Consider the following 144,179-nt stretch of genomic DNA (forward strand, 5'->3'; position numbering starts at 1 on the left):
GTAAAATCTGGATGAACAGCTGGGATGAGGGCCAAGTGCAGAACTTTGTCTTTGAAATGGGTACAGGAACCCTGTATCAACTTGAATTAAAAAGAACTATCAAAGTAGTAACCATAAAGGGTCTTTTAATCAAGGCAAGGTGATTGCAATCCAGGGTCACCACAGAGCACTGGGGTATAAGAGTGCTCATGAAGGGCAGTGGGGAGAGGGCTTAAATGCATTTCAACAGAGAGGGAGTCTTATGAAAATCTCAGCCTTGTAAACCTGTTACATAAGTTATTTTGCTTAACAACCAAAAGTACATAGAGAGGGCTAGGGAGGCTTGGGCGTAGTAACATCTGGTCAGAATGATAGGCTCCTTTTTTCATTTCTTTTTTTAAACTGGTTTTAATAGTCTCTTCTACTCATTTTTTATCATTCTCAGGCAATTTGCAGCCCTGAGATCAGGCAAGGTCAGATCACAGTCAACTGCATTCAACATTTCCCCTTCTCGGTTGAGAAAAATTCTGTTACTGACCAAGGGAGTGGTCAAGGAGTTTTTGATGAACTACTGGACCATGTTGGCATTGATCACCTGGCAGAGGATAACCTAAGGCAACACTTAAAGAAAAGGCTTACATTTTCATTAGAAATTAATTGTAGGGGGCTGAGGCAAGATGGCAGCAGGAAACCAGGGACTTGCCTAAAGCTCCAAACACCTATAAAATGGCTCTGAACAAATTCTAGAAATGCAGAACCCACAAAATAGTAGAGGGAAGTAGGGCTCCAGCTTGGGACAGCCAGGATGGTTGCTGGGTAAAGTCTATCATACCATGCTGGGAGCATAATGGAGCAGACCCCAGCATGGGCTGTACCCAGACCAACCACACTAGGAGAAAGAAGGAGGAAGAAGATAAAAAGGGGGGATGATAGAAAGGAGGGCAGATAGGGGGAAGAGGTAATAAAAAGCAAACACTTTCTAAAAGGGACAGGGCCAAGGGAGAAAATTGAATAAAGCGGTACAGGACAGCATGGAAGGAAATATAGTTAGCCTTTCACAACATGAGCACTGTGGAAGTGTTTTGCATAATGATACATGTGTGACCTATGTTGAATTGCTTGCCTTCCTAGGGAGGGTGGGTGGGAAGGCAAGAAGGGAGAGAATTCGGAACTCAAAGTTTTAAAAGCAGATGCTTTAAAAAATTAAAATTTTGCATGCAGCTGGGAAACAAGATATATAGGGAATGGGGCATAGAAATCTATCTTGCCCTACAAGAAAGTAAGGGAAAAGGGGATGGGGGAGTGGGGTGACAGAAGGGAGGGCTGACTGGGGAATGGGAATATATGCCATCTTGGAGTGGGGTGGAGGGTAGAAATGCAGAGAAAATTTGCAATTTTAACTCTTGTGGAAATCAATGCTGAAAACTAAAAATATTAAATAAATAAATAATAATAGAAAAAAGAAATTAATTGTAACTGCACTTTACTTTTAGATACAATTAAAAACTCTGTCTTCTTAGAAAGATGAATGAATTAGCCTGCTGGTAAACTTTGCAGAGTTCCCATTTTTTCTTTTAGTAACTTTTGGATTTCTACATCATTTTCATTAAACCAGTTCTGATATTCATAAGTGTTCTGGCTCAGACGCATAAATGTACTGCTGTACAATAGATTCAGTGGCACTTAGTTTTAGAGTGGAAAGAAAAAAATAAAGCTAGAAGATACCTCATTAAGGTCACAGCTGACATAAGTCCCAGTTGGTATAAAACACAACTTGCCCAAAAATACCATAATAGGGACATAGTTAAAACAACATTTAAAAAGTTGATAGACACTAAGTGGTAAAAATCTAAAAACTAAAAATAGATCACAGCTTACCAAAGTCCATATACCAGGCATTGAAACAAAATAATACTAATGGAATGAAACAAGTTAAAATAGTATAAATGTGTCTTAAAAGAAAAACGCTAGATAGTAATAAATCAAATTGTTGTCAAATATCCTGTTATGAAACAAAACAATCTTTCTTGTTTTAAAATTTATTTATTTAATGTATTGTATTGTAATGTAATGTATTTAATGTATTTAATGTAATATATTTAGTTTTCAGCATTGATTTTCACAAGAGTTTTAACTACAAATTTTCTCCCCATTTCTACCCTCCCCCCCAACTCCAAGATGGCATATATTCTGGTTGCCCCATTCCCCAGTCAGCCCTCCCATCTGTCACCCCACTCCCTTCCCATCCCCTTTTTCCTTACTTTCTTGTAGGGCAAGATAAATTTCTACGCCCCATTGCCTGTCTATCTTATTCCTTAGTTGCATGCAAAAAAATTTTTTTTGAACGTCTGTTTTTAAACCTTTGAGTTCCAAATTCTCTCCTCTCTTCCCTCCCCACCCACCCTCCCTTTCAAGGCAAGCAATTCAACATAGGACACATGTGTATCATTATGTAAAACACTTCTGCAATATTCATGTTGTGAAAGACTAGCTATATTTTGCTTCTTCCTAACCTGTCCCACTTTATTGAATTTCTCCCTTGACCCTGTCCCTTTTCGAAAGTGTTTGTTTTTGATTATCTCCTCCCCTATCTGCCCTCCCTTCTATCATGCCCCCCTTTTTATCTTCTTTCTCCTTCTTTCCTGTGGGGTAAGATACCCAATTGAGTGTGTATGTTATTCCCTCCTCAGGTCAAATCCGATGAGAGCAAGATTCACTCATTCCCCCTCACCTGCCCCCTCTTCCCTTCCTACAGAACTTCTTTTTCTTGCCACTATTATGTAAGATAATATACCCCATTCTATCTCTTCCTTTCACCCTCTCTCAATATATTCCTCTCTCATTGCTTAATTTGATTTTTTTTAGATATCCCTTCATATTCAACTCACCCTGTGCCCTCTGTCTACTGTCTCTCTCTCTCTCTCTCTCTCTCTGTATGTATATATATATATATACACACATATTATATACACACACACATATACATATATACACACACATATATGTGTGTGTGTGTATATATATATATATATATATATATATATATATATATATATGTATGTATGTATGTATATTCCCTTCAGTTACCCTAAAACTGAGGTCTCATGAATCATACACATCACCTTTCCATGTAGGAATGTAAACAAAACAGTCCAACTTTAGTAAGTCCCTTGTTATTTCTCTTTTTTGTTTACCTTTTCATCCTTCTCTTAATTCTTGTGTTTGAAAGTAAAATTTTCTATTCAGCTCTGGTCTTTTCACTGAGAAAGCTTGAAAGTCCTCTATTTTATTGACAATCCAAATTTTGCCTTGGAGCATGATACTCAGTTTTGCTGGGTGGGTGATTCTTGGTTTTAATTCTAGCTCTGTTGACCTCCAGAATATTGTATTCCAAGCCCTTCGATCCCTTAATGTAGAAGCTGCTAGATTTTGTGTTATTCTGATTGTGTTTCCACCGCACTCAAATTGTTTCTTTCTGGCTGCTTGTAGTATTTCCTCCTTGATGTGGGTGCTCTGGAATTTGGTGACAATATTCCTAGGATTTTTCTTTTTGGGATCTTTTTCAGGAGGCAATCAGGGGATTCTTTCAATTTCTATTTTATCCTCTGGCTCTAGAATATCAGGGGAGTTTTCCTTAATAATTTCTTGAAAGATGATATCTAGGCTCTTTTTTTGATCATGGCTTTCATGTAGTCCAATAATTTTAAAATTATGTCTCCTGGATCTATTTTCCAGGTCAGTGGTTTTTCCAATGAGATATTTCACATTGTCTTCCACTTTTTCATTCTTTTGGTTCTGTTTTATAATATCTCGATTACTCATAAAGTCACTAGCTTCCACTTGCTCCAATATAATTTTTAAGGTAGTATTTTCTTCAGCGGTCTTTTGGACCTCCTTTTCCATTTGGTTAATTCTGCCTTTTCAAGACATTCTTGTTCTCACTGGCTTTTTGGAGCTCTTTTGCCATTTGAGTTAGTCTATTTTTTAAGGTTTTGTTTTCTTCAGTGTTTTTTTGGGTCTCCTTTAGCAAGTCATTGACTTGTTTTTCATGGTTTTCTTGCATCCTTCTCATTTCTCTTCCCAATTTTTCCTCTCTTTCTCTAACTTGCTTTTCCAAATCATTTTTGAGCTCTTTCATGGCCTGAGGCCAGTTAGTGTTTTTCTTGGAGGCTTTTGATGTAGGCTCTTTGACTTTGTTGACTTCTTCTGGCTGTGTGTTTTGGTCTTCTTTGTTACCAAAGAAAGATTCCAAAATCTGAGTCTGAATCTGAGTCTGTTTTTGCTGCCTGGCCATGTTCCCAGCCAACTACTTGACCCTTGAGTTTTTTATCGAGGTATGACTGCTTGTAGAGTAGAGAGTACTTTGTTCCAAGCTTAAGCAGATGTGCTGTTGTTTTCAGAGCTATTTCTATACAGCCAGCTCTGCCACACCAGCACTCCTCCTTCCTCAAGAACCGCCAACCCATACAGGACTCAGATCTTAAGCAGCCTCTGCACTCCTGCTCTGATCTGCCACTTAATTCCTCCCACCAGGTGGGCCTGTGGCCAGAAGCAACTGCAACTGTAATTCTGCAGCTGCACCACCCCTGCTGCCCCTGGGGTGTTGGCAGAACTTCGAACTCCTTTCACTCTGTCCCCTGCAGCTTTTCCCACTAAACGTCTCTGTTGTCTTTGGTGTTTGTGGGTTGAGAAGTCTGGTAACTGCCACAGTTCACTGATTCAGGGTACTGGGGCCTGTTTTGCCTGGCTCCCAGTCTAGTTGGTCCTGCCTCCCCCTTGATGGGCTCCGCTCTGCTCTTCTCCCAGCTCTGTGTGTGATAGACCTTACCCAGCAACCCTCCAGGCTGTACTGTACTGGAGCCCTGCTTTCCTCTGCTATTTCATGGGTTCTGCAGTTGTCTTGGGTGTTTGTGGGGTGAGAAGTCTGGTAACTGCCACAGCTCACTGATTCGGGATGCTAAGGCCCATTCCACAGGGCTCCTGCTCTGGTAGGTCCAAGAGCTGCTCATGCTGGGCTCTGCTCCACTCCGCTCCCAGTTCCATGTGATAGACCACACCTAGCGACCCTCCAGGCTGTTCTGGGCTGGAGCTCTGCTTCCCTCTGCTCTGCAGTTCTAGAATTTGTTCAGAGCCATTTTTTTTAAAGTTTTTGGAGGGACCTGGGGGGGGAGCTCATGGAAGTCATTGCTTTTCAGCCACCATCCGGCTCTTCCCCCCAAAACAATCTTTTCACACACATTTTCTACTATTCTGAGAACCCACATACTTAATTTGTAATACTCTTCAGCACTTCTTACTTTAAAATTTTGTTTTTAGTAAAGATATTATGTTTTACTGAAGTAATTGCTGAAGCACATCAGTGAAAAAGTATCAAATAAATACAGAAAGCCATCATGATATTTGAATGCTAAGAGCATGAAAATGCAAAATGTCTGTAAAGCTTACAGAAAAAAGACAAGAGTAAACTTTGTTTTTGACTGTTGCACCATTATTAGTGTATGTAATAAGTCAATAGGATATAACACTTAAATAGGAATGTTATTATTCACTGATTTTGTTACAAAGTCACTTGATTCAATTCAATAAAATTCAAATTATGGTTAAAAAAGGTTCTAATCGACTTCGATGAGCCAAGATGGTGGACTAAGCAGTAAATTGGTGTAGCTCTCCCTTATTCACCTCCAAACAACTATAAGATAGTGTTCCAGAACAAATTCTGGAGCAGCAGAGCCCATGGAAAGAAGGGATGGAAAGGTCTTTTAGTCGCAGCAACTTGGAGTATAGGCAAGAAAGGTTCATCTAGCTCTAGCAAAAGGGGAGCATCTTTTAGGATGCAGGAAGCATCCTGGCAAGCCAGTGACAACCTTCACCTCAGCAAACCAGTGTGAGACCCTGAGCCCTAGGGTGGTGGATCAGGCTAACCCCAAAACCAGCACCCCTCCCCACCCCCATGCCTTAGCATACCCAGGGGAATTGGAAGACTCCAGCTTTGAGAACAACCATATTCTTCCGTGTAACCCAGGGAGGTTGGGTATTTCCCACAGTTGGACCTTCACATGCTTCCTTGTAGCACAGGACAAACAGGCATCCTCCAGACCTCCACGTGCTTCAGTGTAGCTCAACAGAAATGCAGAAAAACCTCACCTGGTTTTTGTACATATCAGACACCACCACCAAGACCCTAGATCAGCACCAGGTATACTGCCAGACCCCTTACAGTATCTGGCAGCACCAGCCACCCCCAAAACCACCCTCTCAACATAGCACCAGACATCAGCATCCCTCATGGGCCACTGGGCAACATCAGTGCAGAACCAGGAAAATAGCCATGGCCTGCAGGCCCTGGAACAAGAACCTTGAGACAGAGTTCTTTCCACCCTGGGAGCAGAGATCAGATTTAAAAGAAAGAACAAAACAAAACAAAAAAGCATCTGACCAGAGGACAAAAGTGTCAAAACACCCATGGGCAAAGAAAAATGGGAAGTGGTCTCTAGCCCAGAAAGAACTCATGGAAAATCTCAAAAAGAGTTTAAAAATCATGTAAGAGAAGTCATAGAAAAATTGGGAAAAGAAAAGAGGGTGGGGCAAGAGAATTATGAAAACAGAGTCAACAGCCTGGAAAGATGCTTAAAAAATACAATTGGTTGAATGGAAAAGAAAGTACAAGAACTAAGTAAGGAAAACATCTTAAAAGTTAGAATTTGGTAAGTGGAAGCTAATGACTCTATGAGACGTTATGAATCAATCAAACAGATTTAAAAGCATGAAAAAATGGAAGAAAATGTAAAATACTTCATGGAAAAAACAACTTACCTGGAAAATAGATCCAGGAGAGATAACATCAGAATCATTGGACTACCTGAAAGCCATAATCAAAAGGAGGACCTGTAAATCACCTTTCAAGAAATTATCAATGAAAAGTTCCCTGATGTCCTGGAAAAAGAGGGTAAAACAAGCACCGAAAGACTCCACCGAACACCTCAGAAAAGAGACCCCAAAATAAAAATCCCAAGGAACACTATAGCCAAGTTTCAGAACAATCAGGTTAAGAAAAAATACTACAAGTGGCCAGAAAGAAATAATTCAAGTATCAGGAAATCACAATCAGGACCACACAGGACTTGGTGGCTGTAACATTAAAAGATTGGAGGTCTTGGAGGGCAAATGATCTAGGACTACAACCAACAATCACTTATTCAGCAAAATTAAGCCTAACACAAGGGAAAAATGGCTATTCAACCAAACAGAAGGATTTCAAGTCTTCATAAGGAGACACTAGAGCTAAACCAAAAATTTGACCTTTAATATCAAGACCCAAGGGAAGCACAAATGGGTAAAAAGGGAAAAGAAAACATAAGGGATTCAATAGAGCTAATAATTGTGTCACTAACAGTAGAAATAGAAGGAACATACATAAACAGAGAGTATGGATATAAGGTGAATTTGAGGGAAAGATGAAAAAATAAGGGATGAGAAAGTACAATGGATGCAAAAGGAAGGGAGAGAAAGAATAAATAGGGTAAATTATCTCACATAAAGAGGTAAGAAAGATCTATTACAGTAGAGGGGAAGATGGGAGAGTGGGTGACGGGCATCACTTGAACTCTACTCTCATAAGTATTGACTCAAAGAGGGAATAATATACACAACCATTTGAATATAGAAATCTATCCTACCCAACAGGGAAACAGGAGGAGAGAAGATTAAATAAAGGGAGGCAGGGTTGGGAAACTGGTGAGGTGGGAAAGGGTGAAAGGAGAGAAAGGACAAATAGGAGGAAGATTAGGATGGAGGGAAATACACAGGTAGTAATCATAACTGTGAATGTGAATGAGATGAACTCTCCCATAAAATGGAAGTGGATAGCAAAGTGGATCAAAAACCAGAATCCCACAATATGTTGCTTACATTAAACACAATTGAAACAGAAAGACACATGGAGTAAAGGTGAGGGCCCGGAGCAGAATCTATTATGCTTCAGCTGAAGCAAAAAGGCAGGGTCAGTAATCCTGATTGTAGACAAAGTAAAAGCAAAAATAGACCTAATTTAAAGAGATAAGGAAGAAAACTACATCTTGCTAAAAGGTATCATAGACAATGAAGCAATCAAATCAGAAGAGCAAAGTATAGTCTACTTGTCATATCTACGGGAAGGGAAGAATTCATGACCAAACAAGAGATAGTGAACATTATGAAATGCAGAATAGATAATTTTGATCATGTTAAATTGAAAAGCTTTTATATAAACAAAACCAGTATAACCAAGATTAGAAGGAAAGCAGAAAGCCAGGAAACAATCTTTGCATCAAAAGTGTCTCTGATAAAGGCCTCCTTTCTCAAATATATAGTGAACTGAGACAAACTTATGAGAATACAAGCCATTCCCCAACTGATAAATGGTCAAGAGATATGAACTGGCAATTTTCCTGTGAAGAAATCAAAGATACCTATAGGCATATGAATATGTGCTCTAAATCACTTTTGATTAGAGAAATGCAAAACAAACATCTCTGAAATACCACCTCACACCAATCAGATTGGCTAATTTGACAAAAAAAGGAAAATGTTAAATGTTGGAGAAGATGTGGGAAAATTGGGACACTAATGCACTATTGGTGGAGTTGAGAACTGATCCAACTATTCTGGAAAGCAAATTGGAACTATATTCAAAGGACAACCAAACTGTGCATACCTTTTGATCCAGCAATATTACTTCTAGGCCTGTGTCCCAAAGAGGTCATAAAAAATGGAAAGAGACCTACATGTGCAAAAATACTTATAGCAACCTTATTCATGGTGGCAAAATATTAGAAATTGAGGGGATGCCCATCAATTGGGGGATGGATGAGCAAGCTGTGTTATATGAATGTAATGGAATACTATTGTGCAATAAATGATGAAGAGGCACATTTCAGAAAAAAGCTCAAAAGTCTTGTATAAACTGATGCAGAGGGAAATGAGCACAACCAGGAAAACACTGTACATAGTATCAGCAACATTGTGTGATGATCAACCGTGAATGACTCAGTTTTTCTCCGCAATGCAATGATCTAAGACAAGCACAAAGGACTCATGGAGGAAAATGCTATCCATATATCTAGATAAAGAACTAATTAACTCTGAATGCAGATCAAAGCACATTTTTCACTTACTTCATTCTTTCTTATGTTTTTTCTTTTTGATCTGTTTCTTCTTCAAAAACTGTGATGAATATGTAAATATGTTTCACATGCTATCATATGTGTAAAACAGAAAAAAAATAATTGTTTCCAATCCTTAGCAGACTCAGTATTTCTACCTGATTGTAAACAGCTTTAAACATCAGTGGAAAAAAGTTATACAAAAGGAAAAATACAGTATATGAAAAATACCTTGAAATTTATTGACATTCATGTAAATTTTTAGAGTGCTTATAAAATCCACTTATCATGAACCCATGTTTGTTGACTTCCTTGGGATATCTCTTTGTATAAATCTGATAAATCTCTTTCATTCCCTTTCTCAGTTTCTTATCTTAGCAGTGTGGGTGAAGGTTCTCCCTGCCTCCTTGTGCAGAATTTGATTCTGTTTAACAACTGCCTCCTTCCAGCAAGTATAGCCTTCCTGGGAATGTTTTGACTTAATCCAGTTCATAGACTCCACTGTGTCTGGGTTATAGAATTTTCTCAATTCTGATAGATCTGCCATTTTTCCTGATCAGAACTTATATCAAAGATAGATAAGTATTAATACCGATACTGAATACTTCATTATTTTTATTCTCTTTGGTATATAGAGATAGATCAGCTTTAAAGTAACTCCTGTGTGTCACTGCTGCATAAGTCAACTTATGCAAACACATACATATGTGATGTGTATTAAATGTTAAACATCTAAACAGAATAGAGTGCATCAAGTTGTAGGCTATTCCAAGCTTCAGTAAGTTGAATTTTCCCTTATTATTCATGGAAACATGCACATTGGAAGAATCAACACAGTTTCAAAGAGCAACAACAACAGCCACTATCACTATAAGGAAAAGAAACACATATGCATGAAGGAGTAAATTATGTGTACCATCAAGTGTATTCTTGGCTTGGTATGAAGACAGATGAAATTGAGTTTTATGAGGATAACAACAATTCAATGTGCTTTTATGGTGCCCTGAAGGCTATTTATGGACCAAAGACCTATGTTGTATCCCAACTCCTCAGTGCTGATTGAGCCACTTTGATTAGTGATAAGGACATGATCCTGGAGGGATGGGAGGAACACTTCCATAATGATCCCAATAGACTATCATCAACCAATGCTGAAGCCACTGACCATATAACTCAGGTTGAAGCCAATCCCTCTCTAGCTGAAATTACAACTGAAGGAAAGGTTTTGAATACCATTAGGTTCATCTGATGCGGCATACTGATTCTATTAGAGCTGAGATTTACAAGGCAAGGGGAAATTGTTCATAGAAAAGCTGACTGAAATCGCCTGGGTTATATGGCAAGATGAAGTTAACCCCCAGGAGTTCAAGGATGTTTCCATTGTCCCCCTCTATAAAGGAAAAGGAAATAAGTTGTCTTGTGCTAATTATGGGAATGGGGGGAATGTCTCTCTCTTAGTCATTGCTGACAAAATTCTTGCCAGATTTCTTCTCAATAGACTAATCCTTCACCTGCAAGATGGTTATTAACCTGAGAGACAGTGTGCCTTCAGAAAGAGCTGAGGAATAGTTGATATGTTGCTTGCTGCTCCAGGAGATATACCAGGAGTAGGATAGAGTTCTGTACACAATGTTCATTGATCTGACCAAGTCCAAAGCTCCTATTATATGTAGAAATTCTTAAAGGTGACCGAGGCTTAAAACTTTAAGTTTTCACTACAGATAGAATCAAAGGCAAAGGTACAGCTATTACCACACCTTCAATTTCCTCTTTTGCTTAAACCACAAAGAGGAGAAGAAAAAAAGCAGCTTTCTTTTTATTCATGGACACGCACACACACACAGAGTTAACACAAATAGCACTATACAAAGGCAGACACTGACAGTAAACACTAGGGACAAAGTTTCTTAAAAATAATTTTGTGTTGGGGAACGTGCCCTCTATATGAGGTTGGGGAGCGGCTGACTCGGTCTTTTCCGCCCGCTCCCCCCTTCCCCCTTCCAAGCACCGCTCCGGCTGCATCGCGCTCACACCGAGCTCCGGCCGCCGCAGCGCTAGCGCCGCCGCCGCCGCCTCCTTCCTTCCGCCCCCATGATCATGTACCAGGACCTCAACAGCCAGGATGAGATGTTCTCCGACATTTACAAGATCCGGGAGATCGCGAACGGCTGTGCCTGGAGGTGGAAGGGAAGATGGTCAGTAGGACAGAGGGTACCAACGGCGATTCACTCATCAGTGGAAATGCCTCTGCTGAAGGTCCTGAGGGTGAAGGAACAGATGCCACTGTAATCACTGGAGTCGACATAGTAATAAAGCATCATCTGCAAGAAACTAGTTTCACAAAAGAATCCTACAAAAAGTACATCAAAGACTACATGAAATCAATCAAAGGCAGACTTGAAGAACACAAGCCAGATAGGGTAAAACCTTTTATGACTGGAGCTGCAGAACAAATCAAACACATCCTTGCTAATTTTAAAAACTATCAGTTCTTCATAGGCGAAAACATGAATCCAGATGGCACGGTGGCTCTCTTGGATTTCCGTGAGGATGGTGTGACTCCATATATGATTTTCTTTAAGGATGGTTTAGAAATGGAGAAATGTTAATAAATTCAGCTGATTACTTTGAAACACCTGTCATCATAACTGGCTGCTGCTTTTTGTCATCTATACAACACCAAGACTTGGACAAACTTGGACTGATGTCATCTTGAGCTTTATTCATTTATTTTTGACCTTGATTTATTTGGAGTGGAGGCATTGTTTTCAAAAGCATGTCATGTAGGTTGTCTAAAATAAAACGCATTTAAACCCCACCCCCCAAAATATTTGTGTGTACAAAATCCCCCATTTTAGGTGAAATTCTGGTATCCTCATACACACACACACACACACACATACACACACACACATATTCTTATTATGGTTTTCTAGATAGCAAAGGGCCTCACCTTGTCTAGACATGTTTGCTTTTGTTGAGATCAAAAGTACCCCTGTTGTGGCCAGCAGTGATAGGGGTTCAATTCTACTAATTTTCCAAGTACTTGCAGATACATGGTCCATAACTTTAAAAACAGGTATCCAGCAGCTATCTGTTTAGGGGGACCTGTTGGAGTAGACTTAAAATAGGAGTGAACATACCTTAAAATTAACAAACACTTGATCAAAGAGCCAGGAACTCAACCAAAAAAGAGATGGGAGCTCAGCCCAGAAATTCAAGAGATCACTTACCCAGGCCAAACCACTGAGTCAAATCAGGACTGGAACACAAGGATTCCCTGCTGTTACTGGGTATCTAAGGTTGAAAGCAGTGGCCATCCAGGCAGGAGTCTTTGAATCCCATTTCTGATACCAGATATGTCAACTTGAATTAAAGAGGACTACCAAAGTAGCAATAACAAAAGATCTTTTAATCAAGGTAAGGGGCTTGCAATCTGGAGTCATCACACAGCATCAGGTTGAACCATAAGGGGCAGTGCGAGCAGGGTTTAAATACATTTCTACAGTGAAGGAGTCTCACTGAAGGCACAGCCTTGTGAAGCTGTTACATAAATTGTTTTGTGTAACAACCAAAAGTCCATAGAGAAGGCCTGGGAGGCTTGGGAATGGTGTGCTCATTTTTTCTTTTCTTATTAAAACTGATTTCAATAGTTCTCTTTTAATTGGTTTCAATCATACTCAGGCAGTTTGTAGCTCTGGCATCAGGCAAGGTCAGCTCGCAGTCAGCTGCGTTCATTACCTGATAGCCAAGGCTATCAGGCTGAAATGGTAATGGCCCTTACTCACAGTGTGTTGATTTCTGAGTTTATTGTTGTTTAAAAAAGATAAAATTATGTTCAGAAATGTATATACATATATAATTTCTATATTTGTTCTTGGATTCTTCTATATGGCTTCATGTGAACTCTATAACACTGCCCCCTTTCTCTGCTTGGGTCAGGGTGGCTCCACCCCTCAGGCCAGTTTTAATGAGCCAATCATTTTTTCTATACTAAAGGGGTAATTTAGCTTCTCTTATTTTATTTATATATTTAATTACACAGCAAATAGCTTGGTTTCCATTAGTCAACAGGCTTTATCATGGTTTAATGACTTAGAGACAGTAATTAAACAGATAAGGGGAGAAAAAAGCACAAAGCTTCCCAATCCCTCTTGGGAGAAGGAAATTTGACCTCTTCAAGAAGAGTGAAAGGGAGGGAGACAGTTCATCAATGCAAGGTCTTTTTGCCCCATAATTCGTCTTTACAGCAACCTCCCTCATCCTCTGCCCCAAGCCATGATTTCTCCCACTCTGACTTGACCTCTTCCTTGCCTCCTCCCCACCACAGCCATATTTCTATTCCCTCTCCTGCCTCACTCTTACTAAGGATTTCTGGTATCTTCCCAGTTTCCATAAGTTTGTTTAACCTCCAGGTCAGGGACAAGCCTCCAGGAGCTTGGAAGCTTGAGTATAGTGCTCTTCTCTCTAAGGCTTAAAAGCACCCTGTAAATAGGGCCAAAAGACCGGTATAAAATCTCAAGAAGGCTTGGGGAAAGGGGAAATCAGATGGGAGTGGGAAGGAGATGGGAGCAGCATCTGTATCATTTCTGGAGAGTTTGTTTTCATGCTTACATATAATTTGCTCTATTTCTTCAACATAGGACATTGCAAGCTGATTTGATGAAACTGCAAAAGTTTCAAAATCCCGTCTAGGAATCTCTTCTTTTTGGATGTGGTCAGACCCTTCATCAGAGATCATAGATGGCTTTTTCTCAGGTGAACTTGACAATATACAAAGGGGCTCAGAATAGGTTTGGAATCTAATTTCATGTTTGTATACATCAATTGGTCTACATATTTGTGTACCTATCTCTGTATCAATCTACTCATATATATATATATATATATTCTATTCATTCATCCATATATATTTTCATTCATTCTTTTACTTATACATTAACCATTTATCTTTTCATTCATCTCTTTATGGTCTATTTATATATTTTAATTAATTCATAATCTATACCTATATATTTATTGGTTTACCTACATATTTATTTACTTGTCTGTCTATCTATCCATCTGTCTATCTGTCATCTATCTATCTATCTATCTATCTATCTATCTATCTATCTATCTATCTATGAATATCTCCTTATTTTGCCTAGGCTAAAAGTGCTATGGCCCTTGACATAGCTGATCCCAAATACTGATTGGCTTGAAAACTTTAACCTGCTAAGTTTTCTAGGCTAGGTCAGATTGTCCTTTCTTCTGCAACCTGATGGCCCTCCTGCAGACCTTGTGCAGCTCACAACTCCTGGCCTCCGATGTTCTACCAGCTTCAGCCACCCCAGCAGCAGGGACTACAGATATGTGCCACCACACCTTGCCTAATTTTGCCCTTTTATTGAAACAAAAAGGGAAGTGGGGCTTTTTTCTCATAGGTCCTTTGCTGATGGAGGTGCTCACTCTGGGTTAGAGAATTCTGCTAGAGAATACTCTAGCAGAAAATTGTTCTGACAAGGGCACAGAGTATCTTCTATTGAATACTTGTGGGACTTCAGGGACATAGCAGGTAGTGGTTTTTCCAGTTTTTGGGGGAGGGACTATGGCTGTTTCAGAGAATCCATTTAGATGTAATTTCCAGTATTCTGATGAGACCTTTTTTAAGGTTCAGTGACAGACCTTGAGTTTAGAGGAACTGGGTTAGAGGAACTGACTGAATTTAGACTTGCTGATTCAGTAAAGTTTCTGGGACTTAGAAGGAATAAGAGTCACATCTGCAACCAGGAGATATCAGAGTAAGTTAGAGTAGATCTAGGGGAACAGCAGGAACAGAGTTTTGTGGTTCTTGATAAACAAGAAAGTTCTGGGAGTTTCTGGTACAATACCAGAATACTTTTGTAACTCAATAGTAACAGAGGTCATTCTCTATGATTCAAGACACTCAGTAATTCAAGAATCAATGGAACTAGATGTGAATGATTCAGAAAGAATAGATAATAGGATTCTTGAAGTCAAGCAAGCTATCAGTGACCTGTGGAGTCTGGTTGAAAAAGGGTCATAAATATGGATGGAACAGCCTTTGGAGTTTCAGGATCTAGGCTTTCAGAATTCAGAAAACACTGATGAGATGTCCAAAGATTAGGTGTTAAGTAAGGAGATTATTCAGCAGATAACCAGGGTCCTCTTCTCCGAGAAATTTCAATAAACTATGGGCTATATAGTTTTTGTGGGATGCCTAGGCTCAACTAAGTAAAGCATAAAAGAAGCCTGACCCATAATAAAGTAGTTGGAATCAGGTAAGGGCTCTTCCCCTAACTCCCCAGGGCTGTGAGTCTTTCCCAAGAGTAGGCAGGTTGGCTAATGACACTAACAGGACAAAGTTCAGGACCTAGGGTAAGGCATTGCATCAATTAGAAAAAGCTTAGCCAGGAAAGGAGACTCTGGGGAGAGTCATAGATTTAAGGAGGGGGCAAATATGGAGCAGGCTAACTAGAGGCCTAGAGTTCAGTGGTTACCTAGAGAAGCTGGAGATGCTGGGATCAATGCAAAGTCCATAAAGGAAGCATTTCTAATTCACAGAGTAGAGTCAGCTGTTAGTTGGGAGTCCCATCATTTAAGCAAGTTTCAAAGACTCACTCATAATCAAAACTATTCTGTTCCATTCTACATGGATAGGGATATGGACTAGCCCATGATTTCATTGAGATAAAGAACTCCCAGGTGGGGTAAATCACTTTGCCAATTCAGGTAAGCAGGTTAACTACAACATTTTAGAAGAGTTTCATAACAGCTGGCTTCAGGTGCTCTTGATTCCAGGATCTGTTTATACTGGGGGAAGTAGGGTTTGATGGTGACATCCTCATTCTCTACCCTTTGATGTCACCTCACCAAGAATCCCTAAAAAGAACATACAAGGTTCAGAATCCAGGCAAGGATTATAGGTAACAGGTGTGGACATCAAAATGCAGAGACCTTAAAATGGTGACAAAGGGATTCAAAGAAATGATCTCTCAAAAGCCTTTGAACTCTGAGAGTGAATATTTCTGTGATTATTTCAACTATTTGCTCACTTGCTCTCTGAAGAAAATTAAATTAATACTACTTTGATTACTAAAGGTACCTTTCTATGTCCCTGAATTGAGCTCAGAAATCCAGCATTCTCTGTGAGTTAGTTTAAACTTACAATTATAAGAAAAATTGGTATGCCTCATACCTTTAGCTCCTGGAAAATTCTAAAAGCAGACATTTTCTGCTATCTTTGAAGGGCTACAAACTGACCTAGTCTATTCCCACAAGATATTCTATCTGTCCTTACCTGTCCTTGGACAATTGAGGAGAGTCTTATTTCCCTTCTAAGAACCAGGGAGTCTGGTATCCCTGGATCACTATCAATAGCATCAGGATGCAAATGGGTTCCATTAATCGATCATTCCTTTATGATAGAGTGGGATGGTTACCAGCCTTACATGGGTACTAGCCTGCTCTTTTTGATGTAATCAATCATGTCATCCTTGCACTCTTGATGCTGGCAGCCCTGTAACCAATCAGATTATTACCCCTCACCTAACCAGGTGTGTTCTTTGGTCTATGCAAGGAGCTAGTCTTCCCCCTCTGTGTCATTAACCTAACTGGAGTAGCCATTTAGCCACTTTGTTAACAGGTTCAAATCCTGCAAATAAACTGATAAAACTCAGTATTCTGCACCTTAGCTCACCTTTATTAAATCCTAGAGATACTCTCTCTGTGTATGTATATACATATATATATATATACACATATATACACACATGCACATATATACGTGTGTATATATGTATATATAAATAATGCATACACACAAATATATATATATATGCCATTGGCAAGAACTGATCACATAGAATGAAGCTAAGTTTACTTTTAAGAGCACATAGCTACTTTGGCTGGACTGGTGGATCAGGTGCCACAGCACAGGATAGATATTAACAAAAGAGATGAGGTGAGGAAGAGGAGATGCTTGATCATTCTTGGTTTCTCAGTCTAAGCAAAGGAACTGTGAGAAGGCTAAATTGACTAGACTATGTAAAGGGTGATTAGCAAGAGAAAAGAAACAGGTTACTGAATATTTCCCTAATATTATTCAGCTTTTGGTCTGCTATTGCTTTGAGAGAAATGCAATCCTTTTGACTGAATCTGTAAAAGCTTAGATGACTTGCTTATTCCTCAGGGTGTAAATAAAGGGTTTCATCACAGGGGCCACTAAAGTGGTGAGCACTGACACCACCTTGCTCAAAGTCGCCCCTTCCTTTACAGAAGGTTTAATGTATATAAAGATGCAGCTTCCATAAGAGATAGGAACAACAATCATGTGGGAGGAACAAGTGGAAAAGGCCTTTTTCCTTTGCTGGACAGAGGGGAATCTTAAAATAGTCCTGATGATATATCTACAAGAAAGAACTACTAACACTAAAGTAATGATAAGTGTCAACACAGCAAAAGCTGTGATTATTTTATCTTTTCTATGAATTCTGTGTCAGAACATGTGATCTCTAGTATTGGTGATACATCACAGCCAAAATGATCAATGACATTGGAGTCACAGAATTCCAGTTGGAGACCCAGGTTAAGTGGTGGGAGGATAATCATCAGTCCAGCCATCCAAGAACTCAGGATGAGCTTATTATAAACTTTGCTATTCATGATAGTTGTATAGTGTAGAGGTCTGCAGATGGCCACATAGCAGTCATAGGATGTGGCAGTCAGGAAGAAAAATTCTGTTGCTCTGAAGAGAATGACAAAAAATATTTGGTGGCACATCCATTATAAGTAATGGTATTGTCCCCAGTGGACATGCTGTATAGGAATTTGGGAATACAGGCAGTTGTAAAGGACAATTCTAAGAAGGAAAATTTTCAGAGGAAAAAATACATGGGGGCTTTCAGGTGGGGATCTATCAAAGTGAGGGTGATGATGGTCAAGTTCCCAGTTACACTCAGCATATAGGTAAATAACAGAAAGCTAAAAAGTAGAATCTACAGCTGTGGGTCATCTGTTAGTCCCCAAAGAATGAATAATGTTATACCTGAATGGTTTTGCATCCCTGGTTTCTGACTTTTGATGGCCCTATGTATAAAAACAAACAGATTAGATTTGAAGAAAAAACATGACAAAATGAGCTAACAATGGAATTTTGATGGAAAAGCCAAATAATTTAGGTACCCCTTTTTCTTTAACTTGATAGAAAATCATCCCAGTGACCAGATCAAATACCTTCACAGCTGTGGTCAAGGAGAGTTCTTAACTAAACCTGGAATAGAGGAAATTGTAAAGGATAAACAGATAGTTTCAATTATATAAAATTGAAAACTTTTGTCCTGACAAAAATCATTGTAATTAGGAAAAGATTGAAAGTGGTCAAATGGTGAAAATTTTTTTGCATCAAGGATCTTTGATAAGAGTCTAATATACTGAAGGAAGTATCACAAATATACACACAAAGAGCCATTCCACAATAGATAATTGGTTACAGGATATGATTAACAGATGAGTTGTGAACTATTAACAATCACAAGAAAGATTTCCCCAAATCTCTAATAGTAAGAGAAATGCAAATGAAGATAACTTTATTTTTTATTTCATTCCTAGAAAATTGGCAAGGATGATAAAAGATGAGGACAGTCAATGATAGAGGGATTGCTGGGGCTATTCTAGAAAGCAATTCGGAATTGTGTTCTTTTAAAAAAGTGACTAAAATATCTACAACCCAGAGATCCCCCTGTTCATCGTATACTCATAAAAGGTCAAAGAATGGTCCCATGTGCATCAAAATATTCATATAAGCAATTTCTTTTTGATAACAAAGAAATTGGAGAATGGCTCAACCAATTGTGGTACAAGAATATAATGCAATATACATGGAATGATGAATATGAAGAATTAATAGAATCATGGGAAGACTCAGAATGACATAAAGAGAGACAATAAAATATGTACAATGATTACAGTAATTTCGATGGAAAGGATGCTTTCTCCACTCCAAACCAAATGCTACATAAACATAATGAACAAATTTATCCTCAAAGAAGAGCTGAGAAAATACATTTCCTTCCCTTTGCTCAGGCATAAGATCTGCTTCTATTACTGTTAGATTCAGTTGATACTCTAATTAATTTTGCTGAACTGTTTTCCCCTCTCCCTATATCTTTCATCTTAAAAATGTATTTTTAAAACAAATGATGTCACTCTAGGGGAAGGCAGTTTTTGAAAATTAGAGCAATACGAAAAAAGTTTTCAAGAAAAATAAAAAAACCCCAAATCATACAAATATACTGTTGACCTTTGTAATTGAGCTAATATCAAATTATAGGTATGGCATTTGCTTAAAAATTTTGTCATAAAGGTTTTTAATGCCAAACCATAATCGTGTTTTTCAAAGTTCTTTTTCTTCACCTGTATTATGTCCAAATCCATTTAAAATGTACAGTTCACAGATCTGGAATTTCTGAGAATACATCTATATCATTCAGACACCAAACCTTTCCATTCTCACCAGCTGCATACCATGTTTTATCTGGAAATGTCTGTATACAAACAAACCATAGATACTTTCAGTTGCCCCATGTTTTCCATCCCTTCAAGAGACTGCAGCTTTAAGAATCATTGTCTCAGGTTTTAAAATTGTCCAAGGTTTATGATTCATCATTATTCACAAAATGTGAAGATTTTTCTCTAGGAGTCCATATGGGACTCCACAAATAATCTTGAAGTTTCATTCCAAGAGGACTGGCCTCTAGGAACTCCAGCAATCACTCTTCTTGCATTCAAAACCCTATAAGCAAAGTTATAACTGGGAATTTTTGTGTTTGAGGAAACCACCTCAAACTCCACCTAGTCCAAAGGCAGAAAACACACCTTCAGTGGAGATATGGAATGGAGGACTGACCCCTGGTAGAGAGAAAACAACCCTGGGAACTGGTACCAGGTTACTGCTAGGAAACTGGTGAGAATGGGGGTCTGGAGAAGCTTCTCCCAGCACCATCTGGTAGCTTCCTATTTTAGCTGATCTTTCAGAGCAGGTGCTAATCTCTGTTTTTTCCCCATACTGTGGATAATGCCCTTTATATTTGATTTCCTTTCAATTTTACGTCCTGGTGACAGTTATTTTGAAAGTAATTTGCAATGCTTCCCATAAATTTACTAAACTGCTTGTCTTTCTGACCCAGTGATGCCACTACTAGTCCTATACTCAAAGAAACTGAAGAAAGGGGGAAAGGATCCCCATGTACAAAAATATTTGTAGTAGGTCTTTGTGTTTTGGCAAAGAACTGGAAAATAAGGGGATGCCATTTGATCAGTGAATGACTGAATAAATAATGGTATATGAATATAGTGGAATACTATTTTGATTTAAGAAATGATAAAAAAGACAGTTACAGAGAAACCTAGGAAGACTTGTATGTACTGATGCAGAATGAAGGAAGTAGGAATAGGTGACACAATATATAATATTATAGATAATATGCATAATATATAATAACAGCAATCCTAAAAATAAACAATTCTGAAAATCTTAACTCTGATGAACACAATGGTCAACCATGATTCCAGAGGACTGACAAAGGGGTGATACACTAAACGTGTAGAATGAGACAAAGATTTTTGGATGTGGCAGTGTGTTTTGCTTGTCTGCACATATTTGTTACAAGGTTTTTCTTTGTCTTTTTCTAGTGGGAGGAGGGAAGCAAGATGAAAAATGCTTGGTAGTTGAAAAAAAGGGCATTATCCTGGAGGTAAAGGTCTCACTTACCTGTGCTGGTTATAGCTCTGATTTCTAGGATCTAAAGGCAAAAGAGTTAAAATACAGTTCAGGGATTCATATCCAAAGCCTCTTCCACTCAATTCAGCATTAATTAATACTATCTTTCCTTCGTGTACTATCCTCTTACAATGAGACTTAGGATGCTCATAATTCCAATCAACTGTCTTTGTTCTCATATTATCTCAGTAACCATTCCACCATAATGTTGGTTCATAGTCTTAAGCTAAAGGCAAATTCACAGAAAAGCAGCTCCAGAGTCCCATACTAAAGAGCCACCTTTCCTAGGTGGCTCCACATTATCATTCGCACTCCAACTTATAGTGTTAATGGTAATACACCTTTGAATAACTCAACTCTGTTTGCAGCTATTAATCCCTCAACTCCATGGAAAATTTCTTGTGGGCCATTTCTATTTGTTCTACTTGCATTGATTGGGAACCACCCCTACTATACCTTTCTTCGGTGCTTACCTTACCAATTGTACTCCTCAATACGTTCTTTGTGTTCCCAAATTTCTTCTATGGAATCCCTGAAAGGAATATATAAGAAAATCTAATTTAAAATGAACAGCATAGTTGGCCAGAATAAATATTAGTCAGTCCATAGACAAAGGTGCTTGGTACCTTCCCAGCCTACTTTAAGGATTTTTCTCTCTTTTTTCTATGATTCCCATTTTCACAGGTCCCTAGGGTTCCTAATATTTTCTCCTCACTGTCTGGGGCCTCCAGGAGACTTTCCTTTTCATAAATTTCTTCATTGAAAACAGCTAATATGTCTCATTCTACTGATAGATTCTCTTGAGTAGAGCTGGTTGGGGAGAATCTAATGAATTCATTCACAACAAGGTATAAACAGCATGATATATAGCATAATTCCAACATTAATTTTAAGAAGGGAACAAATACCTATTTTGGGGCTGGGGTTGAGGAGTGGGATAGTGTAAAGGCAATCAGTGAATGGGAAGATCTTCCCCTCCCGTTTGAGTTGGCTTCAGGGGAGGGTCTCTCAAGGTCCTGGGGGGAGGGGCTAGGACTGGAGCCAATGGTAGGTGCCTTAGTTCTGGTCCATATGATGAAATGAAGCCTGTGGTGTGAGGAGCTTGCTGAATGGTTGGAGAAGAGCTAAGAGGCAGCTGGTGAGGCAGTTGGTGAGAGTAGTTAAGAGTTGAAGGAGAGAGGAAGCAGTCAGCTAGCTGGAACACAGCTTGGAGATTGCGGAAGAAGCAGCAGCAATGGCGGCAGGTGCTACAAAAAAGCAGGACTGACCCTCATGGAGACCTGGGAGTGCTGAGCAGGGGCTTGAGGCCAGTGGGTGGTCTTCTTGCTGGAGGGCCCTGGCATTGGGTGGGGGGAGTACTAGTATGGCTTGGTTTGCTGCCATAATGTTTTTCTGTGGCCTCCTGGTCACTATTGTAAGATGGGCATACTGGTTTTGGAAGGTTTGTGCCAGGATGTCAAAGTGGGGACACTAGTCTGTGGGTCTGCTACTTTTGAGTTTCAATAAATGCTTTAACTCCTCTTCCTTCTACTTAGAGAATTCCTTATATCCTGCAATTCTGGACCATTTAGGCATATTCATGGTTATCTTTGAAGTCATGAATTCTGCCTTAATGATGTATCTGACTACTAGGTGGATGGGATTGCTAGGTATAAGATCTCTATTTAGAAGCAGAAGAACTTCAGAGGAAGAGACGAATGTGCCAGGGTGGGAGGAACCATTTTATTCCTCCCTAGCAAAGGAATGGGCTAAAGGAGCTGGACTCTATGAAAACTGGGAACCAAGGCTGCGGAGAGGAGATCCCAGGGATTTGGAAAGATGTTCCCCAGAGGTTAGAATTCAGTCAGGGGCATCACTATCTAGACAAAGCTGGATGGTGTTATCAGCCTAGCAGCTAGTATATGAAAGATTGAGATTAAGTGAAAGAAGTGGGGGCACTCCTACACCATGGCAAGAAGGGGAATCTCAGATAGCAGGAGAACAAATTGTTGCTCAAGAGTCTACTGACTCAAATGAGAATTTTTCCATTAATGTGGCTAGCAACAGGAGGCCAAATAAGTCAAGAGTGCATTTCAACCCAGCCCAGGTCGAGCCTGACTGCCTGCTTTGTCCTTGCCATGGTGGCAGGGGAAAGCAGTGGAGAGAAAATGAGACAATGTCAGGGGCTGAGGAACAAAACGCTACTAGGGTTCAGGATGTCCCTCATGTAGAGAATGAGAGATGGTCAAATACTCAGACAGACGTTTGTCCCATATAAAGGAGGAGGACAGAAACCCAAAGTGACAATTCAATTACGAGGGAAATTCAGAAAGATTTTTCACAGCAAGAGATCACAGACATTTTGAGTAGATTCACCCAAAGAATGGGAGAACTGTTCATATCTTAGATGGTAAGACTCAGTGATCAAGGGGCCGGTGGAATATCAGTAGATAGGGTGGATTGTATGAGATTCATAGGTATCAGCCATGATCCTCTAGTTCAGCAAGCATTTAGGGAACATCATTGGCAAAAAGATGGTAATGGCAAGACTAATCTGTTGGAGTTAGCTGCTGAGAGATGTAATAAGAGATATGCTACTGATTCTATATGGCCCACTGAGAATAAACCTTGGTATTCACTTGGAGATTGAATCATAAAACTAAAGGAGGAGGTAATGAAGGCTGCTATCATGACAGGAACTGCGGACAGATATTACGATGATCCCTTGGGAGTCCCTCATAGGAATTTAATAGTCAGGACAGCTCCTCCTGCTTATAAACACCTAATTTTGACTCTGTTACTTGGGGAAATAGGGAGCTGTCTTTCAGTGGTGATAGATAATATTTTACAGGTAAATGGCTTAGGAGACTGGGGAAGGGATAGATCTCCCCGAGACAGGAGAGTTAATAGCCAGCGAATTTGGCACCAAAATGGAGTGACCAGAAAAGAAATGTTCACTGCTCTATTGAGAGCGGGGGTAGACTTTGAAATGATACATGGCATTCCAACCAATGAACTGTACATGATGTACTGAGATAAAGGACTTGATAACAGACAAAATAGGGAAATAAGAACTCCTGTAGATGCTACAGAACCTGAATCCTCACACCCAAGTGAGTCACATGCTAGGGAATACTAGGAAACAGGCCAAGCCCCAGTCCAAATTAAGTAAATACACAGGCTGGATTGCAGACCCCACATTAACTTGACCATATATTGGAAAAATGGGTCAAGTACGGTCACTAGGGCATTAATAGATACTGAGGCAGAGGTCACCCTCATCTGTGGAAATCCAGACAAGTTCAGCCATGGAACTATTACCATCACAGGATTAGGAGGGGCTGAAATATCAGCCAGGCAAGTTAAATGATGATGAAAATTGGACAGTTGCTCAAGAAAGAATATACTGTGGTCATTGTGCTGATTCCTGAACACATCATTGGGATAGATGTATTGAACGGTATGACCTTGAATTTACCTGAAGGGAAATACAAATTTGCTGTGAGGAAAACAGGTGTTAATGCAGTCTTAGTGGGGAAAATAAAGATGGATCCAATCACTTTGCCTGAACCTTCTGAAGTAATTACTTTGAGGCAATATCTTGTACCAGGTGGGCAAGATGAAATTGCCAGTACTATAAAACAATGTGTTGAAGCAGGAGTGTTAGTCCCTACAACTACTCAATGGAACCAACCTGTCTGACCAGTTCAAAAGTCAGACGGAAAGTGAAGGATGACAGTAGATTATAGACAGCTGAACAAAGTGACTCCTCCCCTGTATGTTGCTGTTCTAGACACTGTTACTTTAATAGAGAGAATACAGAAACATGACGGGACTCGGTATGCAGTTATTGATTTGGTCAATGCCTTCTTTACGATCCCAATAGACCCCAAGCGATGGGACCAGTTTCCTTTTACTTGGCAAGGCCGACAGTATACATTTACATGCCTGCCACAACGATATCTTCATAGCTCAACTATTTGCCACAGGATTGTAGCTGAGCATTTAGATGAATTGAAGTTATTGTAGGGTACTTTTCCTCTCCCTCCCATTTTTCAGCTTTTTGGTGAGTTGTTTTCCTAATTAGATTTTAATGTCTTGTGGAATAGTGAATGTCTTTCATTTTTTTGTATCTGTATTTTTGTGCTTAGCACAGTTCCTCGCATGTAAAAGGTACTTAAATGAATAGTAACTATTAAGTAAGGGGTTGGAAAATTCTTGATAATAAGTATATGATACATAGTTGGTTCTAAATAAATGTTCTTTGGATTTTATAGAAATGAAGTGGTGATTGATCTGGTTGAAAGCAAGTGAAATCCTTAAGAAAGAGGGATGGAGTGGAGAGGGGAAAGCCTTAGTCAGTGAGGATTTCTGGATAAGAGTGAAAAGGAGCTATGAGATTTGGATCTGTGGGTAAAGTTGCATTAGTAAGATAATAAAATTGGGTCACAGGACCCAGAGCAAAGTGTTCCAAAGCTATTTGGGTTTTCTTTTTACCAATTTTGCACCTGAATGTCTATTGCCTCTCATAGCTTTGAAATCAATAGAATCCTTTTGAAGGTGTCCCTAAAAGCTTGTATCACTTGTTTATTTCTCAGGGTGTAAATAAAGGGGTTCATTACTGGTGCCACTGAGGTTGCAAGCAGTGTTACCACCTTATTCATAGCCACTCCTTCTTTTGCAGAAGGTTTGATATAGATGAAGATGGAGGTTCCATAAGTCATGGAGACAACAATCATGTGAGAGGAACATGTGGAAAAAGCTTTTTTCCTTTGCTCTGCTGAGGGGAATCTCAGAATAGTCCTGACAATACAGGCATAAGATAGAACCACTAACACTAAGGTGATAATGAGTGTTAACACAGCACATGCTAAAATCATTCTTTCTAGGAACTGTGTATCAGAGCAAGTAATTTCTAGCAGTGGTGCTGCATCACAGACAAAATGGTCAATAATATTGGAGTCACAGAATTCTAGTTCAAGAGCCACACCAAGTGGTGGAAGTATGATCACTAGCCCAGACAGCCAACAACCCAAAAGAAGTTGGTTACAGGATCTGTTGTTTATGATGGTTGCATAGTGTAGTGGTTTGCAGATAGCTACATAACGGTCATAGGACATGGCAGCCAAGAGGAAAAATTCTGAGGCCCCAAAGAGGATACCAAAAAATAATTGAGTGAAACATTCATTATAGGTCACAGTATAGTCCCTGGTTGACATATTGTACAAAAATCTGGGAATGCAGACAGTTGTGAATGACAATTCTAAGAAGGAAAAGTTCCTAAGGAAAAAATACATGGGGATTTTAAGGTGAGGATCCAGCAAAGTGAGGGTGATGATGGTCAAGTTGCCAGTTACACTCAGCATGTAGGTCAGAAACAGAAAGATAAAAAGCAGAACTTGCAGCTCTGGGTCATCTGTTAATCCCCGAAGAATGAATAACGTTATCTCTGTATGGTTTTTCATTTCTGACTTCTGTGTGTTGATGGATCTCTATGAGATAGATAAATAGATAGATAGAGATGATGATGATGATGATGATGATGATGACGATGATGCCCAGAAGTAATTTTTAGACCATTTTGATCTTTCACTGGCTAAATAACACATCATGCCAACATGGCATTATCTTTAATGACTTTGAGCAGTGTATCAGCTACTGGCCTAGTATTTTTGTAAAGAGTTGTCCCCAATATATTTTTCTTCTTACTCCCCCAGTTCTTTGCTTCTAATCCATTCTTTCCAAATCAATTTTAATTTATATTATTTGTAAAGGTTGTGTTGATTTGTTGATTCCTTTTTTCCCCCCACTATAGTCATATGAAGATCCTCTTCCTTCACTGAATCCCTTTGTAACCTAAAAAAATTAAGTAAGACCAACACAGTGACCATTTATGATAGTGTATGTTAATTTTTTGCCCTCATTTCTTATTGCCATATTATTTTGATTGTGAACCAACTTTTCTGCCTGGTTCTCCCTTACCTTAGAGGTAGTTGGTTCCTCAGTGGATAAGGGCTGGGCTTGGAGTCAGGTAGAGGTGAGTTCAATTAGAGCTTCAGTCACTTCCAAGCTGTGTGACCTCGGACAAGTCACTTAACCTCTGTTTGCTTGACAAAATGATACTCCAAATCCACTAGGGGAGGAAATGACAAATCATTCCATTTTGTTTTATAAGAAAATCCCATTTATAGTATGTTTTGTTGGGTCCTGAATAGTTGGACATGACTGAATGCAACTGTGTTCCCTTAGCTCATCAGCTGCCTTCTTCTGTACTTCTTGGGTATCCTCTGGTCTTTCTAATCTTTCAACGACCTTTCAAAGAAAAGAAGGGAAGATTTAGCTTAAGAAAAATTCCAATTACAAAAGTTTCCAATTCAAGTTTTAAGGGGGCTTCTCTCCACTGTCCAAACTATCTCCCAATACTTTCCCCAGTCTTATAATGTTTTTTTCCAATTTCCCCCATCCTTGACCCTCCACTACATCTTGGCACTTGACTCCCTATTTAATTACTTCTTTCTTCAGCAAAGTTACAGAAGATCTAATAAATGAAACCACAGTAAGTAAGGCTGATAATGGCTCCTTGCAAAGAATAGTTTGACATCTAGAAGGGGATATATTACTATTATTTGGAAGTGGAGGCAATACGCATATAACTCTACCATGAAAACTGCTATCTATTTTGCTTCTGTAGAAAATTGACCTAAGCGAGGAATATTGGCTAATTGACATTTCTCCCCTGCTGTCCCTTTCCCTCTTTTTTAAGGTAATAGTCTGTTAAATAATTTCTATGGACAATGATAGAAGTCAAGTTCAGAGAAAGGAAGAGTCATAGAGGAAATATGAATCTTTGTTGCGTTAGTTCAGTAGAGAAGAGAGTTTGAGGTGTTTTTTTTCTGCAAAGGCTCTAGATATTGCAGAGTAAAATCTAGAATTCTATCTTTCCCTACTTAGAGATGGCAGCTTGAATGCTGGGACAAGGTTCCTAATGGAACTCCCCCTGTATTTCAGGATCTTTGTTGTGATCATTGAATATCCTATCTTCATTTCAGATAGGAAGAGGTTATTTGCTCCATCACAGTAGAGCATTGCAATGCAAAAGAACCACATAGTCAAGCACCACCTTTTGCCAGTGATACTTTGCATCTTTGTATGTGCCAAATTTGTCTGCTCACTCTGTCCCTATGATTCTAAGGTTAAAGGACACGCAATATACCTTGCTTTGAGAAGAATTTGCTTATAATAGTTTATCAATAACTACTAGTTAATTCTATTCAGTAGCTATACAGATGTTTCCCATCTGCATTCAATTTTCCACCATGCTCCCCTGGATTAGGTTTCCTTAGGAGAACCCAATTAGTTGTAGGAATTGATTTTGCTTCATTGCTATAAAACATTCCACACAAAAGCCCCTAAGGGGAACTAATCCTGGATCTTTGGAATTGAGGATTCTGTATTCCAGAATGACCATCTCATACAGTGCAGAATCCAGTATTGCAGACAGCATCATAGGCATTGAACACTGATTTTGATTTCCTGGTTACATGACCATTGGAGAAGCAATTTCTCTTTTGTGTAGGTTTTATAGAAAAGATTTCACATAGAATGACTTCTTGAACTAGAATTGTAGCCTGGTAGAAATTTTTCTCTGACTTTGTCTTCCTGACAAACTACTTCCTCTCATATCTAGACCTGCTGTACACTTTAAACAATTCTTTCTTCTCTGGGAAGCATTACCCTATCTTTGCCCTATTCCTCTAACAGGTTGTCTTTCCTCTCATTAACTTCTACTGTCAGGCTTGAAAAATTACCCCTTCATATGTCAAGTCTCTCAGGGTTGCTTTCCTTTTCAGTAAGGAAACTTTCATTCAAAGGAAATAAGTATAATAGAAGAAGCTCAAAAAATGTGCAGCATATGGCAAAAAAGAAAGCTCCCTGTACCACTGACATCACACAGTTAACTCATCCATCTCTGAAGCTTGACCTCTGACCGCCTTTCCATGAAAGGGCAGAAGTAAATGGTCATGCAATTTAGAGGAATAATGTCTGAGATACAGTTGCTGGATTCCATTCTGGAACACTGATAGTACTTTTTGGATTTAAAAAAAAATGTATTTGGCTGAGGAAAGTACATAATTCTGCTTTTTTCTTCTGTGGTGTTGGGGGATGGCCTGTATGACAGTACAGTAAAAAGGATTTTTGCAAGAGTGCCCGCATTCTTGTGGTTTAGGTCAATCTATTTGATAATTTTGTTATTGACCCTGTTCTCGGGAACAATGGAGCCCCTCTGTCCCATACTATTGGCATTGCAATTGGCCACAGAGATAGTTAGGTATCACCTTTCACCGATGATTTTGTCTATTTGTTGGTGTTGCCTCTGTTCAGTATATCTGTCCATGTCATTCTAAGGCCAGAGGAAAGACAATTTCCCTCTGTTTGGATTAGGACCTGGTTATAATTGTCTTTCTTTTTCGAGGCAATTGGGGTAAAGTGACCTGCCTAAGGCCACAGAGCTAGTAAGGATCTGAGGCTAGATTTGAACTCAGGTCCACCTGACCCCAAGCTGGTACTCTATCCCCTGTGCCACAATTAATGATATTCAGTAGCTAAACGAACATTTCCCATCTGCGTTTCAGTTATTTTTTTTTCTCTTCTGAGCTTGAATAGGCTTCCTCAAGAGAACTCTGTTATAGGGATGGATTTTCCATGACTATTGTAATATGTTATCCACCAAAACCCTGAGGGCTTTTCCCCTGGACTTTGAGAAACAAAGCTTCTCTCTGGCAGATAAGACAGTTTGGATCACCTTGTGCTAAGTGTGCATGTCACGTAATACAAGGTCCAATATTAAAGGCAACTCCACAAACAAAGTGCTCTGACATAGATCGACTAGAACTATGATTAGATGAAAGATGAAATACTGCCCCCATCACTAGTGCTTCAAAGAATTTCACATATAGACCACATGTACAAAACTGTAGCTTCTAAGGGGCTTATCTCTGGACCTGCCTATTCCCTCTTTCTGTAAGCCCCATCTCCAGGAGCCTAGTGATCTCACATTGTCCACTCTGGGCACTACTCTGTTTCCCCCCTATCATGGGAGTGAATGCCCCACTTTTTAAGTTACCTTCCCCTGCTCCCTCCCTTCCTTCTTTCTCTCTGAGTTCTGTTCCAAGCTTGATATGTTCCAAGCTAGAACGGATCTTTTAACTAATTCACTCTCTTGTTCAATTAAGAAATTACTTAATGTATGAATCTTCTCAGGGTGCTTATTTATTCAGTGAGGAAGCTTGTTCATTCAAAGGAAATATCTCCAATTGTGAATTTTGGGAAGTGTGCAGCATGAGAGTGGGGAGATAGCTTTTGGTGTACCCCTCAAATTGCAAAGACCAGCATGTAATCGATGTAGGTATGAAGCTGGCCCTATGAAACTATTCTTACCAAAGAGTATATGTCAAAGGACATATGGCACAGAATAAAAATAGCATCTCAGAAATGACTTCATTTTCTATCTGAAACATATAACATATATTGTAATTGATAGATTTTCCTTCTTTCACTTCCTTCCTTCCTTCCTTCCTTCCTTCCTTCCTTCCTTCCTTCCTTCCTTCCTTCCTTCCTTCCTTCCTTCCTTCCTTTCTTCCTTCCTTCTTTCAGACAGGTCTGGTTTCTCTGTTCCTGTATGGGGAATCAGCCACATCTATTGTATTGCCACAGCTAAAAAAATAGGGAAATGACAAGCCATTATCTTACTTACTTTCCCATCCATACCTCTGGTCTCAGTGAGCAGTTTCAACTTAAAAATCCTTGGAAAGATTCAAAGATGAGCAGCAAGGAATTGGTGGAAAAGCATATATCTACTTCTGGCCACATTATCTCACAAATCCATGACCTCACCCTAATAAGCAGAACAGAGTTCTCCTAAGAGCCCATCTTCTAGAATACACCAGTCTTCTCTCTCTCTTTAAAATGCTGCTGCATCAGAGATCTTGTCCTGATTTAACTGTAGGAAATATTTGATGTGCCATATATTGCTGAAAGAAAGACAGAACCATCGGAAAGAGAATGGCTTCTCAGGTCCTGACTTTCTTTGGATCCCCTGATCTGACCTGTCAGGGCAGGGAGACAACTTTCCCTCAAATTGTACACTAATGGCAGAGGACATTTCTTTCATATGTCCAATGCACTGCAGGTGAATGGGGACCAACTGAGTTCACAAACAAAAGGGCCCTTGGGGACCCAAGTTCAAAAGTCACTAATGAATCTCAAATGTAATCACTTTTGGCAAAAACTTAACACAGGCAGCTGTGGGGCCAGTACCCATAGGAAATGGAAGAAGCAGCAATAGCATCTAACACAGGCTGGGTACATAGCTGTGAGTGAGGTGAGGGAAGAAGAGTGACGTATTGTTGTTCCTCCCCATATTGTTTAAGATAGTGATCTCGAAAATGATTTGATCCTCCACCTATATCAGTTTGAAAATTGAATATGCACTCCATAGACATATACATATACACTCATATTTATATATTATGCCACATAATTCTTTATTAATGTATTAGAAAGTCAATTAGTCAACTAGCATTTAATAAAACCTTGGTATCTGAGTGCTTGGATTAAAAAGGACAAAAACATTGTCCCTGTCCTAAAAGACATTTAAAAGGATGTGATAATATAACTGTACATATTACATATATACATACATATTTATATATATGATTATGTATATATATGTGTGTACAAATACATACATACAGATAGATAACACATGGAAGGTAATCTCAGAGAGAAGGCATTGTGTAGGGAAGTTGAGATAGGAGCAGAAAAGGCTTCTTGTTGAAGGTGGGATTTGAGCAGCATTGAGGGAAGTTAAGAGATGGAAGTGAGGGGGGCACTGTGTTTCAGGCTTGGGAGAATCCCAGTGCAAAGTCACAGATTTAGGAGATAGAGTATCCTGGGAAAGGAATCTCACAGGCTTTGCCTTAAGAAAAAAACATAACCTTCCGATGTTTGAATGAGTACCACACCTACTGTTTGACCTGTGTTTTGATGTCTCTGAGGATGGAGTGGCTACAGATGCCTATAACCAGTATATTTCTTTTCTCTGAGCAAAGCTGAAAGATGCTGACTCTCCTGCACTCAGTCTACTATGCAAACAACTATCTATAAACAAGATACATAAAGGATAAATTGGAGATAATATTGGAGGGAAGACAATCAGCATTAAGGGAGAGGGAAACCCATCTTGTAGAAGCTTGATTTTTTAGGTGGGATTCAGGAAGTCAAGAAATGGAGATGAGGAGAGAAAATTCCAGCTATAGCGGAGAGTCAATGAAAGTGTCCAGAGTTAGGAGATGGAGTGTTTGGGTGAGGGATATCAGAAGGCCAGTGTCGCTAAATTGAATAATATACATTTACTTATCTGTGTATGTGTGTGTATGTATACATACATACGTACATACACATATATATGTATTATATATATAATATATATATTTCTAGGTAGACAAATACTGTCTTTTTTAAAACACAGAAGATTTTATATTTCATCCTGGAGGTGATGAGGAGCCATTAGAATCAACGATTCTGTGGAGCGATTCAGAATTATGCCCAAAGAGCTATAAACCAGGCATACCCTTTGACCTAATAATACCACTACTAGGTCTTTGTCCCAGAAGCAATAAAAAAAGTGGGGGCAGAGCCAAGATAGCTGCTTGAAAACAGGGACTCACTTAAGCTCTCCCCCAAATCCCTCCAAACATCTGTAAAAAAAAAAACTCCAAACAAATTCTAGAGCTACAGAACCCATGAAATAACAGAGAGAAACACGCCTGTGGCCCAAGACAAAGTGGATGGTTACTGGGAAGAGCATGTCACACTGTGCTGGGAACAGAGCGCAGTGCAGCATGGGCCATGCGTGCCAGGACCGCCAGGCCAGAGTAGACTGGGTGGAGCAGGCCTCAGGGCCCTGAATCACTGAGCTGTGGCAGTTACTAGACTTCACCATCCCGTAAAGCCAAAGAAAACAGAGCAGGTCAGTGGGGAGACTGCTGGATCTGAGTGAGGGAAGTACATGGTCTGGCCACAGCCCCTGAGTGTCAGAGGTGCCTGCAGTAGTGGCTGCAGCACCAGCAGCCAGGGCTGCTTCCGCAGTCCCAGGCCCTTAGACAGCCTCACAGACCAGAGAACAGGTCCAAGAGGAGCATCATACCACCTGAGAATAGAAGGAGCTCTGAAAACAGCAGCCCAAAATCCCTGAAGCTTGGGACAAGGCACACCCTGACAAAAAAGCTCAAAAGTCAAGTAATTGGCTGGGAATATAAGCAAGCAGCATAAAAGGACTCAGACTATAGAAGCTTTCTTTGGTGACAAAGAAGTTCAAAACGTACAGCCAGAAGAAATCAACAAAGTCAAAGAGCCTACATCAAAAGCCTCCAAGAAAAATATGAATTTGCCTCAGGCCATGCAAGAGGTCAAAAAGGCTTTGGAAAATCTTAAAAATTAGACTAGCCCAAATGGTAAAAGAGCTCCAAAAAGCCAATGAGGGGAAGAATGCCTTAAAAGGCAGAATTGACCAAATGGAAAAGGAGGTCCAAAATATGACTGAGGAAAATAATGCCTTAAACATTAGAATAAAGCAAATGGAAGCTAGTAACTTTGTGAGAAATCAAGAAATTATAAAAACAGAACCAAAAGAATGAAAAAATAGAAGAGAGTGTGAAATATCTCATTGGAAAAACCACTGACCTGGAAAATAGATCCAAAAGAGATAATTTAAAAATTATTAGACTACCTGAAAGCCATGATCAGAAAAAGAGCCTAGATATCATCTTTCAAGAAATTAAAAGGAAAACTACTCTGATATTCTAGAACAAGAGAGTAAATTAGAAATGGAAAGAATCCACCGATCACCTCTTGAAAAAGATCCCAAAATGAAAATTCCTAGGATTATTGTATCCAAATTCCAGAGTTCCCAGGACAAGGAGAAAATATTGCAAGCAGCCAGAAAGAAACAATTCTAGATTGTGGAAACAGAATCAGAATAATACAAGATCTAGCAGCTTCTACATTAGAGAATCGAAGGGCTTGGAATATGATATTCTGGAGGTCAAAGGAGTTAGGATTAAAATCCAGAATCACCTACTCAGCAAAACTGAGTAGAATACTTCAGGGTGAAAAATGGATTTTCAATGAAATAGAAGACTTTCAAACATTCTTGATGAAAAGACCAGAGCTGAATAGAAAATTTGACTTTCAAATACAAGAATCAAGAGACGCATGAAAAGGTAAAGAGGAAAGAGAAATGAGAAGGGACTTACTAAATTTGAACTGTTTACATTCCTACGTGGAAAGGAGATATTTGTAACTCTTGAGACCTTTTTAAGTATTAGGATATTTGAAGGGTATATACATACATACATGCATACATGCATACATGCATGCATAGTTGCATATGCAATACATATATACACATATACATATACACACATACGTACATGTGTATATGTGCATATATATATATATATATATATACACGCACATATACACGCACATATACACGCACATATACACAGACACAGGGCCCAAGGTGAGTTGAATATGAAGGGATGATATCAAAAAATAAAATTAAGGGTCGAGAGAGGAATATATTGGGAGAGGGAGAAAGGGAGAGATAGAATGTGGTAAATTATCTCACATAAAAGAGGCAAGAAAAAGCTGTTATAATAGAAGGGAAGTGGGGCTAGGAGAAAGAGAATGAGTGAACCTTACTTTCATGGATTTGGCTTGGGTATCTTACCATAATGGAAAGTAGGGGGGGAGGGAATATGAGGGTAGATGATAGAAAGGAGAGCAGATTGGGGAAGGGATCAGTCAAAATCAAACACTTTTGAAAAGGATCAGGGTCAAAGAGAAAATTGAATTAAGGGGGCGACGAGATATGATGGAGGAAATACAGTTAGGCTTTCACAACTTACTATTATGGAAGTTTTTTGTATAATGATACACGTATAACCTGTTGCTTGCCTTTTCAAGCAGGGTGGGTGGGTGGGAAGGGGAGAAGGAAGAAAATTTGGAAGTCAAAGTTCTAAAAACAAATTTTAAAATTGCTTTTACATGCAACTGGGAGATAAGATAAATGGGAAATGGGGTATAGAAATCTATCTTGTCCTATGAGAAAGTAAGGGGAAAGGGGATAAGGGGGTGAGTGGGGTGATAGAAGGGAGGGCAGACTGGGGAAAGGGGAGATCAGAATATATGCCATCTTGGGATGTAGAAGAGGGTAGAGATGGGGGGAAAATTTGTAACTCAAGATCTTTTGGAAATGAATGTTGAAAACTAAAAAGAAATTAATCTAAAAAAAAACAAAGTGGCTGTTCAGGTCCTCCTTTTGATTATGAGTTTTAGACAGTCCAATGATTCTGATATTCTCTCTTGGGTCTGTTTTCCAGGTCAGTTGTTTTTCCCATGAAATATTTTACATTTTCTTCCTTTTTTTCATTCTTTTTAGTTTGTTTAATTGATTCTTGGTGTCTCATAGAGTCATTAATTTCTGCTTGCCAAATTTAAGGTATTTGCTTTCCTTGTTTAGCTTTTGTACTTCTTTTCCATTTGTTCAATTACACTCTTTTTCTGTATATATTTTGTTTAATATTTGAATTTTCAACATTGATTTCCACAAGATTTTGAGTTAAAAATTTTCTCCCCATTTCTACCCGCCCCCCCACTCCAAGATGGCATACATTCTGATTGCCTTGTTCTGCAGTCAGCCTTCCCCTCTTTCACCCCATCCCTCATCCCCTTTCGCCTTACTTTCTTGTAGGGCAGGATAGATTTCTATGTCCCATTCCCTATATATCGTGTATCCCAGCTGCATTGCAAAAAATTATTTTTTTAAAGCATCTGCTTTTAAAACTTTGAGTTCTGAATTCTCTCCCTTCTTCCCTTCCCACCCACCCTGCCTAGGAAGGCAAGCAATTCAACATAGGTCACACATGTATCATTATGTAAAACACTTCCAAAATGCTCATGTTGTGAAAGGCTAACTATATTTCCTTCCATCTTGTCCTGTCCCCCTTTATTCAGTTTTCTCACTTGACCCTGTCCCTTTTCAAATGTGTTTGCTTTTGACTATCTCCTCCCCCTATGTGCCCTCCCTTCTATCATCCCCCTTTTCATCCCCCTCAGCTTACTTTCCTGTGGAGTAAGATACCAGTTGAGTGTATACATTATTTCCTCCTCAGGTTGAATCCAATGAGAGTAAGATTAACTCATTCCCCTTCACCTGTCACCTCTTCCCTTCCAACAGAACTGATGTTTTTTGCCACTTTTATGTGGGATAATTTACTCCATTCTATTTCTCCCTTTCTCCCTCTCTCAATATATTCGTCTCTCACCCCTTAAATTTATTCCATTTTTCCAGATATCATCCCTTCATATTCAACTCATCCTGTGACTACTGTCTATATTCCCTTCAACTCCCCTAATACTGAGAAAGCTCTCCTGAATTACACACATCATCTTTCCATGTAGGAATGTAAACATAACAGTTCAACTTTAGTAAGTCCCATATGAATTCTCTTTCTTGGTTACCTTTTCATGCTGCTCTTGATTCTTGTATTTGAAAGTCAAATTTTCTATTCAGCTCCCGTCTTTTCAATGAGAAACCTTGAATGTCCTCTATTTTATTGAGAATCCATATTTTGCCTTGGAGCATCATACTCAGTTTTGCTGGGTAGGTAATTCCTGGTTTTAATCCCAGCTTCTTTGACCTCTGTAATATCATATTGCAAGCCTTTCGATCCCTTAATGCAGACGCTGCTAGATCTTGTGTTTCCACAATACTCAAATTGTTTCTTTCTGGCTGCTTGCAGTATTTTCTCCTTGAACTGGAAACTCAGGAATTTGGCGACAATATTCCTAGGAGTTTTCTTTTTGTGATCTTTTTCAAGATGTGATCAGTGAATTCTTTCAATTTCTATTTTATCTTCTGGCTCTAGAATATCAGGGCAGTTTTCCTTCATTTCTTGAAAGATGATGGCTAGGCTCTTTTTGTGATCATGGCTTTCAGGTAGTCCAATAATTTTTAAATTATCTCTCCTGGATCTATATTCCAGCTCACTGGTTTTTCCAGTGAGATATTTCACATTTTTCATTCTTTTGGTTGTTTTATAATATCTTGATTTCTCATAGAGTCACTAGCCTCCACTTGCTCCAAACTAATTTTTTTTTATAGAAGCATTTTTTTAATTTAAATTTATTTATTTAACATATTTGGTTTTCAGCTTTGATTTTCACAATAGTTTGAATTACAAATTTTCTCCCCATTTCTACCCTCCCCCCCACTCCAAGATGGCTTATATTCTGGTTGCCCTGTTCCCCAGTCAGCCCTCCCCTCTATCATCCCCCTCCTCTCTCATTCCCTTTTCCCTTCCTTTCTTGTAGGGCAAGATAAATTTCTATGCCCCATTGCCTGTGTATCTTATTTTTTAGCTGCATGGAAAAACTTTTTTTGTTTTTGAACATCTGATTTTAAAACTTTGAGTTCCAAATTCTCTCCTCTCTTCCCTTCCCACCCACCCTCCCTAAGAAGTCGAGCAATTCAACCTAGGCCACACATGTATCATTAAGTATAACCCTTCCACAATACTCATGTTGTGAAAGGCTAACTACATTTTGCTCCTTCCCAACCCATCCCCCTTTATTGAATTTTCTCCCTTGACCCTGTCCCCTTTCCAAAGTGTTTGTTTTGATTACCTCCACCCCCATCTGTCCTCCCCTCCATCACCCCCCCCCTTTTATTTTTTTTTATCTTCCTCCCTCTTCTTTCCTGTGGAGTAAGATACCCAACTGAGTATGTATGGTATTCCCCCTCAGGCCAAATCTGATGAGAGCAAAGTTCACTCATTCCCCCCTCACCTGCCCTCTCCCCTCCTCCCACAGAACTGCTTCCTCTTGCCACCTTTATGCGAGATAATCCACCCCATTCTATCTCTCCCTATCTCCCTCTCTCAGTATGATGCTCTCTCATCCCTTAATTTCATTTTATTTCTTTTAGATATCTTCCCTTCATCTTCAACTCACCCTGTGTCTGCTCTCTCTCTTTTACATATATATACATATATATATATACATATATAAACACACACATATATATATATACACATACACACACATACATACATATACACATAGATATATACATACATACACATTCACTTGTATATATACATAAACATATACATACATATATATGCATATTCCCTTCAACTACCCTAATACTAAGGTCTCATGAATCATACACATCATCTTTCCATGTAGGAATGTAAACATAACAGTTCAACTTTAGTAAATTGCAATTTCCATTTCTTTCCATGTAGGAATGTAAACATAACAGTTCAACTTTAGTAAATTGCAATTTCCGTTTCTTGATTACCTTTTCATGCTTCTCTTGATTCTTGTGTTTGAAAGTCAAATTTTCTATTTAGTTCTGGTCTTTTCACTGAGAAAGCTTGAAAGTCCTCTATTTTATTGAAAATCCATATTTTGCCCTGGAACATGATACTCAGTTTTGCTGGGTAGGTGATTCTAGGTTTTAATCCTAGCTCCATTGACCTCCGGAATATCGCATTCCAAGCCCTTCGATCTCTTAATGTAGAAGCTGCCAGATCTGGGGTTATTCTGATTGTGTTTCCACAATACTCAAATTGTTTCTTTCTGGCTGCTTGCAGTATTTTCTCCTTGATCTGGGAGCTCTGGAATTTGGCGACAATATTCCTAGAAGATTTCTTTTTGGGATCTATTTGAGGAGGCGATCGATGGATTCTTTCAATTTCTATTTTGCCCTGTGGCTCTAGAATATCAGGGCAGTTCTCCTTGATAATTTCTTGAAAGATGGTATCTAGGCTCTTTTTTTGATCATGGCTTTCAGGTAGTCCAATAATTTTTAAATTCTCTCTCCTGGATCTATTTTCCAGGTCAGTGGTTTTTCCAAGGAGATATTTCACATTGTCTTCCGTTTTTTCATTCCTTTGGTTCTGTTTTATAATATCCTGATTTCTCATAAAGTCACTAGCTTCCACTTGCTCCAATCTAATTTTTGAGGTAGTATTTTCTTCAGTGGTCTTTTGGACCTCCTTTTCCATTTGGCTAATTCTGCCTTTCAAGGCATTCTTCTCTTCATTGGCTTTTTGGAGCTCTTTTGCCATTTGAGTTAGTCTGTTTTTTAAGGTGTTGTTTTCTTCAGTGTATTTTTCAGTATTTTTTTGGGTCTCCTTTAGCAAGTCATTGACTTGTTTTTCATGGTTTTCTCGCATCCTTCTCATTTCTCTTCCCAATTTTTCCTCTACTTCTCTAACTTGCTTTTCCAAATCCTTTTTGAGTTCTTCTATGGCCTGGGGCCAGTTCATGTTTTTCTTGGAGGCTTTTGTTGTAGGCTCTATGACTTTGTTGTCTTCTTTAGGCTGTATGTTTTGGTCTTCTTTGTCACCAAAGAAAGAATCCAAAGTCTGAGACTGAATCTGGGCACGTTTTCCCTGCCTGGCCATATTCCCAACCAACTAACTTGACCCTTGAGTTTTTCAGTGGGGTATGACTGCTTGTAGACTAACGAGTTCTATGTTCCACGTTTGGGGGGGAGGTGCCAGCTCTGTCAGACCCGCACTCCTCCTTCCCCAAGAACCCCCAGTCTAGACTGGGCTTAGATCTTCAGCAGGCTGTTGCACTCCTGCTCTGATCCGCCACTTAATTCCTCCCACCAGGTGGTCCTGGAGCTGGAAGTAACAACAGCTGTAGCTGCCCCACCTCCGCTGCCCCCGGGGCTGGAAGCCGAACCTCGAACTCCTTCCACTCCCGCAGCTTTTCCCACTAACCTTCTCCGCAGTCTTTGGTGTTTGTGGGTCGAGGGGTCTGGTAACTGCCGCAGCTCACATATTCAGGGCGCTAGGGCCCCCTCCGCCCGGCCTCTGGTCTGGATGGTCCACGCCGCTCAGGCTGGGCTCTGCTCCACTCCGTTCCCAGCTCCCAGCTCCCAGCTCCCAGCTCCAAGCTCCGTGTGGGATAGACCTCACCCAGAGACCATCCAGGCTGTCCTGGGCTGGAGCCCTGCTTCCCTCTGCTGTTCTGTGGGTTCTGCCTTTCTAGAATTGGTTCAGAGCCATTTTTTATAGGTTTTTGGAGGGACTCGGGTACAGAGCTCACTCTAGTCCCTGCTTACCAGCCGCCATCTTGGCTCCACCCCCCCAAAACTAATTTTTAAGGTGGTATTTTCTTCAGTGGTCTTTTGGACCTCCTTTTCCATTTGGCTAATTCTGCCTTTAAAGGCATTCTTCTCCTCATTGTCTTTTTGGAGTTCTTTTGCCCTTTGGGTTAATCTATTCTTTAAGGTGTTATTTTCTCCTTTAGCAAGTCATTTACTTGTTTTTCATGGTTTTCTTGCATCACTCTCATTTCTCTTCCCATTTTTTCCTCTCCTTCTCTTACTCACTTTTCCAAATGATTTTTGAGCTCTTCCATGGCCTGAGCCCAATTCATTTCTTTCTTGGAGGCTTTTTATGTAGACTTTGTTGACTTCTTCTGGCTGTATGATTTGATTTTCTTTGTCACCAAAAAAGGAATCTAGAGTTTGAGTTTGAGTCTGAGTTTGAATCTGAGTTCTTTTTCACTGCCTGTTCATATTCCCAGCCAGCTACTTGAACCTTGAGCTTTTTGTTAGGATATGACTGCTTGTAGAGTACTTTTTCCCAAGCTTTAGGGTCCAAGCACTGCTCTTTTCAGAGCTACTTCTACTCCACCATCACCCTTGGCTCTGTCACAGCAGCGCTCCTCCTCCCTCAATAACCGCCAACCAGGAGCCCAATTCAGATCCAAGCAGGGCACAGCAAGAGAATCTGCCTTTGTGCCCTCAAACTGCTCCTAGCATTCCTGCTCTGATCTGCTGCTAGATTCCTCCCACCTTGTAAGCCAGGGACTCGGGAAGTGGCTGACACTGGCCCTCTGGAGGCAGACTCAGGAACTTCTTGCTGCTGCAACTGCCACAGCTGCAAGACCTCCGCTACCCCCAGAGCTGGCGGCCTGACTGCTCTGAACCTGATTTTGCAGTTTCCACCTAATCTGCTTTTTGGCCATTGTGGGTTGAGAAGTCTGATAACTGCCACAGCTCACTGTTTCATGGCTCCCCCAATTGTACTCTTTAAACAGTTGTTTTCTTCAGTGGATTTTTATATTTCCTTTTCCATTTTGCCAATTCTACTTTTTAAAAATAAATTAATTTACTTTTAGTTTTCAACATGTACTTTCATAACTTTTAATTTTTCTCCTCCTCTCTCCCCTCCCCCTCCAAAAGACAACATGTAATCCAATGTAGGTTATACATATACATTATTATTAAAAGTATTTTCAAATTAGTCATGTTGTATAGAAGAATTAGAATGAATGTGAGGAACCATGAGAAAGAAAAAACAAAACAAAAAGAAAAAAGCGGGCAAATAGTATGCTTCGATCTGCATTCAGACTCCATATTTATTTCTCTGGATGTGGATGGCATTTTTCATCATGAGTGTTTTGGAATTGTTTTAGGTCCTTTCATTGCTGAGAAGAGCAAAGTCAGTTATCGCACACTGTGGCTCTTACTGTGTACAATGTTCTGGTTCTGCTCACTTCACTCAGCATCAGTTCATATAAATCTTTCCAGGTTTTTCTGAAGATTGTTTGCTCATCATTTCTTATAGAACAGTAGTGGCACATTATAATCATAGACCAAAACTTGTTCATCCATTCCCCAATTGATGGTCACCCCATCAATTCCCAGTTCTTGGCCACCACAAAAGAGCTGCTAAAAATATTTTTGTATATGTGGGTCCTTTTCCTATTTTAATGTCTCTGGGATATAACCCTAGAAGTGATATTGCTAGGTGAAAGTGTATGCCCATTTTTATAGCCCTTTGAGCATAGCTCCAAATTGCTCTCCAAAATGGTTGGATCAGTTCAGAACTCCACCAGCAATGAATTACTGTTACAATTTCCCCACATCTTCTCCAGCATTTTAATTTTCCTCTTTTGTCATTTTGACCAATCTGATAGGTGTGACATAGCATCTTAGAGTTGTTTTGATTTACATTTCTCTGATCAATAGTGATTTAGAGCATTTTTCATATGACTATAAATAGCTTTAATTTCTTCCTCTGAAAACTGCTTTTTCATATTCTTTGACCATTTATCAATTGGGAAATGACTTGTATTCTTATAAATTTGACTCAGTTCTCTATATATTTTTGAAATGAGACCTTTATCAGACCCTGGTTGTAAAAATTTTTCCCAGTTGTCTGCTTCCCTCTTAATCTTGGTGCATTGGCTTTGTTTGTGCAAAACTTTTTCAATTTAACATAATCAAAATTATTCATTTTACATTTGATAATGTTCTCTATCTCTTATTTGGTCATAAATTTCTCTGTTCTCCATAGATCTCATAGATAAACTATTCCCTGTTCTCATAATGTACTTATAGTATCAGCCTTTATATCTAAATTTTGTATCCATTTGGACTTTATTTTGGTATATGGTGTCAGACATTGGTCTGTGCTTGTTTCTGTCCTACTATTTTCTGGTGTTTGGAACAGTTTTTGTCAAATAGTGAGTTCTTATTCCAGAAGCTGGGGTCTTTGGGTTTATCAAATGGTAGATTACTATAGTCATTGACCACTGTGTCTTGTGTACCTGACCTATTCCACTGATCCACCCCTCTATTTCTTAACCAGTACCAGAGTTTTGATGATTGCTGCTTTATAACACTATTTAAGATCTGTTATGGCTAGGCCACCTTCCCTAGCATATCTTTTTGTTAATTCTCTTGATATTTTGGACCTTTTGTTCTTCCAAATGAATTTTGTTATTATTTTTTCTAGTGGTATAAAATTTTTGGTAGTTTGATTGTTATGGCACTGAATAAATAAGTAAATTAATTTAGGCAGAATTACCATTTTTTTTTATATTAGCTCAGCCTATCCATGAGCAACTAATGTTTCAATTCTACTTTTAAGGCAGTTTTCCAGGCTCTTTTCCCCCCATAATTCTCTTCATCACTCTCATTTCCTTTCCCAATTTTCTTCTATTTCTCTTATATGATTTTTAAACTCCTTTTTTAGTTCTTCCATGAGATCTTTCTGGGCTTGAGACCACTTCCTAGTTTTCTTTGGGGTTTTCCCCATAAGTGTTTTGAGGTTGTTGTCCTCTTCTGAGTTTGTGTCACCATAATAACTTTCTACGTTCAGATCATTTCTTTTTGTTGTTTTCTTTTTACACACCCCTCCCCCCCACTTTTTTGGTTTCTTTCATTCGAAAGAAACTGAAAAAGTTGAGGTGTGTTCCCATGGTGGAAGGTGTACTGTCTCCATCTCCTTGTGATAGTTTCTGCAGGCCTTGGCTGTTTACCTGATGCTGCACTGATTTTGACCTGGAATCCTCATATCTGGTACTGTGCTGCAGGTGTAGGGTAGAGCTTGGTTGGCACTGCTGGATTCCCTAGCGGTCTGGCAGCTTACTGGTGCTGAGCTGAGGTCCTAGTGGCAGTGTCTGCTGTGCACTGAGGCCAGGTGGGGTTTTTCTGTGTTTCCTCGGGATTACATTGAAGGAAGTGGAAGTCCAGCAGACTGAGGATAGGTACCCACCCAGGAATGCACTGAAGCACATGGTGGTTCTTGGAGCTGGTTTATGCTATTCTGTTGGCTACCCTACGGCATGTGGGGGGTCTTGGTGTTGGTGTTTGCCTGCTCTACTGCACTGTACCTCAGGATCTCCCACTGGTTTGTTTGGACTCCTCTCATCCTGGGTGGTGCTCCCCTTTTAGCTGAGTGATAAAGACCTTTCTTGCTGATCCTCCAAGCTTCTTGGGCTAAAATTTGTTTCACTCTGTCTTTTTGATGGTTGCTTGTTCCAGACTTTGGGGCTCTGTTTTATGATTGTTTGGAGGTGAATATGGGAGAGTTGCAGCAATTTGCTGCTTATTCTACCATCTTGACTCCCAGACATTCTGTTGTTTTATTTTTAATGAGGGATAACAAAGGTTTGGGCTTCCAAATAATGTTATAGTGCCTTACTCATGTGGAAATGAGGCAGCAAGGTGGGGCAGTAGGTAAAGTGCTGGGTCTGAAAAAAGGAAGACTGTTCTTCCTGAGTTCAAAACTGACCTCAGACACTTACTAGCTATGTCAACCTGCTCATGTCGCTTAACTCTGTTTGCCTCAGTTCCTCATGTGTAGGGGGAGCTGGAGAAGGAAATGGAAAACTAGTCTGGTATCTCTGCCAAGAAACTCCAAATGTAAACAAGACTGAAATAAATGAACCACTACTACAACCCTAATTGTTAAAAAAGAGTTCAAATCCCAGAAAGATATAGTTTTTCTGGCCAAACATTCATAGTAAAGGCAGGAATGAGACTTGGCAAGGTGCCTTTCCTCCTGTCCATGACCATCTATACCTTTTCTTGTTGTTGTTGGTGTTCAGTCATTTAGTCATGTCTGACTCTAATTGCCCCATGGACAAGTCCAGGGGGTTCTTTTGAAAAACTTACTGGAGTGGCTTGACATTTCCTTCTCTAGTGTGTCTCTACTTTACAGATGAAGAACTGAGGCAAATAGGGGTTAAGTAACTTGCATTTAGTAAGTGTTTGAGGCCAGATATAAACTCAGATCCTCCTGATTCTAGGACCAATGGTCTATCCACTGCACTAGCTAGCTACTTTAGATCTTAGTTACCTGTATCTCACCTCTTTTCTGAATATACTCACCTGCATGAAAGAGAAGTGTTTTTTGGAATTGAGAAACTGGGGGATCCTGGATCTTTTGTCTGTTCTTCAGAGGCAAGTAGGAAGACATATGGAATGCCTACCCTGAATGTGAGTGACATCTCTGAAGTAGGGATGAAATCCTCTATGAATTAAAGTTAAAAAAAGAGATTAAGTTAGAGTATTAGCAATTTAACTAAAAGTAACTCTGCTCTGTCTTCTTTTTAAAGGTTAAAACTAAAAAATTGATTTTTGTTTTTGAAATTTAAATTTATTTTTCCAATTTATAATCCTTTATTTTCTTTCCTTCTCTCTTTCCCTCACCATTGAACAATTAAAAAAAAAGAATCCTCATTAAATATCGTAGTAAAACAAAGCAAATTCCTATACTGATGATGTTCAAAAGTAAGTGTTCAGAACACCTCTCTGCTAGGAGGTGGATAGTTTCCTTCATATTTTGTCCTCTGAAACTGATTTGTCACGGCATTGGGCAGAGTTTAAAAGTCTTTCAAAATTGATTTACTCTATAATATTGTTGTCATATATATTGACTTACATAGGTTCAATTCACTGTGCATCAGGTCACAGAGGTCTTCCTAGTTTTCTCTGTAACTATTCACTTCCTTCTTTCTTACGGCATAATAATATACCACCATATCAATATAACCATAATTTGTTTAGCTTTCTTCTGATAGATGGGTGCTCCCTTGGTTTTCAGAGAATTTTGCATCCAAAAGATCTGCTAAAATATTCTTGTAGCTATGGCTCTTTCCCCTCTTTCTTTGGTCTCTTTGGAGATACATGCATAGTAGTGATATTGTTCAACTTGGTGACTTTTTGAGCATAGTTCCAAGTTGCTTTCAAGCATGTTTGCAATGATTTATACTTTCACCAATGGTGCATTGCTGAGTCCGTTTCTTTCAGTTCCTCCAAAATTAAGCAGTCTTTCTCTTTAGAGCCTGGTCCTTGGGTCAAAGAATCTCTTGCTCCATGTAAAAGCCTGACCCTGAAAAGAATGTACAAAGCACTCCCCAAGGAAACAAAAACCAGGTCACTTTTGTACTTTAGTAGTGAATTGGAGTTTATCCCATAGAACATTAAGTGTTCTGGTTGCTTCCAGAGGGCTGTGTTTGCTTGCTCACCGAGGAAGGACTGTTTCCCTGTGAGACCAGGAAAGAATCCTCTTACTAGAATCTTGCTCTGGTGATCATGGCAAGAAGTGTCTGGATGGAGGTGATTGACCACAGAATCAGGGAGTGTGGTGCTTCTCAAGGATCTTAAAAGGAATTACCCTACCCTCTAGTTTTCTGTCTTCAGCTAGTGGGTAGCTATATTTGGAAGATTCCCAGCACCTACTATAGTGCTTATTTGACAAGATTCAAGAAGATGAAACCAAAGCTTGGGTGGCTTGCTGAAAAAAAATGTAGACTGAAAGGGAATTTTTTGGAGACTACAGATCCACAGTGAAAGTGAAATGTCAATTGATTACTCCTACAAAATGATTTATGCTTTTATATTTTAAGGCTCAGACTGCCAAGAGTCTTTATAAGTCATTTTTTATATTTTCATTTTTCTTGTCACTGTGTGCTTGTGAGTCTTTGTATAGAGAAAATAACCATCTGTCCTAGACTATACATATATACATACATACACAATAATATATTTACACACACACACATACACACTGGTATATATAGTATACTGACTGCCTTTCTATTTGCCTTTTTTGGGAGATTGTAGACAAGAGTCAAACCTAAACTTTAAGTTATTTTCCCCATGAATGTAGAATGAAGAAGAAAAAGATCAGAGAATGCGACCCCACTTTGTGGGCCCAGGCTGCCCCCAAGTCGGAACCTGGCTGTATAACCCTGAGTCCAGAACTAAGAGAGGCCCTTAGTGAGCAAGTATAGGATGTGTTCCCCAGTATTCACTATCCCTCTGGAAACCCAATAGTTATTGTAATAATTCGTCTTTGCCTTTTCCTTTTCAGAAGTCATACCAATGTGCAGTATAGTAGCCCTACTATTTTATTTTAAATGTTCTAAAGGTGAGACATATATAGGAATGGGTTTTTTTATCCCATAAACTGGAAAGGACTGTCTTGAGGAAGAGGCATATAATTATTGAATTGTGTTTGCAGGCAGCCTGAGAATGAATAAGTCTAGACCAAGAGATGGAAACAATCTGGGCACTGAGAGATTTCCTGTGGCAAAATATGGAAGAGGCAGAATGACATCACTCTTTTGGTCCAACAGGCAAATTCATGGCCATGGAGAAGTGGATTTCCTGATGTATCCTGCTCTTTGGAGAAAGAGGTTCACTCCCTTAGTTCCTGAGAAATGTCTTACTTGACAAGCAAAGCCAATGAATTATACAGAGAGGGCAGGTCTGCTAGGAAGGAGAATGCTTATGTAGTCACCCCAAAGTGTGTTTGCCTTATGGGAGGAATCCAGCAATGCAGGGTTACAAAATGAGTGTGGGTGGGATTGTGTAAAGACCCTGTGGAAAGCTTAGGAATCCACCCAAATATCAAGTTCAGTTCCCTTCTCAGAGGAGCTAATGGACTGATTGTGTTTTCCAGTATCTTCTTGTGCCCCCACCCAGATCTATTTGCATCTTCTGTATTTTTGGTGGGGGGAAATTAAAATTCTCTTATCATTTAGAAAAAAGAAAAGAAAGGAAAAAAGAAATAAGAGAAATTGAAAAGCTGGGAATGTTTTTCCCCCGTCTAGGAAAGACTTTTTCTGATCCATGGCCTATTGTGTTTAAGGACAACTAGGAGCACAGCTAGTCAGTGCAGTGGATAGAGCCCTGAGCCTGGAGTCAGGGAGATGCATTTTATTGAGTCCAAAATCAGCCTCAGGCATTTGCTAGCTATGTGATCCTGGGCAGGTCACTTAATCATATTTGCCTCAGTTTCCTCATTTGTAAAATTTGCTGGAGAAGGAAATGCAAACTACTCCAGTATCTTTGCCTAAAAAACCCCAAATGAGGACACAAAGACTCAGATACCACTGAAGTGACTGAACAACAAAAAAATTGTAGAAGAACTAGGGAAAGCCACATGTTAGACACAATGAGCTCAAGTGAACCTGTGGACTAAAAGAGCATGGCAAAGCTCAACCTTTCCATAAAGAAGATGATGATCCAATAGCTCAGGGGTCTAGATGAAACTGGAAGCTGGAATCATAGAGGAGCCCTATAACTGCATATACAGTGGAGCTTTGCCCAGCAGTGATCACAAATTCTTTGGAAAATCATTCACAATTACTTTTGCATTTAATGAAGGAAGGTTTGCCAGAAGCAATGTGACCAGTGCGGACAAGGCATTCATTCAGCAGAGATGATACATGTGATGGACACAACATATCTGGCAAAGGCTTTTTGAAAGTTATTGTGAAATCAGCAATCTAGCCCTGACTATTTCATTTCTGGATGACGACATTATCTCCCACCTGCCTCCCTCCCCTCAAATAAAGGCCAATGGTTAAGGAAAACATCTTTTCCATGGAAAATCTTATTTTTTTTCTGGGCAGAATAATGTAAAAACACCTATCTGATCTGCTATAATCAATTGTATTAAAGTTATATCTTTCTCAGAATATTTCAAAAGTCCCACTTGGCTACTGAGTATGACTAACTTTTATCATTGTATACTCTCATATATTTTCTCCCTTTATACATTGTCTCCCAGTTTCATTCTGAACAATTCATATTCATTTTTTTGGACAGAGTAATTAAAATTACTCCCTTGCTCAACCTGGGAGAAAAACACCATAATGATACTAAGACTTTGTATCTGTGTTCGAACATCCCTCCCATTTGAATTATAAATAATAAAGTTCAATGTCTTAGATAAGCCAGAAAAATGCAGAGAACTAAATGAACTCTTCAACATTATAAGCCTCACAGAGATAAGCAGGGAGCAAATGTAATGTGAACAGCGCAGTAATAATATCATTAAGTAATGGGATCATTAAGTGAGGACTGTAATCCTGGCATATTAGAGGTCTAACTCACCTATCCCTCCATGCATATTCAAGGACCATATATATTTCCTTCTTAGAGGTTTCTTTAGGTGTTTATCTCCTCTTTACTAGAATAATGTGTCTATTTGTGTCTCAATTTTATATGAGAAATATGTTATTAGTACTTTTTTTAATCTGCTATCTTAAATGTTTTTGATTTGAACTAAGCGTGTTCTCTGCTTGAGTAATAAAATGAAATATATCAGTGGAAGGAAGGGAATTACAGTTTTGAGTAGAGGTAAACCTAGAAAGTACTTTAAATCTTATGTAGTCTAGTCTTTGGACCCATTTTGTGAGTTAGAGGAGTACTTCTTTGCCTTTCTCTGTTCAGAAGTCATACCAATGTGCAGCATAGTAGCCCTATTATTTTATTTTAAATATTCTAAAGGTGAGACATGTAGGGGAATGTTTTCTATACCACAAACTGGAAAGTACTGCCTTGAGGAAGAGGCATATAATTACTGAATTGTGTTTGCAGGCAGCCTGAGAATAGATAAGTCCAGACCAAGAGATGGCAACAATTAGGGCACTGTTGTACACTTTGGGTGTTCCTTCACTCAAAAGTGTAGGGCATAACAGCTTATAAGCCCTAACCAATGTGTTTGCTTTTATTGGTCAGGCAAAAGGTAAAATTAATTCAAAACAAAGGCATTTAATGAATAGAATAAACGGAAAAGAAAAAGTAAAATATTTTCCCCTTTAAATGGGATAACCAGTCCAAGGGGCTCACTTTGTAGCCTGTAGTAATGTCTCCCAATGCTACATATATGTAATGACAGCAATCTATCCAACTTTCTCCTTAAGTAATTGTCTTTAAGTGAAGATAAAACAATGGAGTACTTAAAGGCTTGAAAATACTTGGTGATATATCCAAAGGTCTGAGCAGTAAAAATGATACGTGTGAATAAATGTCAGTAAGTCAGTTTTCTTTTATTACTGAACTCAAGGAAAGAGGAAATTGTAACAGACAAATGCATTTTTTTCCCCTTTATACGTTACCAGACACAAAAAAGTGCCTTTATTTGGGGGGTGGGGTGGGAAGTTACTAACCAAATTACTTTATGGCCCTCATTCAGTTTTACTTTTTGGTCATATGATCAATAATTTGTCTCTTACAGGTCAGTAAAATACGGTGCTAAAAGTGAGTGGGAGTGGAATGCAAGGAGAAAGATATTTTTAGAGGAAGGATAAAAATCCATAGGTTGCCACTGAGGGAAAAAACAGATATGTTAGTAAAAACCGGAGGGTAGTAACTTTTGCTTTCTTAATTCAGGGCACCTGACTTTCAGCCTTGAAGATTTGTTTTATTTTCAGGCTTTGGCTTTCACCTTCCATGGTTTTAAGCCAAAATCCCCATATGATAAATTATATAAGTCTAATTTCAGTGTTCAGGCAGGAGATCTCAGTATTTGGGCTTTTGTATTTTATAACATGGACCTTCAGGCAAAATTGATTTTTCTCTTGTCTGCACTACTTTGAGCATTCTCTGACTGACATTTCCACCATGCCCCAGGAAGGTCATTATTTTGAAAACTTAATCATCCTGTAGGTTCTCATCAGCCTTGGTAGTCCACCTCATCAGTATTCTCTGCCTCTGATTGATTGGATGGTGGAACCATGAACTCCAAAGGAGAGAGTCGAGCTCAAACATTCCTCCAACATTTCTCATCTGACTGCACTACTTTGGGACTTTCCTGACAGACTTCAACAGGCCCTCATGCAGAGTTTCTTTCTTCTCTCTGCTACTTTTCAGCTTTCTTTTGTGTGTGTTGTCTTCCCAATTAAATTTTAACTTCTTCTGGGGCAGAGATTGTCTTTCTTTTTTCATATCAGTATCTTTGTGCTTAGCATAGTGTCTGCTATGTAATAGGCATTTAATAAATGTGTTTTGACTATTAAACAGAGGATGGGGAAATTATTTGATAATAAGTGTCTTAGACATAGGTGGTTCCAAAAATATTCACTGGCTTTTATAAAAATGAAGTGGTGAGTGAAGTGGTTGAAAGCATCCCTTTAAAAGAGGGTTGGAGTGGGGAGGGAAAAACCTCAATCAGTGAAGATTTCTGGATAAGAGAGAAAAGGGGCTGTGAGATTTCAGCCTGTGGGTAAGATGGCATTAGTAAGAGAATAAAATTTGGTCATAGGACTCAATAAAAAGAGTTCAAAGCTATTCAGGTTTTCTTTTACTAACTTCTCTTGAATATCTATTGCCTCTCATAGCTCAATACAATCTTTTTGAATGTGCCTCTGAAAGCTTTTATCACTTGTTTATTCCTCAAGGTGTAAATAAAGGGGTTCATTACTGGTGCCACTGAGGTTGCAAGCAGTGTTACCACCTTATTCATAGCCACTCCTTCTTTTTCAGAAGGTTTAATATAAATGAAGATGCAAGTGCCATAAGTCATGGAGACGACAATCATGTGGGAGGAACAGGTGGAAAAGGCTTTTTTCCTTTGTTCAGCTGAGGGGAATCTCAGAATCGTCCTGATAATATAGGCATAGGATAGAACCACTAACACTAAGGTGATGATGAGTGTCAACACAGCCAAAGCTAAAATCATTCTTTCTAGGAACTGTGTATCAGAGCATGTGATTTCCAGCAACGGTGATACATCACAGACAAAATGATCAATAATATTGGAGTCACAGAATTCTAGCTCAAGACTCATACCTAGCACAACCCTGACAACCAACAACCCAGGAGAAGCTGGTTACAGACTCTGTTGTTTATGATGGCTGCATAATGTAGGGGCTTGCAGATAGCTACGTAACGGTCATAAGACATGGCAGCCAGGAGATAAAATTCTGAGGCCCCAAAGAAGATACCAAAAAATAATTGAGTGAAACATCCGTTATAAGTCACAGAATAGTCCCCAGTTAACATGTGGCACAGGAATCTGGGAATACAGACAGTTGTGAATGACAATTCTAAGAAGGAATAATTTCTGAGGAAAAAATACATGGGAGTTTTAAGGTGTGGATCCACCCAAGTGAGGGTGATGATGGTTAAGTTTCCAGTTACACTCAGCATATAGGTTAGAAACAGAAAGATAAAAAGCAGAACTTGCAGCTGTGGGTCATCCGTCAATCCCCGAAAAATGAATAATGTTATTCCTGTATGATTTTTCATTTCTGATCTCTGACTTTTGTTGGATCTGTATGAGAGAGAGAGAGAGAGAGAGAGAGAGAGAGAGAGAGAGAGAGAGAGAGGAGAGATTAGGGCTGAAAAGAGCCATCATAAAATAAGTCAACAAAGCAATATGCTTATGAATTCTTAGAAGGCACTGTTGGACCCTTGTTTTCACTAGCTAAAAAATTAATCCTGCCAACGTTGTGTCATCCTCAGTGTTTTGAGCTATGTATCAGCTACTGAACATAATATTTTTCTAAAGACTTTTTTCCCCTATTTATCTTTCTATTTTTCCCTCAGTTCTTTGCTTCCACCCCATTTCTTCCAAATTAGCCTTACATTGTGTAACATAAAAGGTGGTGATTCCATTTGTTTTTCCACCGTACTCATTTCCAGATACACTTCCTTCACTGAATCACTTTATGACCTATAAAAAAATTAAGCAAGACTAACATGGCGACCATCTATGATAATGAGTGCCAAACACACTTGTCTTCACATAGCACAAAGTTTTCAGCCATTCCCCTACTGTCAGACACTCACCTGGTATCTACTTTGTTGTTATCACAAAAAGCACCATGATCTCTTGGAATATATGTGGTACCACATTCTGTCTTTGACATCTTTTGGATATATACTCAGTTGTGAAATCGCTGGCTCAAAATATGAACATTTTCTTCACTTTTGTCAGAAAATTTCAAACTGTTTTGTGCATCCTTTTGACCAATTCTGGGAGAAATCTGGAGAGCTTGGAATTTTCTGACCTACTCCGCCATTTCCCCAGAATCCTCTCTTGTTTTGTAGCACTTCTAATAGTTACCGCTAATTTTCCATTCTTATCTTGGAAACTACTGCTCAAAATGGTTTCTTGGTGTTATATATTTGCACAGTGTGCACTCTTTGAACTTTCCTAACTGGTTCCATGGGAAATTCTGTGAATTCATGCATCTCCTATAAAAGCCCATGTTCTTCTCTCCAACTTCACACCATTTGTGGGCTCTTTTCTCTATCATAAAACCAGGATGCTATAGAACTGGACCATACATCCTTTATGTTGCTCTAGGTCCTTGTGGCTTCTTCTTGAGCAAGCTCCCTCTTCTTTTAAGGCAACAGAGCTCAGAATAGAGCACCACAGACATTTTATTTGTCCAGCATTTATCTATTAGAACCAAAGCAATGCTGAGATTCTTGGGAGTGGGGAGGTGATGGAAGGAGAAATCAGGGTTGGGACTTAGAGCAACAATAAGTGTTGAATTTTGAAGTATTGGTGGAAGGCATCAGTGCCCACCAGCTCCAGTAACCATTTTCTCCACATCCCCATAGTCTTTAGGGGGCTTAGCCCATTAGAAATCTCTACCGTAAGCCACCCCCATGTGACTGAGTGTGCCATGCACTATTCTGTATCCGTGCTTGCTACTGCCATATATAAGACCAGGGAGCACTGATCTCCTAGTTCCATTCTACTCTCTCTGACTACATGTTCTCTCAAAAAATGCTTCACCAAAGAACTGCCTTAAAGTCCCAGACTAACAAGCACATCCAAAGGAAATCAATCCTCTGGTTCCATAATGGGAAGTAGATTATGGTATCTGGCACAAACTTCTCATAGTAAAGGGTGTTGGTGGAGCAAAGGACAGTATTATCACAGTAGCTAGTGGGAAGGGAGGGGAAAATTTTCCTATAGAAAGTTAGGTCATTAACTGCTTTGGCAATTAGGTCAATGCATGGTGGGGGAAGGCAGAACATTTAGGAGAGTTAGGCAGGGATAATAAGACCCAGGAAGCGGCCAATTGTGCCAATGTTGCTGAAGGAGCACAAGGTGATTTGGGGGGACAGTAACTGTGCAGGCAGGAAGCAAAATCTCCTAGAGAGGAGGCACCCACAAATGCTGAGGTAGCCCTCCTGTTTCAATCACACCTATCCCAGAGGAAGACATCTAGGGGCACAGGCCTATTTGCCCTAAGCCATTCATTCTGAGTCACCCTCTGCTAGAAGGCATCTTTCCACTCCCAATTAGATTCATAAAGCCTCCACAACCACTCACGTGGTTTCTTGACACCTTTGTTCCAACTTGTATTGGGAGTAAAGAAAATTCCTCTCCTGTGGACAATTGTAAGGTCATTTCATATCCATCCACAGCTGCAAACCCTCAGCTCTAACGGTTTCTTTTTCTGCCTCATTTCTAGTTGCCATATTATTTTGATTGTGAACCAACTTTTCTGCATACTTCTCTCTTACCTTAGAGGCAGTTGGTGGTTCAGTGGATAGAGGGCTGGGCCTGGAGTCAGGAAAAGCTGAGTTCAAATCCATCCTCAGACTCATCCTAGCAGTGAGACCCTGGACAAGTCACTTAACCTCTGTTTGCCTGACAAAAGAATCCACTAGGGAAGGAAATGGTAAATCATTCCAGTTTCTTTTACAAGAAAACCCCATTAACAGTGTGGCCCATTGGGTCTTGAATAGCTGAACACGACTAAACAGCAACTCTATTACCTTAGCTCATCAGCTGCATTCTTTTGTACTTCTTGGATATCTCTTGTTTTTTAATCTGTGAGACCTTTCAGAGAACAAAAGGGAAGATTTACCGTAAGAAAAAGTCCCAATTACAAAAGGTTGCCATTAGAGTTTTAAAGGGGCTTCTTTTCACTCTCCAAACTGTCTCCTGATCCTTTCCCTTGGCTTCTAATGCTTTTCCCCATTTCCCCTTATGTAGCAAATCCACTGCATCCCAACACTGGACTCCCTATTTAATTACTTCTTTCTCCAGTGAAGTAACAAAAGAACTAATAAATGAAACCACAGTAAGTAATAACAAAAACTGGTAACTGTCCCTTCTAAAGAATAGCTGAACTTTTAGAAGGTGATATAATATTATCATTATTTAGAAGTGGCATTGGAGGTTTTGGAACTGGAGACAATGCATGTATAATTCCCTAATGAAGATTGCTAGATACTTTGCTTCTGCAGAAATTGACCTCAGTGGGGAGTATTGGTTAATTGACATTTCTCCCCTGCTGTCCCTTTTCCTATTTTTAAGGTAACTGTTTGTTAAACAATTTCTATTTACAATGATCCCAGCCATGTTCAGAGGTAGGAATAGCCATAGAGGAAAAATAAATCTTTGTGTCTAGTTTTATAGGCAGTACATTTATTTCTGCAAAGGCTCGGGATATTTGAGAGTGAAACTTAGAGTTCTCTCTTTCCCTACATAGGGGTGTCAGCTTGTGCGTTGCGACAAGGTTCCTGACGGGAACCCCCTTTTCAGGATCCTTGTTGTGATCATTGTATAATCTAGCTTCATTTCAGACAGGAACATGTCTTTGCTCCATCACAGTGGAATGCTGCAATAAGAAGTAACCATAGTCCAGCATCACCCTTTGCAAGTTATACTTTGCATCTTTGTAGATGTTCTCTCTGCCTGCTCACTCTGTCCCTGTGATTAAGGACAGGCAATCTAACTTGCTTTGAGCAGGATCCAATCACAATTGTTTCTCACTAACCACAAGCTAATTCTACTCAGTAGCAGTACAAATGTTTCCCATCTACCTTCAATTTTCCAGAATGCTCCCCTGCATTGGCTTCCTTTGGAGAATCCAATTAATTATGGGAATGGATTTGCTTGGCTGTTATAAAATATTCCCTATAAAGACTCCTAATGAAATGAGGATTCTGTATCACAGAATGACCAGTTCATACAGTGGAGAATCCAGTATTGCAGACACCAACAAAACCTGGAAAAAGATCTTGGATTCTTGGATTCATGATTATTGGAGAGGCAATTTCTCTTTTGCTTAGGTTTTTTAGGAAAGATTCCACATAAAGCCACAATAAATTCTGGAGCCAGAATTTTGGCTTAGTAGAAATTTGTCTCTGACTTTGTCTTCCTGACAGACTCCCTCCTCTGATCCCTATGGCTCACTGTGCCCCTTAAACAATCCCTTTTTCTCTGGGAAGCATTACCCTTCCTTCTTCCTCCAACAGAAGTCCCTTCAGAAGTCCCTTCCTCTTAGGCTTGAAAAATTGCCCCTTTATGTGTCAAGTCTCTTATGGCTGCTTTCCTTTTCAGTAAGGAAACTTTCATTCAAAGTAAATAATGATGATAGAGGAAGTTCAAGAAACGTGTAGCATATAGTAAAAGAGAAAGCTCCCTGTACCACTGACATCATGCAAGTAACTCACCTATCTATGAAGCTCTAAGCCTGACCCAGCTTCCATGAAAAGGTAGACGTAATTCTGAAGAATATCTCAGATACAAATGTTGTATTTCATTTTGTAAAATCCATAATGCTTGTTGGATTTTTTTTTTAAAATCTTGTCTGTGCTAAGCACAGAATTCTCTTTTTTTTCCTCCATGGATTTGGGGGATTGCTTGTCTGTTTCTGGAAGCTTGCCCCGATTCTTGTAGTTTGGGTCACTCTACCCGCTAATTTTGTTTTCTACGTTGTTCTCAGTCTAAATGTGCTCATCTGTACCCTTACTGTTGGCATTGCAATTGGACATAGAGATAGTTAGGTATCGCCTTTCACTGATGATTTTGTCTTCTTCTTGATGTTGCCTCTGTTCAGTCTATCTGTAAATTTGATTATAAGGCTAGAGGACAGAACAATTCCCAATGTTTGGGTCACTTGGTCACAATTGTTTTCTTTTCCTAACTTCCTTCTTTCTTTTGTTGAGGGAATCAGGGTAAAGTGACTTGTCCAAGGTCACACAAATAGCAAGTATCTGAGGCTGGATTTCAATTGAGGTCCTTTTGAATCGGACCAGTGCTTTATCCACTGTGTCCCACAATAGTTTTTCAATAGTTACTACCTAATGATATTTAGTAGCAAAGCAAATGTTTCCCATCTGCACTTACGTTAATTTCTTTTTCTATTCTGCATTGGAATAGGGTTCCTAGGGAGGCCTCAATTGGTTATAGGGATAGGAATCACTTGACTATTGTAATACATTATCCACCAACAGCCCTGAAGAGTTTTTGCCCTGAGCTTGGAGAAATGGAGCTTCACTCTGACAACTAAGATGTTGGGATCACCTCAGCCTAAGTGCTCATATAATATAATGCAGGATTCAATGTTAAAAGCTCCATCACAACCAAGGTGCCCTGACCTAGGTCAACTAGAGCCATGATTAGATGAAAGATGAAATATCCCTCCACCAATATTGCTTCAAAGGAAGATCACATAGAGATCACCTGTGCCAAAGCTATAGCCTCTAAAAGGCTTATCTCTGGACCTGCCTACTCCCTCTTTCTCTAAGCCCCATTTCCAGGAGCATAGTGACCTCACACTGCCCACTGTGGACCCTACTCTGTTTTCTCCTTCCAGTAGTAGTGAATGCTGAACCTTCCTCTCCTCCCTGCCTTTCCTTTTTCTGAGCCCTATTCCAAGCTAGATATTGCCTAGGACGGATATTTTAGCTAATTCATTCTTTTGTACAATTAACAAATTACGTCATGTTTTAATCCTCTCAGGGATGCTATTTATTCAGTGAGGAAGCTTGTTCATTCAAAGGAAATATCTCTAATTGTCAAATTTAGGAAGTGTACATCATGAGACTACAGAGGTAGTTTTGGGGGTAGCCTGTAACACACCCCTCACATTAGAAAGACCAGTATGTAATCTATGTAATCTAAGCTACCCCTATGAAAATACTCTCACCACAGAGTACATGTCAAGGATTATGTGATACAAAATAAAAGCAGCATCTCAGAAATTCATTTTCTGTCAGAAACATATATAGTAATTGCTAGATTTTCTTCCTTCCTTCCCTCCCTCCCTCCCTCCTTCCTTCCTTCCTTCCTTCCTTCCTTCCTTCCTTCCTTCCTTCCTTCCTTCCTTCCTTCCTTCCTTCCTTCCTTTTGATAGGTCTGACCTCTGAGTTCTGCATAGGGAATCAGCCACATCTATCCCCATAGCTTAAAAAAAATGAAAAGTGATGATATGGCAAACCAATATTTTACATACTTTCCTGCCCATACTTCGGGTCTCAGCAAGCAGTTTTTGTCCAATAGTCCCTGGAATGCCTCAACCTGAGCACCAATGAAGTAGTGGAAAAGCATACATCTACTTCTGGCCACATTATCTTATAAACTCATTACCTTACCCTAACAGGCAGTACAGAGTTCACCTAAGTTTCCATCTTCTGGAATATCTGAATCCTCTCTCTCATTACTGTTTCTAATATGAACCTACATCAGAGATTCTGTCTTGCTTTAAATGCAGAAAATATTTTGATGTGTCATATGTTGCTGAAAGACAGAACCACTGGAAAGAGGACGGCCTCTCTGGTCCTGCCTTTCCTTTGATCCTTTGATCTCACCTGTCCGGGCAGGAGACAGGTTTCTCTCCAAACTATACACTAACAGCAGAGGATATCTTTTTCATCTGTCCAATGTGCTACCTGTGTGTGGGGACCAACGGAGTTCACAAATGAAAGGACCTTTGGGGAACCCAAGTTCAAAAGCCACTAATGAATCTCTATTGCAATCAGCTTTGGCAAAAGACACAAAATAGGCAGCTGTGGGACCAGTATCCATCAGGAATGGAAAAATTATCAGTAGCATCCTACACAGGCTTTGTACACAGCAGTGAGACAGGTGATGGAGGAAGAATGACCTCTCATTGCTTCTCTCCACACTTTCTTATATATTGGTGTTCAATATAGTTTGATTCTTCACCTCCAGCAGTTCAAATACTTGAGTATGCACTCCACACACACACGCACACACACAAACACACACACACATGTACACACACATACAGAAAGAGAGAGCGAGAGAGAGAGAGAGAGAGAGAGAGAGAGAGAGAGAGAGAGAGAGAGAGAGAGAGAGAGAGAGAGAGAGATTAATTTATATATTGTACAATGTACTGATTTTTTAATGTATTAGGAAGTCAATTAGTGCACTAGCATTTATTAAATGCTTAGCATATGTCAGACACTAGTTTGAGGTCTGGGTTAAAAAAGAGGACCAAAATTTTGTCCCTGTTCTCAAAGACATTTTAACGGAGGAGACACATGCAAATAAATGTACATAAGATCACCTCCAAGTGAAGGCACTTGGCTAAGGAAGTTGAGATAGAACCAGAAGAGGCTTTTTGCTGAAAGCAGGATTTGAGCAGCATTGAGGGAAGCTAAGAGATGGAGGTGAGGGGCCACTGTGCTCTAGGCTTGGGGGAAACTTAGTGCGACATCACAGAGTTGGGAGATGGGGTATCTTAGGTAAGGAATAGCCAGTTTGCTTTAAGGAGAAACAAGACCTTTGGTTGTTTGAGTGAGAACCACAATTACCTTTAGACCCGTGTTTTGATATCTCTAAAGATTGAGTGGCTACAGATGCCTACAACCAGTATGTCTCTTGTCTGAGAGCAAAGCTGAAAGATGCTAACTCTACTGTTACAACTTTAGCTCAAGGAAGCACTTAAAGGAATAAATGGTAGTATGAAACCTGACTTCATTGGCAAGACCTTCCTGTCAGGCAATCAAATATTTATTAAGCAGATACAATGTGCCAGTTTTTGCACTAAGCACTGAGGATACAAATAAAACCAAACTTTAAAACAAAGTCCATTTGCCAGGAGCAAGTCTAACAGGGAAACAACTATGTATAAGCAAGGTACATACAGGATAAACTGGAGATAATATTGGAGAGAAGACACTTAGTATTAGGTGGAGTGGGAAAGGATTATTGTAGAAGGCGGGATTTTATTTGGGACTTCAGAAAGCCTAGAAATGGAGATGAGGAGAGAGAAAATTTCAGATATGGTAGATAGCCAGCGATATTGCCCAGAGTTGGGAGATGGACTGTCTGGTATGAGGGTCATCAGAAGGCTAGTGTCACTAAATTGTAGAGTATACTTCTACATAGATAGCTATGTTTATATACCTCTATCTATCTATCTATCTCTCCATCTAGCTATCTAGTTGTAGATATACATAGAGACAGGAAGATAAGCTAGAGAGACAGATGGACAAAGATTGTCTTTCAAAAGGACATAAGGAAACATCAGATTTAACTCCTTCAACAAAAGATGGAGTTTTGCTGGAAATCTTGGTGTTCATGGTACACACAAATAAGTGATTAAGGTTGGAGAGACTGGGCAATTTACCTATAACTACATCCAAGCACAGAAATGACCCCACCTTCTGTCAGGTGTCTTGTGTAGACAAATCTCTTGCAATTCCTTATTACCCATAGGTGAGCTAATTAGAATCCTTTACAAACAGGTAAGTGACAGATGGTCATCTATATCAATGGACTTCAAAGAAGAAAGGCAATCTGTTAGTTGTGGAAAGGTGGTAAGAACCCATGTCCCAGAAAGACATTTTAAGGAAGGTGAAGATAAAATGAAGTAGTAAAATGAACCACAATTCAAATATGGGGAGAGAATTAAACTTATGAGCAACATCTTCTCTGTCTATATCTTCATCTATAGACATTCCTAGAGTACAGACACATTGTACAGATCGTAGGAAAGCTACTAGCTATCCTGGGTCTACCACAAGGTCAGTTTTAGGGATACAAGACTGTAGTTCTGAAAGAGACTCTGACTACCTATACCATCAACTTCAAGTATAGTTCAAGTATAGCAGATAGGTCAATAGGTCTCAGAGTTAAGATTATTTGACCTGTGTCCAGGCTAAGTTAAAATGTTACAGGGGAGTCTGTAGCTAGATGATAGTCCTAATGTTTACTCATATGATATATGCCTTGCATGTAATTCCATATTATAGCTGATTAATTACTGCATTTTTAGTATGCTGAAAAATAATTTTATTGTTCATATTTATTTGTTCCTGTATTTATATTATGCATATATCATAGATTCACCTCTTTGTAGCTATGCATAGCTTTGATTCTTGTTATTTTAGAGGAACTGTTTCGTTATTTTTGGATTTATAATCCCTCTATCTAGCACAGTGCCTGGCACAGAATAGGAGCCTAGTAAATAATTGTTCATTGTTTTGCATATACACTGCTGTTTCTGCATATTGTATAGGACTACTGAGGTTATTTTTGTTTTACTTTTGCTTTATTTTCTGTGCTAGGATCAACTGAGGCTAGTTCAGCAATTCAGACCTGGAGTAAGAATGCAGTGGGTGATAAAATACTGTAAATACAACATTGCTTTTGATAAGATTAAAAAGTTTACAATTCTTAATTTAATTAAAATAAAATATTACTTCATATCTGCATTCACTATTGCAAGTGGCAGCATTCAGGAATGTGTTGTTCAAGCCAGTTTATTTGTTTCCCTTCTGGTTTTTACTTCTTTGGATTTACTTGTGTAAAACCTTTTAAATTATATACAATAAAAAGTTGTTTATTTTATCTTGTGGGATCCCCTCTATCACTTATTTAATCATGAATTCTTCCTTTAGCCATAGATCAGAAAGGTAGTTTCTTCTTTTCTTCTCTAATTTGTTTATATGACTTTTCATATCTAGGTCAGGTATCCATGTGGAACTTACCTTGGTGTATGGTGTAAGCTACTGATCTACATCTGGTTTCTGCCAGACTGCTTTCCCATCACATTTTGTCAAGTAATAAACACTTCTATCAGTAACTGGGCATCTTTGAGTTTATTGAACATCTTGCTACTGTGTTACCTTGATTCTCTATGTTGTGTACATAATCTATTCCACTGATTAAAAAGTACAAAATCATTCATCTTTAAAGTCCTTGTGTATGGTTCTCTTCTTATTGGTAAAGACAGATTACTCAGTGTTCTGTGTCTTCATGAGGGGCTGAGTTGGTGAAAGCATGGGAGAATAGAAATGTCATTCTTCTGACTTCTGGCTTGAAAAAGGACATCTGTTCCCAGATTATTTTCAAGTTCCTAATGGAAAAGTAAGACCTTCTCCAGTATGTCCCTATTTTTGTAGATGAGGAACTGAGACCAATGAAGGTTAAGTAACTTACCCAGGGTCACACAGTTAGTAGGTGTCTGAGGACAGGCTTCAACTCAGATCCACAGGACTCTATACGGAGTAATCTATCCACTGTAGCAAATAGCTGTCCCCACATGTTGCACCCATTTCCCATTTTAATGTAAAGTTTTTAAGGGCAGAGATTCCCTCACTTTAGTATTTTGTTCTCTAGATTTTAGCACAGTTCTGTGCACTTAGTAATCACTTAACAAATTATCTTTTTTTTTTTCTTTTTTCTCCCTTCTTTACACACCTCCCCTCATCTTTTACTCGTACTTTTGTCACCCTTTCTTCCTAAACACACTTAACCTATGGTTAGTTCAACTAAATATTATTCTGTATTCTTGCCCCCTCATCTATCCATCTATCCTTTCATACTTTCTTTCTTCTTTCCTTCCTCTCATCCATCCTTCCTTCTTTCTTTCCTTCCTTCCTTCCTTCCTTATTTCCTTCCTTCTTTCCTTCCTTCCTTCCTTCCTTCCTTCCTTCCTTCCTTCCTTCCTTCCTTCCTTCCTTCCTTCCTTCCTTCTTTCCTTCCTTCCTTTCTTCCTTCTTTCCTTCCTTCCTTCATTCCACCTATCATTTGCTCAAGTCCATGAGGAAGATAGGGCCCCTCTCCTTACCAAGGTCAAACCCTCAACTTTTGCTTTGACCCTATCTTTTCCCAGGTTTTTTTGGAACTAACTTCTTCAAGAACTCCCTCTCCCCCAACCCCATGACTTTCTCTTTAAGTTTAAATCTCTGTCTATCCACTATCTCCTTCCCTGATGCCTTAGAACTATTTATACCTTTCCTCTCTTTCATAGCTTTTCAGAATGGGTCTATAGAAAGCCATCTGTACTCATTGGTGTGCCCTTCTGCTCCTTCTATTCATTTTTATCTCCTTACAATCTTGCTTTAGGCTTCATTACTGAACTGAAATTGCTTTCTCCAAAATTACTAATGATCCTTTTATGTATTTTTAAAAATTTAATTTGTGTTAGTCTGTACTAAAACATAATCAAACATGAAAATTTCCATGCAAAAAAGGCAAAAAAAATTATACATGGAATTATGACTCTATCACACACAGCTTGAGTTTTCCCAAAATGTTAGTTTCAAAGTTGTCCTGTTTACTTGTGTCTCCTCATGAAATTTCTGTGCCATGTTTGCAATGTTAAAATTATCACTTTTTCTTTCTTTTCATCCTTCTCCTTATTTTTTCTCTTTGTCCCCTTCCCTCCTTCCCACTCTCCTTCTCCTTCCCCCAACGGCCTCTCCCAAATTTTGAGAAGAAAAAAATCTTCCTATTTTGCAAATTAGACTAATCAAGCAAAATATATTCATACATTGGATATCTCTGAAAAATGAATTTTCTGTCCTGCATCTACTCTTCATCAATTCTCTGAGAAGAGGTGGGAAGCGTGCTTTATGATGAGACATCTGGAGTCAGTAGTTCATTGATCCATTGAATTGACTAGAGTTCCTATGTCTTTCAAAATTTTTTTCTTTAATAGGTTAATCATTTTAAAATTGTCTTTCTGAATCAGTTCATTTCACTTTGCATTATTTTATACATCTGTTCTCCTTTTATATTAATCTGTTCCTTTTGTTATTTTTTATAGTACTATAATATCCCATTACATTTACATACCATAATTTGTTCAGCCATTACCAATTAATGAGCATTCCTTTAGTTTTTTATACATTATTATATACTGTTATAATTAGAGGAGTTATTGTGTTAAAGTTTAGGGATATTTTGGTTACATTTCCATTTTTTTAAGGATGACTGCAACAATTCAAAGCAGCATAAAAAGAGCATTAGTTTACTCCAACAGCTTTTAGAGTCTTTCTAATAATTGTTATTTTCCTTTTTTGGGGGTTATATTTTATAACTTACTAGGTAAAGGACAACAACTCAAAACTGTTTTTATTTTCGACTTCTCTTGTTATTAATGATTTTTTAGCATTTTGACGTGGCTATTGATGAATTGGATTTATTCTCTTGAGAATTAGCATTTTCTGTTCTTTTACTATTTTTTCTTCGGGGGTGATAGTTCTTGTTTTACTGTATTTGGCCTAGGTTTTCTTTTAATCTATCTTAGATTTCAGACACTTATCAGAGAAACTAATATAAAGATTTTTTTCCCATCTGGTTGATTGTTTCCTCATTAATTTTAACTGCATGATGCAGAAACCTTTTAATTTTAAGTAATCAAATTGGACCATTTTATCTTTTTCAACCCTCTCTATTCCTTGTTTGGTTATGAATTCTCTCCCTAGCTATAATTTCTGTGATTTGTCTATAAGATTATTTTTTTTAAAATTAGATCATGTTTGAATTTGGAGGTTATTGTGATATATGGAATTAGATCTTTGACTAAACCTAATTTCTTTTAGACTGCTTTTGATTCTGTCCTCCCTAACCCCAGCAGTTTCTTTGCAAGAATGGGTCATTCTAGTAAATGTATTTATGAAAGACTATGCTACTTTGCTGATTGCATTTGTGTATTATATAACTACTCTTCTACTGATCAGTTTTTCTAGTTTTCAGGCAGTACCAAGTGGCTTTGTTGCTTATTTTCCTTAACTGTAGTTTGAGATCTTTTAATACTATGCCTCTTTGCCACGTTTTTCATTATTTGCTTTGAGATATTGACTGTTTTTTAGCACAATAAGTTTTGTTTCTAGGTTTATAAAGTAATCCTTGTGTAGCATGATTTGCTATGAAACTAAATAAACAAATTGAGGAGCCTTATAACCTCATGTGCAGTGGAGCTTTCCCCAATGGTGATCACAAAATCTTTGGATAATCATCCAGAATTACTTTTGCATTTAATGAAGGAGGGTATGTCAGAAGCAATGCAACCAGTGTAGACAATGCGTTCATTCAGCTGAGATGATACATATGATGGAGACAACGTATCTGGCAAAATCTATTTGAAAGCTATTAAGGAATTAAATTTTTTCCCTGACTGACTATTGTATTTTTAAGGAGCTTGACATTACATCCCACATGCCTCCATCCCCCAAGTAATAGCGAATGATTAATGGAAACACCTTTTTTATGGAAAATATTATGTCTTCTTGGCAGAATAATGTAGAAACACCTATCTGATCAGCTACAGTCAATTGTATTAATATTATAACTTTCTCAGAATATACCAAAAGTCCCACTTGGTTACTGAGTATGACTAACTCTCAGCATTGTATACTCTCGTAAATTTGCTCCCTTTGTTCTTTCTCTCCCAGGTTCACTCCGAACAACTCATTTTCATCTTTTTTTCAACAAAGTAATTAAAATTACTCCCTTGCTCAACCTGGGAGAAAAACACCATAATGATACTAAGAATCTGTACCTGTGTTTGAACATCCCTCCCCTTAGAATTATAAATAACAATGAGCAATGTCTTGGATAAGCTAGAAAAATTTAAAATACCAAGTCAATTCTTCAGTAATATATGAACCTAGCAGAGACAAACAGGAAGGAAATGTAGTGGGAATAGTGTAGTAATAATATCATTAAGTAAGGACAGTAGTCCTGCAGCATTAGGGGCCTAAGTCACCTATCCCTCCATGCACAAATAATGGCCATATATGTTTTCTTTCTATATGTTCCTTAGATGTATATCTGCTCTTCTCATGGATAATATGTCCACTTGCTACTCAATTTTATGTGAGGAATATGTTATTATTACTTTTTTAAATGTGCTATCTTTTTAGGTATTTTTTATTTTAACTAAATGTGTTCTCTGTTTGAGTAGTAAAACAAAATATGTTGGTAGAAGGTAGGGAATTACGGTTTTGAGGGGATGCAAACCTAGAGAGTACCTCAGTGGTCTTGGGAACCATTTTGTGAGTTAGAGGGGTAGCTCCATTTGCTACACAGTGGGTGTAACTTCACTCCAAAGCATAGCTCATAATAACTGATGAGACCCTACCAATATGTTTGTGTTCATTAGTCAGGCAAATAATATAGTTATTTCAAAACAAAAGCATATAATGAGATAGAATACAAAGTAAAGCAAAAATAGTATTTTCCCCCCTATAAATGGGATAACCAGTCCAGGGGGCTCACTTCATAGGCTGTATTGATGCCTGCAAGTGCTACATAAATGTAGTGTCAGGAAACTAGTCAACTTTGCCCTCAAGTAATTGTCTTAGTGGGAGGAGAAAGCAAAAGAATATTTAAAGTCTTGAAAATACTTGGTAATATATCTAAAGGTCTGATTAGAGGAAATAATACATGTGGGGCAGCTAGGTGGTGCAGTGAGTAGAGCACTGGCCCTGGAATCAGGAGGATCTGAGTTTGAATCCGGACTCAGACACTTGACACACGTATTTAGCTGTATGACCTTGGCAAGTCACTTAACCCCAATTGCCCTGCCAAAAACCAAAAAAAAATAATACATGTGAATAAATGACATTAACAACATTTAAAAAAAATTACTAACCTCAAGGAAGGAGTAAATTGTAACAGAAAAATGTTTTTTTTCCCCTTTATATGCTGCCAGATGAAAAAAAAATCTTTTTTCAGGAACGTAACTAACAAAGTTCTTCTACGGCCTTTATTCAGTTTTACTTTTTGAGCATATGACCAATGATTTCTTTCTTACAGGTCAGCAAAATATGGTGCTAAAAATTAATATGTCTGCAATCAAAGGATAAGGCATTATTTTTACAGGAAGGAGAAAAATGCACAGGTTGCCACTGAGGGAAAGAGGTATGTTAATAAAACCTGAAGGTAATAACTTCTGTTTTCTTATTTGATGGCACACTCCATAATTTTGGTTTTAAGATAGCTTTTGTTTTGAGGCTTTGGCTATTGCCTTTTAAGGTCTTAAGCCAATAGCTCCACATGACAATTTACACACGGCTAATTTCAGTGTTCAGGCAGGAGATCTCAGTATTTGGGCTTTCATGTTTTATAATGTGAATCACCAGGCAAAATTGATTCTTCACTTGGCTGCACAAGGTTGAGTGTTCTCTGACTGACATCTCCACCATACCTCAGGAAGCTCAGTATTGGGCAGACTTCATCATCCTGAAAGATCTCATCAGCCTTTGTAGTCCACCTCATCACTATTCTCTGTCTCTGACTGATTAGATGGTGGAACCATGAACTCCAAACCTCTAGTTAAGGAGAGAGCTCAGCTCCAACATTCCCTCATTTCTCATCTGACTGGAATTCTCTGACTGACTTCTCCAGTGTTCCCTCATTCAGGCTACCTTTCCTGTCCTATTTTTCAGCCTTCTTTTGTGTGTGTTGTCTTCCTAAACAGATTTTAACTTCCTGTGGGGCAGAGATTGTCTTTGTTTTTTCATACCTTTATCTTTGTACTTAGTGCCGTGCCTGGTATGTAATAGACACTTAATGAATTTATATTGGCTATTTAGTTAGGGGCTGGAAAATTCTGTGATAATAAGTGTCTCATGCATAGTTGTTTGTAAAAAAGTCTTCCATGGATTTTATAGAAACGAAGCGGTGAGCGATGTGGTTGAAACAAGTGAAAACCTTTGAAAGTGGGATGGAGTAGGGAGGGGAAAACCTCAATCAGTGAGTATTTCTGGATAAGAGAGAAAGTGAGCTGTGAGATTTAGGTCTATGGGTAAGGGGGCATTGGAAAGAGAATAAAAGTGGGTTATAGACACAGAACGAAGAGTTCAAAGGTATTCAGGTTTTCTTTTACTAATTTCTCCTGAATGCCTATTGCCTCTTATAGCTTTGAAATCAATGCAATCTTTTTGAATGTGTCTTTAAAAGCTTTTATTACTTGTTTATTCCTCAAGGTGTAAATAAAGGGGTTCATTACTGGTGCCACTGAGGTTGCAAGCAGTGTTACCACTTTATTCATAGCCACCCCTTCTTTTTCAGAAGGTTTAATATAAATGAAGATGCAAGTGCCATAAGTCATGGAGACAACAATCATGTGGGAGGAACAAGTGGAAAAGGCTTTTTTCCTTTGTTCAACTGAGGGGAATCTCAGAATAGTCCTGACAATATAGGCATAAGATAGAACCACTAACACTAAGGTGATGATGAGAGTTAACACAGCACATGCTAAAATTATCCTTTCTAGGAAATGTGTATCAGAGCATGCGATCTCCAGCAATGGTGATATATCACAGACAAAATGGTCAATAATACTGGAGTCACAGAATTCTAGCTCAAGACCCTCACCAAGTATTGGAACAATGATCATCAACCCAGACAACCAACAACCAAGGAGAAGCTGGTTACAGACTCTGTTGTTTATGATGGCTGCATAGTGTAGGGGTTTGCAAATGGCTACATACCGGTCATAAGACATGGTAGCTAAGAGAAAAAATTCAGAGACCCCAAAGAGGATACCAAAAAATAATTGAGTAAAACATCCATTGTAAGTCACAGAATAGTCCCCAGTTGACATGTGGTACAGGAATCTTGGAATACAGACAGTTGTGAATGACAATTCTAAGAAGGAATAATTTCTAAGGAAAAAATACATGGGAGTTTTAAGGTGAGGATCCACCCAAGTGATGGTGATAATGGTCAAGTTTCCAGCAACACTCAGCATGTAGGTCAGAAACAGAAAGATAAAAAGCAGAACCTTCAACTGTGGGTCATCTGTCAATCCCCGAAAAATGAATAATGTTACATCTGTATGGTTTCTCATCTCTGACCTCTGTCTTTTGATGGATCTGCATGTAAAAGACAGAGAGAGAGAGAGAGAGAGAGAGAGAGAGAGAGAGAGAGAGAGAGAGAGAGAGAGAGAGATCGAGAATGAGAAGTACCATCATAAAATAAGTCAGCAATGCAATTTGGATACAAATGCTCAGAACTCACTCTTGGTCCATTTTTTTTCTTTCACAGGCTAAAAAGCAATCATATTCACATCATTGTGTTTTCCTCAATGGCTTTGAGGTCTGTATCAGCTACTGAGCATAGCATTTTTGTAAGGACTTTTGTCCCCTAGCTAGTTTTCTTTTCCTTCCCCCAGTTCCTTCCAATCCTTCCCAATCAACTTTACTTTGTTTTATCTAAAAAGGTTGTGTTGCTTCCTTCTGTTTTCCCACCATACTGATCTCTGGATACACACCTCCTTCACTGAATCCCTTTATGTCCTAGAAAAAAAAGTTAAAGAAGACCAACACAGTGAGTATCTACAAGGGTGCATGATAAATATACTTCTGTTTATATACCACAAAAATTTTCAGCCCTTCCCCGACTGTCAGACACTCACTTCATATCCACTTTGTTACTACCCCAGAAAGTCCCATGATATCTAGCAATATATGAGGTGATTTTTTCTGTCTTTTTCCTCCTTGGGTGGTCAGTGGTGAGATCATTGGCTTGCAGACTATGAATATTTTCTTCACTTTTGTCAGGAAATTTCAAATTGTTTTATGAATCCTTTTGACTAATGTTTACATCTAGTAATCCAATATTAATGTCCTTATTTTTCCAAATTCCTTCTAAATTGTGTAGCTTTATTTTTTTTGGACCTTTGCCATTATATGCAGTATGGGAGATCAAACCTCAGAGTTTTAATGAGTACTTTTAATTTGATTTTTTAAAATTAATTTCTAAGCATCTTAATGGTTATTGCTAATTTTCAATTTTTTTCTTGTGAAATATTGCTTAACAAAATGTTTCTTGCTGTTATACATTTGTGCAATGTACATACTTTGACCTTAACTAACTGGTTCCACAGGAAATAGTGTGTAAACATTCATCTCTAAAAGCCCAATTTCTTTTCTTTAACTTCATGCTCCTCTGGGTTCTTTTGTCTATCGTAAAACCAGGCTGTTATACAACCAGACCACACGTCGTCTAAGTCCTTGTGGTTTCTCCTTGAGGAGGCTCTATCTTTTCTTAAGGTGACAGTGCTCAGAAAAGAGCATCACAGATAGGTTATCTGTCCAGAGTTTACCTATTATAACGGTGGCACAGCTGAGATTGTTGGGGTGGGGTGGAGATGGTGGTAGGAGAAATCAGGACTGGGTCTTAGAGCCACAATTAATGTTGAGGTTGAAGTCTTAGTGGAAAGCATCAGTGCCCAGCAACTCCAGCAACCTTTCTCTCCACAACCCAATATCCTTTAGGGACAAGTAACTAAAGTAACAAGTCCATTAGGAATAGTTGCCTTAAGCCACCTCAACCTGACTGAATCTACCACACACTGTACTACATCTATGCTCATTGCTGTCGTGTCTAATACCTGGGAGACCTGATATGCTAATTCCATTCTCCTCTTTCTGACCACACCCTTTCTCAAAAAATACTTCACCAAGACATGGCCTTACAGTCCCAGACTAGCAAGCCAGTCAGAGGAAATCTATTCTCTGGGTCCAAAATAGGAAGCAGAACCATTATAGTGTCTGGAGCAAATTTATTGTTGGAAAATGTGGTGGCAGGGTAGAAGATAGTCATACCACAGGTGCTAGGGTGAAGGGAGAGGAAAGTCTTCCTAAAGAACATAAAATCATGAAATGCTTTGGGAATTAGGTCAATGACGAGAGCGGGGAGAAAAGAATAGTTAGAAAAGGGGAAAATGGTAACAGGGCCCAGGAAGGACAAGTGGAGGGAGCAGTTGTGCAGCATGTTGCTGGAGGAGCATAAAATGATGTGGGGGGACAGTACTTTTGCTGGGAGAAAGTGGAGTTTCCTATAAAGGAGGTACACACAACCAAGGTGGGAGGCCACCTGTTCCCACCACACCCATCCCAGATGAGAACATCCAAGAACACAGACCCATTTACTCTAATCTCATTCATTCTAAGTCAACCTCTCCTCAGAAAACACTTCTCCATTCCCAATTAGATTCACAAGGCCTCCATAAGCACTTAGGTGGTTTCCTTGACACCTTTGTTCCTACTTCTATTGGAAGTGGAGAAAATTACTCTCCCCTGGACAACTGCAAGGCCATTTAATATCCACCCACACCTGCAAACCCTCAGCCCTAACACTATTCTTCTTTCTTTGCCTCATTTCCAGCTTCCATATTATTTTGATTGTGAACCAACTTTTCTGCCTGCTCTTCTCTTATCTTAGAGGCAGTTAGTGGTTCAGTGGATAGAGGTCTGGACATGGAGTCAGGAAGAACTGAGTTCAAATCAATCCTCAGACTCTTCCAAACTTTGTGACTCTGGACATTTCACTTAACCTCTGTTTGTTTGACGAAAGGATCTGCTAGGGAAGGAAATGGCAAATCATTTCAGTTACTTTTACATGAAAACCCCATTGACAGTATGGTCCATAGGGTCCTGAAGAGTTGTTCGTGACTGAACAGCAACTCTACTACCTTCGTTCATCAGCTGCCCTCTTCTGTATTTCCTGGATGTCCTCTGGACTTTTTAATGTTTGAGTACTTTCAAAGAAATGAAGGGAAGATTTAGCTTAAGAAAAATCCAGTCACAAAATCTTCCCATTAGAGTTAAGGTGGCTTCTCTCCACTCTCCAAACTATCTCCTAATGCTTCTTCTTGCTTCTAATAGTTTTTTCTCGTTGTCCCCTACCTAGGACCTCCTGTACATCCTGGTATTGCATTCCCTATTTAATTACTTCTTTCTGCAATGTCGTAACAGAAGAACTAGAAAATGAAACCACAGTAGGTAATAAATAGCTACTAATGGCCCCTTCCAAAGAATTGCTTAACTTTTAGAAGGTAACACAATATTACTATTATTTAGAAGGGGCATTGGAGTTTTTGGAAGTGGAGGCAATGCACATATAACTCCATCATGAAGACTATTATCTACTTTGCTTCTGCAGAAGATTGACCTCAGTGGAGAGTATTTGTTAATTTACATTTTCCCCCTGCTGTACCTTTTCCTTTTCTAAGGTAATATTATGTTTACGAATTTCTACCTACAATGCTGGAGGTCATGTTCAGAGATACGAAAAACCATTGAGGAAATATAAATCTTTGTATCTTTAGTTCTGTAGGGCAGGTATATTGAGGTGGTTTATTTATGTAAACGCTCTGGATATTGGAGAATGAAACCTAGAATTCTCTCTTTCCCTACATAGAAGTGGCAGCTTGTGTGTTTGGATAAGTTCACTGTTGGGGATCCACCTGGATTTCAGGATCCTTGTTCTTATGATTGTATATTCTAGCTCAATTTCAGACAGGAACAGGTCATTTGCTCCATCACAGTGGATCACTGCAATGAGAAGTAGCCATAGTCCAGCATCACCTTTTGCCAGTGATACTTTGCATCATTGTAGATGCCTTCTCTGCCTGCTCACTCTGTCCCTGTGATTAAGGATAGGCAATCTCACTTTCTTTGAGGAGGATCTGGTCACAATTGTTTCTTACTAGTCACAAGCTAATTCCATTCAGTAGCTATACCAATGTTTCCCATCTTCCTTCAATTTTCCTCTATCCTTCCCTAGATTAGATTTCCTTAGGAGAACCCAGTTAGTTGTGGGAATGAATTTTCTTGGTTGCTGTAAAATATCCCTGCAATTACCCCAAAGGGGAATTTTTCCTGAGTCTTTAGAAGTGAGGATTCTATATCCCAGAATGACCAGTTTGCACAGTGCCGAATCCAGTGTTGCAGACCATAACAAAACCTGGAACAACGATCTTGGATTCTTGGATCCATTATTATTGGAGAGGGAATTTCTCTTTTTCTTAGGTTTTGTGGGAAAGATTCCACATAGAGTGACTTCTGGATCCAGAATTGTGCCCTAGTAGAAACTTGTCTCTAACTTTGTCTTCCTGACGAACTCCCTCCTCTGACCCCCACTGCCCACTGTGCCACCTTAAACAATTTTCCTTCTCTGGAAAGCATTACCAATCTTTCTTCATCCTTTTCAGTAAGGAAACTTTCATTCAAAGGAAATAACTATAATAAAGGAAGTTCAAGAAACATGCAGCACATGGTAAAAGAGAAAGCTCCCTGTACCTCTGACATCACACAGGTAATTCACCTGTCTGTGAAGCTCTAAGCTCGACCCAACTTCCATCAAAGGGCAGGAGTCAATGTCTGTATATTTCCAAAGAATATCTCAGATATAGATGCTGAATTTCATTCTGGAAAATCCATAGTGCTTCTTGGATATTTAAAATAGAGTTTTTGTCTGTGCTAAGCACAGACTTCTCTTTTTTTCCTCCATAGATTTGGGGCATGGTCTACATGATTCTTGAAGAGTGCCCTGATTCTTGTGATTTGGGTAATTCTGTCTGATAAGTTTGTTTTCTACTCTGTTCTCAGGCAGAATGGGCTCATCTGTCCCATTACTGTTGGCACTGCAATTTTCCACAGAAATAGTTGGCATCACATTTCACTGATGATTTTATCTTTTTCTTGATGTTGCCTCTGTTCATTCTATCTGTAAAAGTGAATCTAAGGGCAGAGGACAGAACTTTCCTTTCCTTTGGTTTAGTATCTGGTCACAATTGTTTCTTTTCTTTTCTTTCTCTTTTTTTGGGAGGCAATCACGTAAAGTGACTTCTCCAAGGTCACACAGCTAGTATGTGTCTGAGGATGGATTTCAACTCAGGTCCTTTTGACTCTAGGACCAGTGCTCTATCCACAGTGCCCCACAATTGTTTTTCAATAATCACTAATTTATGATATTCAGTCATTAAACGAATGTTTCCCATCTGCACTTCATGTAACTTTTTTCCATTCTGCATTGGAATAGACTTACTCCGGAGACCTCAATTAGTTATAGGATTTGCTTGACTGTTGTAATATATGTAATATTTTATTCACAAAGCATCCTGAGGGTATTTTTCCTGAACTTTGAGAAAAAAAGTTTCACTCTGGCAGCTAAGATGGTTTGAGTTGCTTTGCACTAAGCACCCATGTCATATCATGCAGGATCCAATGTTAAAGGCACCCCCACAAGCAAAGTGCTCTGACCTAGGTCCGCTAGAGCCATGATTAGATTAAAGATGAAATATCCCCCCAACACTAGTGCTTCAAAGGAAGATCACATAGAGACCACCTATATAAAACTGTTGCCTCCAAGAGGCTTTTCTCTGGAGTTCCCCACTTGCTCTTTCTGTAAGCCCCATCTCTTGGAGCCTAGTGACTTCACCCTGCCCACTGTGGACCCTACTCTGTTTTCTCCTTCCCATGGGAGAGATTACCTTATTTTCAAAGTTACCTTCATATCCTCTTTCCCTTCCATCTTTCTCTAAGTTCTGTTTCAAGCTAGATATTGTCTATAATGAATCTTTTAGCTAATTCATTCTTATATGCAATTAACAAATCACTTTATGTTTTAATCCTCTCAGGGATAGTACTTATTCAGTGAGAAAGCTTGTTCATTCAAAGGAAGCATCTGCAATTGTCAAATTTTAGGAAGTGTGCAGCATAAGAGTGGAGGGGTAGCTTTTGATGAGAGGCTTTCATGGGCCCCTGAAATTAGAAAGAACATTATGTAATCCATGCAGGTATTTTTTTTTGCTTTAACCTCATTTATTGAAAGATACACTTAAATTATCAAAGTCATTGTAGTATAAAAATCGTTACAGGTAACATTGCATCTGAAAGCACTAGGGTCTATATATGACATGATTCTATTTAGCTTCCATTTTGATGTTTTGACATCTGCATCCAAAATTACAGTACTCAATTTTGACTGCCTTTGGTCCTACATGATTCCAATTCCTGAGGTAAATTCAACGTTCACTGCCAACATCCTTGAAGCCTGAAGTTAATCTGGGGAGAATCCAGACATTTATACTCCCACATACAATACAATGGAACTCATAACTGTAATCACATAGTACAAATTTAATTTTAAATTAGTAACTAGTTCTCTTGTGTTTTTATGTAGTGTTATTCAATCAATTGTACTTAAATTCTTTACTGTACAGTAGACTGATGTATTTAAAATCTTATGACTTACGGTAGCACTTTAAAAATCTTTTGTATTCTGGTGACACTTTTGATCTGTTAATCCCCAAATGCTAAACATTACCTATTACCATCAAATATAAAATCAGTACAAAGTATTTTCAACTGGAAATAGCCCCTAACATTAAGAAACAAGGGTCTCCACTTAGGCTAAAATTTTTCTAGATACCTTTTAAAATTTAACTTCTATTATATTGCATTCTGCCAGTAAGGCACCATACTTTGTAGCAATCAGATACATCCCACAGCAACTGGGAAAATATTAACTCCACATTATACATGTAACTAATGAATGTGAGAGAAAGCAAATTTTAGAAGACCTAACTTTGCAAGAAAATTTCATACTACGTCCTATTGTGAAGCCAAAATAAATTTTAATGAAGATTCCCAGATGTGAGTATGGGGTAGGCATTTTAGTATTTCATCCTTTAACTATACAATTGAGGACTCTATAAAAGCTAAACAATACCATCTTTCTAACAGGTAGACACATTCTGGTATTTTAATTCAAAGCCTGTCCCTTCATGCCTGCAATTTCACAAGTCCATACTACAAAGTGGGCCCTTTGTTTGACTTGATGGAAATTTAAAGAGCTAATTCTTCTTCCAACCTCTAAATTAACCCTTCCCGAAAAAGCATAAACTTTTCTAAGGTAAGAGATTACTGAGAAATTAAAAATTCATATTCTAAGGCAATTTTAAAAACCTGAACTATTAAAAGCTGAAAAAACAGCTTCTTGGAAAATCACCTTACATTTCACAAACTACTGATTAATCATAGTTTCTCCAGTTTTAATATTATTTTTATTACCTTCGCTTTTTAATTTTGCTCCCTATACATTTATATATGCAAATTTAGGTATTTTGAAGTAGTTTTGCTATGCTACATAATTTTAGTTGGACAAAGAAATACAGCAAATGAAGTATGTTGAAAAACATACAGCTATGTTCAGCCCTGTTTCCCAGTAGGGACAAGGAAGGCAAAGAGGGGAATTTTATAGTAAATGAAAGCATTTTCACTTTGTACTAGTTTGTAGTCTCCTAAAATACTGCCTAAAAACAAAATGCTTATCTTCCTCAAATCAAATTCAGCAAGCTAGATGACAAAGTTAACCTTTATTCACAAATGTAGAAAAACATGAGATAGCTAATTATGTTCCAAAAACTAACATTTCTACAATGTACATATATATTATTTATATATTGTTATATCACAATAAATACCAATTTCCTATATACATATAGAAATTAAAAATGTATATTTGCACCAAACGAAAGCTATTTCTTCACAGCTTGAGAAACATGATGATCTTATGCATTAGTGCCCGTTAACCTCCACTTTTCTAAATGACCACATGCACTTCATGTGTTTTTCAATTGAGCTGCCTGCCAAAATTTCATCTTGGAAGCTGCAGTGAAGATCCTTTTATGAAAGTGGTTTGGATGCCATCTTTATTCGCATGTAAGAAATGAGATATAATTCCATATAAAAGAGGTCTGCTTTAAGCTCCGCCACAGTCGCCATTTTCCAACCGCCACCCGAGAGAAGAGAAAAGCTTATATCATTGTTTTTTTTTATTTGTTTTGTTTTTTGGCAGGGCAGTTGGGGTTAAGTGACTTACCCAAGGTCACACACAGCTAGTATATGTATCAAGTATCTGAGGCTAGATTTGAACTCAGGTCCTCCTGACTCTAGGGCTAGTGCCCTACTCACTGCGCCACCTAGCTTCCCCATGAACATACTCTTACCAAAGAGTATATGTCATGTTTTATAGAATAAAAGTTGCATCTCAGAAATTAATATCCATTTTCCTCCTGAAACATATAGTTTAATTTATAGACTTTCTTTATCTTCCTTCCTTTCTTTCCCATCTTCCTTCCTTCCTTCCTTTCCTTTCCTTCTCTCAACAGGTCTAATTTCTGTGTTTCTATGTAGAGAATCAGTCATACCTATCCCCACAGTTAAATAAAAGGAAAAATAGTGATATGACAAACCAATATTTTACTTACTTTTCCTGCTGGTACTTCAGGTCTCAGCAAACCATTTTTGTCCAATAGTCCCTGGAATGCCTCAATCTGAGCACTAACAAATCAGCAGAAACACATACATCTACTTCATGCCACATTATCTCACAAACCCATGACCTTGCCCTAACAGACAGAATGAAATTCTCCAAAGTTCCCATCTTCTGTAATATATGAATCCTCTCTCTCTCTCATTACCATTTCTAAAATGATCCTGCATCAGAAATCCTGTCCCACTTTAAATGCAGGAAATATTTTGATGTGCTGTATGTTGCTTAAAGAAAGACAAAATCATTGCAAAGGGAATATCCTCTCAGTTCTCACCTTTCTTTGGACCCTTTGACCTGATCTGTCTGGGCCGGGATACAGGTTTCCCCTCACACTGTACAATAACAACACAGGATATCTTTTTCATCTGTCCAGTGTGCTTCAGGTGTATGGGGACCAATGGGTTCACAAATGAAAGGATCCTGCGGGAATCCAAGTTTAAATGTCACTAATGAATCTCTATTGTAATCAATGTTGGCAAAAGACATAAAATAAGCAGCTGTGGAACTAGTACCCATCAGGAATGGAAAAAAATATCGATAGTCTCCAACACAGGCTTTGTACACAGCAGTGAGTCAGGTGATGGAGGAAGAATGACATCTCATTGTTTCTCCCTACTTTGTTAAATATAGTGGTCTTGAATATTGTTTGATCCTCCAACTCCACCAGTTAAAAAAAATTGAGGATGCACTATATACACACACACAAACACACAAATATGCATATGAAGCATGAGTTCATTGGCAAGACTTTCAAGGCAAGTAATCAAGTCTTTACTAATTAGCTACCATGTACTAGGTTTTGCACTAAGCACTGGAAACAGAAATAAAACCATACTTTAAAAAAGTCTATCCTCAAGGAACCAACATTGTAGTATGCGACAACTATATATATATATATATATATATATATATATATATATATGTATATGTATATGTATATATGTATGTGTGTATACATATATATATGTGTATATATATATGTATATGAAAAACTGGTAATCATATTGGAGGGTAGATACTTAGCTTTAAGGGGAGAGGGAAAAGCTTATTGTAGAAGGTGGAATTTTAGTTGGGACTTCAGGAAGACAGGAAACGGAGATGAGGAGAGAGAAAATTCCAGATATGGTAGATAGCCAGTGAAAGTGCCCACATTTGGGAGGAGTATCTGGTGTGAGGGACATCAGAAGGCTAGTGTGACTAAATTGTAGAGTATAATCTTCATATCTATGTTTATATATCTACATGTATGTCTATGTATGTGTGTATGGATATTGATAGATCGATGTAGATATGTAGATACATATGTATATGTGCACATATGTATGTCTATGTATGTATGTATATATATATATATACATATATATATGTATATATAGACAAAGACTCTCTTTCAAAAACACCGATGATGTCATTTTTGACTCTGGAGGTAATAAGGAGCCCTTAGATTTAACTCCTTTAACAAGAAGATGGAGTTTTGCTGGAAATCTTGGTGATCATGGTACATGTAATAAGCAGATAATGGTGGAGAGACTGGGCAACATACCTATTACTACATCCAAGTGTACCAACGACCCCAGATTCTGTCAGGTGCCTTATTGCCGATAGCTGAGTTAATTAGACTCCTTTATAAACATGTAGTGACTGATGGCCATCTATATCAGTGGACTCCAAAGAAGAAAGACAACCTGTTAGTTGCAGAAAGGTGATGAGAACCTATGTTTCAGATATAGACATTTCAAGTAAAAGTGAAGATGAACTAAAGAACTAAAATGAACCACAATTCAAACACGGGGAGAGAATTAAATGTATAAGCAACATCTTCTCTGCCTAGAGCTTCATCTATAGAGATTCCTAGAATACAGACACATTATACAGATCATAGCGAAGCTACTAGCTAGCCTGGGTTTACCACAAGGTCAGGTTTAGGGATAGAAGACTATAGTTTTTATAAAGACTCTGACTACCTATACCATCAGCTAGTTTGAGTAGGGCAGATTTGGCAATAGGTCTCAGAGAGTAAGGATTATTTGACTGGTGTCCAGACTAAATTAAAATGTTGCAGAGGAATCTGTAGCTAGATGATAGTACTGATGTTTACTCATAGAATATGTGACCTGCATGTAATTCCACGTGATCACTGAAGTACATATTAATTACTTAATTTTTAAATATGCTGGAAAATTATTTTATTGTTCTTATTTATATGCTTCTATATTAATATTTTGCATACATTGCAGATTCATGTCTCTGTAGCAATGTATAGCTTTGATTCTTGTTATTTTAGAGGAACTGTTTCACTTTTTGTGTTTGTAACCCCACTATTTAGCACAGTGCATGGCACAGAATAGGAGCCTAGTAAGTATTTGTTCATTGTTTTGCATATATACTGCTGTTTCTGCATATTGTGTAGGACTACTAAGGTTGTTACTGCTTTAACTTTGCTTTTTTTCTGTGCTAGGATCAATTGCGGGGTGTTCAGCAATTCACAAAATATTAGATCTCTGAAGTAGAGACCCAATCCTAAATAAAATTAAAGTTAAAAAAGAGATCAGAGTATTAGCTATTTAAGTAAAAATGACCCTGCTCTGTGTTGTTTTTAAAAATTAAAATTAAAAATTGATTTTTTTTAAAATTAAAATTTATTTTTCCAATTAGTAAAAATTTATTTCCTTTCCCTCTTTTCCTCACCATTAAACAATTTCAGAAAAAGGAAATGCTCACAAAAATATCTAAAGTAAATTCCCACAATGATCATGTTGAAAAGCATATGTCCATATCACTTCTCTGCCAGGAGATGAGTAGTGTGCTTCACCCTAATTCCTCTGAAACTGTGGTTTGTCATTGCACTGAAGAGAGTCTGAAAATATTTCAAAATTGATTTTCTCTATAATATTGTTGTCATATATATTGGTCTAGATCTGCTCCTTTCCCTCTGCATCAGTTCACAGATGTCTTACTAGTTTTCTCTGAAACTATTCATTTCCTTCTTTCTTATGGCACAATAATCTACCATCATATCAATATAACCATTATTTCTTTAGAATTCTTCTGACAGATTTGTGCTCCCTTGGTTTTCAGGGGCTTTTGGTTCCAAAAGGACTGCTAAAAATATGCTTGTAGCTCTAGCCAATATCTAGCTTAGAACAGAATGCAAAGAGAAAAAAAGAAGGGAGAGTGGAGGGGAAGGTAACTTGGAAAGTGGGGAATTCACACCCATGGGATGGTGAAAACAGAGTATGGTCCACAGTGGGCAATGTTGGTCCACTAAACTCATGGAGATGGGCTTCCAGAAAAAGAGGGAAGGCAGGTCCAGAGATGAACCTTTCAGAGGCTATAGCTTTGGCACAGATGGTCTCTATGTGACCTTCCTTTGAAGCACCAGTGATGGGGAATATTTCACCTTCCATCTTATCTAGAGCACTATCTTACAGTTGTTTGGAGGTGAATAAGGGAGAGCTACACCAATTTGCTGTTTACTCCACCATCTTGGCTCCTAGAAGTCAATTAGAACCTTTTTAAGCATAATTTGAATTTTATTGAAGTGAATCAAATGACTTTGTAACAAAATCAGTGAATAACAACCTTCCAATTTAATTATTATACCCTATTGACATATTACATACACTGATAATGGTGCAACAGTTAAAAACAAAGTTGACCCTTGTATTTTTTCTGTAAGCTTTACAGACATTTTGCATTTTCAGGCTCTTAGCATTCGAATATCATGATGGCTTTCTGTATTTATTTGATACCTTTCTGCTGATATGTGCTTCAGTAAGTACTTAAGTAAAACATAATATTCTTATTAAAAACAAATTTTAAAGTAAGAAGTGCTATATAGTATCACAAATTAAGCATCTGGGTTCTCAGAATAGCAGAAAATGTGTTCAGATAGTTTTCTTTTATAATAAGATAATTGACTAGAATTTGTTTTATTACTATGTAGTGTTTTTGTTTTAAAGCACATTTATATCATTTTAACTTTTTTCCTTCCATTAACATTATTTGGTTTCATTGCCTGGTTTTGCAACTTTGGTAACCTGTGTTCTATTTTAAGCTTTTGTAATTTTACAGCTTAGTATCTATCAACTTTTTAAATATTGTTTTAACTATGACACTGTTAAGGTATTTTTAGGCAATCTGAATTTCATACCAACTGGGATTTATGTCAGCTACAATCTTAATGAGGAATCTCTTAGATTTATTTTTTTCTTTCCTCTCTAAAATTAAGTGCCACTGAATCTATTGTACAGTACTACATTTATGCATCTGAACCAGAACACTTACAAACACCATAATTGGTTTAAAGAAAATGATGGAGAAATTCAGAAGTTACTAAAAGAAAAACAATGAGAACTCCACAGGGTTTACCAGCAGGCTAATTCATCCATTTTTTCTAAAAAGGCAGAGTTTTTAATTCCACCAAAAAGTAAAGTGCTGTTACAATTAATTTCTAATGAAAATGTAAAAAAAAAAGCTGCTGCTAAAGTCATGTTGCACATTTAATTAAATCAAGATGGCTAATGAGATTAACTTTTGCCACTGCTCTATGCACCAAAGATTTAAAGGTCATCCTTTTGTTATCATTCTAAGGTACATTACCAAAGGGATTGAGATGGAGATTTCACGTGTTCAAATAATTTTATATTTGACTTTGTTGTTCTCTTACGAGTTTGTATCTTGGTATTCCTTGTCACCACAATAAATTTCTATTCTCAGATTCTTTTTTTGCCTTGTTCCTTCCTTTTAAAACTGACTTCTCCTCCCAGGGTGGAAGGGGCTCTGTCTCAGGCTTCTTGTGCCAGAGGCTACAGGTACTAGTTGTTTACCCGGGTTCTGTACTGATGTTGCCCTCACCACTCCCTCATCGCCAAGATTTCCCTTCTGTTCTACTGCTGCAGACTCTTTCAGTACTCTCCAGACCTTAACCATCTTGTATCTCAGTCATTTTCTGGGGACACATTCCTCCAGTCTACCTTGCAGCGGGAACCTGGAAAATGGATCTATTGGAAAAGACACCTGCACAAGGATGCCCTGCATCTCAACTCTAAAATACCCTACCAAGTCCTCCTGATGAATCCCTCCATTTCAAAGCTTAATGCAGTGGGCAGATGGATATACCTGTCTCAACTAAAGAGGGCCCCACCCCTGAGTAGATAGCCCAGCCTACTACTGGTGATTTTAAGCTCTGTCTGAATGTCAGAAAAAGAAGCAGATGACAGGAGTAGTAAACCACTCCCCCAAGATACTGAACATGGACTGAGTGTCCTGTGTTCTTTACTCCTTGTTAAATTGTCCATTGAATCTCCCACAGCACATGTCCTATGCCATCTATACAGTTTGACCTTGTTATTCTTCTTCGCACATGGTTCCTTCCCCTAAGCAAGTTCTCTTATTGTGCCACTCTTTTTCCTTTTGTGGAAAACTTCTATAATTATGGCAGCTGGTCAGTGGAAGATATAAACGCAATATTATATCTTTTTACTAATAAGCAAATACTAGAACACATCTGAGCTACTACTTATTATACTACTTACTATAATAAGATACAGGTGTGTATGATCTTAACTATTCAACCTGAAATTATAGTCAAGTCCTTGAAATATCTCACAGGGTTGTAGTAATAATTGTACAATATTTCAGTAGTTTGTGAGACTAAAGTGTAAATCTATTATTTAGGGAGGTGAAATCAGAAACATTTTTCTATTCTGTGTTAAAAGAATTCCAGCACAATTAGTTATCTTAGAGAAGAGTGACTTGTGGTTTATCTCGTGTTACCTCAAAAAGACACCAAATTTTTCTTGTATATGTTTTTCAATAAGGGCTTAACACTTGCATATAGAACATCCAAATCACACAAGGGTATAAAGAGGATTTGACAGTAATGGTCTATGTGAGTGTTATATCTAGTTCATTTGAACATGGTTAGTGACTGAACATATTTTTCTGTACATAACTCATTTGATCATTTACCTAGTCTATTTATATACCTTGTTGCAGCTTTTCGTTAAAAAATTAGCATCTTTTGGGAAATTTTCTTTCTGTGGCCATTCACATTTTATACCACAATTGCTGGACTCATTCAATGTCACTCAAGCCATCTCTTTAAGTGTTGTCTTAGGTTATCCTCTGCAAGATGACCAAAGCCAACATGGTCCACTAGTTCATCAAACTCCTTGACCTTTCTGTTGGTCAGTGACAGAATGTTTCTCAACCAAAATGGGGAAATGTTGAATGCAGTTGACTATGAACTGACTTTGTCTGATCTCAGGGCTACAAATTGCCTGAGAATTATCAAAACCAAGTAGAAGAGACTATTAAAACCCGTTTTAAAAAAAGTAAAGAAAAAAAGGAGCCCATCATTCTGACCAGATGTTGCTACTCCCAAGAATCCCTAGCCTTCTCTGTGTACTTTTGTTTGTTAAGCAAAACAACTTATGTAACAGCTTCACAAGGCTCAGATTTTCATAAGACTACCTCCCTGTTGAAATGTATTTAAGCTCTCTCCCCACTGCCCTTCATGAGCACTCTTACACCCCAGTGCTCTGTGGTGACCCTGGATTGCAATCCCCTTTCCTTGATTAAAAGATCCTTTCTTGTTGCTACTTTGATAGTTGACACAGGGTTCCTGTGCCCATTTCAAAGACGGCCCCAAGAAAGAAGTGAGGAGCAAGGAACACTGCTCATACAGAGATAGAAAGGAGATTATAACATAGCAACACACACACACACACAATACTATCAGTGCCTAAACTTGCTTTGAAATCCCCAGCCCCTTGTTGGTTAAATGTGGCAGCTATATCTAAAAATATTCTTTTTTTAATTGTTTCTCTCATTTTAACTAGGTCTGGGAACCTACAAAACTGGCAGTACATCATTTTATACATATTTATTTTCTACTCTGGTTTCAATACACTCAAGAATATCTGGATACATTTTTTCCTCCAACAATTTGAGGAAATCATTCAGACCTGCCCTCCATTTCTTATGCTGTCATCTGAAGGACATTTAAAGTTGTGCTTAGATTAAAGCCCATCATTTTTCACAAGCTTAAAGAAATTTCTGGTCCACAGGTGAGGATCTTCATAGTGTCAGAATACTCCCAAAGCCTGTTAAGATAGACAACACTTACATCAAGGTGTACCTTCAACTTTTTTGATAAAGTGATTTAGTGTGGTGCTTTCATGGCAGTAAGATCATATCATACAAGGTTGTCCTGTCTTGACAGTTTCTCTTCCCCAACAATAACCAAGCAGGATGCAAGTCCTTAATTTTATTGGTATGTGCATGCAATTTTGAAAACTTTGAATAACATCATCTCCAATTACATTTACGATGAGGATAATTCTAGCCATGCAAGGTCAAACACAGTGTAGACACACTCAACCCTCTACCTGTGGTCATACAAATCACATTCCAGGGAAAAGTTCTGCACTTGGCCCTCATCCCAGCTGTTCATCCAGATTTTACTGCCTCACTGCTCCACCCTGTACTTATCAAATCAATATTGAGTGAATAAAACTCAATATTAAATTATCCCCACGTAATGGGAGTGATAGGCTCAACAAATTTGTCATATCTTGTACTTCCTATCATTTATGAGTGTAATGTTATTTTTTGATCTTTCTAGCTAGAATTGTTTCAAAAGAATGAATTAGTTTTTACTTTGCTCTTTTTTGTATTTATTCCTCTTTTTTTCACATTTTAGGTTTTCCATCAAATAATTTAAATTTCATTGTTTCATTTTAGTTTTTTCTATTAGTCATCCTCTTTCTCATAAGTGGAGCTTTACATTCATAGAATGGTTATATGTCTGAAGTATATCTTTACCAATGCTGCCAATCATTGCATTCAGTGTGTTTTTATAAGACTATGAGCAAGTGCCAAATGATGCGGATTTATTAGGTGCTATAACAACAACAACAATAACAATAGTAGCTAGTGTTTATATAGCGCTTCAAGGTTTCCAAAGCACTTTAATACAATCTCATTTTACCCTTATAACAACTACAGGAGGTAGATAGTATTAACAGCCTCATCTCACAGATGAGAAGACTGGGGCTGAGAGATGTTCATTGACTTGCTCAGGGTCACTCAACTAGTTAGTATTTGAGGTCACATTTGAACTCCAGACTTTTGACTATTATAATAACTAATTATTAATTTATGATCCACTCTTTTCTTCCTATTCTGTTAAAATCCAACTCCTGAAAAGGTCAGTCGGTCTCTGAAGTGCATGATTGAGTGATGAGATGGCTCCTAGCCCCCAGTGCACATGCTCATTAACTAGGTTAAGTTGGACCCCACAAAACTGGGAGACCTAATTTCTGTTTAGAGTATAAATAGAATCTAGCCTGGACAAGACTTTGCCTAGGGGAGGAACCCACTGTCCTTGATCCCCTCCATTAGAGTTTAGGGCAACTCAGTCCATGAAGGAGAAAACTAGCCAGAGAGATCTGGAAGGAAATGGCTTCCCCTGCTCAGATGCCTTGATGCTGCTGATTCTCTTCATTTAGTAACTTTCTCAGCAGGAAGTACTCAAGGCTTTTAGACCACCTCCTTGTTAAGTGTCAACCAATCAGGGTTGAGTTTCACTTGTCAGGGAAATTCCCTTTCAGAGGGGATTTAATATGATTCAGAACCTCACTTTGCATCTGTGGTTACCTCGAGAAACCACTGATTATCAATTTATTGATTATTATCTAGCCTAATTAATATATTGATTATTACCTAGAACCTGTCTTTTGGGGGTTTTCATTCATGACAGCAGGGATCATGGAAGATGAGAAGGCATGGGAAAGATCACAATCTGCACTATGTGGAGGCATTGCCCACATCAATGAGTTAAAGATCACTTGAAATACTCATATTGCATGCTGAAAGTAATCTTCAGGGAGAAAGACTGTCTGCAACAGAAGATGATGACATATCCCAGAATCCCATGAGACACAGAGTGATTGAGATTCTTCTGAAATCCATCCTGCTAAAGGGAATTCTCTAGAGCTTCTCCTCTGTTTTTGGATGAAGAATCTCTGATAACATACCAAAGAGTGATGAGATCAGAAGCCCGTTTCATTGCATATCCATCATGGGTGAGCACTGTATATGATACTATTATGGCACCTTCTGGTGTCTGTGGGCACTAGCCAAAGTTGACTACATAGGAGATCATTAGTGCTGCTTAAACCCAAGTCCCTAAGGGCCATTTTGTTTGTGTATTGACTATCCTCATGAGCCTGTAACAGATTAAGCAGACAAAACAAAATGTTGTTAATTGTCATTCATGTTAAATTTATAAAGAAACCAGTTTCTCCACCCAGACAGATCAGATGTTAATACAAACAAAGTCTGATATTACCATTTTTTGTGCTTGACCTATCTTCCTTTCAGGTATAAAGAGAACAGAGAAATACGACCCAGTTTTAAAGAGGAAAAGAATTGGTGGGAAAGATTATTGGTGTAGAATCAGTAAGGGGAGAAGTTGACCAGTAACCTTGGATGTCCTGGGAAATGGAAAGTAGTATCAGAGCTGTCTGTGAGTGTAATATTCTGAGTTCTAGAGACAAAGCATGGTAAGAAATTTGTATACACTTAGAATTTTAGGATTAAAACTAGAAAAGAATGCAGAGATCACCTCATCTAAATCATTTATAGATAAGGAAGCTGAGGCTCATTGAAACTGAACAACTTTACCAAGGTAACACATCATGGTAACAGAGCTGGGACTCAAAGATTCCAAATCTACTCACTTCCTTATCACACCACGCCGCCTCCACTTACACATTATTAGTCAGCACTGAGTCATGCTGGGAACTTTTGGAGCTACTCTACTGAATGAAGTGCAAGGAATGTCTGAAAAGTAAGTATGAACATAAGTATGAGCATGTCTCAAATTTTCATTTTGGATTGATAAAGATGGAAAGTGTGGGACTCCATTTGAAAAAATCCCAAGACTTGGACAAATACTACGAATGTTTCAAGGTAAGACTCGAGTCATTTCTGAGATACCACTCTTCCACTGAATAGTAAGACATTTGAATTTTACATTCTAATTGGGCCACTTTTAGGGATAATATATTACACACTTCTATTAAGGGGAATGAACACATTGGTATAACATTAAATATAAAATACAACCAAAATAATTTCAGGGAATAGGGCACTGACAACTGAGGTATCAAGAGAACCTTCCAATAGGAGCTGACACTGGAGCTGAACTTTGAAGGAGGCTGGGGATGCCACAGGCTGGAGGAGAGGAGGGAGTGAATTACAGGAATGGGAAACAAAATCAGTTCAAAGACAAAAAGATGGCAGCTTAAAAGCCAGGTGTAGGCAAGAGCAAGAAGAGCAGTTTTTCTTGAATGGAGAGAATATGAAGAAGAAGAATATACAATAAGCCTGGAAAGGTAGAGTGAGGCCAGATTGGAAAGGACTTTAAAAGCCAAATAGAGGAGCTGGCATTTTGTCCTAAAGGCAAGAGAGAACCACAGTGGCTTTTTAAGCAGGAAACTGACACAGTTTAAAGTTTGCTTGATGAATACTATTTTGATAGCTGCATGGAGAATGGATTGGAAGTTGAGGCAGGTAAATCAATTAGGCCCAAATAGACTATTGCAGTGTTCAGTGTCAAAGATGGGAGCCTGAATTGGTATAATAGCTATGTGGGTAAAGTAAAGGGGATATATATGACACATATAGTGGTGGTAAAATAAATAAGAACTTGGTAAATCTTATTTGGATTGAGAAGTGGATTGGCTTGTGAGAAGTTGACTTCTGGGTCAAAGAATGGAACCAAAAGACAACATCTACACAAACGCAAACAATTATATGTTAACAAAGAAATGTCAAACCAAGGGCTGAGTGGAGCATATTTGTTTACAGAAAGGGAAGTCCATGGTTATGATCAGATCACTGCAACCAGAAACAACAAAAAGCTCATAATGGGCCCAGAATAATTGATCAATGTAGACTTTGCAAGGAAATGGTAGAAATTTCAACATATCACTTCAGGTTGCAAAAATGGAAAATGTGTTAAATACCCAGAAAGAAATTTTCATATGACCAAAGCTATACACCTATCTAAGAGCCTTTGAAAATAAAGATGAAAAGAAAACAAAATGATAGTAATAGAAACAAGTGACTCAAAAGCCTGAGTGCAGTTTTAATCTAATAAATTTTGTGGGGGTCCTTTAAACTATGACTACGATGATTCATTTCATAGTGTTTGGTTTGTGGGTTCTAGGTCCCTTTCTTCTGGTGTGTATAAGGATATGTTTGTTGCTTAGCATTTTTCACCTGCAAGATCTTTCCTTCCTCTAGAGGCAGCTGGTGACAGTGAATAGAACCCTAGGTCTGGAAGCCGGAAGACCTGAGTTCAAATCTGGCTCCAGATATTTACTAGCTGTCTGACCCTGGGAAAGTCACTTAGCGTCTATTTGCCCCAATTTTCTCAACTGTAAAATTAGGATAATCATAGTACCTAATTCCCAGGTTTGTCATGAGGATCAAATGAAATAATATTTGTAAAAAGTACCTGCCACAGTACCTGGCACATAGAAGGTGCTACATAAATGTTTATTCATATACATACACATACACACACATGCACACACATGCATGCACACACAAGCAAACACACGCACACAGGCACCACTCTGGGAAATTTTCGTCTGATTCCCAGAGCTAATATATTTCATCACCCTTCTCCACACATCTAATCTCTCCCTTCTTTGACACACAGGTCCATCAGAAGTCAGGGATGAGAAATCATACAGGAATAACATTATTTATCCTTCGAGGACTAACAGATGATCCATGGCTAAAGGTTCTGATTTCCATATTTCTCTTTTTTACGTATGTTTTGAGTATAGTTGGGAACCTGATCATCATCACCCTCACCCTGATGGATGCACAACTTAAGACACCCATGTATTTTTTCCTCCGAAACTTTTCTTTTTTAGAAGTGGCATTCACAACTGCCTATATTCCTAGATATCTCTACAGTTTATCAGTTGGTGACAATACCATTACTTATAATGGTTGTGTTGCCCAAATATTTTTTGTCATCCTTCTTGGGTCAACAGAATTTTTTCTTCTGGCTACCATGTCCTATGATCGCTATGTGGCCATCTGCAAACCTCTGCACTATACAACTATCATGAACAGCAAAGTCTGTAATCAGCTGCTCCTTAGTTCTTGGCTGGCTGGGTTAATGATTATAGTCCCACCAATTAGCTTAGGCCTTCAGCTGGAATTCTGTGACTCCAATATTATTGATCATTTTGGCTGTGATGCATTTCCCCTATTAAAGATTGCATGCTCAGACACACAAGTCATAGAGAAGATGGTTTTGATTTTTGCTGTGTTGACACTCATCATCACCTTCTTCTTTGTGCTTCTGTCCTATGTACTCATTATCAGGACAGTTCTCAGATTCCCCTCAGCTCAGCAAAGGAAAAAGGCCTTTTCCACTTGTTCTTCCCACATGATTGTCGTCTCCATCACTTATGGCAGCTGCATCTTCATCTATATCAAACCTTCTGCAAAAGAAGGAGTGGCTTTGAATAAGGTGATATCAGTGCTGACAACTTCAGTTGCTCCTGTTATGAACCCCTTAATTTATGCCCTAAGAAACAAGCAAGTGATACAAGCTTTTAAGGACTCAGCCAAAAAAATGCTCTTCCTCTCAAAGCAATAAATAACTATTGACTTAAGGATGCCAAATGGTAAGAGAAAATGTAAATAACCTTTAATCTTCTGTCCTGGATTCCATTACCCTTTTTCATTTCCTTTGCTAATGACCATTTAACGATAGCCCAGTCACTGTAACCTTCTCAAAACTCCTTTCTCTTGAACTGAAAATCCTTTCAACTCCCAAATACTAAAGGTTTCTTTTGCCCCTCATCCTCCATTTTCAGAATAACTTTTGAAATAGCACCTCACTCTCTATTCCAGCCCACAAAACCACCATCCCCCCACCTGCGAGCAATAAATCCAATTATTTTTCTCTCCCAAGATCATTTATACAGAGCTCTTATTTGGTAAACTTATGGAATAATCAGTTCTACCGCTAAGGTGTCCTTAGAAGCCATCTAGTCCAATCCCTTTGATACTATATTCATTCTTTTTTTTACTGATAGGCAAACCTGTTACCAATATTCCTTATTTCTGTTCTTTCTCTTTGCTTTCCTTACCCCAATACTTAATTCCTTGTTTCATATATATGTATATATATACACATATATATACATATATATTTATGTTAATATGTATATGTTTGTTTACATATATATAGAGAGACTCTTTATTCCTTCTTCCTGATAAAAATTAAAAAGGTTTATGGCCAGGAAGGAGACCAATATGATTTTCCAAAATGATCACTGATGCCGAAGCAAGCTGCCACTCTTCAGATCTCCTGTAATATTACAGTTGTACCTTTCCCTTGCAGTTAAGCAGTCATTTTGTTCTGGTTGCTATTGCAATAATTTTTAGACCTGCACTTTTCTCTGTAAATTTATTGGAAGCTAGTAAAGGGCAAGGACTAGGAATTACCCATCAGCAACGTAGTGCTTTGAATAGAGTAAGCAATTATTACATTTTGTTGGATTTTATTGGTCAGTGGGAGGAAAGACAGCATTTTCATGGTTAGGAATACAAGACATTCAGAACCTAGGAAAGGCTAAATGAATAAAAAACTAGTATGCAGGAGCTGATTCTAGAGAAAGAAATCTTTGGATTCTACTCAGTCAGAGAATTCAAATAACCACTAGTGCTTAACCAAGCTTCAGGAGCATAAAACCAAATTCCGACTTAAAGACGTAGGGAACTTAATACAATAGTATCATACTGTGGAAAAGACAAACTGGACAAGTCTAATGTTACATTGAGAGGTTTTTACTGTGGAAATTAATGAGAAAAGGTATAAGATAATAAAACTTTGTTACATACAAGAAATATAATGAAAATGAGGAGCAGGAAAAAAGTTTTCTCAACAAAATCCAATTCCAGAATTGCAGCAGTGGCATTTATGACTCAGATTAGACAACAACAAAATTTCACAAGGCAAGGAGAGATAAACTGGAAAACTATATTATGTTTTAAGTCATTACAATGAAAGAATTTCATTAAATATATACATATATATATCAAGTGGCATAGATTTCTATATTGGTGCTTCATAAATTGAGAAATAACTCAATCTAAAAAAGATATATATTGTAACACAATAATTGTAGGCTTTAATATTTTTCTTTAAGAACTGGATAACTCTGAAAGAAAAAAAGAAAACACCTAAATAAAAATATACTTGAAAGACTCATGTTGTTTTCTGAATAAGCATATTAAAGATGATGCCTATTAATAAGTATAACATGAAAATCCATCAAATTAAAAATTATTTTTAAAAAGACATATTTTATACACCAAAGCCCATTAAAAATAATAATGAATTCAGGCAACATAAATAATCAAGATCTCACAATGTACTGAATAATGAAGGGATCATAGCAACAAAACTCATTATGCTTTTATTAAAAGAATTATAAGGACCAGCTAGGTGGTGCAGTGAATAGAGAATCACCTCTGGAGTCAGGAGAATCTGAGCTCAAACCCAGCCTCAGATGCTTGACACTTAGTAGCTGTGTGATATTGGCAAGTCACTTAATCCCACTTACCTCATCTCCCCCTTCCAAAAACTAAATAAATAAAATAATTATAGCAATAAGAAACAAACTAAAAATTGGGGGATATAATTAAATTCAATCACAAAAAATTAAATTTACAAATCAATCAATCAGTAAGAAGTTTTTGAAATCAACAGTCATTTATTAATCAACTACAATATGCAAGGCAGAAAGAGGTTCTGGTTCTAAAAGACAAAAATGAAACAGTTTCTATCCTGTAGGAACTGACATTCTAAATGGACAAACAATATTTTCATAGAGAGACAAATACAAAACATATCTAAATAAATATAATTTGGTGGAATGTTGGGAGTACAAACAACTGAAGGAAACAGGAAAGGCTTCTTCCAAGGAGGTACCTATAGTTGAGCCTTGAATGGAGTCTGGTCGCCAAGAGTCAGACATGAAACAGGAGAGTATTCCAGGCATAGCTAGTGATGGGGTGCTTGTGCTTGGGCCCCAGCACTAAGACCACATCTCTGGAAGTAACCCAGCCCCAGCACCTTTGGTGGAAAAAAAAATCCTTCCCTTTTGCAAACACACATAGGCCTAACCCTGTAATTCCTTTGATAAAGGGTATCAGTACAAGATACAGGGGTGCTGACCCAAGAATTGTCTCTGGTGATTTGTCCAAGGACCATGCCTCTTGCAACTCTTTGTGTGAACTGTATTTACCCCTCACCAAAGCTATCTCTGCTGAATCCCTGAATTTTCCCATATATGCTTTTCCCTGTCTTTGGCATCACCCTGTCAGGTTGCAAGTTCCCTAAGGAACTTCACCCAGTTTGCCACTTGAATGGAAGACCGTTTGAAAGCATGAATTCATTCCAACTGACACCTCACTGTACTCTGACATTTTGAGGGTCCAAGAACCCCTAAACTGTGTCAGTATAAGTTTGTATAAAGATGTAAAGTTAAAAGATAGAATGTCATGTAGAAAGTACAAAAAGCAGGGAAGTTTGGCTGTAACACAGAGTAAATGAAAACAAGCCATCTGTACCAACACTAGATAGTTGGAACCAGATTATACAACAATTCATATGCCAAAAACAAAAGTTTAGTTTTATCTTGGCTACAGTAATAAGGAGACGCTGAATTTTCTGCAACTATGAAATGACATGGTCAGACCTGTAGAATGTCAGTTTAGCAACTATGTATATAATGGATTGGAAAGGAAGAACACAGAAAAGAAGGAGACCAGTTAGGTGACTATTGAAGTGGATCAGATGAGAGATAATGAGGACCTGCCACATTCATAATTGTGATGTAAGTTTACAGAAAATGAGGGAGGGACAACATGTTATGCAAATCAACACTGACAAGAATTGGGAACTGAGTCAATATGAGGAATGAGTGAAAGTGGAGAGCTGAGAATGTCCCCCAGATTGTGAAGCTGGGTGAGTAGAAGAAAGGTGGTGGACTTTGACAAAAGCAGAGAGAAGGTGGGAGGAAGGTGGCTTTGTAATGATAATTAATAAAGTCTCTTTTGGAGTTTGGGGTGTCTGTAGGACATCCAATTGGAGGTGTGCAGCATGTAGTTGGAGATGTGGGATTCAAGGACAAGTGAAAGGATGTGTGCAGGGATGAGAATTTGGAAATCAGCTGCATATAGAATGATACTTAAACACACACTAGCTGATGAGATCACCTGAAGCTCACATAGTAACTGAAAAGAAGAGGCCCAAGGAAAGAACCACGGGATACACCTAGGCATCAAGGACAAGACTTTGATGACAGTCTTCAAAAAGGAAACTGAAAACTTGACATGAATTCAATGATCCTCTCTTTGTAGCTGATTTATTCAGTCCTAACCTCTCTCAACTTCCATTCTCATATGACTAGATGTCTCACACACATCTTAAATTCAATAGTCCCCAAACTGAATTTATCACTGTTCCCAACAAACCTTTCCCTCTTCCTAACTTTCTCATCACTGCTAAAGGAATTGTTATTCTCCCAATCATCCAGGCTCACAACTCAGATTTCATCCTCAGAAGCTCACTCTCTATCACCTATCTAATCTGTTGTTGAATCCTGTCCTATCTACCTTCACAATGTTTCTCCTACATATCTTTTCTCTCCTTTGATACAACCAGGATCCTAGTGCAGGTTTTATAATCTAGATTATTGCAATAGCTGGGTGCAGGGTATGTTCAGGGAAGAATAGTACCTCTGGTGTTTGGGCTACTGAGCCCTTTTTAGGTCTCCTATACAAATTTGTTTTCTGCCTGATTCAACCAATGTTCACCTGTGCCTCCAAACAGCTGAAATGTGCAGCAGCCATACCACAGTAAGACATCTCAGCAGATGGGCTAAATCATGTTGAGAGTAATTGAGGAATTCAAAACTCTTCAGTTTGTTAGTGAGGTGTCTACCTCCACATATGTGAAGATTTCCCCTGGTGGCCATGAATGTGGCTCGAGGACTCACTGTGGAGTGATTAGAGCTTGATTAGACAACGAAAATACCAAGGTCTTCCACTGCATCCTGAGTCCTCTGGACTTGGTCTTGCACTAGACTTTGATGATCTTGGAAAACTGTATGACACAGACAACTTTGCACAACTCTGAATAACTTAAATCCAATTTATACATGAGTCAAAAGACATCATACATAGTATTTTACCATTTTTGGCTATCTCAAAGTCCTGTGGTGACAGAAAAGTGATGAAGCAGCAGGGATGAATACACTAGGAGCTGCAGTCACAACACTGCACACAGGTGCTCTATGCCAAAGGGTCATATTCACACTGGAAGCAGCAATAGGATTTTGCAGGTCCCTAGATGCCTGAGCACCCTTTTTAAGGACCACACTACTCACCTACTGGTGTGAGGAAGAGGCTAGAAAAAGTGCCCTAAAATTGTCTGATTCAGGTGGAGAGTCATGATAGTGGAGTAAAAGCAGGGACTTTTTGAGCTCTCCCCCCAAACCCCTCTGAATGCCTGTAAAAATAACTCTAGACAAATTCTATAACTACATAAACCACAAAATGACAGAGTGAAAGAAATCTCTAGCCCAAGACAACCTGGAGGGTTGACAGGAAAGGTCTATGGCACTGTGCTGGGAGCAGAACATAGGCAGGCATGTGCCAATCCAGCACATACAGAGCTGGAGCAGTCCTCATGGGATTAAATCACTTGCAGCTGTGCCAGATTCAAGACTTCTCAACCCACAAATGCTAAAGACAACACAGAAGGCGCCTGTAAGTGTCTCTGAAAACAGATGCACAAAACCCTGGAAACTTGGGACAGAGCACACTTCCCTCTGGAAGTAGAATCCTACCTTGACAAAGAGCACAAAAGTCAAGTATTTGGATGGAAAATGAGCAAACAGGGAGGAAAATCATCAAACTATAGAATTTTAATTTAGTGACAAAATAGATCAAAAAACACAACCAGAGGAAGACTACAGAGTCAAAGCTCCCACATCGAAATCCTCCAAGAAAAATATGAATTGTTCAAAGGCCATGGAAGAGGTCAAAAAGGTTTTTAAAAATCAAGTAAGAGAAGTACAGGAAAAAATTTGGAAGAGAAAAGAGAGTGGTGCAAGAAAACCATGAAAAATGATTCAGCAGCTTGCTAAAGGAGACCCAAAAAATACTGAAGACTATAACACCTTAAAAAATAGACTCACCCAAATGGCAAAAGAGGTTCAAAAAACCAAGGAGGACAAGAGTGCCTTAAAAAGCAGAATTGGACAAAGGGAAAAGGAGGTCCAAATGTTCACTGAAGAAAATAATTCCTTAATAATTTGAATTAAGCAAATGGAAGCAGATGACATTATGAGAAATCAAGAAATTACAGAACAGAATCAAAAGAATGAAAAAATAGAAGACAATGGGAAATATATTACTGGAAAAAACACTGACCTGGAAAATAGATCCAGAAGGGACAATTTAAAAATTATTGGACTACCTGAAAACCATGATTGCCTAGACATCATCTTTCAAGAAAGTATGAAGGTAAACTGCCTGGATATTCTAGAACTGGAGGGTAAAATAGAAATGGAAAGAATCCACCAATTGCCTCTTGAAAAAGATCCCAAAAGGAAAACTCCTAGGAATATTGTAGCCAAATTCCAGAGTTCCCAGGTCAAGGAGAAAATATTGCAAGAATCCAGAAAGAAACAATTCTAGTAATTGTGGAAACACAATCAGGATAACACAAAATCTAGCACCTTCTACTTTGAGGTATTGAAGGGCTTGGAAGATGATATTCCAGAATTCAAAGGTGCTAGGATTAAAACCAAGAATAACTGGCCTAGCAAAAATTAATATAATACTTCAGGTGAAAAAATGGGTATTCAATGAAATAGAGGACAATCATTCTTGTTGAAAAGACCGGAGCTGAACTGAAAATTTGACTTTCAAATACAAGAATCAAGAGAAGCATTAAAAGGTAAACAGGAGAGAAATCATAAGGGATTGTTAAAATTGAACTGTTTATATTCCTACATAGAAAGATATTTGTAATTCATGAAACCTTTCTCAGTATTGGAGTAGTTGAAGGGAATATATACACATATATATGCATATGTATATGCATACATATATAATACAAACATAAATACATATATACATATATATATATACATAGAGATAGATGGATAGATAGATAGATGGATAGAAAGATAGACAGACAGATAGGCAGAGGGCACAGGGTGAGTTGAATATGAAGGGATGATATCTAAAATAAAATTAAGGGGTAAGAGAGGAATATATTGGGAGAAGGAGAAAAGGAGAGATAGAATGGGTAAATTATCTCACATAAAAGAGACAAGAAAGATGTTACAATACAGGGGGGAAAGGGGGAGATGAAAGGGAATGAGTGAACCTTACTCTCATTGGATTTGGATTAAGGAGGGAATAACATACACATTGAATTGGGTATTTTTACCATAGAGGAAAGTAGGGGGAAGGAGATAAGAGGGAGTGGTGATAGAAGAGACCAGAGATTTGGGGGGGAGGTGGGTAGTCAGAACTAAACAATTTTGAAAAAGGACAAGGTCAATGGGGAAAATAGAATAAATGGAGGGCGGGATAGGATGGAGGGAAATATAGTTAGTCTTTCACAACATGACTATTATGGAAGTGTTTTGTATAACTCCACATGTACAATCTATATTGAATTGCTTGCCTTCTCAATTAGGGTGGGTAGGGCTGGAAGGAGTGAGAGACCTTGGAACTCAAGGTTATGGAAGCAAATGTTAAAAATCATTTTACATGCAACTGGGAAATAAGCTATACAGGCAATGCCCTGCAAGAAAGTAAGGGGAAAGGGGGTAAGGCAGGTGGGTTGATAGAAGTGAAGGCAGTATTGGGGAAGGGAGAATCAGAATACATGACATCTTGGGGTGGGAGGAAGGGAGTGATGGGGAGAAAATTTGAAACTCAAAATCTTGTGGAAATGAATGTTGAAAACTAAAACTAAATAAATTAATATATACTGCTTAAAAAGAATTGTCTGCTTCATCCAACCTTAGCCTGCTTACCATGGCAAGTGAGGATCGCACCTTCTGGTCAAAACACACAAAAAATGTAAAAGAACTTTTGCAAACATGATTCCACTCACCATTGGTACATGGAATGTGTGCATGCTTAGAGAGAATATGAAATCCAGCATACCTAAAAGATGAACAGCTTTTGTTATGAGAGAACCCAACAGGTATCACATCAAATAGCAGCCCTGAGTGAAACAAGCATGGCTTGTTTACCAAAGTCAGACCCAGATACATATTTTTCTGGAGTAGCTGTCAAGATGGGGAGCCCTATGAAGGTGGCATAAGTTTTGCAATCAAAACTAATCTAGTTAAGAAGTTTTTATGCCTACCCAAAATAGTGAACAATAGCCTCATGAAAATTTGATTTCCACTTGCAAGAAAGTGCTATGCCACCATCATCAGTGCAAATGCTTTCACCATGATGAACCCTGATGAGATTAAATTAAAATTTGAAGACCTCAAGACCCTCACCATCAAGGTGCCAAAAGAGGACAAATTTGTAATTCTGGGTGAATTTAGTGACAGAGTAGGCACGGACTATCAAATACAGGAGGAAATCCTTGGGAGGAATGCAGTAGGAAACAGCAAGAACAATGGTCACTTACTACTCAAGACTTGTGCATGTCATGACCTCATTACCAACACTGTCCTTGATTTACCTAAATTCAATAAAACTTCCTGGATGTGCCCTCACAGCAAACATTGGCATTTAATAGACTGGGTCAATGTAAGGAGAAGAGACAGACAGGATATGAGAGTGACAAAGCTGATGTGTGGCAAAGAGTGCTGGAATGAACACAGACTTCTCTTCTCCCAGGTAAATATTTGCATTCCACAGGAGTAGCAGCCCCAAGGCAAGACAACTACCAGAAGATTGAATTTCAACAGATTAGAGCACTGCTCCCTGAGTGAACAATTTTGTGGCTAACTCAGAGAGAAGGCGGAGCCAAGACACAAATGGCAGCAGTGGAGCAAAATGGAGGGGCAGGTTTCAGAGATTTGGTGTACAGCACTGCATTTACTCATCTGCACCAGGATTGCTTTGATAGGGAAATTCAGAAGCTTCTAAATAAAAAAATGAGAACTCCACAAGTTTTATCATCAGAATAGTTCATCCATCTCTAAGAAGGCAGAATTTAACCCCCTCAAAAATAAAGTGCAAGGGAAACTTAGAAAGATGCAGAAATCTTTGCTCAGCAAGATGGCAAATGAAATTCAGTTTTACACTGATAACAACAATCCAAAGAATTTTTATGAGGCTCTGAAGGCTATTTTGGTGCATCTTGACTACTCAGTGCTGATGGAGCCACACTGATTACTGATAAAGACATGATGCTGGAGGGTTGGGAGGAAGACCTTCATAAGGTTCTCAGCAGACTTCCATCAATCAATGCTGAAGCCATTGATCATATGCTTCAGGTTGAAGTCAATCCCTTTCTAGATTAAATTCAAAATGAATAAGGAGTTTTGAATGCCATTAGGCTCTTGTCATGTGACAAAGTATCTGGTGCTAATTCTACTCCAGCCAAGATTTACAAGACAGGGTTCCACTGTTCATGCAAAAGCTAAATTTAATTTTTTGGTTTAAAAGGCAAGAGGAGGTTATCCCCCCAAAGTTCAAGGATTACTCCATTGTCTATCTCTATAAAGGTAAAGGAAATAGATTGGACCATGACGATCACAGTGGGGTGTCTCTCTTAGTCATTGGTGGCAAGATTCTCTCCAGAGTCCTCCTTAATAGACTGATCTTTCCCCTGAAACGGATACCTTCCAGGGTTGCTTCATAAAGGTACAAAGAATGATTGAATATGGTGCTTATTATCCTACAACTCCGGGAGAAATTCGAGGAAGAGAACAGAGGTCTGTACACAATGTTCATTAATCTGATGGAGGTCTTTGATACTGTCAGACTTTTGGAAAATTATATCAAAATTTGGTTGCCCAGAAAGTTCCTCAGTACTGTACCTGATGGCATGTTTCTCCATGTTCTGGATAATGGAAGATGCTCTCTCATTTTCCCAGTAACCAATGGAGTGAAGGAAGGCTGTCTGCTTGCTCCCACACTTTTTAGCATGATGTTTTTAGCAATGTCGTCAGACACTTTCAATGAGGATGAAAACAGCATCAAGATCAGCTGCAGCATTGATGTTAAATTATTTAACTTGAAAAGGCTACACACCAAGATTAAAGGGAGAAAGAGTTGGTGTGTTTTTTTTGTTCACAGATGCTTGTTCACTCAATATACTCTCTGAAACTGAGATGCAGCAAAATCAATTCAATGCTGCCTTTGATCATTTTGGCCTAACAATTAACACCAAGAAAACACAGATTCTTCACTAGCCAGCACTAAGCAACCCATAGGTGGAACCAATGGTTAAAGCAAAGGGAGAAATTTTGAATACCGTGGATAAGTTCACTTACCTCGCCTGCATACTTTCTAGAGGTGTCCACATAGATGATGAGATTGACAAACACACACATTGCCAGAGCTAGTGCAGAGCTTGGGAGGCTCCAATGGAAAGTTTGGGAGACAAAAGTGACTACCAAACTGAAGTTCTACAGAGCCATTGTATTTACCTCATTGTTGTATGCCTATGAAAACTGAACAATGTACCAAAACCACTTCAGAAAACTGAATTGAAGTGTCTCAGGAAGATTCTGAAGATCACCCAGCAAAATAAGGTACTGGACACTGAGGTCTTTTCTATAGCTAAAATGACAAGCATTCCAACTCTACCACAGAGAGTGCAATTCTGATGGGCTGGCCATGTTGTTTGAATGACAAATGTACTTTTCTCTAAAAGACTATTTTATGGAGAACTGAAGCAAGGCAGGCACTCACATGGTGGTCAGAAGAAGTGATACAAGGACACTTTCAATGTCTCTCTAAAGGACTTTGGAATCAATTCCATGATATGGCAGACATTGGCAAAGACCAGCCAGCATGGTGTACTTGGCATCAAAGAAGGTATTGTGCTCTATGAATGAAGAAGAATTGCAGTAATTCAAAAGAAATGTAAGATGAGCTAAATCAGAGATATCTTTACCTCAAAAGTCCATGTGGACTATTTGTGCCCAACCTGTGTTGAGCCTTCTGAGCTCATACTAGTCTGATCAGCCACAGCAGGACATGTTTTACCTTGACCCCAACATAGTTATGTCATTTTGATCCTCTGAGAATGAGGGAAAACAACTAATCAAATATTGCAGTAGCCTTCTCATTGTGCTCCCTACTTTGAGGCTCTGCCCACTCTAGTTCATCTACCACTTAATGTTCAAACTAATTTTCCCAAAACACAAATGTGTTTAAGTCAACTCCCTTTATTCATTAAATTGAAATGGCTCACTCGTAAACCCAGGAGCTAATAAAAATACTCTATTTGGTTTTTAAAGCTCTTCATAAGCTGAATTCTGCTACTTTTCTACTCCTCTTACAGAATTTTCCCTTCCACTGATCTTGAGATCAAGTGACCCTGGCTTCCCTACTGTTTCCCCCTAAAAAGACTCCATCTATCAACTTCATTTTCACCAACTGTCCCCCATGCCCAGAACAATTTTCCCTCTTCACCTCTACCTCCTTTTTTTAAAATTTAATTTTATTTTAGACTCAAGGGCCAGAACACAAATACAGAATAGAGAAAAGAAACAAAACATATCATAAACTTAAATACAAAGAAAGAAAAAAAAAACATTTAGTGTGCATAGCAGAATGTAAAGGAGGATTCAAAATGTATAACAATAGATTTTCATTTCAAGAAAGCCTATATAATAGATAATACATGTTTTTTGAGAATTGTCCATCTTTTCTTTGCTTCCGTTTGAGTTGTTTTTTGTTCCCTGCTGTGCATTTTTTTTACTTTGTTCTTTTTTTCCCTCCCACCACCCTACCATCAAAGGCTGCAATAAAGTTAAGATATGTTTCTCTATGGCTATAGATATATACATACACATATACATATGTATATAGTCATATGTATGCTTTCCCAAACATACTCTACTCCTAATCTTTGTTTTCATATTTGGCATATCTCTTGTTTCCTATCCCTCCTGATTCCTCTACTTTACTTTGCTGGCTACCTTGCCCTCCTATTACTTGCCTACCCCCCTTCCAAAGATACCTCCCATATCTTCCCATTCCCATAAATCTAAACACCCTTCTACTCCCTGCTTTTACCTCTTCCCTCATTCTCCCCTCTAAAAATCACTCCTTTGTTCTCTCCCCCCTCACTATACCCCTACCATTTTATTTCTTCTTAATTTAGAAGACTTTTATACTCTTTTAAATATATATGTATTATTCCCTTAGACCCATTCCTGATGAAAGTAGGTTACCAGAACTACCATCCATCCTCTCCCATCTAAATTCTATGTATCCTTTCTTCCTCTAGCACCTCTTTTGTATGAAATAGTTACACTTTTAGCTGTTTCTAAATGGTTTTACTTTTAAATTCATATCATAGTCAGGTTTATTCCCCTCTTTCTTATGAGTTCAACAATTATTAGTGAGATTCTTAGATATACATTTTGCATTTTATGTTATATAAAAAGTAAACAGTCTGTCCTTATGAATCCCTTATAGTCAGTCTCTGGTACGTACCTTATGTTTCTCTTGGTTTTGTACGTCCACTGTTCCGTTAAGTTGCAGATGTTTTTAATAAAGTCTTGAAAGTCTGAGAGTTTGTCAAATGTCCATTTCTTTTCATTCAAGATAATACTTAAATTTGAAGGGTATGATATTTGTGGCCAGAGCCCCAGGTCTTTTGCTCTTCAATATATTGTGTTCCAAGACCTGCAGTCCTTTCATGTCTCTGCTACTAGGTCTTGTGTAATTCTAACTGTGGCATATTTAAATTGTTTTAATCTTGATACTTTTAATATTTTATCCTTGAGCTGGGGGTTTCAAAACTTGACTATTGTATTCTTTAGAGTTTTCCTCATAGGACCTCTTTAAAGTGATGATCAATGGATTTTTCTATTTCTACTTACCTGCCTTGTTTTAATACTTCAGAAAATTTTTCTGTAATTATTTCTGGCATTATTGTATCAAGATTCATTTTTAATCATAACTTTCAGTAACTCCAATAATTTTTATATTTTCTCTTCTTGGTCTGTTCTCCAAATCTGTTGTTTTTCTTATAAGATGTTTCACTTTCTCTTCTATTTTTCATTATTCATGTTTTATTTAATTATTTCTTGAACTCTTACAATTTTGCTGGCTTCACTTTGCCCAATTCTAATTTTCAAGGTGTCATTCTCCTCCTTGAGATTCTGGATCTCCTTTTCTAGTTGGTTGACTTTCCTTTCATAACTTTGCTTTTCTGGGATTTTTTTTTAGTTTTTCCTTCATCTCTGTCATTTGATTTTTAAAATCTTTTTTTAATAAAAGATATTGTATAAATTATTTTTGGGCAAGTGACAATTTCATGTTGCTCTTTGGAGATCTCTTTACTTTAATACCCTCCTCTGAAGATGAACTCCAATCATCTTTCTCCTTTGCCTGTGTATTTGTTGTGGTAACAACTTGATTTTTTGTAACCACCTCTAGCCCTGGGGTATGGGAAATTGTGATTCTTGCCCCAGATCTTCAGTTCGTCCCTCTAGCCTAGAACCAAAGCCAAGCCTCCAACCTCCTGCAAGTGCCAACAGCCAGGGGCTTTCTGCACCACCGCCTCTGCACTCACTGGTTTCAGGCTGGTTCTTTTCTCTCCCCCACCACTTTTGGCCGCACAGCTGGGTCTGGCATTCGTCGTCAGCAAAGTTCCCCCAATCTTCCTGAGCTTAAATGCACAACTCTCCTCACTATCCCAGGGTGCAAAGTTCCAGTGGCTGGAGCCGAGTCTCGCCTCTACCTCCTAACATCCTTCAAGTTTTACCTAAAACTCTTCCTTCTGCAAGAAGCCTTTCCTGATTCCCCTTAGTGTTAGTACCTTCTCTCTAAGGTTTTCTCCACTTAAGCATGGATATATCGCCTTTGTACATAGTTGTTTGCATGCAATCTCTTCCATTGGACTATGAGCTCTTTGACAGCAGATACTGCTTTTGTCTTTCTTTGTGACTCTAGCCCTTATTATAGAGCCTGACATATAGTAAGCACTTAATAACTGAATGTTTAATTGGATAGGATTAGTTGGGTAAATAGGAGACTGGAAAAGAAAAAAAATATTTTTTAAAATCCTGAGGAGAAAAGGAAATTACATTTTTGAAAACACATGAAAAAGCAGCAGCTCGTTGGCACAGTAGTCAACAGAACCTGAGTTCTAATCCAGCTTCAGATATGTACTAGTTGTGTCACCCTGAGCAAGTCACTTAATCCCAGTTACCTCTACAAACCAAACAACAAAATAAATAATAAGTACACAAAATAGAAAAAGTAAAAAAATTAAAACAAAATAAACAAACACAAAAATATTAACATTGGAAAATAAAATTTAAAACAAAAGACAGATTCATAAAACTAATAGACTTTTAAAAGATCGATAAATTTGATTAATCATTAGCTAATATAATGTGGGGGGGAGAAGAAAAGCATATTACCAGAATTAAAAGATGAAAATATTTCAAAATGAACAGAGAAAATAAAAATAATGAACAAAATAAGGTAAATGAATGATTGTCTATAAAAATATATGTGACTCATAGCTCAGGGTCCTCTCTGAGAATCTGGGTCAAGTCTTGGAAGCTGACCTTCTCTCTCTTTAGCTCATTAAGCTTCTATCTACAGTTTACTCCAAGACCTTGCCAGTGATCTCAGGTATAGCTCAGAGCAATGAGCTATACCTCATATAATATTCAAATATGGGAAACCAGAGTCCCTCACCCCCTTACTAGCATTCAAGGTAATATGACTAAATTAGGTATTTACCTTTATTTCACTCCACAGAAAACGTAGATAATACAATAGTCATAGAAGTCCCTAAACAGATACCAAAAATATGCAAAGCATTCATATGAGTTCACAAGCTCCCTTTTGAGGCCCAAAGCATGATATTTCTGGACCAATAAATGAGCAATCTTCTTCACAGGACTATCCAAGCAACTCCCTATAATAATGGGAAGAGAATGGCAAGGTACAGATATCTTCCTTCCCCAAACTAAAGAACTCCTTTACTGCTCCTCAAGCATTGGGGGAAATACGTGGAGAAGGGGTTCTCTTCCTACTCTAAAATTCAACACTCAAGAAACTCTCTTCTCTCTCTGAAGTTCTAACTAGAATTCTCAAACCTAGGGTTTACCCATTAGGAAAGCCCAAAGTTATCACTGCCCAGGAAATATCTTCATTGGCTAGAAAGCTAGATTCCATGATCATGTTGTCCAGGAAATTCAAAATCTTCCCTCTTTTGCACAGCTTGTTGGGCAGGACTCAGTAATATTGTCAGTCAGTTAATCAACAAGCATTTATTAAGCATTTGCAATGCACCAAGCATCATACCAAATGTTGAGGTTACAAATGAAGGCAAAAGTCCTTGTCCTTAAGCAACACTCTAACTGGAGAAATACCATGTAAATAAATTGATGCATATAAGATATATACAGAGTAGATGCAACACAGTGATACTACAAGTGCTTAAACTCACTTACAGCCTCACTCCCTTGGTTGGTTTAATGTAGCAGCTATATCTGGGCACATTAATTTTGTAGTGGTTTTTCTCATTTTAACCAGGCTTGGGGACTAGTGAAACTGGAAGTATATAATTTCTGCATATTTCTTTCTTTTCTACTCCAGTTTGAACTCATTTACTGTAGAGTTTCTGGGTTTTTTCCCCCACAATGTTAAGAAATCATCTAGACTTGTCCCTTATCTCTGGGCTCTCACACTAAGGGTATTCAAACCCAGGATTAAAGCAAAGCCCATCATTTTTCACAAGCTTACCGAAATTTCTGACCCACAGCTGAGGCTACATTCATAATGTCAGGATGCTCCCAAAGACTGTGAAGATAGAGGACACTTGCTTTAATGAGTACATTGGCCTTTTTTGATTAAGTGATTAACTGTGGTGCTTCCACGGCATCCTTTACAAGGTTGTCCTATCTTGATACTTTCTCTTCCCCAGTACCAGCCAAACAGGATGCAAATCCTCAATTTTACTGAAGTATATATCTAATTTTGGAAACCTCGAGGAGGATCATCTCCAATTCCCTTCAGGGTGGTTCTAGCCATGGGAGGTCAGACACAGTATGGTCACACTCAGCCTGCTACCTAGGCTCATGTAAATTCCCTTCCAGAACTCTTTGCCCTGTTTCTGTACTTAACACTCATCTCAGCTGTCCTTCTAGCTTTTACTGCTTCACTCTTCTACCTGTACTTTTCCCGTGAAAACTGCTTAAGTAAAATTCATTGTTACCTTATCCCCATGTAACGGGAGTTGCATGCCCAACAAATTTGTCACATCCTGTCCCTTCTATCAAATTTATGAAATAAATGTTATTTATTGATTTTTTTAGCTTGAATACTTTCCAAAAGAACAATTTAGTTTCTAATTTGTAATTGTTTTCATTTAATTCCCTTTTTTAAAATTTGTGGTTTTCAATAAAATTTTTAAAATTTCTTTGTTTTTCTTTGTTTTCCCCCATGAGTCATGCCCTCTCACATGAATAGTGATTATTTGAGTCCATAACATGGTTATATCTGCAAAGTACCATTTTCAATGCTTCCAATTACTGAATTAAGTGCATGTTTTCATAAGACTATGTGCAAGTGCCATGAGAAATTCATATCATAGGTATTGCATGACTGAGGAAATAACGAAAACAATAATGATCAATAATAAAATATTTATTATACAATGCAATAATTCAAGATGATGAAGCAATAATAATCACATCTCAATTCACCCTCCATGCCATTTACTTAATGGGCCCAATAGCAAGTGAAATTAATTAAAGCAACAAATTGTCTCTGCTTTTATTTTCTATGTTCTATGTCCTTGATATAAATACTAAATCTCAGGAAGAAAACTATTCATGCAGTCATCCAATCAATACCCATGGTGTCCCTCCCTCCCTCCCCCCAGGCCTCCCTCTGAGTTATTCAATATGCCTATTTATTTATTTATCTATTTATTATTTATTCATCTATTTATTTATTTATTTATATGCTTATTTATATATTGTTTTTGTCTATGGTTTTTTAAATTATTATTCTAATTTTTTAGTTCTGTCAGTTAGATGATGCAACAGATAGAGTAACATGCAAGCAGTCAGGAAGACTCAGTTTCCTGGCATCAGAAACTTACTAGCTGTTTGACCCTGTGAAAGTCACTCAACCCTGTTTGCCTGTTTCCTCATCTGTAAAATCAGATGAAGAAGAAAATGGCAAAATATTTCAGTATCTTTGCAAAGAAAAGCCCAGATGGGGTCACAAAGAGATAGGCACAACCGAAATGATTGAATCACGACAACAAGGTTTTTTAGTTGTTAGATCAGTTTGGCGTTTTTTTTTTCTTTCTCTATTTTGTAGATGACAGTACTTGCTGATATAATTTTCCCTGAAGGACTGCTTTACTTACATCCCACAAATTTTAGTTTATTTTCTCATTATTTACATTTTCTTCAACAAAATCTTCTGTTGCCTCTATGACTTGTTCTTTGTCTCACCAATTCTTTGCAGTAAATTATTTATTCCTTAATTTATTTTAATACTTTCTTCAAAGGTTCTTGATTGAATATGATTTTATTGCATTATGATGAGTAAATGTGTTTAACATTTCTGCTTTTCTGAATTTTGGGAAGGTTTATATGTCCAAATACATTTTGAGGTTTGTAAAGGTGCCATATGTACATCTCCGTTCCCATTCAGTAATCATCAGAGATGAACCATGTCTAATTTTTCTAAAGTCCTATTCAGGTCCTTAATTTCATTTATGTTTCAATTTTGTTTGTTTTGTCTATGTCTGAAATAGGTACATTGAGATTCTTCTTTATAAAATTTTTACTGTCTATTTGCCCTGCAATCTCATTAGCTTTTCCTGTAAGTATTTAGATGCTATGGTATTTTGAGCATATATACACATATATGCGTACACTGACATATGTTATATGTAATACTGATATTGATTGATTACCTATGGTACTTTTTCAATCTTTTGGTTTTGTTAAAAATATGTCTTGTCTCATTAAGTCTACATTTTCTGCTCAGCCCATTCTAATGATAAGGGAACTGAGTTCTTCAGTATACTTTGCCACTTTATTTTCTAAGGCAGCAATTCTGCTAGTTATTATTTCCTCTCTAGATATTTCATTTGTTATCTCTTCCTTCATCACTTTAAAATATTCTTTTAAGTCCTTGTGGTCAAGAAATTTTTTTTCTTAATCTAAAATTCTACTTGGATTGTGGGAATGTAATGTATCAAAATTATCATTTTGGTGGTTCTTTGTTGAAAAACTTTTTCTCTGTTACAGGGTAGGATCCTATGAGAAATTATTGTGATGTTATTAAAGGGCATCATTAAAACTTTAAATTTAAAAAGTAATGTAAAGATATCATATAAGAAATGTATGATCAGAAATGGAAGTCAGAGGGTCATAGAACAAAAGTTGGAGGAATAGATTGAGCCCAAATGTTGTACTGGACACATGAAATGTTGAAAGACCTGGGAAATTACTTTCATGAAGGATTTGGGGAAGAATCATGAAATATGAAAGGGCATGGAAGGACTTCAATTTCTGCCATGTAGAATTATAAAGAATAATTATAGAAGATAAGAGGGCATGGAAGCATCATGTTCTGTGGGCAATGTATAGAGGCACTGCCCCATCAGTAAGTTAGAAACCCATTCAAGTACCATATTGCACCATGGTGTCAGGATAAAAAGACTGTCTTCCACAGAAGATGGTGACATATCTCAGAATCCCATGGGACACTGAGTGATTGGGATTCCTCTGAAATCTGTCCTGTTCCTGGGAATCCCACATCTTCTCTCCTCTCTTTGGACTAAGAACCCGTCTGATAACAGACACAACAATGATAAGATCAAAGGCCTGTTTCATTGTTGTGCTATGCATCTGATGCTATTAAGTCATTTTCTGATCTCTGTGGGCACCAGCCAAAGTTGATTACATGGGAGATTCATTAGTGCTGCTTGAACCTGAGTCCCTAAGGATTGTTTTGTTTGTGCACTCACATCATCCTACAGCAGATTAATCAGGTAAAACAAATGTTATTTGCTGTCATTCGTGATAAATTTATAAGGAAATCTGTTTTATTACCCAGACAGATCAGAAATTCCATTCTGAAGTAAAAAGAAATAGATTCAAATGTTAAGTTTTGATACTAGGTCTGCCTTCCTTTCAGGTACAAAGAGAAGAGAAATATATGCTTAATAAATGGGAAATAGTCACAGAACATCCTGGGAGTAAAATAGTCTGGGCTCTAGAAACAAAGCATGAATATAAATATCCATACAGTCAAGATTTTAGGATTAAAACCAAAAAAGAACTCAGTGACTATCTCATCCTCTCCCTTCATTTACAAATAAGGAAACTGAGGCTCATTGAAGAAAAGCAACTTACCCAAAGGAACATATCTTAAGGAGCAGAGCTGGGTCTCAAAGATTTCAAATTATTAATTCTTTCATTAAGCCATGCTGCCTCTTCTCACACACTGTTGCTCAGCATTGAGTCATGCTAGGAATCTTTGGGGCTATTCTATCCAATGAAATCCAAGGAATGTCAGAAAAGTAAGTATGGGAATGGTTTTCCATGTCATAAATTTTTTTGGATTCCTAAGGATGGAAAGTATGGGACTCTGCCAAAACCCAAGATTTAGACAAATTTTAAGAATGTTTCAGGGAAAGAACCAATAGTCATTTTTGAGATATCATTTTTCTACTAAATGATAAAACCTTTGAATTTCACCCTCTAGTGAGAGGCAAGTGAGTCATCTTTAGGAATAGTCAATTAAATGCTTGTTTCTGTACTTTTAAGCTTCTGTGTCTTCCTAGCTCCACTGCATCCAAAGATGTCACTTCTATTCTCCTACTGTGAACTGCCTGAAATTCTGCAGCTGATGGTGATTCTTTTGGACTACCCACATCCCATATTTAAAATGCACCAACCCTTGTATGACAGCATGGTTTGTGGAGAATAAAAAGTATTACAAATTGGTTAAGAACCTTTTTTTCTGAAACAGCTCATTTGACCCCACTAGAGGAGTAACATAAATATTATAGTAACAAGGAGCTAGATACTGTGGGTACCTTCGGTGTACCACTCCTTTACTGTAGAGAGCACTATTTCCAGCTCTGTATACACTGAGATATAAAAGGCTTTTGCAAAAGCAAATTAATATAACCTACCCACTCCTGCAAAAAAAAGGACAAAATCATTTCATTTTTACTGCTTTTTGTGTCTCTGGTTACAGACTTCTTTTTTTCCCCTACAAAAAAAAATTAAGAATACCACATTATTTTTTAAAAAAACAAAGAAACTTAGGAGGAGGAGACTTCATTTTGATTTGGACTTCCATCAGAATTATATTTACCAAAACAAGCAGTAACCATAATTTTGCCCTTTTAGGAGGACTATGTATACCAGTATACCTACCTCACTCTCAAACAATACCAATTCAGCCCACTATTCCTAACAAGGTATCCCTTCATTCATTCAACAGACATTTTCTTAAGTACCTCTTATCTCACAGGCACTATACTAAGGGCAGGAGATTCAAAGACAAATACAAAATAGTCCCTGTTCCCAAAGAACTGATATATTACTAAAAGGAAACAACACATAGGTAGAAATATAATACAAAATACATCCAAAGTCATTTTTGGGGAAAGGGAATGAGCAAGCAAGGGAGAAAGAGAAGCCTCCTGTTAGGAGATAGCACTGGAGAGGAGTTTGAAGGAAGCTATGGATGACACAGGTTGAAGGAGGGGAGGGAGAGAATTACAGGCATGAGAAACAATCTATTCAAAGACAAAAAGAGGGCATCTTGAAGGCCATGAGTAGGTACGAGCATGTACACATGTTTTTCTGGAATGGACAGAATACGAATGAGAATAATATTCAGTCAACAGCAAAAGGTGTGCTGAAGCCACATTGGGAAGGGCTTTAAAAGCCAAATAGAGAAGCCAGTATTTTGCCCTAGAGGCAAGAAAGAGGCACTGTAGCTTCTTAGGCAGGGAAGGGACATGGTCCAACATTTGGTGGACAAATATCACTTTGATAGCTGCATAGAAATTGGAGTGGAATGGCGAAAAATCTGAATCAGATATACTAATGAGGCCCAAATAACCTATCGTAATATTCAAAGTGAGAGATGAGAGCCTAATTGGCATAATATCTCTTTGGGTAAAACAAAGGGGATGAATGAGAGATATGTGTTAGAGGTAAAGTAAATAAGAGAGAGGAATGAAGGAAAATAAAGAGTTGAGGATAACTCCTATGTGACAAAACTGGAAGACTTGAAGGAAGGTGGAAAGGAAGGAAAGCTTAATTGAGAGGAATATTTGGGCAGAAAGATGATGACTACTTCATATATAGTGAGTTTCTGACATCTAAAATACATTCAGTTGGACTGAGCTGGATATAATGGAGATCGGAGGTGGGACATTTGTGTGTGTGAGATTAAAGGTATTGCCATGTTTGTGTGTTAGTTGGGGTGAAGAGGTTGATGAACGAGAAAGCAAGGGTATCTGAGAAGATATTAAAGGTAAATTTTAGTACCCAAGTATAAGGGTAAGAGATGGGATTGTGAGAAGGACTTTGCATAACATATTAAACTTCTTGAAAAAGGAGGAAGAATCCCTTACAGACTAGAAATGGAGAAATGGAAGACTTGTTTGAAAGGAGAAAGAAGTACAGTAGTATAGCTGGACTGGAGAATGTGCAGGATGAGAGTAATAAGACTAAAAAAACCATGAAGGGATGAGCTATGAAGGTCTTTAAAAGCACACCCCAGAGGACTCACGATGGAGAGTGCTATCTACATCCAGAGAACTATGGAGTTTGAATGCAGATTGAGGCACACTTCATGCTTGCCTTTTTCTCTTCTCTTTTGTTTTTGTTTTTGGGTTGTTTTTTTTTTGGTTCTGTTTCTTCTTTCTCATTATTCATGCCATTGGTCGTAGTTCTTCTCTGCAACTTGACTAGTGTATAAGTTAATTTAATGTGAAGTCATTCGTGGTGGTTATATGGGATTCCATGCCGTCTTGGGGAAGGAGGGGGGAGGGAGGGGAGAAAATCTGGAACTCAAAATTATGTAGAACCATCTGTTGTAAACTAAAAATAAAAATAAATTTTAAAAAAAGCCAAAGAAAGGATTTTTATTTGATCTTTGAGGCAATAGAGAGATATAGTAGTTTATTGAGTGGGGGAAGGAGAAGGAAATGTAGTGACCTGTGCTTCAGGAAATCACATCACTAGTTGAGTAAAGGATAAATTGGAATGGGGAGAGACTTCAGGATGAAAGACCAACCTGAGAGTTGTTGCAATGCCCAAGTGTAAGCAAATGAGAGCCTACATCAGGGTGATGTGTGTTTTGTACATAACTCATTCAACTGATCCACCATTCTATTTATAAGCCAGTACCAGATTGTTTTGATGATTATCACTTGGTAAAATAGCTTGAAATCTGGTACTGCTAGCCTAACTTCATATTTTTTTCAGTTAATTCCTTTGATACTCTTGACCATTGATTCTTCCAGATTTATTTTGTTATTATTTTCCCTAACTTTATCAACTAATACCTTGGAAGTTAGATTCATATGGCACTGATTAAGTTAGTCAATTTAGGTAGAGTGTCATTTTAATTATGTTGGCTTGATCTACTCATGAGCAATTTATATTTCTCCAGTTGTTTAGATCTCTCTTTGTTTGTGTGAAAAATGTTTTGTAACCGTGTTCATATAGTTCCTGAGTTTTCTTGGCATGTACTTTATATTGCCTACAGTTATTTTAAAAGGAATTTTTCTTTCTATCTTTTCCTGATGGATTTTGTTGTGAATATACAGAAATACTAATAATTTATTTGGGTTTATTGTGTATCCTGAAACTTAACAAAATTTTTATTGTTTCAACTAATTTTGGGGAAACCTTCCACATTATCCCTATGATAGATAATATTTGATGATGGTATTAGCTACATATTACTTATCATTTTAAGGAGAGCTCCATATATTCCCAAGTATTCTAATGTTTTTAGTAGGAATGAGTGTTGTATTTTGTCAAAAGCTTCTTTCTACATTTACTGAGATAGTCATGTGATTTTTTTGTTATTGATCTTGTCAATTTTGAGCATAGTTTTCCTAATATAGAACTAGTGCTGCAATCCTGGTATAAATACCACCTGGTCATAGTATAGGATCTTTTAGAGATATGGCTGGAATCTCTTTGCTAGTATTTTATTTAGCATTTTTACATTAATATTCATTAGGAAAATTGGTCAATAATTTTCTTTATGTTTTTAGTTTTCACGATGTATATATCAAATCCATGTGTGTGTCATAGATGGAATTTGTTAGGACTCTTTCATTGCCTGTTTTTTCTAAATAGTTATGCAGTACCAGAATTAATTGTTCTTTCAATATTTGGAAGACTTCACTTGTAAACCCTGGGAATTTTTTCTTGGGTAGCCCATTTCTTGCTTGTTCAATTTCTTTTCCTGACAAAGGGTTATTTAAGTATTTAGTGGTTAGATTTTTGAATGAAAATTAAAAAGGTTTTAAGGGGATTGCAATGCAAATGGTGTTAGCTACAAAGATATATAGAATGAATGGATGTAGATAGAGAGTCTAGAAAAAGAGTAGGACAGAATATTGTTAAATAATAATAATAATGATAATCTTTAAATAAAACCATTACATATTATCCCTAATTTATAGCTGAGAAACACTCAGGTTAATAGCTCAGTGATGTTTTTTTAAACAAGTAAAATGAAGGTCCAGTGATAACTTCCACGGAATTTGCCCAGGGCTAAAACATGTTGTCATCCTCCTTCTCATGGTCTAATCTCTCTCTTCTTTTACACAGATCCATCAGAAGGCAGGGATGAGAAACCATACAGGGATAATGTTATTTATCCTTCAAGGACTAACAGATGATCCATGGCTAAAGGTTCTGATTTTCATCTTTCTCTTTTTCACATATATTTTGACTATAATTGGGAACCTGATCATCATCACCCTCACTTTGATGGATGAACAACTTAAGATACCCATGTATTTTTTCCTCCAAAACTTTTCCTTTTTGGAAGTGGCATTCACCACTGCCTATATTCCCAGACATCTCTACAGCTTGTCAACTGGAGACAATACCATTACTTATAATGCTTGCGTTGCCCAAATAGTTTTTTGTTGCTGTTCTTGGGGTAACAGAATTTTTTCTTCTGACCACCATGTCCTATGATTGCTATGTGGCCATCTGCAAACCTCTGCACTACACAACCATCATGAACAGCAAAGTCTGCAACCAGTTTCTCCTGAGTTCTTGGCTGGCTGGGTTGATGACCATCCTCCCACCACTTAGTCTGGGCTTCCGGATGGAATTCTGTGACTCTAATGTTATTGATCATTTTGGTTGTGAGGCACTTCCCTTGATAAAGATTGCATGCTCAGACACACAACTCATAGAGAAGATAGTTTTGACTTTTGCTGTGTTGACCCTTATTGTCACCTTCTTCCTAGTACTTCTGTCCTATGCACACATTATCAAGACAGTTCTCAGAATCTCCTCAGCTCAGCAAAGGAAAAAGGCTTTTTCCACTTGTTGTTCCCACATAATTGTTGTCTCTATCACTTATGGTAGCTGCATCTTTATCTATATCAAACCCTCAGCAAAAGGAGTGGCTTTGAACAAGGTGGTATCAGTGCTCACAACTTCAGTTACTCCTGTTATGAACCCCTTAATTTATGCCCTAAGAAATAAGCAAGTGATACAAGCTTTTAAGGACTTAGCCAAAAAGATTTTCTTCCTCTCAAAATAATAAACAAATATTGACTTAAAGATGCCAAATGATAAGAGAAAGTTTAAATTACCTTTAACTATCTGTCATGGATTCAATCACTCTTTTATTCATTTCCATTGCCAGTCACCCATGAGCACAGTACAGTCACTGTAACCTTCTCATACTTCCTTTCTCTTACATTGAAAATCCTCCCAACCACCAAATAATAAAGGTTTCTTCTTGTTTCCTTATCCTCCTGTAACAGGAGGGCCGAGTTTATAATCTCAAAGAGGATCATAAACATGTCTGAAAGGTTCGGAACCGCCGGATATAAGAAACTCTCAAAGTAGAAGGCAGAAGAATCAAAACATTTATTTAGGCTCCACAGTAACCAACCCATGAACCAGAAGCCCCATTTTGATATGTTGATCAAAATCTTCCAGGCCCAATAAGTACGCCTTGCAAGAGTAACCAGGAGGCTACAGAGAAGCATGATTGCGTAAAGCAAAATCATGCTTCCCCCTCGATGGTAATAAGATTACCCACTGGCCTGAAGTCTTTGTTCAGCTTCCTCCCGTAGATCAGCTCTGCTACTGGCAGCTCCTGCCTCAGCTGTGTCTGTGTCCGCAACTGAAGCTGCAACTGTAACTGACGATGTAACGGTTGCTGTAACTGACGATGTAACTGTCGTAACTGTCGCTGGCTCCAACCGGAAAAGGAAAGAGAGCTCTTCAAGCTGTCCTCTCCCCTCTTATAGGGTTTTTGACATCATCAAGCTCCGCCCGAATGACCAGGGCCGATTGGTTCCTGAGTTGGCCCCTCCCCCTAGCATAGACATTAACACCTCCCCTCAGCCAGCCCCATGACTCATCACACAGGAAGTTGTCTGGTCCTGCCCCGGAAGAGCAAGCCCCAGCGTCCAGGGAAGCTCAATGAGGTAAGCTGAGTCATTCAAAGAAAACAAAGGCCATTCTGGTTACACCTCCATTATCAGGATTACTATTGCAATAGTACCAGAGTCTCTACTCCAATCTGCAACACCAACATCCCCCCACCTGCAGGCTTTAAAACCAATTCTTTTTCCCTCCCTAGATCATATATAGGGAGCTCTTATTTGGTATCATTGTGGAATCATCAGTTGTAACACCAAGGGATCCTTAGAAGCCATCTAGTCCAATCCCTTTGGTACTATATTCATTTTTCTTACTGATATGTGTACCTGTTCCCAATATTCATCAACTCTCTTCTATTTCTTCACTTTGCATGCCCCAACACTTAACTCCCTGTTTCTCATTATGTATATACAGACTCCTCATTCCTTCTGCCTGATCACATCTCACCAGGTTTCTGGCCATAAAGGAAACTAATATGATTTTCCAAAATGATCACTGATGCCTAACCAATTAGAAGCAAGCTACTTCTCTTCATGTCTTCTATAATACTACAGTTGTACCTTTCCTAGTTTGAATTACAATAACTTTATACCTGCTCTTTTCTATCCAACTTGATTGTAAGCTAATGTAGGGCAAGGACTAGGTATTGTTCACCTGCAATGCACTGCTTTTGTACATAGTAAGCAGTTAATACATTTTGTTAAATGTTATTAGTCAGTGTGAGGAAAGACAGAATTTTCATGGTTAGGGTAGGAATAAAAGACATTCAGAACCTAGAAAAGATGAAATGTAAGAGCTTATTCTAGGAAAAGAAATCATTGAATTCTACTCAGTCAGAGAATTTAAATAACCAGTAGTGCTTTACCAAGCTTCAGCAGCATAAAATCAAGTTCTGACTTAAAGAAAAATAAAGGGGGATAGAACTTAATGCAAAAATATTATATTGTTGAAAAGATAAACCAGACTATAATAGCTTTTTATGTGAGAGAATTATACTTGCAAAACTAACGAGAAAAGGTATAAGGTAATAAAACTGAGCAGGTTGCTGCATACAAGAAATATTAAAAGTAATGAAATTAGGAGCAGGAAAAATGTATCCTCAACATAATGCAATTCCAAAATTGCATCAGTTGCATTTATTACTTCAGATTAGACAACAATAAAAATTCACAATGTCCAGACAGGTAAAATGGAAAACTATATTATGTTTCAATCACCACAATGAAAGGATATTGTGAAATATATATGCATCAAATGGCATGGCATTGTACATTGGCACTTCATATCTTAAAAGATATCTGAATCAAAAAAGATATATATTGCAAAACAAAAATTGTGTACTTTAATGTTTTTCTTTGAGAATTGGATAACTCTAAAGGAAAGAAGAAAACAGCCAAATAAAAAAAACATCTTTTGAAAGAGGCATACTGGTTTATGAATAAGAATATAAAAGATGATACCTATTAATGAGCATAACATATGAAAATGCATCAAATTAAAAATATTCATATAAAAAGACAAGCTATATTTTACCAAAGGCCATTAAAAATAATAATGAATTCAGGCAACATAAATAACCAAAATCTCACAATATTCTGACTAATGAATGGATCATATAAACAAAACTCATTACATTTTTACTAAAAGAATTATAGCCATAAGAAAGTAAGCCAAAAACTGGGGGAATGCAAGTAAACAGGATCTCAAAAAATATGAGGTTCACAAATCAATCAGTAAACATTTATTCAATTCAACAGCAATTTATTAATCAACTGCAACATACCAGGTAGAACAGGAGATTCTGGATATGCAAAGAAAAAAAATGTAACAGTCCCTATCCTCCAGGAGCTGGCATCTTACATGGGCAAACAACCTTTTCCCAAAGACAAATGCAAAATTTATCTAAAATATATACAATTTGGTTGGATGTAGGGAGTACTAACAACTGAGGGAAACAGGAAAAGCTTCTTCCAGGGACTGAGCTATAGTTCATCCTTGAATTGAGTCTGGGGCCCCCAGAGTCAGACATGAAACAGGAGAGCATTCCAGGCATGAGTATTGATGGGGTGCTTGTGCTCAGGACCCAGAACTAAGACGACATCTTGGCAAGCAGCCCAGCCTTGCCACCCTCCATGAGAAAATGTTTCCTTGTTGCAAACATGCTCAGGCTTAACCCTGCAATTCCTTTGATAAAGGAATTTATCAGTACAAGACACAGGAGTGCTGGCCCAAGGACTACCTCTGGTGATTGTCCAAGAACCATGACTCTGGCAAATCTTTTTGTGAACTTTGTTGTCCCTTCACCTAAGCTATCTCTGCTGACTCCCTACATTTTCTCATACATTCATTTCCCTGTCCCTTTTCAATATAAGCTTTGGAATCACCCTGTCAAGTTGCAAGTTCTCTAAGGAACTTCACCTGCTTTGCCACTTGAGTGGAAGACTGTTTGACAGTGTGAATTCATTCCAAATGGCACTGCCCTGTACCCTGACATTTTGGGGGTCCAAGCACCCCTAAACTGTGTCAGTATCAGTTTGTGTAAAGATGTAAAATTAGAAGATAGAATGTCATGTATAAAGTACAAAGAGCAGGTCAGTTTGGCTAAAACACAGAGTAAATGAAGACAAATCATGTATACTTACCCTAGATAGTTGGAGCCAGATTAGAAAACAATTCATATGCCAAAAATACAAGTTTGTTTTTTTATCTTGGCCATAACAGGGAGACACTGAATTTCCTGCAACCATGAAATGATATGGTCAGACCTGTGGAATGTCAGTTTGGCAGCTATGTATATAATGGATTGGAGAGCAAGGACACAGCAAAGAAGGAGATCAGTTAGGTGACTATTGAAGTAGATCAGATGAGGGGTAATGAGGAGATGCCATGTTCCTAATTGTGATTTAACTTTACAGAAAATGAGGGAGGGAAAATATGTTATGGAAGTGAAAACTGATAAGAATTGGGAACTGAGTCAATATAAAGAATGAGTGAAAGTGAATAGTTGAGGATGCCTCCTAGATTGTAAAGCTGGGTGAGGAGAAGAAAGGTGCTGGACTTTGACAAAAGCTGAGAAGTTGGGAAGAAAGTGACTTTGTAGTGAAAATTAGTAAAGTCTTTTTTGGAGTTTGTGGCATCTGTGGGACATCCCAGTAAAGGTGTGCAGCATGCAGTGGGATACAAGGACAGGTGAAATACAATGGCAGGATGTGTTTGGGGATGAGAATGTGGAAATCAGCTGCACATAGATTGATACTTGAAGACATCATGTAGTAAGTAAAAATAAGACACCCAAAGAAAGAACCTTGGGAAACACGTAGGCATCAAGGATAAGATTTTGATGATAATTTTCCAAAAAAAAAAAACTGAAACTAGACATGAATTCAATGATCATCTCTTTGAAACTGATTTATTGAGTCCTAAACTCTCTCCTGACCTCCATTTTCATATGCCTGAATGTCTCACAGACATCTTCAACTCAGTATTTCCAAAACTGAATTTATCACTGTTCTCACCAAACCTTTCCTTCTAGAGGAGAATACATTATGCCTCAGCTGAAGTAAAAAAAAAAAAAGCAGGAGTAGCAATCCTTATCTCAAACAAAGCAAAAGCAAAGATAGATCTAATTAAAAGAGATAAGTAAGGACACTATATCTTGCTAAAAAGCACCATAAATAATGAAGCAATATCTCATTACTTAACGTATATGCACCAAGTGGTATGACAGCGAATTCTTAGAGGAGAAGTTAAGGGAGTTACGGGAAGAAATAGCAAAACTACACTTGTGGGGGACCTCAACATGTGGCCTATGTTGAATTGCTTGCATTCTTAGGGAGGGTAGGTGGGGAGGGAACAGGGGAGGGAATTTTGATCTCTAAGTTTTAAAAGCAGATGTTTAAAAAAGGTTTTTTTGTGCAACTAGGAAATAAGGTATACAGGCAATGGGGCATAGAAATCTATCTTGCCCTATAAGAAAGTAAGGGAAAAGGGAATGGGGGTGGGGAGTGGGGTAACAGAAGGGAGGTCTGACTGGGGAATGGGGCAATCAGAATATATGCCATCTTGGAGTGGGGGGGAGGGTAGAAATGGGGAGAAAATTTGTAATTCAAACTCTTGTGAAAATCAATTCCAAAAAGTAATATTGTTAAATAAATAAATAGAAATCTACTAAAAAAAAAAAAAAGAAACCCAAAGGCTATCACTGCCCAGGAAATATCTTCTTTCGCTAGAAAGCAAGATTCCATCACGATCATGCAGTCCAGGAAATTCAAAATCCTCTCTCTTTTGCAAGGAAAGTTGGGCACAACTCAGTAATATTGTCAGTCATTTAATCAGCAAGCATTTATTAAGCATTTGCTATGCACCAAGCATCATATTAAATGGTGAGGACTCAAATGAAGGCAGAAAAGAGTCCTTGTCCTCAAGCAACATTCTAACGGGACAAGCAACATGTAAATAAATGGATGCATGTAAGATATATAAAGAGTAGATGCAGCACAATGATACTACCAGTGCCTAAGCTCACTTATGACCTTGGTTGGTTCAATGTGGCAGCTATATCAGGGCACATTAATTTTTAACAATTTTTCACATTTTAACCAGGCTTGGGAAATAGTGAAACTGGAAATACATCATTTCTACACATTTCTTTCTTTTGTACTCCAGTTTTAACTCATTTACTATAGAGTTTCTGGATTTTTTCCCACAATCTGAGAAAATCATCTAGACTTGTCCCTCATCTCTGTTGCTCTCACCGTACGGGTATTCAAACCCATGATTAAAGCAAAGCCCATCATTTTTCATAAGCTTAAAGAAATCTCTGACCCACAGCTGAGGCTACCTTCATGATGTCAGGATGCTCCCAAAGACTGTGAAGACAGAAGACACTTGCTTTAATGAGTACTTTGGCCTTTTTTGATTAAGTGGTTTATTGTGGTGCTTCCGTGGCAGTGAGGTCATCCCATGCAAGGTTGTCCTATCTTGATACTTTCTCTTCCCCAATACCAGCCAAACAGGAAGCAAATCTTCAATTTTACTGCAGTATATATCCAATTTTGAAAGCCTTGAGGAAGATCATCTCCAATTCCATTCAGGGTGGTTCTAACCATGGAAAGTCAGATACAGTATGGTCACACTCAGCCTTCTACTCGGGCTCATGTAAATCCCCTTTGAGAACTCTTTGCCCAGTTTCTGTACTTGACCATCATCGCAGCTGTCCATCCAGGTTTTACTGCCTCACTGCTCTATCTGTACTTATCCCATCAAAACTGGTTAAATGAAATTCAATGTTACCATATCCCCATGTAATGGTTGTCACAGTTCAAACAAATTTGTCACATCCTGTCCTTTTTATCAAATTGATGAAATAAATGTTATTTATTGATTTTTTTTTAGTTTGAGTACTTTCCAAAAGAACAATTTAGTTTCTATTTTTGTAATTGTTTTCATTTATTTCCATTTTTTTCAAATTCGTAGTTTTCAATCAAATGTTTTAAATTTCTCTTGTTTTGCTTTAGTTTCCCTTGTGAGTCATCCCCTCTCACATGAATAGTGATTATTTGAATTCATAACACGGTTATTGCTGCAAAGTACCATTTTCAATGCTTCCAATTGCTGAATTAAGTGCATGTTTCCATAAGACTATGTGCAAGTGCCATGAGATATTGATTTAATAAGTATTGTATGCTTGAGGAAATAACAAAAACAATAATGATTATAATAGCTAATATTTATATATCATTTCAAGGCTTGCAAAACACTGACAAATATTGTATTAGATGTTATTATAATCTTCATTTTGCAGATGAGGAGATTGGTGCTGGGAGGTGGTAAATGACTTACCCAGGATCACACAGAGAATCAGGATACCCCTATTTGAACTCCAATCTTCTGACTCCAGGTCCAGGACTCTGTGCCACCTTTAATATTTAGATATAGCTAATAACTGTGCCATGGCTAAAATTGGTACACTTTATTTTTTTTTATTTCATAAGCATCAGTTGTTTGCAGGTGTCTCATTTCACTATGGTGACATAAAATTCCCTGACTAGTGTTGATTTAGAACAGTTGGTTTTCTGAGCCTGATAATCACAGAGTTAACTTTTGAAAAGATGGGAATTGAATTGTTTGAAATGGACTGTAATATTATGCATATTGCAATTCACAGAGATCAGGGGCATGTAGGTGGCACAGTGGATAAAGCACCAGCCTTGAACTCAGGAGGTCCAGTTCAAATCCAACCTCAGAAACTTGACCCTTTCTGGCTGTGTGACCTTGTGCAAGTCACTTGACCCTGATTGCCTAACAAGAAAAAAAAAGAAATTCATAAAGGTCTTCTGATATGAGGAGTGAGTAAAAATGAAGACATAAAAAGAAAGTTTTATCTTTCTAAACACTTTTATGCACTTAGAGATTGCAAGGTAGAGAATAAGGTCAGAGCTAGGAGACCTCTCAAAAGTTCTGTATAAATTAACTGATCATTTTAAGCATTCAAAAATTCCTAACATACTGACAATGAGAGCCAGGCTAGCTTTTAAGGAGTAAAAATACGACAAGAGAAGCTTGTCAAGAGGCTGGACAGCAAAAAAATGGAGAATTTTACTTATAACATCAGTAGAAAGATGACCTGGGGTCAAGGCGAAAGCCTTGCTTTCCTATGGCAGAAAGAGAAACCTCACGTGTGCAAAGGGCCAAGGGGACACACCCTACAACAAAAAGAGGAATATCACCTAAGCACCAGATGCAGACATCTGAGCTGAACAAGCCATGCCATTTCAGAATCTGCTTTTGAATTTGTGTAGTCTCTGAGTATAGAAAACACCACAATCACATATCAGGAATACTTCCAAAAGCAATGGACTCAGGCGTTCAGGGAAGGGTATTGCTAGAAAAATGAAAGCATTCAAGCAATGGGTAGAGAGTACCCAAGGAAGGCCACCGTGAGAGAACTCAATTGCAGCTACTTCTTTAACTTCATTTTCTTTCTTTTCCTTTTCTTTTCTCTTCCTTCTTGCAGCTACTTCTAAACATCTTTGTTGGTATAGGTCACAGAAGGAAAGTAAGAGATTCATACTACAGATGTACATATGTAGGCTGAAGACCTCATGTGAGAGGGGATCGTGAACAATACCATGCCACTTGGAAAGATAAAGGGCCAAAGGCACAGAGACTCCAGCAATCTCATACAAGAATGCCATCATTCGGATAAAACCAGAAAGATACAATTATCTTCTAAGCATCATAAAGGAACCGGACACAAATGAAGCTTTGGTACACACTGACCTTCATCAGAAAAAGGAGATAGTGACCGGGAAGAGGTCACACTGGACCTCCCAAAGAACAAGAAGGACTTCATCCTCAATTCCCACTCAGACTCACAGAGCCCCACATAGAGATGATGACAAAGATAGAGAATGTGGGCTGCACTGCTGTCCTAGACAGTGGATCTCAAAGGAGCATTATATTTTAGTCATTTTGTGAGACATTTAGGAAAAGTTACTTTAGAAGTATGATTTTAAAGAAACTGGGATACATCATAATAAGTTTCCTAAGGACGTAGTGGACAGGAAGGTAGACATTTTGGCTTGTGGGTTGTAGTTCTGTTTGTTTATCCACACATATAATAATGCTTTGCACATTCTGTTCTTTTACGGGCTTATTGCTACTATTGTTAATTTTGCATTTTTGCTGTTCTGTTTATTTGCTTCTATATTATATATGTGCTTTTACAGATATTTGCATGCTACGTGTCTTACACAAAATTTAGACATTTAGTCATGGAATAAGCTGATCAAGAAATCATCAGATATTATATTAAACACCTAATATGTGCTAGATACTATTCTAAGACTTAAAGCTACAAGGATAAAGACTGAAACAATACCAACTCAAAAAGAGATGGTGGAGGCAAATACTTATTCAAAGGGCATTTTCATTTTCAGTTTTGTTTATCTTTGATTTTCAGAATTCCTACGTCGTTGTTTAGGGTTTTTTTTAATTACTATTCTGGTTTTTAAGTTCTATCAGCTACATGACACAGCAGATAGAGTTACAGGCCAGAAGTAAGGAAGACTAAGCTTCTTGAGTTCAAATTTGGCCTCAGACACTTCTTAGCCATATGGTCCTGTTTGCCTGTTTCCTCATCTGTAAAATGAGCTGAAGAAGAAAATGACAAAATATTCCAGTGTCTTTGCCAAGAAAACTCCAAATGGGGTCACAAGGAGACAGACACAACTGAAATGATTGAACAATAGCAAGGTTTTTAGTTGTAAGATCAATTCATTGATTTTTTTTCTTTCTCTATTTTGTAGATGAAAGTACTTGCAGATATAATTTTCCCTGAAGAACTACTTTAGTTACATCCCATAAATTTTGGTATATTTTCTCATTTTTCCCATTTTCTTCAACAAATTCTTCTGTTGCCTCTATAACTTGTTCTTTGACACACCAATTATTTGCAGTAAATTATTCTATAATTTATTTTAATACTTTCTTCAAAGGCTTTTGGCTGAATATAATTTTGTTGCACTATGATGACTAAATGTGCTTAATATTGCTTCTTTTCTGAATTATGTGTGTATTATGTAAAGGTGCCATACATGGATCTCTCTTCCCATTAAGTTATCATCAGAGATAGACCATCTCTAATTTTTTCTAAGGTATGATTCAGGTCCTTCATTTAATTTTTGTTTAAATTATGTTTGTATTTGTCTATGTCTCAAACAGGCACATTGAGATTCTTCATTATAATATTTTTACTGTCCATTTGCCCTGCAATCTGATTAGCTTTTCCTATACATATTCAGATACTATGGTATTTTGACATACATTATATGTAATACTGATATTGATTAATTATCTATGGTCTTTTTTCAGTCTTTTGAATTTTTGAAAAAACATTTCTTATCCCGTTGAGTCTATGTTTTCTGTTTGGACCATTCTAATGATAGGGGAACTGAATTCTTGAGTATGGTTTCCCACTTTATTTTCTATCAGAATCTTTATTTTCTAAGGGAGCAGTTCTGCTTGTCATTATTTCCTCACTAGATATTTCATTTGGTATCTCTTGCTCAATCACTTTAAAGTATTCTTTTAAGTGCTCGTAGTCAGGAATTTTTTCTTAATCTAAGACTCTACTTGGATTTTGGGAATGTAATGTCAGATATAATAATTTTGGTGGTTCTATTTTGAATAACTTTTTCTCTGTCACAGAGTAGGATCATATAAGAAAATATTGTGATGTTTTTAAAAGGCATCATTAAAACTTTGAATTTAAAAAGTTATGTAAAGATCTCATGTAAGACATGCATGATCAGAAATGGAAGTCAGTGGGTCATAGAACAAAAGTTGGAGGTAATAGATGGACAGTCTAAATGTTGTACTGGATACATGAAATGTTGAATGACCTAGGAAATTACCTCCAATTCATTTTGGTTAATCTTTCATGAAAGACTTGTGGGAGAATCACAAAAGATAAGAGGGCACAGATATCTCCCATATAGAGTTGTAAAGAATAATCATAGAAGATGAGAGTGCATGGAAGCATCAAGATCTATGGGGACCATGCGGAAGCACTGCCCCCATCAATAAGTTAGAGATCCATTCAAGTGTTCCTATTGCATGATGTTATTAGGAAAAAAAGACTATCTGCAACAGAAAATGATGACATATCTCAGAATCCCATGGGACACAGAGTGGTTGGGATTCCTCTGAAATCTCTCCTGCTCCTGGGAATCTCCAACATCTTCTCGCCTCTCTTTGGACTAAGATCCCCTCTCATAACAGACACAACGGTGCTAATATCAAAGGCCTGTTTCATTGCTGAGTACTGTATCTGATGCTATTATGTCATTCTCTGGTCTCTGTGGGTACCAGAAAAAATTGGTTACATGGAGATTCATTAGTGTTGCTTATACCTACTTCCCTAAGGATAGTTTTGTTTGTGCAATCAGGTCATCCTAAAGTACCTATAGCAGATTAAGCAGATAAAACAAATGTTATTTGTTGTCATTGATGGTAAATTTAAAAGAAAATCTGTCTTACTGCCCAGACATACCAGAACTTCTATTTTGAAACACAAAGAAACAGATTCAAATATTACCACTTTTATGCTAGGCCTGCCTTCTTTTCAGGTACAAAGGGTACAGAGAAATATGCCTAAGAAATGGGAAATAGTCACAGAACAGCCTATGAGTGTAAGAGTGTTGGTTCTAGAAACAAAGCATGACCAGAAATGTCCATACAGTTAAGAATTTAGGATTAAAACCAGGAAGGAACTCTGAGATTATCTCATGCAAACCTTTCATTTACAAATAAGGAAACTGAGGCTCCCTGAAGAAAAGCAATCTATCCAAAGTAACACATTGTAAGGATCCTAGCTGGGATTCAAAGATTTAAAATCTACTAATTCTTTCATTAAGCCATGCTGCCTCTACTCACACGCTGTTGCTCACCATTTAGTCATGCCGGGAACCTTCGGGGCTACTCTATCCAATAAAATCCAAAGACTGTCAGAAAAGTAAGTATGGGAATGGCTTTCCATGTCACAAATTGTCATTTTGGATTTCTAAGGATGGAAAATATGGGACTCTGCAAAAATCCAAGATTTAGACAAATATTATGAATGTTTCAGGGAAAGAGCTTATAGTAGTTTGGGAGATGTTGGTTTTCTACTAAATGATAAAACTTATGAATTTGATCCTCTAACTAAGGGCAAGCGAGTCAGCTTTAGAGATAGTGAATTAAATGCTTGTTGCTGTGCCTTGGACCTTCTATGCCTTCCTAGCTCTACTGTATCCAAAGATATCACTTCAGTTCTCCTACTGTGCACTTGCTGTAATTCTGAAACTAATGGTGATTCTTTTGAACTGCCTAGCTCCCAAATTCAAAATGCACAAACCCTTCTATGAGAAAGTGTTTTGGGAGCAATAACAAAGTAATACAAATGTGTTAAGGGCCTTTCTTTCCAAAACAGCTCATTTGACCCCACTAGAGAGAGAGCACAAATATCATAATAACAAGGAGCTAGATATCCTGGGTACCTTGACTGGAGGGAGAGATGCTTCCAGCTACGTATACTCTGAGAAATACAAGGCTTTTGCAAAAACAAAGGAGTATCACCTACATACTCCTGCAAAACAAAGGGCAAAATCATTAAATTTTACTGCTCTTTTGTGTCTCTGATTACAGACTTCTTTTTTTCCCAATAAAAAATAAGGATAATTCATTATGTTAAAAAAAAGTAATTGAGGAGGCGGAGACATCATTTTGATTTGGATGTCCATCAGAGTTATATTTACCTTACACACAGAAAAAAGTGGTAGCCATAGGTTTGCCATTTTAGGAGTACTATCTATACCACTACACATACCTCATTCTCAAACAATACCCATTCAGTTCATTTTTCATAAAAAGGTTTCCTGTCATTCATTCAACAAACATTTTATTAAGTACCTTCTATCTAACAGGCATTGTACTAAGGGCTGGAGATTCAAAGACAAATAAAAAAGTCCCTGTCCTCAAAGAACAGATATTCTATTAAAAGGAAACAACACATAGATAAAAATTTAAATACAAGATACATCCAAGGTCATTTCTGGGAAAAGGGCACTAGCAAGTGAAGACAAAGGGAAGCCTCTTGTAGGAGATAGCACTGGAGAAGGGTTTGAAGGAAGCTATGGGCAATAAAGGTTGAAGGAGGGGAGGGAGAGAATTACAGGCATGGGAAACAATCCATCCAGAGACAAAAAGATGTCACCTTAAAGGTCATGTGTGTAGGTAAGAGCATGTATACCTGTTTTTTCTGGAGTGGAGAGACTAAGAATGAGAATAATATACAATCAACACAGAAAGGTAGGCAGAAGCCAGATTGAGAAGGGCTTAAAAGCCAAATAGAGAAGCCAGCATTTTGTCCTAGAGGTAATAGAGAGGCACTGTAATTACTTTTTTATAATTTAATTTATTTAATATATTTAGTTTTCAGCATTGATTTTCACAAGAGTTTGAATTACAAAATTTTCTCCCCATTTCTACCCTCCCCCCCACTCCAAAATGGCATATATTCTGGTTGCTCTGTTCCCCAGTCAACCCTCCCTTCTGTCACACCACTCCCCTTCCATCCCCTTTTCCCTTCTTTTCTTGTAGGGCAAGATAAATTTCTACGCCCCACTGCCTGTGTGTCTTATTTTCTAGTTGCATACAGAAACTTTTTTTGTTGTTTTTGAACATCTGTTTTTAAAACTTTGAGTTCCAAATTCTCTCCCCTCTTCCGTTCCCACCCACCCTCCCTAAGAAGTCAAGCAATTCAACATAGGCCACATGTGTATCATTATGTATAACCCTTCCACAATACTCATGTTGTGAAAGACTATATTTTGCTCCTTCCTAACCTATCCCCCTTTATCCAGTTTTCTCCCTTGACCCTGTCTCTTTCTGAAAGTGTTTGTTTTTGATTACCTCCTCCCCCATCTGCCTCCCTTCTATCATCTCCCCTTTTATCTTCTTCCTCCTTCTTTCCTGTGGGGTAAGGTACCCAATTGAGTGTGTATGATATTCCCTCCTCAGGTCAAATCTGATGAGAGCAAGATTCACTCATTCCCCCTCACCTGACTTCTCTTCCCTTCCTACAGAACTGCTTTTTCTTGCTACTTTTATGTGAGATAATTTACCCCGTTCTATCTCTCCCTTTCTCGCTCTCTCAATATATTCCCCTCTCATCCCTTAATTTGATTTTATTTCTTTTACATATCTTCCCTTCATCTTCAACTCACCCTATACCCTCTCTCTCTCTCTCAATACATATATATATATATATATGTATATATACACACATACACATATACACACATACACCCACATATATACATATATATACGTACACACACATAAATATATATATATATTTATATATATGTATATATTTATGTATATATATGCATATTCCCTTTGGCTACCCTAATACTGAGGTCTCATGAATCATACACACCATCTTTCCATGTAGGAATGTAAACAAAACAGTTCAACTTTAGTAAGTCCCTTGCGATTTCTTTTTCTTGATGACATTTTCATGCTTCTCTTGATTCTTGTGTTTGAAAGTCAAATTTTCTATTCAGCTCTGGTCTTTTTACAGAGAAAGCTTGAAAGTCTTCTATTTTGTTGAAAATCCATATTTTGCCTTGGAGCATGATACTCAGTTTTGCTGGGTAGGTGATTCTTGGTTTTAATCCTAGCTCAATTGACCTCTGGAATATCGTATTCCAAGCCCTTTGATCTCTTAATGTAGAAGCTGTTAGATCTTGGATTATTCTGATTGTGTTTCCACAATACTCAAATTGTTTCTTTCTGGCTGCTTGCTGTATTTTCTCCTTGATCTGGGAGCTCTGGAATTTGGCGACAATATTCCTAGGAGATTTCTTTTTGGGATCTATTTGAGGAGGCAATCGGTGGATTCTTTCAATTTCTATTTTGCCCTGTGGCTTTAGAATATCAGGGCAGTTCTCCTTGATAATTTCTTGAAAGATGATATCTAGGTCCTTTTTTGATCATGGCTTTCAGGTAGTGCAATAATTTTTAAATTATCTCTCCTGGATCTATTTTCCAGGTCAGTGGTTTTTTCCAATGAGATATTTCACATTGTCTTCTATTTTTTCATTCCTTTGGTTCTGTTTTATAATATCTTGATTTCTCATCAAGTCACTAGCTTCTACTTGCTCCAATCTAATTTTTAAGGTAGTATTTTCTTCAGTGGTCTTTTGGACCTCCTTTTCCATTTGGGTAATTCTGCCTTTCAAGGCATTCTTCTCCTCATTGGCTTTTTGGAGCTCTTTTGCCATTTGCGTTAGTCTATTTTTTAAGGTGTTGTTTTCTTCAGTATATTTTTCAGTATTTTTTTGGGTCTCCTTTAGCAAGTCATTGACTTGTTTTTCATGGTTTTCTTGCATCCTCCTCATTTCTCTTCCCAATTTTTCCTCTACTTCTCTAACTTGCTTTTCTAACTCCTTTTTGAGCTCTTCCATGGCCTGAGATCCATTCATGTTTTTCTTGGAGGCTTTTGTTGTAGGCTCTTTGACTTTGTTGACTTCTTCTGGCTGTATGTTTTGGTCTTCTTTGTCACCAAAGAAAGATTCCAAAGTCTGAGACTGAATCTGGGTGTGTTTTCGCTGCCTTGCCATGTTCCCAGCCAACTTACTTGACCCTTGAGTTTTTCATCGGGGTATGACTGCTTGTAGAGTAAAGAGTACAATGTTCCAAGCTTGAGGGGATGTGCTGCCACACCAGCACTCCTCCTTCCCCAAGAACCCCCAACCTGGACTGGACTCAGGTCTTCCTCAGGCTCTGCACTCCTGCTCTGATCTGCCACTTAATTCCTCGCACCAGGTTGGCCTGGGGCCAGAAACAACTGTAGCTGCAGTTCTGTAGCTGCCCTGCCTCCATTGTCCCTGGGGCAGTGGCCAAACCATAAACTCCTTCTTTCACTCTGTCCCCAGCAGCTTTTCCCACTAACCTTCTCTGTTGTCTTTGGTGTTTGTGGGTTGAAAATCTGGTAACTGCCGCAGCTCACTGATTCAGGGCACTAGGTCCCACTCTGCCTGGCTCCTGCTCTGGTTGGTCCGTGCCGCCCATGCTGGGTTCTACTCCACTGCGCTCCCAGCTCTGTGCAGGAAAGACCTTACCCAGCAACCATCCAGGCTGCCCTGGGCTGGAGCCCTGCTTCCTTCCACTATTTTGTGGGTTCTGCAGTTCTTCTTTGTTGTCTTTGGTGTTTGTGGGTTGAGAAGTCTGGCAACTGCCACAGCTCACTGATTCAGGGCGCTAGGGTCCGCTCTGCCCGGCTCCTGCTCTGGTTGGTCTGCGCGGCCCATGTTGTGCTCTGCTTTGCTCCGCTCCTAGCTCCATGTGCAAAAGACATCACCCAGCAACCATCCAGGCTGTCCTGGGCTGGAGCCCTGCTTCCCTCTCCTGTTTTGTGGGTTCTGCAGTTCTAGAATTGGTTCAGAGCCATTTTTTATAGGTTTTTGGAGGGACTTGACGGGGAGCTCACACTAGTCCCTGCTTTCCAGGCACTATCTTGGCTCTGCCCTGCCAAGCACTGTAGTTTCTTAAGCAGGGAAAGGACATGGTCCAACATTTGCTAGACTAATACCACTTTGATAGCCGCATAGAAAATGCTGTGGGAAGGGGGGAAATCTGAGGCAGATATACCAATGAGGCCCAAATAACCTTTCATAATATTCAAAGTGAAGGATGAGAGCCTAATTGGCTAATAGTTAAGTAGGTAAAACAAAGGAGATGACTGAAAGTTATGTGGCAGAGGTGAAATAAATAAGAGAAAGGCATGAAGGAAAATAAAGAGTTGAGGAAGACTCCTGCGTGGCAAAACTGGATGACTTAGAGGAAGGTGGTACCATTAAGAGAAATAAGAAAGCTTAATAAAGAGGAGGATTTGGGCAGAAACATGATGACTGTTTCATGTATAGAGAGTTTCTGAAGCCTAAAATGCATCCAGTTGGAAATATCTTCAATACATAGGACAGAGACTTGGCTGGATATATTGGAGAGTGGAGGTAGGATATTTGTGCGTGACTATGATGTTAATGGTATGGCCATGTTTATGTGTTACTTATTTGGAGTGAGAAGACTGATGAACCAGAAAGTAAGGGTATCTGAGAAGACATTAGAGGTAAATTTTAGTTCCCAAGTATAAAGGTAAGAGATAGGATTGTGAGAAGGACTTTGCATGAGATACTAAACTACTTGAGAAAGGAGGAAGAATCTCTTATGGACTAGAAGGTAATGGCCAACAAGATTTAGGTAGAATGATATATCTGGATGACCCTTTGTCACAAGGGAAACAGAAAAACCAGTTAAAATTGGTAGGAGAACCAAAATAAATATGTATTATAAAAAGCTAGAGAAAAGAGAATGTCCAGAATAAGAATGTGATTGACAACATCAAAGTCTACAGATAGGTCCAGAAGAATTGGGAATGAGTAATAAATGATTAGATTTGGCAATGAGATCACTGGTAACTTCAGAGAAAGCAGTTTCAGATGTATGTTGGCTTAGAAACCAGATTGCAGAAAGTGTTAAATGAGAGAACAGATAGTGTGAGCATCAAGCATCTTTGTCTTTTTCAAGAAATTTAGACAGTACGCTAGGCTGTGTCCACATAGGGGCAAGTGTGGTAAGTTTTACTAATGCAGGTTTCCTGTCATTTCCTTTTTTATAGAAAAAGTCTCATCTCTAATTTGTGCATTTCTAGCACAAATGCCTTTGTGAGGGCTTGAGGAGAGTGGCAAAAAGTGTTGTCTACTCCCTCTATTTCTAATTCCTAAATGGCATGAAAAATATCCAGTTTATGGTATATCCTTTTATACAAGTAAGTCTGTTGCATGGGCATCTATCCCCCTCTCCCTTCTCTAGCGTGCTGGATTATCATATAATCCACCATTTGGAATGATATTTGCCACTAAATTTAAGAATTAAAATGGAAAAGAAGAACTAATAACGTCTCCTTATTTTAAAATTTCTTAAGGGGATACAGAGAGCCCTTCTTTCAGCTATTGCAGTGTGTCCCTATTTAATATAGCCTTCAAATTTTAAAAAAAAAGCACTTTGCTCATAATTACTTTGTGAGGTGAATGATATAAATATTACTAACTTCATTGTATAGATGAGGAAAAGTAGGCCCAAAGATTGTCCAAACATGCCTATGAGCCAGGGATTTAAAACAAGATCTCCTGAAACTCTGGTGTGTGGTTAAGGGAAAGGTGAGTGATTAGGTAAAAGTGTGATATATTTTTTTGTGTACTGTGTGCCTAAAAAGAAGATGGGTATAAAATTTAAAAAAAATGATTTTTTTAAGAGATCATCTAGCAATTTTTTTCCTTTAATACATCTTATTTATGTTTAACTTTTTTTTAAATTTTAAATTTAGATTTCCAAACTCAATGACAAAGCAAGCAATATGATATTAATTATGCATGTGAAATCATGTAAAGCATATTTTATGTTAGCCACATTGCCAAACAAGCAACAATATTAAGTTTTTTAAAAATTACAATTAATTCTACTCTGAGTGTTCATCAGTTCTCTCCCTGAAGATGGACAGCATTTTTCATCACAAGTCCTTTGAAATTGTCTTTGTTCATGGAATTGAACAGAGTAGCTAAGTCTGTCACAACTGATCATCACTACAATATTACTGGTACAGTATACAACATCCTCCTGGTTTGCTCACTTCACTTTACATCAGTTCATGTAAGTCTTCCCAGGTTTTTCTGAATCCATCTTGCTCATCATTTCTTATAGCAAACTAGGATTCCATCACAATCATATATGACAATTTGTTCGGACATTCCCCAATTGTTCGACCTCCCCTCAATTTCTAATTCTTTGCGACCACAAAAAAACCTGCTATAAATATTTTTGTATATATGGGTCCTTTTCTTTTTTTCTTTGATCTCTTTGGGAAACAGATCTGGTGCTGCTATGGACATATTTAATACCCATTGGGCATACTTCTTAATTGTGCTCCAGATTAGTTGGGCTAGTTCACAACTCCACAAACATTGGTGTCCTAATTTTCCCACATTGCCTCCAACATTTGTCATTTTCCTTTCTGTCATTAGCCAATCTGAGAGGCACAAGATAGTACATCAAGTTGCTTTAATTTGCATTTCTCTAATCGATAGTGATTTAAGCATATTTGTGTGGCTAAAATTACATCTGATATTTTCTGCTGAAAACCATTTATCAATTAAGGAATGGCTCTTATTTTTAAAAATTTTAGTCAGTTAACTATATGTTTGAGAAATGAGACCTTTATCAGAAAAACTTGCTGTCAACTTCTTCCCAGTTTTTTGCTTTTTTTCTAATCTTGGCTGCATTAGATTTGTTTGTGCAGAAATGGTTTAATTACCTAAAATTAAAATTATCCACATTACTTCCCACAATCCTCTTTATTTATATTGAGTCTTCCCATAACCTGACATTTAAGGTTTTTCATGCTCCCAAAATTTCCTTATAATACCGTCATCTATGTCTAAATCATGAACCCATTGTGACCTTATTTTTGTAAACAGTATGAGATGTTGGTCTAGTTTCTGCCAAACTGCTTCCAGTCTTCCCAGAAATGTTTGTCAAATAGTGAGTTCATGCCTAATTTTGGATCTTTGAGTTCGTCAAATACTACATTGTTATAGTCACTTGTTACTATGTATTTTGTACATAATGCATTGTACTGATCCACCACTCTATTTATAAGCCAGTAGCAGATTGTTTTGTGATTGTCACTTGATAATATAGTCTGAAATCTGCTACTGCTAGGCAGTCTTCCTTCATATTTTTTTCAATTAATTCCTTTGATATTCTTGACCATTGATTATTCCAGATTTATTTTGTTATTATTTACTCTAACTTTATAAACTAAGATTTTGGAAGTTAGATTCATATGGCACTGATTAAGTAAGTTAATTTAGGTAGAATTGTCATTTTGATTATGTTGGCTTGATCTACCCATGAGCAATTTATATTTCTCCACTTGTTTAGATCTCTATTTCTGTGAAAAGTGTTTAGTAATTCTGTTCATATAGTTCTTGGGTTTTCCTTGGCAGGCAGACTTCCAAACATTTTGTAACATTTGCTGTTATATTAAATGGAATTTTTCTTTCTCCTTCCTCCTGGTGGACTCTGTTGGGAATACATAGAAACACTGATGATTTTCTGGGATTATTTTATATCCTGAAACTTTTCCTAACTTATCTATTGTTTCAACTTATTTTGGGGAAAGCATCTAGTTTATCCCTATTATAGATAATATTTGATGATGGTTTTAGATAGATACAGGAGAGCTACATTTATTCCTAAATATTCTAATGTTTTTAGTAGGAATGGGTGTGTATTTTTTCAAAAGCATTTTCTGCATCACACATGTGATTTATATTATTTTTGTTATTGATCTGGTCAATTATGTTGATAGTTTTCCTAATATTGAAGCAGCTCTACATTCCTGGCATAAAGCCCATCTGGTCATAATATATGATCTTGCTAATATATTGCTAGAATCTCTTTGCGAGTATTTTATTTAACATTTTTGCATCAATATTCGTTAGTGAAATTGATCTATAGTTTTCTTTACTTTTTTGCCTTTCATGATGTAGTTATCAAATCCATATTTGTGTCATAGAAGGAATTTGTTAGGACTCCTTCTTTGCCTATTTTTCTAAATAGATTATATAGTACTGTAATTAATTGTTCTTTCAAGTTTTGGAAGAATTCACTAGTAAGTCGATCTGGTCCCGGGGATTTTTTCCTGGGTAGCCCATTTTTAGTTGTTCAATTTCTTTTTCTGAGAAAGGATTATTTAAGTATTCAGTGGTTAGATTTTGAATGAAAATTAATAAGAAGATTTTTAAGGGGATTGAAATGCAAATGGTATTAGCTATACAGAGATATGGAATAATTGGATGTAGATAGTACAGACAAGAGTAGGACAGAATATTGTTAAAAATAATCATTTTTCAACAAAACCACTACTTATTCTCATTAATTTATAGGTGAGAGACGGTTAGGTCAACACTTCAGTGATGATTTTTTTTATCAAAAGTCTGGCTCTTCTCTCTGATTCCCAGGTGAATATATATTTTCTCTGTCACCCTCCGTCTCAGTTCTAATCTCTCTCTTCTTTTACACACAGATCCATCAGAAGGCAGGGATGAGAAATCATACAGGGATAACATTATTTATCCTTCGAGGACTAACAGATGATCCATGGCTAAAGGTTCTGATTTTTGTCTTTCTCTTTTTCACATATATTTTGACTGTAATTGGGAACCTGATCATCATCACCCTCACCTTGATGGATGCACAACTTAAGACACCCATGTATTTCTTCCTCCGAAACTTTTCCTTTTTGGAAGTGGCATTCACAACTGCCTATATTCCCAGATATCTCTACAGCTTATCAACTGGGGACAATACCATTACCTATAATGCTTGCTTTGCCCAAATATTTTTTGTCATCCTTCTTGGGGCAACAGAATTTTTTCTTCTGGCCATCATGTCCTATGACCGCTATGTAGCCATCTGCAAACCTCTGCACTACACAACCATCATAAACAGCAAAGTCTGCAACCAGCTCCTCCTGAGTTCTTGGCTGGCTGGGTTAATGATCATCCTCCCACCACTTAGTCTAGGCTTGCAGATGGAATTCTGTGACTCCAATGTTATTGATCATTTTGGCTGTGAGGCATTTCCCATAATAAAGATTGCCTGCTCAGACACACAATTCATAGAGAGGATGGTTTTGATCTTTGCTGTGTTGACTGTCATTGTCACCTTATTCTTAGTGTTTCTGTCCTATGCACACATTATCAGGACAATTCTCAGATTCCCCTCAGCTCAGCAAAGGAAAAAGGCCTTTTCTACTTGTTCTTCCCACATAATTGTTGTCTCCATCACCTATGGCGGCTGCATCTTCATCTACATCAAACCCTCTGCAAAAGAAGAAGTGGCTTTGAATAAAGTGGTGTCAGTGCTTGTAACTTCAGTTGCCCCTGTTATGAACCCCTTAATTTATGCCCTAAGAAACAGACAAGTGATACAAGCTTTTAAGGTCTCAGCCAAAAAGATTTTCTTCCTCTCAAAGCGATAAGCAACTATTGACTTATGAATGCCAAATGATAAAAGAAAATCTAAATTACCTTTAACTATCTCTCATGGATTCCATTACCCTTTTTCATTTCCCTTGCCAGTCACCCATAACCCAGTCCAGTCACTGTACCTTCTCCCACTTCCTTTCTCTTAAATTGAAAATCCTCCCAACCCCCAAATAATAAAGGTTTTTTCCGACCCTCATTCCTCATCATCAGCTTCTCCCCTGACCTAATCCTCACTCTCTATTCCAGCCTGCAAAACCACCATCCCCCACACCTGCAGGCAATAAAACCAATTCTTTTTCCCTCCCAAGATCATCTATATGTAGCTCTCATTTGGTACAGTTGTGGAATCATCAGTTCTACCACTAAGGTGTCCTTAGAAGATATCTAGTACCATCCCTTTGTTGTTGTAGCAACCTTTATTTTTCTTGCTGATAGGCATGTCTGTTGCCAATATTCCTTACCTCTCTTCTTTTTCTTCACTTTCCTTGACCTAACACTTAATTCGATGTTCCTCATTCTCTACATATAGACTCCTTATTGTTTCTGCCTGATCACATATGACCAATTTTCTGGCTGTGAAAGAGACCAACATGGTTTTCCAAAATGATCACTGATGCCTAGCCAATTAGAAGCAAGCTGCTTCTCTTCAGATATACTCTAGCACTACAGTTGTACCTTGCCTATACAGTTAAGCCCTCATTTTGTTCTAGTTGATATTACAACAATTTTTATCCCAGCTTTTTTGTCTCCAACTTGATTGAGAGCTAGTGGAAGGCAAAGACTAGGTAGTATTCATCTGCAACACGGTGCTTTGTTCATAGTAAGCAGTTATCACATGTTGCTGAATTTTATTGGCCAGTGAGAGGAAAGACACATAATTTTCATGGTTAGTGTAGGAATACAAGACATTCAGAAAATTGGAAAGACTAAATTTAAAAAAAATGTAGTATGCAGGAGCTGATTTCAGAAAAAGAAATCAGTGAGTTCTATTCATTCAGAGAATTTAAATAACCACTAGTGCTTTACCAAGCATAAAACCAAGTTATGACTTAAAGAAAAATAAAGAGGGAGGGGGCTTAATGCCAAAAGATCACATTGTGGAAATGACAGCCTGAACAGTTATAACTTTATATGTGAGTGTATTGAATTCCTCAATGGAACTAATGAGAGAAAGTGTAAGAAAATAAGAAAGAAAATTTATGCATATGTGAAATGTAAAAAAGAAATAAAGAATAAAAATGCAGAGCTGGAGAAACATTTTCTCAATATAATCACTTCCAAAATTGTGGCACTTCACTTATGACTTCAGATTAGAGAACAATAAAAATCCATAAGATCAAAAGAGATAAATTGTAAAAATGTATTATTTTAAATCATCAGAATGAAAGAATTTAGTTAAATACATATGAACCAAGTGGCATGGCATTAACCTCGTGAATTAACAGATAATTATATTGAAAAAATATATAGATTGTAGCACAACAATTCTAGACTTTAATATTTTTTTTAAGATCTGGATAATGTAAAAGAAAGAAGAGCTAAATAAAGAAGAGATATGAAAGATTTGCATTGTCTTCTGAATAAGAACATTAAAGATGATACCTATCAATGAGTATCATGTATGAAAATCAATCAATTAAAAATAATTTTCATAAAAACAGAATATGTGTTAAAAACCAAAACACATTAAAATAGTAATATAAAATATAAAAAATAAAGATCTAGTCACATCCTGAATAATGAACGGGTCATAGAAACAAAACTCAATGATGTTTTTTCAAAAAGATTATAACAATAAGAAAGTAAATAAAAATTTGTGGGTGCAACTAAATGGCATTTCAAAATAAAATGAAATTCACCAATCCATCAGCAAGCATTTATTGAATTCGATTTATTAACACCTACATTGTATCATTGTATCAGGAAATATAGGAAGTTCTGTGAACACAAAGACAAAAATGAAACAGTCTCTATTCTCAAAGAGCTGACATTCAACATGGGCTAACAACTTTTTTGCAGAGAGGTAAATGTAATATATATATATATATATATATATATATATATATATATATATATATATATATATATATATATATATATATATATATATAAATTTGGTAGGGTTTTGGGCCCAAGGAGTCAGACATGAAAAAGAAGAATATTCCAGGGATAGGTATCAGTTTGTATGAAGGTATAAAGTAGTTAGAAGACAGAATATCATGTATAGAGTACAAAAAGCAGATCAGTTTGGCTGTGTCATAAATCAAGTGCATTTATACTAGAAAGATAGTTAGAGGCAGATCACAAAAGACTTTGCATGCTGCAATGAAAAAGCTATTTTGTATCTTAGCTGTCATAGGGAGACACTGTATTTTCTGCATTGAGGGAATGATATGATCAGACTTGGGGAATGTCAATTTAGCAGCCATGTGTATAATGGATTGGAGAGGAAGGAAACAACATAGAAGGAGACCAGTTGGGGCACTATTGAAGGAGATCAGATGAGAGGTAATGGAGACCTGCCATGTTCATAATTGTGGTGTATGTTACAGAAAAGCAGGGAGGGGAAATATGGAAGTAAAAACTGACAATAATTGGGAACTGATTCAATATGAACATTTAGTGAAAATGAAGAGATGAGGATGTCTCATAGATTAAGAACTTGGATGAATAGAAGAAACGTGGTAACCTTTGACAGAAACAGAGAAGTTAGGAGGAGGGTGGCTTTGTAAGAAAAGTTAGCAAAGTCTGTTTTGGAGTTTGTGGTTTTTATGGGACATCCCAGTGGAGATGCACAGTATGTAGTTGGAAATGTGGGATTCAAGGACAAGTGAAACATAATGGCTGGACATGTGTGGAGATGAGAATTTAGAAATCAGCTGCATATAGATTGATATTTGAAAACATTCTAGCTGATGAGATCTTTGGAAGATGTAATATAGTAATTAAAAAGAAGAGACCCCAGGAAAGAACCATGAGATACACTGAGGCATCAAGGATAAGATCCAGATGATCATCTTCAAAAAGGAAATGGAAAACTAGACATGAATTCAATAATCATCTTTATGTAGCTGATTTATTCAGTCCTACCCTCTCTCCTGACCTCCATTCTCCTGTGACTGGATGTCCCACAAGTATCACAATCTCAGCATTTCCAAAATGGAATTTATTACTGTTCCCACTAAACCCTTCCCTCTTCCTGACTTTCCCATTACTGGTGAAGGCATTTTCATCCTCCCACTTTGCCAGGTTGGCAACCTAGATGTCATCCTCATCACCTCTTTCTCTCTCACCCAACCAATCTGTGGCTAAATCCTGTCCTATCCACCATCACAACATTTCTCCTACACATCCCTTCTGTCTTCTGATAGTACCACCATCCTGGTGCAGATCTTCATCATCAGGACTATTGCAGTAATCTTCTCTCCACTTTTCCCTACTTTAAGGCTCTGCCCACTCTAGTTCATCTGCCACTCAGATTTCAAATTGATTTTCCCAAAGCACAATTGTGACCAAGTCACCTCCCCCCATTCAGTAAATTCCAGTGGCTCACTCTTACCCCCAAGATCAAATAGAGATGTTCTGTTTTCTTTTGAAAGCTCTTATAACCTGGACCTTTCCTAACTTTCCACTGCTCTTACACCATACTACCATCCACTAACTCTGAAATTGTTATGCTGGCCTCCCTGCTGTTTCTCCCACAAAATACACCATCTACCAGCTTCATTTTCACAAACTATCCACCATGACTGGAACACTCTTCCCTCCTCACCTCCACTTCCTGGCTTCCTTGGATTCCTTCAAGTCTCAGTTAAAAACCTTCCTTCTACAAGAAGCCTTTCCTGGTTTCCCTTAATGTTAATACCTTCCCTCTAAGGTTATGTCCATTTTTTCCTGGATATATCTTGTTTTTTACCAAATTGCTTTCATGTAATCTCTTCCATTAGACTGTGAGATCCTTGAAAGCAGCTACTGTTTTTGTCTTTCTTTGTAATTCCAGCACTTCTTACAGAGCCTGGAATATAGAAAGTGCATAATAAGTACATATTTCATTGGATAGGATTGGTCAGACAGGCAGGAGAAGCAGAAAAGAAAAAAATATTTTTAAAAATCCCCAGGAGGAAGGGAAAATATGTTTGTGAAAGCACATGAAGGAAAGGGGCAAGTAGGTGTTGCAATGGATAGAGCACTGGCCCTGGAATCAGGAGGATCTGAGTTTCTGTTCCCATGCAGTAATCATCAGAGATCTATAATCTTGAATTTTTTTAAAGTTCTATTCAGATTCTTAATTTCATTCCTGTCCATATCTTGGTTATATTTATCTCTATCTAACATGGATACATTGAGATTCCTCATTATTATGATTGTACCATCAATTTGCCCTGCAACCTGATTAGTTTTTCCTTTAAATATTCAGAAACTATGCTCCTTGGTGCATATAGAAACAAATATATGATTATTGACATATATTACATGAAATATTGATTTGATTCATTACCTATGGTCCCTCTTTTTAATTTTTTTTTGATTTTCCAAACTATTTATTGTCACATTGAGTGTTTATTTTCTGTTTGGCCCACTCCAATGGTAAGGGCACTGAGTTCTGGAATATGGTTTCCCCCTATAATTCCTAAGGCATCATTTCTCCTTGCCATTCTTTCCTCCTTAGATATTTCATTTGGTGTCTCTTGTTTCATCATTTAAAAGTATTCTTTTAAGGCCTTGTGGTCCAGAATTGTTGTTGTTGTTTTTTTTTAATCTAAGACTCTATTTGGTATTATTGGAATGTAATGTCAATGATAATCATTTTGTCAGTTCTACTTTAATAACCTTTTCTCTGTTATGGGATAGAATCCTTCAAGAAATTATTGTGATGTTTTTCAAATGCATTGTTAAAACCCTAAATTTAAAAGATCTCATGCAAGAGATGTTTAAGAACAAATGGAGGTCAGAAGGTTGTAGAGCAAAAGTGGGATGTAACAGATGGTTAGTCCAAATGTTTTACTGGGCAAATGAAATGTTAAAAGACATAGGGAATGATCTCCAATTCATTTTGGCAAATTTTCATGAAGGATTTGTGGGAGAATGACAAAAGATAAAAAGACATGGAAGGATTGCAAACACTCCAATATAGAGATACAAAGGATAATCATAGAAGATGAGAGGGCATGGAAGAATCATGATCTGTGGGCACTGTACAATCAGCCCTGAGGCAAGTTGGAAACTTTGCAGCAAGGAAACTTTGCCTTCTCCTGGGATGGTTTAGCCCGGGGGAGGGTGGAGTTGACTATGGTGGGTGGGGAGAGTGCTGTAGACCCCCAGGACACCAGTCTATTAGCTTCGTTGCCAGCTGTCTTTCAGGACTTGGAATTGGGGTACTGGAGAAGTATGGCAAGGATACACCCCAAAGGGAACTTTATTTGGACTTTTTTGTTTGCTTTGGGACTTTGTTAATTAAAGTGTGCCCATACCTGAGGGTACCAGGGGAAAGACTGCAATGGCAGTGTGGGGAGAGGGTGTAAAGGCAATCAGTGAATCTAAAGATCTTTCCCACCCATTTGAATGGGCTTTGGGGATGGGGCTCTCAGGGTCCTGGGGGGAGTGGCTAGGACTGGAGCCAATGGCAGGTGCCTGAGTTCTGGTCCACGTGATGACATGAAGCCTGTTGTGGGAGGAGCTAGCTGAACGGTTGGAGCAGAACTAAGAGGCAGTTGGTGAGGCAGTTATTGAGAGCAGTAAAGACCTGAAGGAGAGAGGAAGCAGTCAGCTAGCTGGAACACAGCTTGGAGATTGAGAGGAAGCGGTAGAAGTGGCGGCAACAGCAGCAGGTGCTACAAAAAAGCAGGACTTATCCTCGTGGAGACTGGAGAGTGCTGAGCAGGGGCTTGAGGCCAGTGAGTAGTCTTGTTGCTGCAGGGCCCTGTCATTGGGGTGGGGGGGGAGCACCAGTATGGCTTGGCTTGCTGCCATAATGTTTTTCTGTGGTCTCCTGGTCACTATTGTGAGATGGGTATACTGGTTTTGGAAGGTTCTCGCCAGGATGTTGAATTGGGGACACTGGTGCATGGGTCTGCTACTTTTGAGTTTCAATAAATGCTTTAACTCTTCTGCCTTCTACTTAGAGAATTCCTTATATCCTGTGATTCTGGACCATTCAGGCATATTCTTGGTTATCTTAGAAGTCATGAATTCTTCCTTAATGATATATCTGGCGAGGAGGATGAGATCGCTAGGTATAAGATCTCTATTTAGAAGCAGAAGAACTTCAGAGGAAGAGTTGAATGTCCCAGGGTGGGAGGATCCATTTTATTTCTCCCTAGCAAAGGAATGGGCTAAAAGATCTGGACTCTGTGAAAACTGGGAACCAAGGCTACAGAGAGGAGATCCCAGGGATTTGGAAAGATGGTTACCAGAGGTTAGAATTCAGTCAGGGGCATCACTATCTAGGCAAAGCTGGATGGTGTTATCAGCCCACTGGCTAATATATGAAAGATTGAGATTAAATGAAAAAGATGGGGGCACTCCTATGCCACAGCAAGAAGGGGAATCTCAGATAGCAGGAGAACAAACTGTTGCTCAAGAGCCTGCTGACTCAAATGAGAATTTTGCCATTAATGTGGCTAGAAGCAACAGGAGGCCAAATAAGCCAAAAGTGCATTTCAACCCAGCCCAGGTCGAGCCTGACTGCATGCTTTGTCCTTGCCATGGTGGCAGGGGAAAGCAGTGGAGAGAAAATGAGACAATGTCAGGGGCTGAGGAACAAACCGCTACTAGGGTTCAGGATGTCCCTTGCATACAGAATGAAAGATGGTCAAATACTCGGACAGACATTTGTCCCATACAAAGGAGGAGGACAGAAACCCAAGGTGACAATTCAGTTACGAGGGAAATTCAGGAAGATTTTTCACAGCAAGAGATCACAGACATTTTGAGTAGATTCACCCAAAGAATGGGAGAACCATTAATATCTTGGATGGTAAGACTCAGTGATCAAGGGGCTGGTGGAATATCAGTAGATAGGGTGGATTGTATGAGATTCATAGGTATCAGCCACGATCCTCCAGTTCAGCAAGCATTTAGGGAACATCATCAGCAAAGAGATGGTGATGGCAAGACTAATCTGCTGGCGTTAGCTGCTGAGGGATGTAATCAGAGATATGCTACTGATGCTATGTGGCCCACTGAGAATAAACCTTGGTATTCACTTGGAGAATATATCATAAAACTAAAGGAGGAGGTAATGAAGACTGCTATCATGACAGGAACTGCAGACAAATATTACGATGATCCCTTGGGAGTCCCTCACAGGAATTTAATAGTCAGGGCAGCTCTTCCTGCTTATAAACACATAATTTTGACTCTGTTACTTGGGGAAATAGGGAGCCATCTTTCAGTGGTGATAGATAAGATTTTACAGTTAAGTGACTTAGGAGACTGGGAAAGGGATAGATCTCCCCAAGACAGGAATGTTAATAGCCAGCAAATTTTCCTGAGTTCAAATCCATTCTCAGACATTTACTGGCTACGTGACTCTGGGCAAGTCACTTTACACTTTCTCCTTTAGCTACTCCCCTGTGAAATGAGCTAGAGAAAGAAATGGCAACCCACTCCAGTATCTTTACCAAGAAAGGCCAAATGGAGTCATATAGAGTCTAAAATGACTCACCAAAAACAATTATGGAGAGAGAGTACTAACAACTAAGGGAAACGAAGGAGGTCTTTTGCAGAGTGGTGGCACCATAGCTGAAGATGACATGATAGCTGAATGGAGGATGAGGGGCCAAGAGTCAGAGGAGAAGAGGAAGAGTAATCTAGGCACAGATGTCACTTTTGTGCCAAGGTATCAGGTTGGAAGATAGAATGGCAAATATAGGGTACAGGTAGCCGCCTAGTTTGGTTGGAACATTGAGTAAGCGAAGATGAATCATGTATAATCGCATTAGAAAAACAGACTGCAGACAGAATATGAAGGACTTTACACGCTAAAAAGAGAAAATGTGTTGTTTACCTTAACAATAATAAAGAGACACAATTTTCTCCATCAAGACTGACATGATCAAACATGGAGAATATTTGTTTAAAAGTTATGTGGATAGTGAATTGGAGAGGGAGGGGAGAGGTTGCATACATGAAGAACAGCTAAATTAGGTGGCTATTTAAATAGACCAGATGAGAGGTATTTAGGACCCAAATGAGGGTAATTGTGGTGCGAGTAGATAGACAGATGAAGGGGAAAGATGTTATGGAGATAAAAACTCACAAGACTTGGCAACTGATTGGATATGGGGGAATGACTGAAAAAGGTGAGTTGAAAATGCTCTTTGGTTAAACCCCCTGTTTGGTTTTTAAAACTCTTCATTTTAACCTTCCTAATTTTCCATTCTTCTTACCCCTTATCCCCCTCCATTGACTCTGGGATCCAGTGACACTGGCTTCGATGATGTTTCTCCGACAAAGTATTCCATTTCCCAAATGCATTTTCACTGACTGTGATCTATTTGAGAGCAGGGATTTTTTTTCCCTTTCCTGGTATCACCAGAACTTATCATAGTGCCTGACACATAGTAGGCCCTTAATAAGTCAAATTGACTTGAAAATCCTTGACTAGGCACCAAGCACTCTACTTAGTACTGGTGATTAAAAAAAAAAAAAGCAGAAAATGATCCATACCCCCAGGCTCTAATTCTTATTCTAATGAGACAATATGTAAATAGATGGGCGCATATCAGATATATGCAGAGTAGACCAAAGATAGCTTAAGAGAGGAAGGCTCCAGCATCTCAAGGGACTACAAAAGTCTTCCTAAAAAACATTGAATTTGAGGAATCTTGAAGGAAGAGGCAGAGCTAATTTAGGAAAACACTCAGGCATAAGAGATAATTTGATAATTTCTATTGAAAAGGTCTTCAAAACCA

The 144,179-nt window shown here is 38.1% G+C and overlaps 6 protein-coding genes and 2 pseudogenes across 6 annotated transcripts; 4 read left to right on the top strand and 4 right to left on the bottom strand.

Annotated features, from left to right (window-relative positions):
* The first annotated feature begins 11,195 nt into the window (after positions 1-11,195).
* LOC118851852 lies at positions 11,196-11,728 on the top strand (annotated as a pseudogene).
* A 5,513-nt stretch (positions 11,729-17,241) lies between these two features.
* On the bottom strand, positions 17,242-18,184 carry LOC118849749 (annotated as a pseudogene).
* Positions 18,185-25,406: 7,222 nt separating this feature from the next.
* Positions 25,407-26,345, bottom strand: LOC118851652 (olfactory receptor 6C2-like). Its single transcript, XM_036761168.1, has one exon. It carries the CDS (start codon positions 26,343-26,345, stop codon positions 25,407-25,409), a length of 939 nt encoding a protein of 312 aa, XP_036617063.1.
* A 24,540-nt stretch (positions 26,346-50,885) lies between these two features.
* LOC118851295 (olfactory receptor 6C2-like) lies at positions 50,886-51,811 on the bottom strand. The gene is given in 2 exon segments (XM_036760757.1): positions 50,886-51,355; positions 51,358-51,811. Coding segments are annotated over 2 exon segments (924 nt in total).
* A 15,626-nt stretch (positions 51,812-67,437) lies between these two features.
* On the bottom strand, positions 67,438-68,376 carry LOC118851874 (olfactory receptor 6C2-like). Its single transcript, XM_036761447.1, has one exon. The coding sequence runs from the start codon at positions 68,374-68,376 to the stop codon at positions 67,438-67,440; it is 939 nt and encodes a 312-aa protein (XP_036617342.1).
* A 20,019-nt stretch (positions 68,377-88,395) lies between these two features.
* On the top strand, positions 88,396-89,349 carry LOC118851406 (olfactory receptor 6C2-like). Its single transcript, XM_036760844.1, has one exon. It carries the CDS (start codon positions 88,411-88,413, stop codon positions 89,347-89,349), a length of 939 nt encoding a protein of 312 aa, XP_036616739.1. The 5' UTR covers positions 88,396-88,410.
* A 23,455-nt stretch (positions 89,350-112,804) lies between these two features.
* On the top strand, positions 112,805-113,753 carry LOC118849683 (olfactory receptor 6C2-like). Its single transcript, XM_036758626.1, is given in 2 exon segments — positions 112,805-113,116; positions 113,118-113,753. Coding segments are annotated over 2 exon segments (933 nt in total). The 5' UTR covers positions 112,805-112,819.
* Positions 113,754-134,303: 20,550 nt separating this feature from the next.
* LOC118851576 (olfactory receptor 6C2-like) lies at positions 134,304-135,257 on the top strand. The gene has a single exon (XM_036761066.1). The coding sequence runs from the start codon at positions 134,319-134,321 to the stop codon at positions 135,255-135,257; it is 939 nt and encodes a 312-aa protein (XP_036616961.1). The 5' UTR covers positions 134,304-134,318.
* Positions 135,258-144,179: the final 8,922 nt, after the last annotated feature.

The sequence above is a fragment of the Trichosurus vulpecula genome, chromosome 5, assembly GCF_011100635.1.
Source record: "Trichosurus vulpecula isolate mTriVul1 chromosome 5, mTriVul1.pri, whole genome shotgun sequence".
Classification (NCBI taxonomy): domain Eukaryota; kingdom Metazoa; phylum Chordata; class Mammalia; order Diprotodontia; family Phalangeridae; genus Trichosurus; species Trichosurus vulpecula.

Bases quoted from the DNA above. Each gene is read 5' to 3' on its own strand.
- LOC118851652 (XM_036761168.1), bottom strand. From the start codon at position 26,345: ATGAAAAACCATACAGAGATAACGTTATTCATTCTTCGGGGATTAACA.
- LOC118851874 (XM_036761447.1), bottom strand. From the start codon at position 68,376: ATGAGAAACCATACAGATGTAACATTATTCATTTTTCGGGGATTGACA.
- LOC118851406 (XM_036760844.1), top strand. From the start codon at position 88,411: ATGAGAAATCATACAGGAATAACATTATTTATCCTTCGAGGACTAACA.
- LOC118851576 (XM_036761066.1), top strand. From the start codon at position 134,319: ATGAGAAATCATACAGGGATAACATTATTTATCCTTCGAGGACTAACA.